Here is a 123,727-nt window from a genome sequence, read left to right as displayed (position 1 = left end):
TGGCTATTAGTGATACGTAGTATCACTTTCGAGGTATCCGCTCTCAAAGTGGGCTAAAATATTGGCATGTACTAGTTACGCTAGAAGTCGAGGAGGAAGTGTGCGTGGTAGCTGCTGCAAAAACCAACTGCAAACGGCCGTTCGCTTAGAACTGACTGACTGGCTTTTCCTCTCGTGACAATATGCATTGGCGTTGCTGGGATCGTTAGGAAATTTAAGAAGGAGGCTTTTGTGAAAGTGTTACCGAGAACACCAACATATCTTATATCACACTGCTACACAAGCATCAAATCAATGGTAGTCTTATAAAATTGTCGCTAAGCAAGCGAGATTTCAGAACTGCCCAATGTCAACATTTCAATATCTAACTTAAAGTAAACAACTAAAACTTTATTAAGGAGTCTTTTTATTACTACTACCCATGGCGATTCAATTAGCCATGCAATTAATGTCTGCATTTTTAGGTAATCCATATAACCAGGCCGAATGACGTTTTCGAAGTAATTAACAATAAGAGAAGTACACAGTACACTTACAACGCTCGTGAATTTAAGCTTGGTAAAAAGCTTTATTACGGAAAAACAAGTAGGAAAGCCTATCAATAAACAGCGGACAAGACAAGGCGGTGTCCTGCCTGCTCCTGCCCTGTTGATCGCTCAGTTTCCATTATATTTCCTTTCCACCATGAACGCAGCATGCCTTCACGCAGCGCGCGCACTTATACCGCCTCCTGGCCTTTGCGTAGCAGCACAGGAGCATTCGACAGGAGAAATTCAAACATCGTAGATCGAATTCTTCTGGAGCTGCTGTAAAATACTTTTGCTCGGCAGTAGAGACATCCTCGCCCCTGGAGACAATCGGTGATCGTTCGCAACGATTCGGACATTGTTTTTGTCGGTGTTATTTTTGTTGTCTCATTTCTTGCATTCGGTGAGCTGCGAACCACAGAGTGGCTAAGACTTCCCGGGCGTTGCTAAAGCTAAAGTGGGGGCGTTCGCACCTGATATGTTTTACCAGCTTTTTCTTTCTTCCTGCAAACTATTTGCACTACTCTTGGTTGCATCATCCTACCCTGCTATGATCTCTTCTTGTGATGGCAAAATTTAAAATAACTAACAAACTGACTGAGTGAGTGACTGACCGACCGACCGACTAAATAAAAGAATAAAAAAATAAATAAATAAAATAACACTGACTTTCTCAACGTCGTGAGTTTCGAGGCGCAAAATTGGATGCCTAAAGTACAGTTATAGGTCGGAGCTTTCTCAACAGAAAGTAAAGTCTCATGGCGCAAGACGGGCAATATTTCAAAGGAAAATTTACGGCATCGCCTTGCAGTTTCGAACCACGTTCACCTACTGTTCTTGCTTTCGAGCTGCATCATTTCCGCCTGAAAATGTTCAACGTGAACATGCGCCGATTCCACGATATTATTTTGTGTAGCTCTCCCAAGGAAATTGTAAAGAAAATTAAGGACCCATCTCAACGCAATGTGATGCTTTATCAATCTCGCGAGTGCCATGAATTTTCGCCGCCATGGCGCCGAAGTATAGAAATGTGTGAACATTCTTTCAGCCAGGGAACCCGCAGTGTCCGTCACACCCGGAAAGCAAGACCGTCTTTATGGGTAGTTTCTTCACAATGTTCAGGTTAAATTACCAAGGTTGCCGCGTCTATTTATAAATTAAAAGGCGCCGAGCACACGCAAAGAGCCGCAGGATAGTTTTCAGCCGTAACGTATTCGCTGATTACAGTATAACAGGTATACGGCAAAGCATTAATGTTTGTGAATGCACTCGTTGAAATTTTCTGCTATGATTGACAAGAAATACTCGGTCGTAAAAAGCAAACATAAAATGCAGCTTGCGCTGAAAAATTCACCTTGTGTTTCATATTAGTGCATGTCGCCGGCGTCCACCGCTTCTAGATATTAGGCAGCATACCGCAAGTAGCCGCAACGGCGGTTACGGTGACGCGCGCTTGTTCACGCGAGCCCGATAAGTTACAGGCGCAAAGCTTTACTGAGGGACGGCTTTTCTGTCAAGATTACTTTTCGGGCAGTGTCTTCAGCAGTGGGTTTACTATTTACGTTAGTGACGCCTCTGAAAACTGCTTTAGTTAGCTACTACAATGCGTAGGCCGTTATGAAACTTTACAAAAGTACGGCCAGGAAGAGATAACCGGGAAGACGAATCGGAGAAACAAGTCAGTCGTGAAAGTTTATTCACGGAAGCATTCCATGGCTTGAATGGGTCCTCGGTGCGATGAAAGGTTGCCGTCGACCGCGATGACTTGGCTTACTCGTCTTGGCATCGAGTCGTAGAGCGCCGCCGCTATAGCTCCGGCCACCCGCGCAGCGCTTCCCACTACCTAACTTATTTTTTTACTAACAAACTTTTTGTGTTCACACCCAACATTGCGCCTATTTAGCCCCCCTTTTTGTATTCACACCAAACATTGCGTCTATTTAGAGCCCCACGTATACTCATAACACCCCATAACAAGCCTGCGTGCGAGAAAATATCCCCACATTAAAATATTAACAATAATTAAATTATGGAGTTTTACGTGCCAAAACCACTTACTGATTATGAGGCACGCCGTAGTGGAGGGCTCCGGAAATTTCGACCACCTGGGGTTCTTTAACGTGCACCTAAATCTAAGTATACGGGTGTTTTCGCATTTCGCCCCCATCGAAATCCGGCCGCCGTGGCCGGGATTCAATCCCGTGACCTCGTGCTCAGCAGCCCAACACCACAGCCACTGAGCAACCACGGCGGGTAAAAATATTAACATAAGGGCGTTGAATATGTGTTTCACCCGCCGCGATAGCTTAGTGACTTTGATGTTGTGCTGCTAGGCACGAGGCCGTGGTATGTAATCCCGGCCGCGGCGGCCGCTTTTCACTGGCGGCGTCATGCAAAAACGTCCGTGCCCCGTTCATTAGGGGCCCGTTAAAGGTCTCCTGGGGGTTGAAATTAATCCGGAGTCCACCACTACGACGTGCGTCATAACCAAGTCGTGGTTTTCACAGGTAAAAGCCCAGAATTCAATATGATGAGCACAACGAGAACAAGGTGAAAGCAGGAGTCAATGTTTCGACAGATGGCCCATTGTCATGAATTTCCATCTCCCGGGTTCCACGTTCTTTCCCAGGACTCAACATGTGTTTCAAGCTCTACACCCATTGTTTCGTCCTTTAAGCACCCGATATGCCGGGCGTTAATGCGCACCGTATACATTCCCTATATGCAGGGTGCTTATGTGACCCTATAGGAATGTTCATACGCGTCCAACATAAGGTCATTCGCTTATCTTGAAATTTGTTCGTGTATCTCTAAGAGGTTTAAGGACAGGTTTAACATTTTCTGCGATGAGAGATGCGATCTGATAGAAGACTTCTTTTGAAATGAAGTAGCTGTACGATAGTTTAAAGTTTTGATTAACAGCGCAATTCTTCATCTGTTTATATGCTCATGGCGATCTACATCAAGGCCGCTTTTGTGTGTTTGTGACTTTATTTACAAATTCATTGCGGTGTGACTTGCATTTTATATCTGTATGTTCATGGGTGTATAGGACGGTGTGCTGAGGATTTCTTACCCTATGACGTGGTGTCCTTTCATATATATATATATATATATATATATATTGCTTCTGCCATGCGAAAAGGAGTAGCCATCACCATTATAAGGTGTATACGTCTCTTTCTTTTATTTTCATTTCAATAAAGAAAAGAGCGCAAGGAGCCCAGAGGGGACGGGAAAGAGAATAGAACTCTGAAATAACTCTTACACCCTTCTTACAATCAGTCACTCACGCTTACATCCTTCTTTGATGATAGAAAAATGTTTAGGAATAACTAGTTTGCATGATAAATAACAATTATGTTAAAGACGATGATAAAGGATATTTGTAATTCCAATAATATTTATTTTTTGGTAGGGCTGTTCTTTCTTGAAGTAGATGTCGCTAATGATACGTCAGACGATCCCATCAAATTTTTCACAGGTGTTTAGACGGATCCGGTAGACTCTTTATAAAAGTATGTCCAATGTATCTCGTCGGTTTCAACATGTTTCACGTTAATTTAAGTCGGGCATAAGCATGCAGAACACCCTTAGTCATAGCGCTATGCAAACTACTAATAAAAAAGTGGCAGTTTAGCCAAAAAGGCGAAATGTCGATTGTGATAACAAATTAGGAGACAGACAAGCGAGCTAAGGATAGCAGTCTTATCTTTAGTATAAACTTAGGGACATCAACTTTATAACTGAATTGACATGCATGGTGTCAGCGTGCACTAGCAAACATGAGCACATCACACTCGATCAGCGCGGACACTCGCTGTCAAAACGCTGGTGTGAGCGAGCGCGGCAGCAGCAGCGAGCGAAGTGACCTTCGAGCCATTCGAGCTGTCTACCGCTTCAACGCAGCAGCTGCTAGAACACAGCGCGCACACACAAAGGCATGAACTATCTGCAGATTTCTTTCGTGATACGGCGCGCATGACCGTGCGCAGCCTACAAGAGTACGCACATATTGGCGGAGTCGAAGCCTGCCTCCTCACTCCCGCGTTGCGTATACCCGCTTTCCTCCAGATATGGCGCGCGAGATGGAGCCACAATCGTCAGTGACCCTTGCACCCAATCGCATTTTTACAATTCCTAGTAAGTACAGCGCTAAATGGCACTTCCCGAGGCGCCCGACATTTCTGCGCAGGCGCTTGTGCGAGAGGAAAAATCTGGGGGCTTTTGCTCCTTGAAAATCTGACTTTGCCTAGGCACTACGGAGGAGAAGTTTTTTGCTTGCGTTATATGCGTTTCTCCCCTAGCCGTGCCAGTAGTGCAAAGTGGGTCGAGGTTATGCTCCGACGCTGGCTGCCGGCGCGGTGAGGCAGTGGGCACGTTCGCCCCATTTGGTGATCGCTGTGTCTGAAGGCACGTCGGACAGACTTTCTCTCGCCTGTGGCACTGTTGCTGCGTCATTGATGCCGGATTTAACCTTTCTGGCCCTTCACAACGCTCTATCTTAAAAAAAAAGACATCACTGATTTTTCAGAGGGAGCCCGAGCGCCGCATGTGCGAGACAGTCTGCCCGACACAGCGGCCGCCAGATGGGGTGTCAATGCCCTCGACTTCAGCTATTTCACTGCGCCGGTAGGCAGCGTCCTAGCGTAAGCAAACTCGACCCCACTCCGCAATGCCGGCACGCCTAGAGACAAACGCATATAACGTACTTAAAGAAACTTCTTCCCCGTAGTGCCTAGGCAGAGTTCTATATTCAAGTAGGAAAAGCCCCCGTATTTTCTCTCTCGCGCCCTCTCTTATTCGCGCAAATGCGTAAACATCCGGCGCCTCCAGAAGTACCACGCCCCGCTGTACTTACTAGCAATTGTCGCCACCGGGTCGCGAATCGTGCAGCTGCTGTCGGATGGCAACGCTGCCCAGCCTCCCCTGCCGTCACCCAAGGGCGTTTCACGCGAAGGAAGACGGCGCGGCGCGTTTGCTCCCCGTTTCTTTGTTCGCGCGCGCCAGATTGAGCAATGATCTTCGGATCCCTTCGCGTACTTTCATTCGCGCACACAGGATACGACGCGCTGCGACGGTGTTATCGTCCATGGACTTTATACGGTACATCACGGCAATGACAGCGGCAAAATTGCACCTCGAGTGTCCATATAATTGCTATCCCAATAAAACGGTTTGGGCCGCTCCTATGGCGACCATTTCCCATGTGGCGCCATCCCAAATGCACCTGTTTAACCAAGAACGCGTTCAGGTTGGGTGCAAGCGCTCTTTTTCCAAGCATCGAGGTCCCCTATCTACAAGCACCAGGCCGGCAGCACGCTTAATTGGGCCTATTTTATCGGTAGGTACCCACCGGCAGCACTTTCCTCCCAAAGCCGCGGCGTATGCTCTTCAACAAGGTCGTCGGTGATAGGACAAGAGGCGCCTAGGGGCAACCCGGAAATCTTTATCGGGCGCTCTTTCGAGATGCAAGCCCCCCCGAGAGCCGAGGACTAGGCTCGCGAACATCTGTACCGATTAGAAAAAAAAAACGGTGGGTTTCCGGCGTCACTGGGACTTGAACTCGGTACCAGCCGCTTACTAGGTGGATGCTCTACCACGGTGGCCTAGCGCTGCAGGAAAATACACCATTAAATCCGTATTGTATGCCGTGCAGCATGTGCAAGCCATTTCTAGGTTATCCCAACGTACGCTGACTCTAAACGCCCTTGCAGAATACTGCCAGCCGACTCCCTACCAACCAATTCAACCAATTTTCATGAAACGCTCCCCAAGTAGCCTCTAAATCCAACAGAAATAATTTGGTCACTTGCACACGTTGGACTATCCGGAAAGTAAAGGGCTAACCAGCTCGCCCGAGAATCGCTTCTCCGGGGGGCGGCTATCCCTGATCCAACCCACACGCCCCTGTTACAGCCCAGATGAAGAGGTGCTGCGATTGTTGCCAAAAGTATGCACAACACAGCAATGCTGATACAGCATATTTATAAGACAAGCACAAACCAACAGCCTACTCAAACCTACTAGGCTCCATCGTTTCGGGGGCTATACATACTCACCACTCGTGTGTCGCTGTCAGTTTTTGATGTGCCAGTGCTTTTGCTTTTAGGCTTGCATTGCCTTACGCATTGCAGTATGTACCTGGCAATCTAGCTTCGGAAACACAACTTGCTATCGTCATTCGACTGTTCAAAGCAAATCTGCTTGAAAGTGCTTGTTTCCTTCGTGGCAGAACTCGATAGCAGCAGCACTGCCGGAAACTGAGAATCGCCACAACTTAACGAAGAGAGAGAGAGAGAGAGAGAGATAAAGAGGAAAAGCTGAGTGGTTAACGAGACATCAGTCTCCGGTTCGCTACCCTACACTGGGGATGGGAGATAGGGGTTAGAAAGGCGACAGAGAGGAAAACGTTAAAAAACACGCACATACGGAGGCACAGACAAACACAAAAGGCGTTCCATTTAAAGACGTTCACAAAGGCCGGTGGATCGCGAAAAGCGTCAAAGTGCTTGCACGGTAGGTCTGTGACGGTAGGTCCTTTCGATTGTGGAAATTTTTTTTCCCATAGCGGTTGCTCGTCAAGCTGGTCAAGTTCGTGGCAAAGAAATTCCTTCTGTGGACTGTACTTCGGGAAGGTGCAAAATATATGTTCAATCTATGCTTCATGGCCGCAGTGGTCACAAGTTGCGGTGTCGGTCATCCCTATGGGGAATGCATAGGCCTTGGTAAAGGCAACGCCCAACCACAGTCGATATAAAAGCATGGCGACTCGACGGCAAAGCTGTGATCGCACTCGAAGACTTAATGTAGCATCAAGGGAGTACAGTCGCGTATTCCTTAAATGTGGCTCATTCCGTTGCGACGCGGTGCACTGCTGAGCAAGTAGCCGGGGCTTTCGACCTGCGTCAGTTCGAGAAACTGGAACTGGGGCGTGGTGCTCTTCAGTATGGGCTGAGCGGGCAGCTTGATCGGCCAGTTCATTGCCGATAATCCCGCAGTGACATGTCGGGTTCTCCTCCGTGCTCTTGGGACAAAGGAACGACAACACAGTAGTGCAACCAATCACAAGGGCATTTATTGCACCTTTCATAGATCAATGCCTGCTAGCCGAGTTGCTATCTACAAAACATGCCGATGGGCACGTGACAAATCTAGGAAGTCCGGCTCACCGCGACCGGATAGCGAGCGAATATGTTCGCCCCATGCTGGATCCCAACGCCTGGTCATTCGCGCGTACGGTCACGGGAACGGTGGCGCGTTCGAAAGCGGCCACGCGAGACCGTCTCGCAGAAGCATGCATCGGCGCACGCGCGGCACGGCACGTCCGCACTGCTCGACGATCTCGAACCAAATAGAGGAAGCGCCTTGTCTGTCAGCGCTCAAGTAACCTCGCCTGTCGGCGGCGTTAGCAGCGCAACACTCGCGCCATCTCTCGTACTGCGCCTCAACCAGTCCGACCGCCGCGGGCGCCAGGCCACGCGAGCCGTGCGGGGAAACAACATATCAGGGGACGCGTGGGAGTCGCGCATCCCCACATCCACATAACCTTAAATCACTACATATTCCGGCGAGACATGTGACACGGTCAAACATCAACCCGTGCTTCGCGAACAAGATAGTACATGCAATAGTGGCCGCGCTGAGGAAATGTCCACACGCTGTCCATAGCATGCGAGCTGACATTGTCCTTGGGTACACCGCTGGCGTCCGCCGGTCACAGCAGAAGCTTTGCAGACTCGACGGCACGATTCCAGGCCAGGACTCCGGAAACGACGACGCAGTAGTCGCTACGAGCAAGCGTCGCTCGCGCCGACGCGCCCTACTGGCGAGAACTACAGTAGCTGTCGGTGACCGCCGGCTCTTTTCTCCGCCGCCGAGGGTTGCGAGCTGGATACAGGCGGCCGCCGAAGTCGCTGCGCCGAACTCGCCACAGCATCACCATTGCCTGGTGGCTCGATCGTAGTCCGGGGCAGCAGCGCTGACGATGTGCAGGTGACGGCAACCAGGGGTGACTCCAATCACGCTGCGTACACTCAACACACTCGGCAAACACTAAAGTAGTGCAAGGGCGAGGAAGTCTGCATGCGCATCGCCCACGTGGTACGATGTTCAACTCGGCCAACAACATATCGGGCAGCTACTCAGATGCTAAGTTCAGGTGAACGAAGCTCGCTTCCTTGAGTCGAACGAGTAATTTCAATTCGTGCGAGGCTAAATAGAATGAGGGAAGCAAATTGCAACGCCTCAACGCTACGGTCCACCAGGTTGTGTCCCTCCACGTGCGACAGGCAGCTTCGTAAAGCCTTAGGCCTAAAGCGTCGCTACCCTGACAACAACCGGCACCCAAAAACAACACCCAAAATGAGCGCAAAACAGGCAGCCGCGAGGAGACGTCAGCTCTGTGAGGTGGTCCTACTCCGCTCGGTGCACACAGCATCCGAGTTGACGGCGCCCACCGTCCCAGACGGTGTCGGAGCGCCCGGTGCCAGGCCGCAATACCAGTCAGCCCGTAGTGGCCCCCGTAGCCCGCGGTCACCCGGCTCCCAGAGCCGCGACTTCATCCGAGTCAATGAGATAGAAGAAGCTATTTACATAAGAAATTCGGACGACCCACGAGGCTTCCATACTCACTCGCTTCAGGTTTGGCAATGCTCCACGGGCTCTAAGCCTCGCTCTCCCAGGATGCAGACCACGTGGCTCTAGTACCGATGAATGCCATTAAAAAACACTTGCGAAAAGGCTTAGCATGTTGACATGTTCAAACACACTATAGCCACCGTCGCCTCGCTCAAGAAAGCACGCCGCCAACGCTAGCGATCAAAATCCGCGCTAGCCCTACGCTTCGGTTCAAACAAAGGTCTCGAACGAAGCAAAACTGTTAAATGTATCGCCCGATGCCCCAAGCGTCCCACGTTGGGCAGCCAGATGTGGGGTTCTCCTCCATGCTCTTGGGACAAAGGAACGACAACACAGTAGTGCAAACAACCACAAGGACATTTATTGCACCTTTCATAGATCAATGCCTGCTAGCCGAGTTGCTATCTACAAAACATGCCGATGGGCGCGCGACAAATCTAGGAAGTCCGACTCACCGCGACCGGATAGCGAGCGAATATGTTCGCCCCATGCTGGATCCCAACGCCTGATCGTTCGCGCGTACGGTCACGCGAACGGTGGCGCGTTCGAAGGCGGCCACGCGAGACCGTCTCGCAGAAGCATGTATCGGCGCACGCGCGGCACGGCACGTCCGCACTGCTCGACGATCTCGAACCAAACAGAGGAAGCGCCTTGTCTGTCGGCGCTCAAGTAACCTCGCCTGTCGGCGGCGTTAGCAGCGCAACACTCGCGCCATCTCTCGTACTGCGGCTCAACCAGTCCGACCGCCGCGGGCGCCAGGCCACGCGAGCCGTGCGGGGAAACAACATATCAGAGGACGCGTGAGAGTCGCGCATCCCCACAGACTTGGAAGACACTGGAAGATTATTTCATGGCTTGCATCACTTCGATGGTGCGTAATGAGGAAGAGCACATGGACAAGGCTGGCCAGATCGTCTGTTCCATGCCTGCAGTGTAACCAGTGGGCCAGCCGGATCGCCAGTGCTTAGCACGAGTGTGAGCCGTTCGGGCAACCAGCTGTTCCTGCTCTGCATCACCTTCCTTCTCGGTTACGAACAGAGGCTGCCACCTGAACTGTTCAATACACCCCATTACAGGTGCAACGTCTCTACAAGATGAAATATTAGTTGTTCGCGCCGTCCGCGTCGTAAAGGTGACAGTGGAGAGTGCAGTGCCGCCTTCGATATGCAGAATACCGGCCACTTGTGTGGCGGTTCATCACCAATCTAATGAAGGGCAGTAAAGAGCGCTGCGAGCTCTGCTGCCGTCGATGTTGTTGTGTGAGTCGTCTTAAATTTGATTGCTGTAACATTCGCTGGTATGACGATTGCTGCCGCGGAGCTGTTTGGCAGTACAGATCCATCAGTGTAACTATGCGTAGAGTCATGGTAGTTCTCGTACAAAAATAGTAGCGTGAGCTCTTTAAGGGCTAGTGATGATAGATCAGCTTTTTTCGCGACGCCAGGTACTGTGAGGTTGATTTTTGGCTGAGCGAGGCACCATGGAGGAATCGAAAGTATCGCAGCCGGAGTGAAGCAAGCTGGCAATGATTCATCATATGCGGTTACCGTTTGGCTGAAAGATGTACGTGCTCTGTGCGTTGGTAGAGAGGCTAAGTGGTGACGAGGAGTCCTGGCTAGATGCCTTATATGGGTCATGAGTAATTCAATTTCAATGTGGGTCTTGACAAGGCGTTCTCTAGCGATTGCTATCGCAGCCACTGTTGAAGAACTCTGAGGCTGGCCTAGAGAGATCCGGAGCGCTTGAGCCTGAAAACTTTGTATTGTGCGTAGATTCGTTTTAGATGTGTTGGTTATTGCTGGCAAGCTGTATCGAAGAAAGCCTAGAAAAAGCACCTTGTACAGTCGTAACATGGCACTTGTCGACATTCCCCAGGTCTTGCCAGTGAGACACTTGCACAGGTGACAGATGCCTGCCAACCATACGGGAGGGCTCTGTGACAAAGTCCCTGTCGATTATGACACCCAGAAACCTTACAATCGAACCCTTCGTATTATTTGTCCATTTATTATTACGCTGTATTTTGTCATGGGTTTGCGCGTAAATGGCACTTGGGCGCATTTCTCGGAGGAAATTTCCAGGCCTCGATTGTGGAGGTAAATAGCAGTTTGGGTGGCGGCTCTCTGAATTCTCGCTCGCAACTGTAGACATGTTACTGCAGACGTCGATATGCAGATGTCATCCGCGTACATTGATAGCCTGACTGTGATTGGCACGTGCTCAAGGAGAGCAGTTAGGGTTATTATAAATAACACAGGGCTAAGTACACCGCCCTGGGGGACGCCGCGGTAGCTATAATGTAGAGAAGTATGGCCTTCCTCGGTGCTTATAAAAAAGGATCGCATGGAGAGATAGCTCCGTATCCATTGAGACATCCGACCACCCACTCCTACCTCTGCAAGAGCAGAGGATGGCTCCATGCGTAACGTTGTCATACGTGCCTTTGACGTAGAGGAATAATGGAGCGCAGAGACGCTTACGGAATTTCTCATGCTGAATGTAGGTGACCAGGTCGACGGCGTTATCGATCGATGATCGACCACGTCGAGAGCCCGCAATGACATCCGGGTAGGTGTTGTGGTACTCCAAATACCACTTCAGGCGTCCCAGGACCATCCTCTCCATTACTTTGCCCACACAGCTTTCCAAATCGCGGGTGATATGATGAGGGTACCAACGGCGACTTGCCAGGCTTCAGCAGTGGAACAAGGTGACTTGTCTTCTAGCTTGTTGGTAGCATGCCATCTCTCCAAGTCTCATTGTACTACTCAAGCAGAACACATCTCGCTCACTCTCCCAGGTGACAGAGAGCTCGGTAGGAAATTACGTCAGGTCCTGGCGCTGATGTGCGGCTAATGCTTGCTTAAGTTCGTGGATTGAGAATGGTAGATCCATGCGGTGATCACGTGTGGAACACAAGTACTCTAACTGTTTATTTCATTATGTTAAAGCGCATATATAAATCTACAAATTATAGCCGGTGAGTTCGCAAGGCGTATTCACTTGGAACGAATTCTCTGGACTGCACCAGTTTCGTGATGTCAATCTTTAAAGCGTCCGATGAAATCCAATGGTGTTCCAGTGAGACAGCGTTTTCTTAAAAGAAGTAACTGGAACGCCGATGCGTTTCGTCGGACCCCCACTTTGGGAATTATCTCAAAATTAGTGCAGTCCAGAGAATTCGTTCCAAGCGGATACATCTTGCGAACTCATCGACTTTAAATTGTAGATCTAAACACACACCATTAAGTAAATAATTGAAAATATCGTTAGCATAAATTTGTTCATTATTCAATTACGCGTTCGATTTCTCGTAGAGTAATAGCCACCTCACCAAGTCAAGGGTTAGAATCCTGCTATTTGCTAGACGCAATTTTTAAAAATCTTGAACTTTATGAGAAAAAAAAAGAACAACACACAAACACGGCATAGGCGGCGTGGCTGTGCCCTCATAATAATAGGCATTGAGATTATCGCAACGCTGTCGGAACATTTACGTTGGAGGAAGAATGCAGTACTCCCTGCATCAGTTCTGAGAGATGCACGTCATTGTGTCTGCAGAGAAGCGATCGTATTTTTTCTTAACTGAAGAAATCTTGGTACGTGAATGGAGCCGCAATAAACACCTATGGGCATCAAATTGCAGATGCAGCAGGCGCAGCAGCCTGTCTATTGGCTATCGGGTATTAAGGCATTGTGCCTTTCAGAAGTCATAAGAGGTTGGCACTTATGGACGAGTAAGGTGCGAAAACCACTTAGAGATGTGAATTTGGGCTTTTGCTTGAGTTTTACTCTGTAGCGCTACGTATAGTTCGGTCGACTGTTGCCCGAGGAACGTAGAATTCATCATGTCTTGCACCAGCGTATGACGAGTGCGAAATGAAGTTGAAATGGACAACGTTCCTTTCGCGCACGGGTCAGCAAATAAAGTAGTTCAAAAAATCAGTTTTGCAATTTGTAATTGAAAAGCGAGAACAACATTGGTGGCATATTTTATTCCTAGCGAAGTGCAGTTATTGCAACCATGTGAGCTGGAAACAACCGATGACGCCAACAGAAGTCGGCGGTTAGCGTTCAAGGTCCAGACAATCATTTTCCTTGCTTCTCTATTCGATTATGCATTTGGATACGTGTGTAAACGGAGTAACTAGTAAAATGCTGTGTTACGCTTTTGTCCTGTGGTAATTATGTCACATAATTTCATTACGTTTGTGGAATCTCGAAAGCCTGGGAATTCACGACGTGGCTCAAAATAAGGTATGTGAAGCAACAGTGCATACGCTTGTTTCCGAGCAGTCTCCATGATTTACACAAAAATATATTGGTGTAGTGCACCTTCTTTATTTTCCTTCGAAAACCTGATTTTCACTTCTGAATCAGGAATCCCACTTTTTTTTAACTCAACCCTGTGTGCTCTCCACAAATTCCTCGCTTGCATGTCTGGAAGAAAGAAAATTTTTCATCGAGTTGCATAAAAATATTAATGCACATGTACAAAAAAAGGTGTTTTAACTGGGAGCTAATTTTCTAAGGAAACTACAAGGACTCGTTCCTTATTACTGTTGGAAAAAATCCGAGTGTTTCAATATAGCCAAAACTTTACGACGAGGAAGCAGTTATAACAAAATTGAGGAGCAAGAGTTGGAACCACTGCATCCCCTCTAGATTTCATATACATAGCAATGTTCTGAAAACGCATAGACGGCTGCCCACATGGAGCATACCAAGAATCGCAATCGGGTTTTGGCTGCTACGAGGGTAATATGGTAATATCGATAGAGTGTTTATAGAGAGCGCAGAACCGGCATACTGACAAGATCAGGAAAGGCTGAGGTATTGCATGCTCATTGTCTGTTAGTCACTAATGCAATGCCAATATAGGCGGATTATAAAAACATTCTTGTCATATTTCCGACATCGCTCTCATATCTTTCCCGCAGTGTAATCGCAGCATTGTGTTCATCTCTTTAGGAGACGCTAAAGCTGAGTATGTAGTTTAGCTTGAATTATAAGGGTGTGGTGCATAGGATATTGCCAGTTGGGAAGACGGGCGCTTACAGGAACCGCCTGAGTGAAAAAAATATCAGCATTTAAAAGGGCGAACTCCCGCCTGCTAATGACAGAGCATGGCTTTCGAAGAGGTGATTAATCTCATAGGAGTGCCGGCTGATATAGTTGGTTAGCGCCGTGTCTCAGGGCACCACAACAGAAGTATCGATGACAGGTGCGTCCGCACAGAGCATGCATCACAACGTAAACTAAAATGCGCGCACGTTCGTGAGCACCTACTACGTTTGCAATAAGCTATAGAAAAGGCTATACGTGCCGAGAATCAGCAACGTTGAGTGGGATTCAATGGAAGAGCCTAGCAGACGATGCTCACGAAAGCAGAACGCTCTCTGGGCATGTGCTTACCGTCGTCGCTCTCGCAGGTGTGATCCCCGACATGGCGATGGGCGATGAGCATGACGCTCATGTGATAATATTAAAATATTGGATAGAGTTAATTAATATAAAACGAAGATGCGCGACAGTGTCAGTGAGGTTAGCGGTCATGGCAATACCTGCCACACTTTACAATTTATTCTTCTTCTGAGTACTGCGTAAAGCCTTCTTCATCGCCCATTGGTGATGGCGAGAACTCTCGAAGGTATACTAAGTGTTTCCGTGCATATTATAACAGGCAAGGCTCCTGTTCCTAATCATCAAGAACTCAACCATTGAGTAGAAATGACTGATGCATTGAGCGAGTCCCACCTATTGTCACACAACACCAGTAGTACTGTAGAAAAAGCTAAACATGAAGTGTAAAGAACGCCTGCCAGTGCCATCCACATAAGCTGCACACTGGAAATGCTGCCTATAAAACACACAAGAGTGAGACAAATCATATGCAGCTGAAACCAATGTTTTATTCCTAACGTTTCACTTCATTTCCTTTAGGAAGGTTATGTGTCACTGTAAGAAACGATGTACGGAATCCTTTTGTTACAGTGAAGCTGTATATGGCTTCCCGGGCAAATGTGTTGCGTCCGTGCGTGTCCACCATCGCGTTGACATATTTTCCTCTCCACAGCTAGCGCATAAGAGAGTCTAGTCTCGGAGGTTCAGTAGCATAAGTATCAAAACTTACGAAGGATGGCCCACTGTTCATCCCAGTGCCTTCGTTGCAAGTGTCAGGTCGAGTGATTGATGACGCATTGCTCTCGGGGCGGTGCTCGTTCGCCGCTACTGCAACCGCGTCCGCGTAAAGGCCGTAATAGTCGATCACGTGTGCATCGTCAAGTGTGAGTTCCTCTATCGACTCACGTCAGTGCACATAGAGACCTTATCGGCAGTCGTTCTTGAGCGGTTACGTGGCGCGAAAGCGTATCGTGTGAATGGATGAGTAGCAATGCGTCCTTCTAGGAAGACGACGGGGGCGACAGCAACAATAAGCCGCCAAGGCCGATCGTGCGTCCGTCGATGAGCCGCGGGTGTGCCGACCGACGAAGACCCGCAGGTTGTCTGTCAAGAACGGCGGCGTGAACAGAACCGGGAACGTGAGCGCCGGCAAAGCAGCACTGATGACACGCGGAATTTAATTGCATATATATAGTCATACCTATCTATAATTTCGCCATTTTAGAACACATAGCAGCTTCACTGGTCGTCTTTTTTCGCAGAGCGGAAGGGCCGATGATTTTTTTTTTCACCTGGCTTGCCAGTCGCATACCTTCGTTGCGTACCATAGTTGCCTCTGAATACTTCTGCCGTCAACCTTCTTCCCTTGGCAAATATCACAGGTCAGTTTCGTCCTTTTGACGACACTGCATTGGTGTCTCACACTGTGCATGCGTCGTAGTCTGGCAATTCATAATATCTTGCGAATGCTGCCGCGCATACGTATTAATATTGGGTTTTAATAAGGTTGTGCCCTTGTACGGGGCGCAAACACAAACATTGCTTAAGAAAACATGTTACATAGGTTGAATGCGCATCGCCATTACTTGTACAGCACGTAATTGACCGCCTATGTAAAGCCTTGCTTCAAATATATTGCAACATGCGCGTTGTATCAACGCATTTTGCTTTCGTTGGTTCACTGCACGGCGATTCGCGGTCGGCGTTAGCGCCAGCTTCTCTTGCGATGTGACGTTTCGTAAGGGGACGTTGTCGAGCGATTTCAGAATGAAGGCTTCCGCATGCATGGCCATGGCAATCGCGGTTTCCTCCGCTTCCACCACTCGGCCAGCCGTGATTGTTGTATATTCTATCAGTCCTCCGTTGTGATCCGCTACCACCGCGGTCATGAGGTCGCCCCGAGGGTGTCTGGCTGCGTCTGTGTAGAGCACTCCATCTTGCGAGCCGTAGCGTCGCCAAATGGCTTCACTGCGGGCCTGCCGACGGCCCTGATGGAACTCGGGGTCCATGTTGCGGGGTAGAGGTGGGGCATAAATATGCCCCCTGACCATCATCAGCGACAGCAAGCAGGCCATCGGCAATTTCGTCCGTGGTAGAATTTGCAAACAGGCGTACCATGTCCTCACACGACGCCCCCTAAGCGGCTTGAAAACCCTCGTGTGGACCCCCGCTCACGCGGCTGTGCCCGGCAACGCGTCGGCTCACAGTTTGGCTCGAGATCTCGCGCGCCGAGCCTCGTCCGCGGATGCGGACGGCGTGAATGAGGAGGAGAGACACGAGGAACCCTGCGAGACGTATTATGAAATAGCTCATCGGTATCGCTTGAGGCGTCGCGCGCTTCCACCACCGGCCAAGCAACTCGACAAAACGCAAGCGGTCGCGTTTCGGCGACTTCAGACAAATACATACCCACACCCAAAATACATTAACAAAATCACAGGGGGCAGGGAAAGCGACAAATGTAGGCTATGTTCAGAAACAGGAACACTAACACACATAATGTGGGAATGCACCTCGCTCTCGTTCTCTCATCCCCCCGTCAGCAGCGAGACTGACTGGACAGCCTGGCTCAGTTCCGGGGACGTCGACCGACAACTTGAACTGGTGGACTGGGCGGAAAAGGCCAAGCAGGCCCAGGGCCTTACTTGAGCCCTAACCCTCAGCCACGTCCCTCATTCCCCTTCCCCCTTTTAATAAAGTTTATCACCACCACCACAATGAAGGCAGGCAGTGGCGGTAACACTAGAGAACGCACTGTAGCAACAGTATTCATATAACCTAAAGAAAAGAACGCGGACGTCACAGGGGTATTTGATTTCTTGAGAGAGAAGATATTGCTTATCTCAGCTGTGATTTTAAGAACGCCCCCACCACTACCTTGTTTAGCATGCAAAATTGATTCAAATGCCAAAGATAACTGATATGCAGTTTGTGTGCCATGCCAGAGCACGCTTCCTTGTGGTAAATAATTTGTTTTGTTGATATCGTAGTCTCGTGCTAAAAATAATTTTCATAAACCACCAAGTGCTGAGAAATAAATACAGGCATGTGACCTACCTAAATGGGTGTTCATCACAATAAAGCAAAGTCGTGAGTCGTAGAAAATTTGTGAAGAGAAAGATACCCACCTTACCAGGCGCGCACTCCATACCATCCAGCATGGAGAAATTCCAGCAAGTCGTATAACGTCCATGGTTATAGCAGCACTGAAGTTTACAAGTTCCATCCTGCACCAAAACCAAAATGGCACATGAATACCAGCCGTGGACTGTTCCTTTGAATTTGTTTATTCATTGATGTAGCCTCAAAGCATATTCGACAATAACATGTGGAGAGAGGGGGAGTTACAGTAATCAGCATGATGGTCGGCAGGCGGTAATATTTTTGGCAGAATTATCTAATACAAAATGCCACCCGTACAGTTCCCTACTTTGGTGTTCCCTGTGTATTTGCAATTGCGAATGCACTTATAGTTCGCAGTGACTTTGTTGTAGAAAATTCTTCAACTTTAACCTATAGATACAAACATCTTGAGAAAAACAAAATGTACTCAAGAGAAAAATAATCAATCATTTATAGTAAGCTTCCTGTCACGAAGAAAAGTACACAGTCAAGAACAAGTACAATACACTTTCTTTGGCTACTGAAATGTTAGGCTTCGATTAAAGTTGTAATTAGCCCACATGTCAGTGCACGGATAAATATGACGCGCATTAACCTGGTTGTATAAACGCTGATAAAGACAACGAGCACTTCCGATGTAAGATTTGTGGATTTAGGAACAGCTCTGATAAAAACTTTCAAGGTGTAATAAGAGTGTGGGTAGAAACAATTGTGATTCCTTGACGCCTGTGACACTCTAATTGCTGATGTGATATTGTGATAAGCTGTGCTCCGTTAAGACTTTGTTAGAGATCAAAGTTTCGTGCTTGGATACATCGGATTCAGATTCGAAGATTCTGTTTTTGATCAGACTGCATCTTCTATCCTTGCGCCTTATCAGAATACTTGGTTAATATTTGTGTAGTTTAATTAAGCGAACTGTTATGGATGCGCTATTGCTTAACGCAAACTTAAGCTGCTTCTAGACGAGGTCAGAGGGTATATGGAATGCAGCGTATCTAAATGGAGATATACGAGTACTTCCGATAGGAATGCCTCGTTGTGTGTTGTAGCACGGTTCTCATGCTAAGGCGTAGGTGGGTTTATTTTAGGAATAATGTTTCGCATTAGTAATTGACGAAACTAATATTAAAGTTTAATTAGCTGTAACATGTTGTTAGGTTCAGAGATGTTAATCTTCAGCGGGTTATACAATTGTTGGCGAATGAGATGCTACAATGGGAGATCGAGGTCCCAGCACGACAGCTGCTCTACGCTTGTTCGCACACGCGAGTGTGAAGATGAGTGCCCCTTCATATTGACCTAATGCGCGAATTGCTTGGGAAACTATTTGTCCTCTTTAAAATATTATTGTCTGTATTACGATTGCTTATACTCTTTCCTTAGAGATTGTGGGAACCTGTCAAATGTTTTTACGAAATTGATGAATATCGCTTCTGTTTCAGCCGCATCATGAACGGTCTCATGAGAATCAGTTATCAATTATTATAATTCAGTCTCACATGAACGATCATGAATAAAACTGTACTATTGGCTAAAACATACGTCGTTTTCATTAGACCTACATTAATGGTAGATGTCGACACTACTTAAACGTTCACATGGAAATGGGGCCTTAAAATACTCAACATTACAACCAAGAAAAGAAGTATTGATGGAGCCGCCTTTGGCAACGGGTCTTATCTTAACCAGGGTTGCAACTACTATCCTTCACCGCATTTTAGGATACGTAGCACACTGTTCCCCACCCTAGAGAAATGAGGCGGATGTGAAATAAACTGCTATGTAAAGTTGTGTAAGACAGAGGTACTGAGGGAAATGGAGCATTTACCCCCTTATTGTTAAAGCATCCTCGACTCGAAGCCCTTTCTCTGTCTCAACTAATTCACCTAGTTGAATACAGCGCGGTTTTTTGGCTGAGTAACACGCTATGCGTCGCCAGAATTGCCGTGGAGTGTCATTGAACCACCGTGACCACTTCTGTCGAGGGGCGCCGCGGCCATCCCTTGCAGATTTAACGTTGAGGTTTGTGCCGGTCGGACGTGTTTTCTCAGGGCTCCGTGGCGGCGACGAAAAGATAAATTTTTGTGGATCATTTCAGCTTGACTCTGGTTTTAGATATGCTGAATTTTTATCCTTTTGATAGTAGATGGAAGCGGCAAGCCTATTTGCTAGATTTCTTTTTATTCCGTTTTTTTCTGTGTTTTTCACGCGTTCCGGTGTGTTTCGCGTACATTTGGTTTTGTAGGATATTCAGTGCGCCCTTTCGTGCCACGTTTTTCAACGTATGCAACCGCGCGGGACGTTAAGTTAATTTTGCTTTTAAATAGTATTTTGGAAGTGGTAAGACTACTAGCCATTAGTGGTTTTAGCGTATATGTGCATTTGCATCGGGAATATTGCTTTCGTAGTACAGTCGGAGCGTAGCCACGCGTTTGAACACGTGCGAACGTGTGCCTTGCCTTAAGTGTGTGCGGCATTTGGTACTTTCGAAACATTGGTGATAATTAATTTTGCGGAATTTTAAGCATTTAGGTTCTATGAGTATCGGCCTTAGCTTTTTGAATGCTAGCACGGAATGTTTCAAAGCGCGTATATACAAGCAAAGTGCAAACACATGGCAAGACAGGCGGCAAAGCGTGCAGTGTGCGGGAGAGCCCTCAAGGGTAGACGAGCGGAAGGATGAGAATAAAGAGGAAGTCGAGCCAATCGGCAGACGCTGTGGTGTTGATGCTGGACTAAACAAAATGAATGATTTCCAGGATGGGCTTGTGAAACAGGTCGAACAGCTCAAAAATAATCTCAATACGGAACGGGATTCACAGAAGGCGGTATAAAAAAGCTGAACGGAATGGACGAAAATGGTCGTGACGATGGAGCGTCGTCTCCCGCCATGACAGGATGGGAAGTGTCACTGCGTGGAGCGTGCGGGTGGGGTAGCTGGAAAGAGGCGCACCTACCTTGAAGCTACCAAAAAGGGAAAGGGGGAGCGAGGCAGTCAATGCGCCATGTCAAATCCAAGTCACTCGGGAAACAATGGCACAGGCGGCAAGAAGAGGCGTCGACAGTAGGAGAGAGTGAAAAGGTGATAATCACCGGTGACTCAAATTTGACTAGGTGCTCAGAGGCAATGGTGGTAGGATGGCAGGATGGTTTTCAACTAATCGTGATCCAATGCAATGACAAGCATAGACGGTGTGGGCTGGCGACTTGCTGGACGCACAGTTGCTTTTTTTGAAAGGCCCACGGACGCTCAGGAGGTCAAGGTAGCTACTAATGAAGAAGATCCCCTACGAGAACCTGAGACTAGCATCGCCTTACATAACAGAAAAACTAGAAAAACAAGAAGAGAGCTCGCCGTGCCATAGGCTACATAAACATTTAGGGTTGTAGAAGAAAGAAAAAAATGATGAGCCATTCCACTCCGTTAAAGTGGATGACTAGGGATGCTGTTTAGAATACGATACAGATGTGGCACACAATTTTGAACGTATGTACGGGCCTCACTTTCCATGATTCTTATATTCAGTCACGCGGACGACAGGACCGCTGCTCCGAGGAACTGGAGGAAACTAGACACTCGTGACGTTTTGACGGGACGGTCACGACGGGAGAACGGAAGGAAAGAAGATACGCAAGTTCTTGGAACTCCGGCAAAGAGAGAGCTGTGCGAACGTAGGCATAGCCGACACGCTTCAAAGTGCAGTATCTCTTCTTATCAACTTTCTATCTGATACGGGTTGTATTTGGACCCAAGATATCAACGCATTTTTGCAAGTTGGCGTAGTGCTTGAAGCCTGCTTCGCTTCAGCCGTACGTCGCCCTTGCATTGCACCATCTTCGGTATCGGCCCACAGTAGAGCGAAAGAAGATACATAAACGCTTGTAACGCCGAAAAAGAGAGGGCCGTTCGAACGCAGAACCCAAGAAACCTGCTCGATATCGCGTCACGTCCAGGACAGGCATCACGACAGGCATCCAGGACAGGCATCACACAAGAGCAGGAGGAGATCGAGGGTCTAGTAGATGGAGAAAGCATTCAGGTTCCATTCCACGGCCTGCTTGCCGGATGCCGCCATGTATGGGACGAAGAACGAGGGTGCAGTAGCAGGGGTCCGCGAGAGCCGAGGCCAGGTTACCTCCGGTACATCGACCCGTCCGTGCACGATCACGCAAAACCGAGGAGCTGGCCATCGCGTTAGCCATCCGCGAAGGCAAACACGCAAACAAACCACTAACGATCCTCACGGATTCACAGCAGGCCTCCCGCAACGTCATACAGGAAACAATACGAATATCTGCTACGCAATCCCTAGCCGGAATACTTAAGCAGGACACTGAGAACATCGACACGCAAACCATAATCTACACACCGGGCCACACTGGCACCACGGGTAACTTGCACGCCGACAGAGGATCTCGAGGATTCGTGCATAACCGGGCACTCATCACGCCTGCGGCAGATGACCTGGACCCTGTCGGCGTCGAGTATTAAGCCATCGTGAACTACCACCGAGGGAGTCGCTTGCGATATCCGCCAACCCACCGAAAACTAGATACACACGACGCCGTTGCCTGGCGTAGGGTCCAGACAGGGACTCAGACGAACCTACGCATATTACATCGCATACACCCCGCAGCCTACAGGGACGGTTGCCCGTGGTGCGGGGCCATACCAACACTATACTACATCACGTGGAAGTGTACGCTACACAACACAGAACACCACGACATGAACACCACGAGGGAGCAATGGAAGGCATTGCTATCCAGCTAGACCCTCAACGACCAGCTCAAGCTGAACCAGAGAGCTAAGAACATGGCAGGAGCCAGGGGAGCCCTGGTCTAGGGGCCGCGTTCATGAGTGATTATTCTGATTTTCTTTCAATAAAGTTCATCTATCCTACCCTATGCGAGTGTAGCCATGGCCAACGCGAGTCAAACTGTATCTGTTCTTATCAGTTTAAGATCTCATACGGGATGTATTTGGACCCATGACATGTGGAAGTTGGCTGATTGTGCGAAGCCTGCTTCACCTCCGCCGTGGGTCGGCCCGGTATTGCACTACCTTCGAGATCGCCCCATCGTTCTTGGTCTACTGGCATCGATCCGCTGGAAACGAGCCATATACAGCTTCGCTCTAAACAGTGGGCAGAGATTGAGGAGCGGTTAAAAAGAGCGTAAATAAGGATGTAAGTGATTACAGAAATGCACCTTACAGACTCGAAAAGGCCACCCGTTATTAGGAAGTATGTTTGGAAAGGGTGCAACAAATCTCAATCGGAAATAACGGCACGGGGAGTCGGGATACTTTTTAATCAGGAAGCTAAATGGAAAACCATAAATTAAAAATGCCAAGAGAAGCTTTGGCTATCATGCGCAATGAGTGGAAAGAAAACATGGCTTGGCGTGTAAGGTATTTCTGGACCAGGAAAATTGCAAAGAGCCGAATCAACAGTTAATGAAATGCCTAAGTGCAGATATTGGGGGTTTCAAGAAGGATACCGATATTCTCCTGGTAGGTGGCATGAATCCGCACATAGAGAACTAGATGGTTAGACCGACAACAAAAGGAAGTCAATGCTACGCCTCTGTGAGCCTCATAACCTCGTTATAATGAATACAGGGCCTAAGTGGGATGAGTTGACCATGTGGGAAGTCGGAAACAGGCAATAGAGCATTGATTACTGCCTGACGACAAAATATATTTGAGTTCAGAGAAATGCTCACTGATGAGGAAGTGTATAGCAGGAAAGGGAGGAACCATAAAGGCATCATTTTTAAAATGGGATGTGTAGTAGTGAAAGAGAGCAAGCAGCGAAGAATGGTGAGTCCAAATTTGAACGGTGAACAAATAACAAATATAGTCACAGGGGTGGAGAAAGAACTTGGGAAGTGGCTGAACAAAGAGTGGGAATATATGGAACTTTTGTGTTTAATGAGGACAGAAATACGGAATGAGGAGCTGTATGCTAGCTTTAAAGGAAAGATAAAACCGAAAGGCCGGTGGAATAGGGAAATACGAGGAGCAAGCAGCGAACGATATAAAACATCACGATGCGGCAGGCATAAATAGCGCTGTTGCCGCAGGATGAAGAACTATGGATAATTTTTCCATGATATGACAACATTTTGCATACAACATTTCATTCCTGAACGTTCTAAACGTGTAGGAAAAAGAAACCCCTGGGTAACTCGGGAAATAATACACACAAAAAGAAAACTTAAACGCATGCGAAAGGCTTGCACTTTCCGTCCTAGTATCGAACAGAAACATGACATTAATTTTTTAGGTAAAAAGCTCCGGCATAACCTGAAGACGTCTAAAGATAACTTTTATAACTCAACACTGAAACGATTTCTCAAAGAAGCCCCAGATAAGTTTTGGAGGTACTTGAATCCAACGGCTAATTCGTGTAGCATGCACACAAACAAAAGTAGCCAGGATCAAGCGGAGGCATTTAACTGCTTCTTTTCCTCAGTTTTTACCATCGATGACGGTATTTTGCCTACCATCAATGATTATGCAGACAGACTTCCTATTCAGAATATCAAGATTACAGAAGAGGGCGTTTTCAATCTCTTACTTCACGTTAATATAGAAAAAGTCCCAGTCCGGACGAAATCGCCAATGAATTCCTTTATAGATATGCCGAATGGACATCCAAGTATTTAACACTAATTTTTCAATCATCTATTTCTAGTGGCTCGTTTCCCACTGCCTGGAAGCGCGCAAAAATTGTGCCCATACATAAAGGTGGCCCAACCTCTGGCACTAGCAACTACCGACCGATATCGCTCATGAGCACCTGTTCTAATATGCTAGAACACATGGCTTTCGCAAAGGTTTGTCAACAAAAAGCTTTTACTTAAAATCAGTGTTACTTTCAAAAATTCTTCCCTTACGCGGTGGTTAACTTCCTACCTTGAACATAGAGAACAATATGTTTAATTGGGACATCAGCAATCTAGTTTATCTCCCGTGGTATCTGGGGTACCCCAGGGTAGTGTCTTAGGGCCCCTTTTATGCTTAGCCTTTATAAATGATCTGCCAAATGACATCACTACCCAAGTAAGAATGTTTGCCGACTACTGCATATTGTACAAGAGAATAGAGTCACCAGGTGATCAGGCCGACCTTAAGCTTAACTTACAGAAAATTAAGAACTGGTGTGATCGGTGGCAAATGCAGCTTAACCCAACTAAATCGGTTTTTATGTCCATCTCTAGAAAAAAGAATATCTTAAATTTCTCATACAGTATCAACGGTCATGATCTTGCTCGAGTTAAACAACATAAATACCTAGGTCTTATATTTACACCCGACTTGCGTTGGAATCTTCATGTGAATGAGCTTTGTGCAAAACCTAACAAAGCATTGTGGGGGCTGAGACGTAACCTGCACTGTACCTCCCCTGAAATTAATATTATAGCTTACAAAACCTTGCTAAGGCCTATAATTGAGTACGCAAAAATAGTATGGGATCCCTACACCCAAAGTAACTGTCTAAAACTAGAGAAGGTCCAGCGCCTTACTTCTAGGTTTATATTTAATAAATACCGCCATTTTCACTCTCCGACTGAATTATGTAAACTTGCAAAGCTTCCACCTCTGCAAAAACGCACGGAGTATGAAAGGCTTAAATTCCTGTTCTTAGTAATTCATAACCATGTCAAAATAAGATACGACAAGTACTTCCAAATCAAGACACAGGAAACATCACGGCACAGACACAGTATGTATATACCTCCTCCCACAGTGCACAATGACTGCTTCAGGTATAGTTTTCTTCCCAGGGCAATTCAGCAGTGGAACTCTTTGCCTGACTCAATTGTCCAAATAAAATCAGTTAAGGCATTCTTGGAAACAACACATTGTCTTGTGTACCCTGATACACCCTGATGTTCTGTAGTAATATTGTGACATAATAAGTCAAAGTGTACTCTGTAATTATATTGTTAATGTGTTTCATATCAGCAGTGCTACTTCATTTTATTCTTTTTTATTTTTTAGTGCATTGTTCAATCGCACTAATGCACTTTTCTGTTTATGTATGTTACATCCACTCCTGTAATAGCCCGTCATGGGCTGACAGTATCAATAAATAATAATAAATAATAATAATAAATAATAACAGGGAATAGGAAATAACCAGCAGAAAACATCTGTGGTTCAAATACTGGTTGAAGCAATGATAAAACGTGGAAGGGAACGCTGGCTGTCAGAATTAAGGGAGAAAAAGAAAGCCGCCCCTAGAATATTGTGGTGCCACATAAACTTATTAGGCAGGAAGTCTGGAACCATACAACTTATCGCAGACGAAGAGGGAAACAAACAAAGCTGAGTCATCTCAAGGCAATGACAAGGTGTTATTTGAGGGAAAAAAAGCAGCATGAAAGAGAACCAGATGGAAAAGTAGCTGGTGCTGACAAATTGCGATTGAAAGAAAGACGGATAAATTTCCTACGCGCACCGCCACAGGCCTGGACGAGGGTGCAGTTAGGCTGATTAATATACTAGGACCAAGAGAGGTAAGGAAGCTCCGGTGAAAGCAGCGCAAATACCTTTAAAATATAGACGAATACCAGACAGTTGACAATAATTATAATGAATTCATTTAAAAAGGTAAGCAGAAAAAGGTAGAATTCAATCGCATTCATGGTGCCCCACATAACTTGAGCCAAGAATCTAAAAATTGAAAGCGCGTCGGAAGCAAATTGAACCGAACGCATACTATTTGAAATAGCCTCTAGTAACTCTTTTTTTCTGCCTAACTCCCTGATTAATTAAGTTTAATTACCCAAATATTTAATTATTAGCTGAGGACCCCAAGCATCATACGCAGATTTATAGAGCACCTTCAGAAACCAGAGATCGAGTTTTTTTCTTTTACGATACATATCATGCAGTCATTTCTTCCGGGTTAGAAAGAATGCCCGCGATATATGAAAAAAAAAAGCCACGTGATGGAGCACTTGCGCAATGGTATCGTGCTGTTCTCAAGCGTGCGTTCGGCAAGCAAAGTTGGCTGCCTTTGGATCACGGCGTAAATGCGTGCTGCTAGCCGAGCGCTGCTGATGAGATAAAGAACGCCCGGCCACTTCCTGTCGCCAGTCACGATGCAGCCGACCTTGTTCACTGAACGCACGCTTGAGAGCAGCAAAATACCACTGCGCAAGCGCTCTATCACGTGGCTTTTCTTTTTTTTGCATATTTCGCGGGCTTTCTTTGCAACCCGGAAAAAAGGGCTCCGTGAGATGTATCGTAAAGGAAACAACTCAATCGGTGGTTTCTGAGGGTGCTCTACCAATCTGCATATCATACTTAGGGCCTTTAGCCATTATTTAAAGAAAGTTGGGTAATTAAACTTAATTAGTGAGTTATGGGGAAAACAAAAACATTTCGGAGTTACTATAGGCTTTCGCGAATAAAATGCGTTTGGTTCAATTCGCTTCCGACGCGCCTTTCATTTTTAAATTCTTAGCTCAAATTATGTGGGACAGCCTTTGGACCGTTGACCATTACATCGGCAATCTACAGGTTAGCAGGGGTAAGGTTAAGGGTTAAGAAAAGAGCAGATTGATTGAGGGAACAAACGCGAGTTATTATCTTAGTTGAAATCAAGAAAAAGAAATGGGGCATGGGCATGACGTGTAATGAGGAGGGAAGATAACCGGTGGTCATTAATGGTGACGGACTGGATTCCAAGGGAAGGGAAGCGTAGCAGGGGGCGGCAGAAATTTAGGTGGGCGGATGAAATTAAGAAGTTTGCTGGGACAACATGGCTACAATTAGTACATGGCCGGCGTAGTTGGACAAGTATGGGAGAGGCCTTTGCCCTGCAGTGGGCGTAACCAGGCTAATGATGATGATACAAGTTATCGGTGCAGGCTTATAAATTAAAGCTCCAAGCATCAGCAGAGAATAATGGCATATTGGGGGAACTTCAGAATGGCTTCAGAATTGGTAGGCGTCTGGATGATGGCTTATTTAGCCTAACTCAGTGTATTAAAACAACCAGAGAAGAAATTAGGCTGCTATATTTGGTTTCTTAGACATTACTGGAGCGTATGACAGCGTAAACCGCAACATATTGCAGGATATTCGGCAAAGGGAAGGCTTAGGCAACGACTGTATACAGCTTTTGATGAAGATTTACCTAAGAAAACACAGTTTGCGCTTGATGCGAATGGATTAGGAGCGATGGAGAAAGTTGATATCAACAAGGGACTTAGACTGTGGTGCCCTCTCTTCCCGCTGCTTTTTATGATCTATATGATAATAATGGAAAAAGCGCTAGATGGAAGCAATGCCGGGTTTAAGCTGTCATACAAACAGGAGGGTACAGTAGAATAGCAGCAGCTTCCAGGTTTGTCTCATGCGGAGGAAATCGTGTTGCTAGCTATGAAGCAAAGGAATATGCAACTTCTGGGTAATATCTGCGAACAGAAAGGCGAGAACTTGGGATTGAAATTTAGCGTTAAAGAATAAGGTGTTGGGGTATTCAATGAAAATAGACAACGCGTATGTAGTGTCCATAGAGGGCCAGTAAATACGTAGGGTAAAAGGATACCAATACATTGGTATATAGATAAACCAAGGCAATAGACATACGTAATCACAGGAAAAAAGAATAACAGCAAAGGGGCAGAGAAATGCGGCCATGATGAAACACAGAGCGCTATTGGGATACAATAGACAGGAGATGCTCCGGGTAAGTGGAAAGGTGTAATGGTTCCAGTACTTACATTTGTGGATGCGGTCGTTTCATTGAAGTCATGAAAACAATCTGGGCTCCATGGCAACAAAAGGTTAGGGGGACGCCTAGCATTGGGCGCTCACGGGTAGACTAGAAACGAAGCTGTGCAGAATGCTATGGGCTGTACAAGTTTTCAAGCGAGCGAAGCTCAGAGTAAAATTGATTATCAAGAACGACTGAGGAATATGGAAGGAAGTAAATGGTCTGGGAGAGTGTTCACATACTTGTAAAGGAAAATTGATTGAAAGTGGAGGAGAATAACTGGGAAGCTTACCAGCAAGCAAGCGGTCGATAGAATAAGTAACATGCCCATAAAGAAAGTCTGACGCAAAGATAGAGAGGCTGAGAGAGTCTCATCTGGGCGGCAATGGAAAAGAAACCTATTATGAGTAACTGCTTAAGAGGAAAAAATCAAATTCAGGAAAGAAACAATTTATGATAGCTCTTAAGTTTTTGAAGCGAGATCAAGATGCCTTTGAATGCGCGCACCTATAAAACGATACAGAACGAAGAAGAAGCATGTGCTTGGCTGCAGTAAAGCTAGAGAAACGATGGAGCATGTTTTCTTAGAATATGAAGATATCTGCCCAGCGGTCGATTTATGTTCATCTGGCCTCCTTGATGCCCTTGGTTTCAGCGAAAGCAGGGGAAAAGTAAACATGTCCGCAATATAGGTTAACAAGAGGCGGTAGGAGGTTTGGTGGCAGAAAAGTAGGGAAGCGACAAACAATGGAGGCCTACAAAAACCAAGCTGCCAATAGGGTTTTGAAAGTTTGATGATGCGAATTCTTTGAGTTTATTTAAACATAGGTAGAACATTGTATAAAATAATAACAGCTTTGTGGTGGCACCCTAAGCTTAGTTTTAAAGGGACCCATCCATTCATCAAGTCGAGGTGGAGAGTTGAGTGGATTAACGTTCTAGAATACAGGAATTAATGATTGGAGAGTGTCGCTTCTCTCTCCTTAAGCTTTCGCCAAACTGTGTATTTGCACAATTTGCCTTCAATTCGCATTTGCACTGCTTACTGTTCAATGAAGATGTAATAATAGAGCTCAATTTCATTTCTCCGTTTCCTTATCCCATTTGACTGCTCATTTCTTAAAAGTCCAAGCTTGACATGATCTTGATTCCCGTTTTGTGGTAAAGCAAGGCCCATTTGATCACCAATGCCTGCTACACGTTTTTGTTATCCCGGAAGAAGCGCCACAAAGTTCCCGAACCTGTTCCCCCACGGTCACAACGAGACACTAGCACAGCACTCTTGCTTCCTAATGTGATGGGCATTCTTGGCCCGGTATTGTAGGATGCTCCACCACGCGACATTCCACCTGGACTCGGGAAAGTTGATGGCCGTTCCGTCCCCGTCGCTGAGCTACACAGACACTCCACAATAATAACTGAGATGCGTACTGTCTTCTTAGATTGAGTGTAGGGTTGCGGTGATTTGGGCTTAAGAGAATGAAGTGAAGTAAAAGCTTTTAGTCGAGGATTCTTTGAGAATATAATGGTTACTACTTACCCTACTTCAAGGCTTCTATCATATTATTTCTAGCCGGTTTGCTCGGGTAGTTTTTTTAATAATTCCCGCAGAACCCTTCGCACGATGGATGTCGACGTTAATGCGGTCAGCATTCACACAGTGTAGTACCACAGGGTACCGCCAACGCCGAAACGTGCATGCAGCCTTGTTCCTACGTCGGCCTATCCACTGCACCCCCTGCGTCATCTGTCGGTTCCGCCGTAAGGACTGCGCGTTGCGCGTGTTCATTTCCGCATGAAAATTGCCGAAATTTAAAGAATTAATTTTGCCATTGTAGAACGGCACCTACTCAGTGGCACATACTTGGTTAACCAATTAGACATCAAAAAGGTTCATTGAAGATTTCTCTTAATGAACGCCCTTAAGAAAGAAGAGGGAAGCGCAAGTTAAGAAGAGACGGTGCGTCTGTGAACTTGTGTTTTTCAAGTTGTGTTGCCGTCTTGCTTTTTCGTATGGTGTTCTTAAATCAGTGTTTTCTTAAAACAAATCAAAATATACGAACTAGCCCCATTTAGTGCTCAGTTCATTGAAAAATGCGAAAACACCCATGTACTTAGATTTATGTGCACGTTAAAGAACCCCAGGCAGTCAAAATTTCCGGAGTCCTCCACTACGGCGTGCCTCATAATCAGAAAGTGGTTTTGGCATGTAAAACCCCATAATTTATTTTTTTTAGTTCATTGAAAAGCGGCAAAGAAATACTGGCCCGTACTCAGTGACGCATGCTGGTATCAGGGTGATTCATTAAAGAGGAGCACCGACTGAGTGGCACATACCAAATGCTCCAACTCCGCGTCATATAGGTCAATTGAACAGCGTACATACCCAGTCCCAACGAACCCCTTTGGCGCTGCCAGACCCATGACGGCGCCAAAGAGGTCGGTCGATGAGCAACACATGGGTACAGGACACCAGATACCCATTGACCAAAGTTGGTCTCATGGTTGGTTTTGAACCCTGTCCTGTCAGTACACCAGCGTGATGCGCTATCCATCCATTACAGCATGGACTAACCATCACCAAGGTTGCCGGAAAAATACCTTGGGCTACGATTGTAGCGCATGCAGACGAGAACGCAAGAAAGCACCCGAAAGACAGAGACATGGCGCTAACTTCTAACAATATGTTTTATTTCCGGGTACTATGCCCTACGTATGCCCTATGACTGAAGCATCAGGAAAGACGTGCATTAGCATAATCACTTATTATAGTAATAAAAACAAATTTGACGCTAAATCTTGACGCTAAATCTGACAGGAGTTGCACCATGCTGGCACTCATAGGTTGAGTTCATGCGCAGAAATTCCAATTCTTCATTTCACAATGTAATAAAAGTCTTGCCAACGCCTGCATCACCTTTCATGGTGACCCAGCTGCTTCAATAATAAGGCGAGTTATTTCGCGCCTGATTTTGCCTAGAATTATAGTATTGTCAAAATACGGACTGCAGTGCAGTGCAGGCGAATGCCTTAGCTCGAGCGCATAACCAACCGAGCGGGGCCAAAGTAATCGGCTCATCAATCTCCACCGTTTACCTTTGTGCCCTTGTTTTCCAGTTACGGTGAAAGCCTCGAGATTCAGCGGCTCAACAGCAGAATTTATCCACCCCCTCACAAAAAGCTCAGCACAGAAGACGCACTACCACTCAGACTTATAGAAAAAAAAAAAACAGATTATCAGACCTGCTCAGGTACAATAAAATATATCCCCTAACGTATCGCGGCATCTGCCCCTAGTGCGGCAACAGACGCCCTACACTCCTCCACATCTCGTGGGGGTGCGGGCGCAAACGTCAACACTTAAAGAAGCCTACCACGTCATTTCAGCAGTGGGAGGTACAACTGACCGGCGATAGTATGGCGGGTCAAAAAGCACTCGTCCGGCATGTTCGTCGAGCAGCCATGGAAAGGGGAGTCCTGGAATGAGGACTCAACCTACTCCACCTCAAGAGAAACGACCTTGATAGTTTTAATGAATACTTTTTTCCTCTCTTTCCTAAGCAGTTACTCATGGTAGGTTTCTTTTTCATTGCCGCCACTTATTACATCATCCCAGCCTCTGCGACTTTCTGTTTGGCATTATTTGTTCCATGTTGCTCACCATACCAGTCGCGTACTTGCTGCTAAACTTCCTAGTTCCTTTACTCCACTGTGAATCAGGGTTCTTCCTGCACAAATATCTGGAGATTCTTCCACACCAGTCACTATCATCTATATTTCTCAGTCATTCTTCATGATAAATTTTATTCTGAGTTTCCCTTACTTCAAGACTTATCCAGTCAAAGTCACCCTGCACATCTTCATTTGTAGTCTTCTGGTGAGCGCACAATGCGAGGCGTCCCACTGACCTTTGGTTGCCAGAGAATCTTGATTGTACCCCTGATTTCAAGCCAACAACCGCATTTAGAAACGTAAGTCCTAGAACCATTACACCTTCCACATACCTCGGAGCACCTCGTACCTATTGTATCTCCATAGCGCTCTGTGTTTCAGTGTGGCCGCACTTCTCTTCCTCTTTACTGTTATTGATCTTTTCCAGTGTTTCAATATATCTATTGCCTTGATTTATCCATATGCCAAGGTATATATAATCTTTCAAGCAAGAGATTTACTGACCCTGTTCTGACACTGTCTGTTCACAGTTTTCATTGACTATCATAACACCTCATTTTAACGCAATATTTTTAACTTAAATTCTCGCCTTTCTGTCCACAGATATTAGCCACGCGTTGCATGTCACTTAGCTTGTTAGCTAGCAACACAACGTCGTCCGCATAAAAAAACCTGGAAGCTTCTGCTCAACTACTGTATCCGCCTATTTGAACGGGCGAGCGATTAAACTCGATATTACTTCCCTCTATAGCGCTTTCCATCCTCGCCATGTACATCATAAACAGCAGTGGTGATAAAGGGCACCCCTGCCACAGTTCCTCGTTGATATCAACTTTCTCCTCAGTCCCCATCCTCTCCCATTCAACACAAACGGTATTTTTAAAGTAAATCTCATCCAAAAGCTGTAGGAAATCGTCGACTAAGCCTACCCTTTTAGGAATACCCCACAAAACGTAGCGCTCTAGGTTGTCATACGCTCCTGTAATGTCTAAAAAGGCAACATATAATGATCTGCTTTCTACTGTTGGTATTTCAATACATTTAGTAAGAATGAATAAGTTTTCATCTAAACGCCTACCTTTTCTGGCGCCGTAGTTCTCCCAAAATGCCACTATTCTCGGCCCATGCTTGCAGCTTTAATATTGATTGCCTGCATTGCTAGCCTGTATATTACCGATGTGATGGCCAGTGGTATACACGAGCGAATTCTATCTTTCTCCCCCTGAGCTTTATAAATCAAATTCATTCTAATTTTTCGCCAACTGTCTGGTTTTCGTCTATTTTTAATGTTTTTTTCTACTGCTTCCAACTGAGGTTCCTTACGTTTTGTGCCTAGTTTATTAATCAGCCAAACGGGCACCTCGTTTAGTTTTGTGGCTGCGCACTTCGAAATTTTCTCTTCGGCTTTCTTCCAGTTGAATTTTGTCAGCACGTGCTCATTTTTCGTTTAGTTCGCTATCATGCTCTTTTTTCCCTCCGAAACAACCTCGTCATTGCCTTGGAAAGATTGGCTGTTACTTTTCGGATATAATTTGATGCCGCGCAGCCTTCTAGTTGGTCTCCATCTTCGTCTAGGATACGTTATTGTGTTGTCCCAGACTTCCTGCCTAATAAGTTTAGGTGGTTCCAAAATATTCTAGGTGTGGGCTTCTGTCTCTCACGTATTTGTGATAAGCGAAATTCACTTTCAATTTTTACCTTTGCTTGAACCAGTCTTTTAACCATAAATTTTTTCTGACGGCATATTTCCTATTGCCTATCTACTTCACCCTGCGGCAACGACGCCTTTTTTGACTGCATATGCTCTCGTGATGCCTTCTGTCGTTCGGCGATCGCTTGTCCTATCTCCCTGTGCCATCAGATTATGTTTTTTTCCCTTTCAATCAAGCATGTTGCTTCTCTTTCCATATTTCTTTCGTAATTACACTTAGAAGCTTACTATACTAACACTCTTTCTTAGGCCATTTGTGAAGTTCTTTCTCCACTTGTCTGACAATATGCGTTATTTGTTCAATGTTTAAATTTGGACTGACCATTCCTCGCTCCTTGCTCTCTTTCCCAATTACATATCCCATATTCAAAATTATGAGTTTATGGTTCCTCCCTATCCTGCTATACCCTTCCTCGTCAGTGACTATTTTTCTGAAATCATTTATTCTTTTTGCCGTCAGGCAGTAATCAATGGTCGATTGCCTGTTTCCAACTTCCCGTGTGTTCAGCCCATCATAATTAGGCCCTGTATTCATTACAACGAGGTTATGTTGCTTACAGAGATGTAGCATTGATTTTCTGTAGTTGTTGGAATAACCAACTAGATCTGTATGTGGACATTCATGTCACCTACCAGGAGGATTTCGACATCCTTCTCGAAACCCTTAATATCAGCACTTACGCATAGCAATAACACTTGATTCTTCTCAGTGCAATAATTTCCGGTCCAGAAATACGTTACGCCCAGCCTAGTTGTCTGATTAATGTGGCGAATTTAGCTTGTTGCTAAATCTATGAAAAGGGCGGCAGCTTTAAAACGAAAGACACGGATGCAGACAAGAGGACAAGGACGAGCACTGAACTTCCAACAACAAATTGTGAATGGTTCACGAAGATACACGTGCAGTGCGATCCAGGGGTTATCAGCTGCGCATGCGCAAACACCTGTATGCCAGCTCTTTGTCTACAAGGGTGATTGATGTAAGTTATGCCGATTCATCCCTCCCCAAGTCTAGAGATCCTTTCAGATTCTGTGATTTCCCGTGCCAGACGCGTTTTAGTCCTCTTGATAACGGAAGTGTTTTCAAGGTTGGGCGAACAGTCCTTGAAAGTCAGACAATTACTTGCCAGCTAACCTTCAAAATCCTTTCCTTCTAGCTCATTTTTTATGTTATTTGCGTGCTCCCTTGACATATATCTTTAACACATCACCCAGCCTGATCAAAGTAAACTTTCCGGCTCTTTACAGGAGGGTGTCTATGAAGTTTCTATTAGGTGCGGAAAAGTGTACGTTGGCCAAACTGGTAGATTTGTTAACGATAGGTTAAGGGAGCACGCAAACAACGCGAAAGTGCGCCAGGAGGAAAAGATTTTGAAGGTTTGCTGGCAAGTTATTGTCTTCCTTGCGAGGACTGTTTGCCCAACCTTGAAAACGCTTACGTATCAAGTGCAGTAAAGCCCGTCTGACAAGGGAGATCGCAGAATCTGTACGAATTTCTAGACTTCGGGAGGGATGTATCAGCATTCTATCCATCACCTTCGCAGACAAAGAACTGGCAGATTTACGCCTGCACGCATGATAACCCCTGGTTCCGATAGCACGTATATTTTCGTGAACCATTCGAAATTTGTTGCTGGAAGTTCAGCGCTCGTCCCTGTCTTCTTGTCTCCGCCCGTGTCTTTCCTCTTGTGCTGCCGCCTATTCAAGTTTTCTTCCGACTCAATGTGCATGATAATTAAAGATGTTGTTGACATTTTGAATTTACAATCTTCCATTTGGGTCCCTGATTAGTGAGTATTGCGACTCCCCCTCCTTCCCTTTCTGATTTAATTTTGTTGCATCCTTCGCCAATATAATTCTTAATCACTGGAGTCCATTCTGAGTCTCTAAGGTGCGTTTCTGCAACCGCATACACCCCTATATGTTCCCTATTTAACTGCTGCTCTATCCCTACCCCCTTTTTATTTTTTCTGCCGCCCTGCATGTTTATGTAGCCTATTGCATGTGAGCTCTATTTTTTGTTTTCTTCCTTTTGCTGTTATTGACGGCGATGCCATTATGAGGTTTCCTTAGGGGACCTTTTTCATTACTACTTCTGGCTCATGAGCGCCCATGAGCTCCCCAAAAAGCGACTGCGCGCATAGCAAGTCGCCCACCCACTTATCGTGCAAGCCTGTGACTGAAGTGTATCCCGTCTCGTTGAAACTACCATACCTTCTCTCATACTTTCAAGGATGGATGGATGGATGGATGTTATCAGCGTCCCCTCTGGAACGGGATGGTGGGTTGCGCCACCAAGCTCTTGCTATTATACTGCCTAATGTCCTACCTAAGTTAAACAATAAAAAAAAAAAATTAACATTATGAACTCCCACACCCAAATTTTCTGATCCCCTATTGCTAACTGTGCTTTTGTACGTCTCCGTTTTTTGTCGTTTCCCTACTTTTCGGCCACCAATCCTCCAATCGCCTCTTACTAATGCCTACTGTTCACATGTTCACTTTTCCACTGCTCCCGCTCAGCCCAAGGGCTTCAAGGAGGCCAGTGGTGCCTAAATCGACCGCTGGGTAGACGCCTTCACAGTCTAATAAAACATGCTCCATAGTTTCCCTAGCTTTACCGCAGCAAGCACATGCTTCTTGTTCCTTCTTATATCTCGCTTTATAGGTGCGTGTTCTAAGGCATCCCGATCTCGCTTCGAAAAGTAATGAGCTTCCCTTTGAGTTATCATAAATTGTTTCTTTCCTGATTTCGTTTTTTCCTCTTAAATAGTTATTCATGGGAGGTTTCCTTTCCATTGCCGCCACCCATGAGATTATTTCAGCCTTTCTGACTTTCCGCTTGACCGTCTTTGTTGCAGTGTTGCCCATCCTACAGGCCACATACTTGCTGGTAAGCTTCCTAGTTCTTTTCCTCCACTGCGAAATAATGTTTTTCCTGTACAAATACCTGAACACTCTCTCAGCCCATTTACTTTCTTCCATATTCCTCAGGCGTTCTTCATACTCAATTTTACTGCGAGCTTCCCTCACTTCAAAACTAGTCCAGCCCATATCACCCTGCACAGCTTCATTTGTAGTCTTCCCGTGATCACCCAATGCGAGGCGACCCACTGACCTTTGGTTCCCATCGAGTCCTGATTGTACCCCTGATTTAAAGCAAACAACCGCATTTCCAAAAGTAAGTCCTGGAACCATGGCCCCTTTCCACATGCCTCGGAACACCTCGTACCTATTGTATCCCCATTACGCTCTGTGCTTCATTATGGCTGCATTTCTCTTCCCCTTCACTGTTATTGTTTTTTCCTGTGTTTCCATATATCTATTGCCCTCGTTTATCCATATACCAAGGTATTTGTATTCTGTTATCCGAAGTAGTTCCTGGCCCTGTATCTCCACTGTCTGTTCACTGTTTTCATTGAATACCATAACACCCGATTTTCTAACACTAAATTTAAAACCTAAATTGTTGCGTTCCTGTTCACAGGAAGGATGCGCGGAGGTGAGCGCAGCAAGGATGCGCAGATGTGAGCGCCACCTGGTGGTGTTGCAAGAAACCGAGCGGTGCGCTAGTAAGACCACATCAACTCCCGGGAAGTCGGGAAAAGAGGTAAAGAAAGTTTTGTGAAGTTAGCGACGTGTCTGTGTCGTTGGTGTGCCTTCTTGAGTTCTCGTCTGTACCCACTAAAATCGTATTCTTAGTTGCCCCGCCAACAAGCCCGCATTGCGGCTCCACAGAGAACGGTTAGACACAGACACAAAGTCAACCTCCGCAAACTGCGTGGAGGTACCCAAAGAATAATAATCTTATTAAGACGAAACACTTTAAAACTTCGATAGTGGTCAGTATAGAACCTGGGCCGCCGAGCATACCAGCCCGATGGTGTATGCTCTTCTTCGCGATCGGGTGACGAGGGTTGAATGTTAACGCGACAAGCGTTCTTTGGGGAACTTCAGGCACTTTCACGGTACTGTCTTTCTGCCTAATCTTTTTGCTGCCAACTAGCGTTACTCTCAAGTTTTGCGTACACTCCTAAACAACATTGCACCCTTTGGGTGCTATCTTGCCACTCAACAATAACCGTCACCTGTCTTGGCCGCATTTCATTTCTTTAACGCTGCGAGCCCAGTACTTCCTGGTCACGAACAGGATACGCGTTATCAGCATGACAAGAGCATTCTTGACAGGAAAAAACGAGCTCAGCGTTTTCAAGAAAGGAAACGCATGCAAGACTGATGATTATTATTGTGTGGCAAATATACACCCCAAAGGGTGTATGGCGTGTGAGAATAAGAGTACTTGTGAGTGTTATTATGGCTGAGATTGTGGCGTATTGATTTATTATGATTCGTTCGGACTGAATGTCTCAATGGCGCTTGAATGTATATTGCTTACTGTAACATATAAGAGTTGTGACAAAGTAAATATAAAAATTTTATCTGGGAACCATTCTGCGCTGAGCTAGTGGTTGGATGTTAGCCTTGATACGCAGGCTCGTTATGCTCCTTTGACGTGAATATTACGAATATGTGAATCTCAATGCTAAGTTTTGTGTGCTTTCTTGTTATTCGGTTAAATACTTTTGGTGCAGAGCCAAAATTATGTCAGCATGCTGTAAAGCGGTGTCTAATGAGAGTTCTGCACGCATTTCACACTAGGAGGTGCGTTTCTAAGTTTTCTCCTCAAGAACGCAGTTTACCTAGAGCCTCCATATATATTATATATATCAGGTTCCCAGTTTAATTTTGGTCTAAAATGAACCCCAGAATATGCCACCTCATCGGATTTTCTGCGCGAGATATAATTTATTGTGTACGTAAACTGGAGCGCATTTTTCTTGTCTGTAAAGGAGATACTGGGAGTTTTTGTTACATTCAATTTCATCCCCCCTTTGTTGCACGAATGTTCTATTGAAGCTAACGAATTGTTTAGTTTTATTCCTCTTGGCTATTTATTGTTCTGTACAGTAAGATATCGTCGGCGAATAAGGGCACTTGAATAGGCAGCTGAACGCGTAATCGAATATCATTGAGGTAAATTAGGAAAAGGAAGGGCGCAAAAAACGAACCTTGTGGCACACCAGAAAAGACGTTAAGATAATTAGACATACTGTCGCTCAAAGCTACGTATTGCCTTCTATTTTCGAGGTAGATATTAATGTATGAAACTGGTTTCGCGTGTATACTAATGGCACTTAGTTTAGTAATAGGATCTAGATGATGCCTTTCAAAAATTTAAGAAATTAGTGTCTATTTGGCTTCTATTATTTATTGCGGCAGCTATATGATAGGTTATCCGAGCCAACTGAGTTGTTCTAGATTAACCGGAACGGAATCCATGTTGCCCGCTGTATCATAGGTTAGTGTTCTCTAAATGCAATATTATGACCTTATAAATGATATGCTCGCACGATATACTGCACGCACATGATAATGAAACTGGTCTGTAGTCCTTTACGTCGAGTTTAGAGTCAGATTTGTGCACACGTATTGCCTTGACCATTCACCTGTGGTTAGGTATTACTGAAGTTTCCAAAGATCGCCTGTAAATTATATATAAGTATTTATCGATCCAAACGGCACGTATTCGAGGAAATGCGTTTGTTATGAAGTCGGGGCCGCAGGGTTCTTTACATACAGTTTGTGCAAGAGGCGAAAAATTTCCTCTTGATCGATATCTATTTCAGGCATCGGATTGTCGAACTGACAGCATGGAGAGGGGCCGTTAAAGGTCGTTCTGGTAAGCACGGATTAAAACAAATTAATAAAATGTGCTTGCTATGACGTCAGGCTGAATAACAGCTTCGTTAGAAACAGTAAACTGCGATACAATGTGCTGCTCCCTCGATCGGTAGCACCAGAAATATTTTGGTTTATTCGTGATGTAAGAAGGCAGACTAACTGTGCAAAAAAAATTTTCCTTGGCCCTTTAGATCTTGTAGCATGCATACGAGATTCTGTAGGTAACACATAGTTTTATTCTTGCGCTCCTTAATTTTCCGTTTTAAGTGTAATATTTCGCGCGATACCCGAGCATAACGTTTGTTAATCGTTTCTTTCTGGAGGGAATGTAGTTTTATTAACAAAAATACAATGTCCTTAAAACGTAACCATAATTCATTTACATCATAATGTAATAAAAACTGCAGAACACAGGCGTTCAAATAGTCTGAGATGGCATTGTCATCTGATCTTTTGCAAACAGTGATAACAGAAACCGATCAATTCATCCGCTCATGGTTTCCTTAAATTGGGCAGGTGAATGCGTTCATTTTATGGGCCTAAATGCCATTTTCAATATTTAAAGTGTTATTCTGAAATAGACTGTTTATGAACATTAGACCAAGCACACAACATGGCGGACCACTTATTCCAGCCGGTTGGTAAACTAACTGGTCTAAAGAGAAAGTTCGCAGTTCCGCCCGAAAGGAAAAGCACCGATTGTGACAGCAAATTAGTAGATTGCTGTACGAAGCAAGGATAGTAGTTTTATAGGCTATAGAAAATTGGAAACATTCACTTACAAACTCAACTAACAATTATAGAATATGTAAACGTGACTCAACGAGGACGTAGAAAGAAACAGACACACAAATACAGCACTGTCTTTGTGTGTCTGCTTCTTTCTACGTCCTTATTCAGTCGCGGTTACATAATCTATCATGAATTCAAGCCCGTCAACGTGTTTAAACTAAATTACCCAGCATGGCGTCACGTGCGCACAGATAAACATGGGCACATCTCGCTCGATGACAGCGGAAACTGTCTGTAAAAACGCTGGAGTTAGGAATCGCGGCCGCGAGCCAGTTGTCCTCCGTGTATCTGTCGCTTCAACGCCAAGAAAAAGTCGAAAGCACAGCGCATACGAACCTACCGGCACTACGCGCTCTCTGCAAGCTCCACAACTTTCCTACTGCCGTTGGAACGTTTCAAGTTATATTTAAGAAGTTAATTTATCTCTACTAATTACTCAAAGACGACGAGCAAAAAATGCTACTGTATATTTAGATAAACGCTAACATCCACGAGATTTCTGTTCTGAAGAACGCATAGGTTTTTCGAAATCTTGGTCCAAGTTAGCTGGGACACCCTCTTCTCTCTCTCTCTCTCTCTCTCTCTCTCTCTCTCTCTCTCTCTCTCTCTATATATATATATATATATATATATATATATATATATATATATATATCAGTATGAACATTAACAATACATCGTGTGAATACTATACAATAAACCTGCCAGGCGAGGATTTCGCAACAGCGCCGCTATGTGGCACTGCATGTACAAAGGGAGGCGCGCAAAAGGAACCTTGCTGCAAACACGCCTCATACATAACGCGTCCCTGCAGGAGCGAGACGTTGTCTCGCTTATCCAATTCGCATTAACGTCTACATTCACTTTGAGACGGGTTATCCCGGAATCTTTTATGACCTGTTGAGGGATTACCAGTCATAAGAGTGCGCACACATAGTGAGGTAGAGATGCATGCGGGTCACATTAAGAGGTTTAGCCGTACGTCAACCTGATAAACGCTGACGCAAGGCTAAGACTCTTTCATGAATATAAGGGGCTCAAAACGTCCGATCCACTCGGGGAATGGCGCTCTTACTTCGTAATCTTCGAGAAACGTAGCGATACCTTGGCGGAATTTGTCGAAATGGGCTGTACATTACTATCAAGTAAAACTCTTGCTTGGGCTAGTTGGTTCATGCTTGAAGTAGGTAAAGGCAAGGCGCAGAAGACCAGGACTTAGGAAGAAGAACACAAACGACAAGACGGGCGCCACTCACAACTAAGTTTATTTTCGCACCAAGCCTGCCTTATGTAGGTCATTCACGCCGACTCACGCACACAACTTTAGAAGGAAAAAAGAAAACACAGCAATCTATCGACCATTCAGGAATGTTATCTGCGCATCTATCGACAGAGCAAACAAGAACCACACGTGGATCAGCACAGGAGCCAACTGATCTAGTACAGCCTTTTTCAACGCCAACGGGGACAAAAAACCAGACATAAAAAGTACCGTCTACACTTCACTACCATTCAATCTAACCACAACATAAGACACTTCAAACGCCTAAGACCCAGTCAGTGATAAAACCCGCACGACGATGGGAATAATGACCAACGAATAACACGGAAATAGCATGAAAAATGCGTCTAAGAACAGTGTCTGCGTCAAAACTAAAATCTCTAATAGTCACTCACCTAAAAATTGATAGAACATGTAACCGCGCGAAAAAAGAACCACGCGACAAACAATGAAATGGACAGAAGTGATGATGAACTATAAAGGTCTAAGAACAGCGTCTGCGTCAAAAAAACAACAAAAGCCTAAGAGCCCCTAGAAAATCGTCAGCAAAATAAAAACTAGTTAAATAAAAGGATGACAGATGGTAAAACAAATGAAATCACTCTAACAAGAGGCCTAAATGAAACCTTCTAAAAAAGTCGTCTTGTTAGAGTGATTTCATTTGTTTTACCATCTGTCATCCTTTTATTTAACTAGTTTTTATTTTGCTGACGATTTTCTAGGGGCTCTTAGGCTTTTGTTGTTTTTTTGACGCAGACGCTGTTCTTAGACCTTTATAGTTCATCATCACTTCTGTCCATTTCATTGTTTGTCGCGTGGTTCTTTTTTCGCGCGGTTACATGTTCTATCAATTTTTAGGTGAGTGACTATTAGAGATTTTAGTTTTGACGCAGACACTGTTCTTAGACGCATTTTTCATGCTATTTCCGTGTTATTCGTTGGTCATTATTCCCATCGTCGTGCGGGTTTTATCACTGACTGGGTCTTAGGCGTTTGAAGTGTCTTATGTTGTGGTTAGATTGGATGGTAGTGAAGTGTAGACGGTACTTTTTATGTCTGGTTTTTTGTCCCCGTTGGCGTTGAAAAAGGCTTTACTAGATCAGTTGGCTCCTGTGCTGATCCACGTGTGGTTCTTGTTTGCTCTGTCGATAGCTGCGCAGATAACATTCCTGAATGGTCGATAGATTGCTGTGTTTTTTTTTCCCTTCTAAAGTTGTGTGCGTGAGTCGGCGTGAATGACCTACATAAGGCAGGCTTGGTGCGAAAATAAACTTAGTTGTGAGTGGCGCCCGTCTTGTCGTTTGTGTTCTTCTTCCTAAGTCCTGGTCTTCTGCGCCTTGCCTTTACCTACTTCAAACATTACTATCGGTGTAGAAAGCAGCCATATTTTCCCATATGCTTGAAAACCAAGCAAGATTACGGAAATGTCAGTCACGCCATCATCATCTTTATGCACCAGTGATAACCTGATAGCATCGGCATCCAGAGGCAAATATTTTTTGAGTTTCAGCAATCTAGGAAGATGGACTCCATGGTATTTTGAGGTCTTCGACATATGAAACACTGCGTTTCCCGTGGTACAAATATTTCCCTTATCTTTATTCGTTTTCACATCGAGTGTACCTTTATGAACGTTACAGAAAAATAATTCGAAGCTGGGTGCTTGAGCCATTGAGTCTTGCCAATACACTTTGATCGCGTATGTTTACTATACAATAAGTTTTGATCACGATAAATTTTATCCCACAATTTCTTATAAATGTATTATCTCAGCTTTGAGTCTTGCTAAGTGTGATCTTTTTAGTTAATGGAAGCGTATAACCGAGTGTATGTAACATTTCGAATACGTGCAAGTACCTTTTATTTACGAATAAAGATTGAGGGGGTAGTTCTGCCACCAGTGACCTCACAGACAAGTGCCGATAGGTCCGTGCTTCTGGTAGAGAGCTTCTGCTTTTGATTCAAGTGGGTCGAATCAAGCATTAAATTAAGTTGATGGCAAGACGTTCCCTTTTTTTTTACTTCGCTAGCTTACGGTTGTTCCGCAACTGTGGCTCGCTAGAGCTTGTTGGATAGTTGAAACCAGCGTGATATTTAAAAGAGTACGAGGTCACCAGCAGAGAGTTTATGGTCGTGCAAACGAAACCCATTGAATACCATCTATGAGCGTTGAATTGAGAGAAAGTATGCTCTTACTTGCAACTTGCAAACTCACCGATTTTTCGAAGATTTTATTTCCTTTTGCTTTTTGCTTTATCATCTTCCTGCAGAAATACAGCTTTCGCACTGTCTGTCCGGGAAACTTCTTGTGGTTGGTGGAGTAGTTCTTCTCATTCTGGACTTTAATGCAATCTTGTGGAAGTTTCCTGCGAGAAATAAGAGCCCGCTCTGAGCAATGTCGGAAATAACATAAAAAAACGCTGGTATATGAAACATCATTTCTAGCCCAGATGGGCATATACATGATAACTATTGTGCCAATTTAGAACCTGAATTGCATATATAGACAACAAAAGACGCACTATATGATTGCTCAGATGAATCTAGATTTTCGGGTTTCAGGCTAAAGTGCCAGTTGTCTGACAGTGAAAAGAATCTCATCTTATAGTGGACACTTCTCTGCAAATGATCAGCCTTCACACAGTGGGTTGGGTTAGGGCGTTAGTGCTATATTAGCAGATTTTACGACGTAAGATCATCGTAGTGGCCGCTGAATGCCAGATCTTTATTTTCTTCACTAAACTGTCTGCCAAGAAAGACGTCAAAAGCCCAAATTTCTTTTTACAAGCATGTTATTGTACCTGAAATACATATAGCTGACCAGATTAAAGGTTGCGCATTCAATATGGCTCATAGTAACATTATTCCAATTATATCATTGAGTATTAAAATCTCTGACGCAGCTATATGGCTATGTTCGACTTTTACACGTTTACAGAAAATGAGTCCACCGTGATAAATCTTGCGACGTAATAAATGTTTCAGATAGACCAACTTGACAGTATTGCAATAAAACGCTGGTTCTCACTTTCATATACACTGGATTAATGTGCGCTTATTTGCAATATAAAGAAACAGGCTCTATCCAGAAGTTCCTAGGTAAAGCTTGAGTATGTTCAGTCCAGAGGCATGTGCCCACGTAAATACTGGCCCACATGAAATTTCGCGGAACTTCAAGTCACATATGCCTTTTCTCTAAGCCTTTCGCTTTTTTTACAAAGCGAGTCACTATCACCACCACCGTCATCATCATCACTGAGCATAACGATAGGAGACAGGAGAGAGCAGTGTGAACAACAGAGCACATGGGGATAGCCGATAGTCTTATTGACATGAAAAGAAAGAAATCGAGCTGGGCACGTTAAGTAGGGTGTAGTGCGTAGCGCCAATAACCGATTGACCATTAGAGTTACACCACGAGTGCCATGGGCAGAGAAGTGAAGTCGAAGACAACCGAAAATTAAGTGGGTGGGGAAATTAGGAAATCTGCAGGCGCGCGTTGGAATAAGCAAGCGCAAGACATGGATAATTGAAGGTCACTGGGATCCTGCAGTAGACATTAAAGGTAGTGTGCTGCTGGTGAGGACGATGATTCTCCGAGGCACCGTGGTATTGAAAAGATCTTGAACTTTATTTTAAAATGAAACTTCCTTTGCCCTGTCCACCATTTCGCGTCTCTCGTCCCCTTATCACACAGGATATGTTTGTATATAAGATTCGCTGCTCAGGAGCGAAAGCAGATGAAGTTAGAAAAGGGAACCAGGGCTATGAAGGAAGGGAAGAAGCCAGTATTTCCCAAGGATCTACACCTACAATAAGACAGAAGAGAGAGATTGAATACGGCGGCTAAGTTGTCTTAATAAATGTTCGAAGACTCCTAGCTTCCGCGGAGTCCTACATTTTGGCACTGTAGGCTATGAACTTGAACATGTGGGTGACTTTCTACGTGAAACAGCGAGGAGGCCAGCCACTCATCATAGGCTACAAGGCGGATGGAGAGGACTTCGCTTGTGCACAATACAAGATGACCACCTCGGCTCTGCACGATGTTATCGTCGCCAGGGCCCATACTACAGTGAAAGACGTCATTGCAATAGGTGCTGCAAGAATCAACGTGGAATTGCGTGGTCGCGCCCTTTGGACAAGTCAAGGTTGTCCAGTTCACTGCAACGCAACCGTAAGCGCGCCTTCGTCTTCCATTAATCTGTCTGAGGCATGTGTCAAGTTTGCCTACAGATGAAACAAGTTCAGCAGCAGAAACATCTTATAACTGCTTTTTGCTTTTTCGAACTACAGAAGAGTTGAATCAGTAGAGGAGTCTGAGCCATTGGGCGGTATTTAGTCTAGCACTACTAGATGGCCCGACTTCTATGAGTACACTTGCGAACACAATAACTGGTGCGCCGAAAACATCGCGTATGTCACATGCGGAAGACCCTTGGTCAACATGCTGAAAAAACTGTTAAGCCTACGCATCATAGAGTACAAGCAGCAGGCATGGAAAGTATGGATACAGAGCTTTCTGTATGTAATTAGCGGAAATGCACTTCGCTTGTGGGACAAGATTATGGTTTTTAACCAGAAAGTTGAGAGTATCTTTATTACTTTTCTGGAAAGCACTGGCTATTGCCAATAGCGGACCTCTTGCTTCTCGAGTGATCAGTGGTGCCAACTGTGATGCTGAGAACGAGACGTGAATGTCATGCGCAAGTTCAAATAAGGACCCCTTTCACCGTAGGTGACTCTGCATTTATTGAATTATGTCACCATCAGACTTTGGGTTCCTCGCCTGTATACTACCGACAACCATGTATCTTGAATGAACAATTAACTGTAAGTGAAAGTGAATTTATCATCTGCTGTCGGACCACATGTGCAACAACAGGACAGGTGATTGACAAATCGGTTATTGAAAAAGTGCGCAGTAACGCAATGTGCGTGCATCCTTGCAAAACTGCAATTTCACAAAAGGAGATCTACCGATTGCGAGGAAACAATTACGAACTCACATTGCAATGACGATAAAGTAATCAGACAAGACGACAGTGTATTTGTAGTTAAGACAGACACTTTTTACCCATGCTTGTAAATGCCCGGGAATGACCCTATTCGTGTACACTGGCGCATCAGACAGCCTCATGAGTGCAAGGATTGCAAACGAGAAGATTATAAACACTGGAAAGGCGACAGCCGTCTCTATTGTGTCCGTTGTTTTGCGCTAAGCAAATTAATTATGGATTCGCACGAACTAGCCCATCAAGGCATTGTGCCGGCCTGTAAAGGTAGTTTGGGTCTGCATCTATGATGGAACCTTGCAGGAGTTGAAACGGCGGAAAGACGCAAGCGTTCAATTTAGATGTTTGTTATAGTATGGGGTTGAGTTTGATTTTTTTCGTATCACGACCAGACGCCAAGCTTCTAAATATAATCACATTGTTAGCCGCTGTGGCTGCTTAGTGGCTATGGTGTTGGGCTGTCAAGCATGAGATCGCGGGATTGAATCCCGGCCACGGCGGCCGCATTTCGATGGGGGCGAAATGCGAAAACACCCGCGCACTTAGATTAAGGTGCACGTTAAAGAACCCCAGGTGGTACCAATTTGAGGAGCCCCACACTACGGCGTGCCTCATAATGAGATGTCGGTTTTGGCACGTAAAACACGATAATATATTTTTGAAATTTTTAATTATATTGTGGAATGACTTGATCCCTACGGATGAACAAATCAGAGACGGAACAATAATGGAGAAAAGAAGGAGAATCCTGTCATATTCTGAAGATGTTGAGTCCAAGTTTTTAAAACAAATACGTGTAGGAGCATATCAACCAGCAGATACAACTGCTATAGGGGCCCTATAAGGCATAACTATTGCAATATATTTTTACTTCAATCTCCTGACGTCAAGTCTGCGTAACCGCCGACGCAAGCATCAGGCGGTCACCCGCAGGGTTGTTTGAACAGACCAATCAAACACTCTCCTCGTTTATAGGAGATCACTTTTGTTTGCTGCAAAAACAAATAACATTACCTACGCTGAGCGGCTTGTCTTATCTAATTCGCTGACAACAGGCGAGGATCACGTTCAAGTGGAGAGAGATTCGACGGTGCCGAGCCAGTGCCCTCAAAGTCGATAACCGCGTGAAGAGGTTGGTGCCGGCGTCTGCGAATGGTTCGCTTTCCCTTACTTTGCTTGAGGTGGCTGGTCGAAAATGTCTGCGGCATGCAACGAAAGATTATGACTTCCGATAAAACGGATCGTCAGCAAAGAAGCGTTCGCAGAGTGAAGTCATAAACGTGCCGAAACGTTACACGGCCATGCAAATATATTTATTGTACGCAAATCAACCTATGCTCTCTGGCAGGTGCGAGTAGCCAGTACCCGAGCGATCGGCGGCAGCCATCTTTTATTCCTTTCAGAAAGGGGCAGTCTGTGGCTATTCAGAAAATTCTTCGGTTTTGTTCAGTATCCTAATGCATCTTTAACGCGTACACGTCACTTCGACGCGGTGAGCTTTCGCGGTTCTGTGACGTCGCGTGACAGGCAGTTGAAGTGGATGCAGCCCGAAAACGTTTGACCAATAGCCGAGGGCTAACGGAGAAAAGGCGTCGACTTAGAAATAACTGTTTTTCTTCTGTTCGGTCTAATCATGTATAATCAGCGTGTACCCGTCATATTAGATGGCGAGCTATCACGGCTGTCTTGACGCCGAGTGAGAGACAGGCGAAGTGGGGGTGTTTCAAAAATGTCTTTGACCAACCACGGACGGCTGACTGCCGATTTGGAATAGAAAAGTTTGGGATAGCTTTACGTTATAGCACCCCTAATGTACCATTTGAGGTGCGAGATGTGTCCGTTGTGAGGAAGAAGCGTATTGCCTGAGTCAAAAGAGAACGTTCTGGCTACATCCAAAGCGTCAAGAAATGCTCCATTCTGGTATTATACGCCATAACCTTGACTATTTGCTTCACCAATAACTACCGTACCCAAGGAAGACGGATCACTCACTTATGCACGCACTATAGGTTAACGAACAAACGGAACTCTTCCGTTTTCCAGTGCCCCGCATCGACCAAATCATCGACGAGATTGGGGGATTTAAATGTTTCTCAAGAATATTCCTATGTATAGGGTACTCGTAGGTGCCATTCAAAGAAGAAACGAAGAAGTGCACAACATTTGTTACATCGTTTGCATGTACGAGTACAACACGCAACCATTGGAGTGGGGAAAAAATTGGAGCCAGGTTACAAAAAAAAAAAGAAAAGAATAATATAGTTATAAAAGACTCCATAGGAAAGTTCTAAAATGTCTACGTTGATTATATAATTCGATACTCGTGAAATGGCGATAACCACGTGATGCAGTCCAGCAAGACTGAAAATTATGAAGAAAATCGAGTTTTTTGTGACACTGTTGTTCTCTTGGGCAAAGTTTTCGATGTAAAAACGAAGAGCACCAAGGAAGAAAGCATGTAACGCATCTCGCCACTCGTCAAACCATAGGACCTGCACTCCCTCTGCGCATTCTTAAAGGGACCCTGAAACGATTTGGACGATTATCTACAAACGTACTGAGTCGTTAGAGTAGGTACTTCTGTTCTTTAATTGACACATCTAAGTGCTCCGCGTAAAGCGTGTAATTTATTATAAGGTTTCAAAAATGCACATCGCTGCCCCATCGCAGCACATTGCTCGGCGGAATTTTAAGCCACCCCTACCCATATGACGGAAATCACCCATATGAGGTCAGTGGGGCGAGCTATCCGATTGGCTGACCAGGGCGCGTGATCGATAATTTTTCCAACTTTATGGTAAACAAATGTTGTTCGTAATAGTTGGAATGTTAGTTAATTTGTTTTTATAAAAAGAAAGTAACATAAAGAGAATGCACAAGAACAGTTTTTTAGTACACTTAAGCACTTCCGGCACACAGCAAGTGTCGTCTGCTTGTGTTACAATGTGCTCCGTCTTTGACAAGAGCTCCGCCGTGAGTGTCTGTCTGTCTTTTCGCGAGCGCTATGATTCGACTTTATTGCGTTGTGGATTACAAACGTAGCGACTGGCAATGTCAAGCTGCGACATCGTGTCCCTCTGCAAGCCAGAAGACGAGCGGACTGGCTGCAGCGCATCGAACTGCCGCTATCCTATGGGCGCCAGGATTTGTGCGATTGCGGCCGTCACTTCAGACCGGAAGATTACTAAAGCAATATTGTTTCGCGAATCCGGTATTAGGGTATTAGGGTGCCGCGAGCGAAAAACGCGACTCGCGGCAAACGTCCGCGTTGCCGCCGACGCGCGAGTACCCGCACGAAAAAAGGGAGCGGCGCTTTCGCGTCGCGTTTTCCGGGTTGCCAGACAGCATAACTCCCAACGACATGAATTGTCTCTGTTACCGCATATATAATATATCTTTAAAATTACAGAAGACTATAATAAAAATAATCTTAGTGTAATGAGACAGCGACATTTTTGTCCGAAGTGTATTTGTCAAGCTTAATTTCAAGCAGCAAGATTGCGTGCGAAACTGCGACTATGTACCTTCCGCATGCTTAGAGGCCGCTGCTTGTTTACAACTTCACATAGAAAATAGAGTGTCGGCGGCTTACTACCGAGCAGAATAGGCGATTGCTACTATTAAGGGGGATGCTGAGGGCATCTGCTATATCGTCTACGCCGAGGGTATCTGCGCCAAGCCTGGTCACGTTTGATGTTCTTGTAATTGTGGTCGTCGCGTACGTCTCACATGACGCGACGCTTCTCCACTTCAGTTATTACGACCTCGTTGAAGGTTGCTTTGTCCATTTTAGGGGAACACGATGCGCGAACCAACACGATGTGCGAACGAAATCACGGTAGCACGTGCTTTGTTTGACGCACGCGCCAGTTCTGCCGAGAAAAAAAAAATTGCGCCAGAGAAGTTCCGTCGAGATGCGCAGAGAGCAGGGCCATCTGGTGGCAAAACCAAAAACCAAAATGCAACGTGACCAAATGCCACGTGACCTACCTGAACTCTGATTGGCGGACGCGCCGCGCGACCCGTTTTTTTCTACTCCGAGTAGCATCACGGAGCGGCGCGATTTGGTGACGGATTATGCTGGGCACGCGTCAAAATGACGCGCGCGTCCCACCATCCGCGCGTCAATCGCGCCTGAAATCGCGCCATGCGGTTCCGCCTTAACGCAATAGCGTTTCGCGAGTCGGGTATTAGGGTAAAGGCAAGCGCAATGGGTTAGGGCCTGGCCCTTGCGTGTCGTTTCAGGGGATGAACAGAAGCGCAAATGTGAATGGGCTGCACGGTGCAGCCACCTGGTGGCATAGAGCTCAACCACACGCAGTAGCAGTAACAAAATGTATTCTTCTTTGCTGCCGGTGTAAATTTTTCGCAGGAGTGTAATCGTTAACGCGTTGTTTTTGTAAATGTTTAAAATGTTTTACATTTGGTTAGAGCAATATTAGCTCTTTCTTTAGCTGGTTAAGCTCTGCGCCACGGGTGGCTGGACCATGGAGACCGATCAGGCAGCTCACGTACATCTACGCTAAGGTTCCCTCATCAGCTTGAGTTTATGCCTCCACCGTTCCATCGAAACGTTCTGCTAGTGTGTGATTACCAGAATACCAGACACGTTCGGCGCTAAGACAGAATGATCGAAACGCACGGTGCTTCGATAGCTCTCGCTTGGGGTTTACGGCCAAGCCGCTAGCTGGACGTTTCGCGCGGGCGGGGGCGGGCTCCAAAACAACCGGAAGTGGACGATGTGACGTCGCATCGTGGCGCAGAACCAGTGAAGGCGGAGCTTAGCCCCGATCGCTCGGCGAACGAGTTGAGGAGGAAAAGCCTGTCTAGGGAGGAGGGTACCTTGTAATCGCTTGTAGCTCCATTAATACATAATGCTTCACTTAAGTTATGGCTCGAATGTTCTACTTAAGGTGTGCGCTACGAGTCTACAAAATTTGTCCGAACCGTTTCAGGGGCCCTTTAAGAATAGCAAGACACGTCAGGGCGTTTATTAAAAAGTACACTAGGAAGAAAAGGTGCCTGAAAGCTTTAACGCAAGAAGCCGCTCATTTTATATGTTCTGAAGAATGCGAACACTGCTATGTTTTACCTGTTAAGCTGATATCACCGGACCCCATACCGAAATTACATTGCATTGCATGCTTACCGATTCAATGCCAGTTAGCGCATCTACTCAAGCAGCACACCTACAAAAACATAAAATATTAATGCGGCCTAGTAGGTATCTAGAAAGCAGACACACCTTCTCATGTACTATAGCCTAATATTAAAGGGTGTATTTGCTTTCCCCAATTCAGGCTACCCCCGTCGTACCTGCTGTTGGGGCAGTCGGAGCATGTCGAAGAGTAAACATTTTATTTATAAAAGCAAGATCACAAAAAATCGCGATCACGATCACAGATCACGGTCATCGCATGTTGCGGCTTATGTAGAGCAAAACTTTGAGCAACAAGTTAAGGCCAGTGAAGTCACCACCTGTGTTCGGCATTTTCCAACATTAAAGTGCTACGTAAAATTACCGTGTAAACATAACATCGGCTCATAGGTATCACTAAAGCGCGTATACCTGTTAATGCTATAGCGCATGACTTTGATTGGTTTCTTTGATTAGCATGTATCTGTTATATTTGGAATCCCCATCCTTAGACCACTGAGCATTTGCCACTGTAACAAGAGCAGAGAGAGGAGCCGCGAACGCGTTTAAATGTGCGTGGCACTTCTTTCTGCGTACGCCTTTCTTCAGAGCTCTGCCATTGATAAACATCATCTTCATCCTGGTGAATGTTCTGCGTCGACGTCTCACACTGTGTATTCAATTGAATTGCTGTTTACATTTCTCCATAGTTCGCGAACGGTGAAGTGTAAAAAAGAAAAGGAAGGAAAACAATAGGAAAATAACGAGTACTACTCTGCGACGCCTAAACATAAGTGTTTCAGGGGATTACGAGTTGCATGGAAAGAAAATTGCTATAATTGTGTACATTGATTTCACGTGTATACATTATTCACCATTTCACGAATGTTTAGTTACACATTGCAACTTGCGCATTTGATGTGCACAATTTGAAAGAGCTAACTTTTATATAACTAACTTATATTGTTTTTAAACATTTCAAGAAAGCTTTGCTTACAGCTTTCATTACAACAAGTGGATTGCATATGCCATGGTTCTTCCTTTGTCTTGTGTGTCAGAAATATAATAATTGAGACAACGCCTACCAGAGAGCTTTATAATAAATGTAATGCCACAGCAACTCCTTTTAGTTCGCTAATTTAATGGTAACTGTGAAGATTATTGACAATACTGCATTTAATAAAAATTGGAGAACGCTTAAGCTTCGCCTTCAAGAGTGGAACGCGCTACGCCAGCCAAACGTCGCGATCGGCACAGATAGCCGGGCCCCGACGCGCCTTGCAGGCGGACGCGATCATGCGGCGAGTGGCGCGCCACGTGTCGGGGCAGCGCCGTACAATGCGAGGAGGGGGTCTTCTGTGTTTGCCGCAAGATGGCTCTGCGTGTGCGCAGAGCGCAGAAGAAATGTAGCGGAACGTACTTCGCTACTCGTGAAACTGCGACTTCTGTAAGTTACATGGTCATAATTACCGATATACACCGCCGTACAACTTTCTACGGCACGTTTCTAAGGCAACACCACATTCACTAGAGGCGATTTTGTCCCGTTTTGAAGGAACGAACTCGTGGCTGAGTGGTAGCGTCTCCGTCTCACGCTCCGGAGACCCTGGTTCGATTCCCACCTGCCCATCTTGCAAGATGTTTTTTATTCATGAAGTGCCTTCTGGGATTTATCGCTCACGGCCAACGCCGCTGACGCCCACACCGACGACACCGGCTTTTCTGCGACACGAGCTCCTTAACGCTGTCGCGTTAAAATTACTTTCACGTTCGTTGATTCCCTGTGTTGAAGATTTAAACGAGCAGCTCATTTACATGTCGCGAGCATTTCGCTTGCCTAATAAAGGATTCATATCGATTCAAGAATATTCATGGGCTGCTGCTTACTGCACATATTCTCTAATCTTCGCTTGGCTGCACCGGGAAAGCTTGTACTTCTTTAATCCTCCATCCACGTAACTCATCATATATCCTTCAGACCAAGGGCACTCCGGGGTTTGGTCATGCGGTGAGCCTAGCCTGCAGAATGTAACGGTAGGACAATTTTAAATATCAGCTTATGTTTCCACAGTTGCAGCGGCAAATATACTTACGAATGGGCTAGTTCGTGGGCTAGCGTATGGACTCCGTTGTACGTAAGGGCCGTGTCTTCACCCTCGCCGATTCCCAATTCGCGGCAGGTGGCTCCAATATATGCACGTCCTAAAATTTTAGGCAGCATTGCTCTTGCAAAGCTTGGTTACAATACACGGTTCGTACATTATGATGCATGGTAAGAACAATAATCATGCGACCTACCTATGAACGCTATATTTTAGGTTTAAGTCAGTACGATATAATCAGCCTTCTTATTCTTTTAGACACGCTACTGCTCACAGAAACATACGAGAAACAAAATAAATATATAGGCACTCATTGGGTGTCGTTATTTGTTTATTGCGATAGTTATTTACTCTTTAAAGAGTTAACGGCTCTACAGTTTGTCAGTGACTATACTTAAAGCCTTTGCGTTGCTCACAACGTGCTAATACGTATAATTCTTTCATATCATGTTCCGTTTTAATAATTATAGTTTTATTGTAATATATATTCCGGAAAAATAATAGTATTTAATTTTTCTATCTTCACATATAATGTTTTGCACACACCAGCGTAGCCTTTGTTGCTAAGGTACTGGTAAAGCAATCATATATAATGCTGATAAAACGCGATACCTGATCCAGATTACCTTCTGTTTTATCAGCGAGATACTTCAGGAATCAGAGCAGATAATGCACACCGTATCGAATATGTTTTCTACGTTTAGATTGTAAAGCGCTGTTTCACGGCTCTCATGGTCCATATATAAAGCTGTCATTGGATGCCCTCATTACAACGGCCGTGCAAATGGAATCGTTTTGCTTAAAATAAACCAAATCACCCAGTTCTATTGGATACCCTTGTGCTTTTGTTACTCGTCTTCTATCACATCCAACTCGTTTCTTTAATAACTTTTGAAAACGGTAGACTAAGGTCTGATGTTACTAGTGCCAACGCTGTGCGGCAAAAAGCATGGCGTGCCTTTTTACTACGCAGCGTACACAACCCAGCACAGCAACTGTAGCATACGAAGCAGGGAGTGGCGTCATTACACTTTCATGTGTGAAACAAGAACCCCTCTAGTACCTAGAATTAATTTGTGTTGTGATAGCGCTATGGGAAGTCCACGCATAGTTGGGACTCCCGAAGGGTATTCGAACTGTTCCTCATTTCTATATAAAGCCTAAAAATTCACAACTAGGTGAATGGGCTCCAAAACGCACACAAGAAACAGATGTTCGTTTTGCAAACTTGATAATATTTTAGGCTACCAAATATTTGTGTTTTCTCATTAGCAGATCACACAGGGCGGCCACGAAGTTCACTGCTATTGTTTTCTAAGGAAAACGTGTTCTTTCTTCAGACAGATTTTGTATTTCAATAGAAACATGAAAAATGCTATACTGTACAAAAGAATTGCTTGAAATACCATTTTCTTTGCCTTCACGAAAGTTAGAGAGCTGCTTGGCGGAGCCGATGGTGGTGCGCCGGTAGCTGACGTCGTGTTGAGATCAGGTCATGGCCAAGCCAGACTTCATTGAATCGAGACTATGTTGGACTGTAGCTGAGACATTTTGCACCAAAACGCCATAGACTGGAAAGTTCAAAGGAGTAAAGGCGAGTTCGGGGGCCAGAAATGCGCTGACAGGGGACCCGGGAACAACAGTCCCGCAGATTCATTGTTGTTTTATTGCGATAACAATTATATGAACAGTGCAGGCGCATTACCGCCGTCGGCGTCGGAGTCGCCGCGATGTTCCGTATAAAGTCAAAGTGCGATAACATCGTCGCCGCGCACCGTACGCTATGTGCGAGTGAAAGCGCGTGAGGGTGAGCCTACGATGGTTGCTCAATCTCGCGCGCACAAGGGAGGAAAGTGGGGAGGTAGCGCGTCTTCCATTTCGCGCCAGGCGCCGGGGGTGGGGGGACAGATCTATTTTGGTGGCCACTTCGTCTTGAGGGATCTGCGATGGGCACAGAGGGCTCTGAGTGCCGATAGCTTTGTGTGCGCTGTGTTCTCGATGCTTAGTTCGCGTTGAAGCGAAAGGCAACACGAAGGTAAATTCGCTCGCTGCTGCTGCCACACTTCCTCACTCCAGCATTTTGACAACTTGCGTGTGGGGTCATCGAGGGAGATGTATAATTTAGTTATAGGCGAATGTTTACAAGGTGATACGCCGACAAAACTACTATTCTTACTTTGTATAGCTGCCTACTAATGTTCATGATGGCGTGGAAGTAGCTGTTAGCCAGCCATTAGTAGGCTGAAACTGTAGTGGTATCTTCAAGATTCTAAGCTAGGTTTCTGTAATAGTTTCGATGTAACAGCCCGGGAAACTGGGTACGTGTGGGAAAATTGTACGGATAGTTAGTAGCCAGCTGCATGCCCTATGGAACGTAGAACAGTTGTCTGAGTAGCACCTCTGTTCTTTCTCTGGAGCACTACCTTGCCCCTAAAGCAAAAAAGACTTGGAGGACGCTCAAGCTTCGCCTTCAAGAGCGGAACGCGGTAGCGTTATCGCACCCCGTTCACCCCGCCCACTCATTCGCTCGGCATGCTCTTGAGTCAAACAAAGACGAAACGTGCGCCTGAGCAAGCGGAACGAACCAAAGCACTCGGTGTCTCGGAGGGAGAAACGATCTACGCGAGCCAAATGTCATGATCGGCACGGACAGCCGGGCCGCGACACGCCATGAAGGCGGACGCAATCATGGGGGCTGATGCCTCGATGGGATCGTCCTCCATCACGCTTGGGAGCACCATGCAGACGCATGACTGCTCGCCAGTAGCACGGCACACATCGTAGGGGACGCTTTCCCACGAGACGCGCTACGGCGCAGCGATCACGTCAGAGGTGTCCCGCATCGGACGCAGCACCTAGGAATCGCGCTGTGAGCGGAAAAAGGAACCGCGTCGCCTAAACATGAGAGTTCGAGTTACGCACGCTGGAAGTTGGGAGGGAAGAGAGCGAGAAAGCTTATTAAACGGAAGGATATTGGGGCATCCTCGCACCTGTCCCCAACGGCCCCAATGCGCTCAAACAAGACGAAGGCAAGAATCGGGAGAGTGGCGCGCCACCTGCCGGGGCAGCGCCGTAGCTTGCGAGGAAGGGGTCTTCTGTTTGCCGCAAGGTGGCTATGCATGTGCGCCAAGCGCAGAAGAAATGTAGCGGAAACGTACTTCGCTACTCGTTTTACCACGACTTCTGAAATTTACATGCTCATAATTACCGATATACACCGCAGTATAACTTTCTACGGCACGTTTCTAAGGCAGCACCAGATTCACTAGAGGCGCTTTTCTACCACTTTTTGTACCGTGAGTGGTAGCGTCTGCGTCTCACACTGCGGAGACCCTGGTTCGATTCCCACCCAGCGCATCTTGCAAGTGGTTTTTATTTATGAATTGCCTTCCGGGTTTTTGCGCTCACTGCCAACGCCACCGACACCGGCCTTTCTGCGACACGAGCTTCTTAACGCTCTGGCGTTAAAAGTCGTCTGCGATTTCTCAGTAGCACCTGCTTGTACAGAACGGAGGACGTCTGCAGCCCTTTTCTACAATTAAAACTCATATCTGATGCTTGCGGCAAGTGGCCGCGTTGAGCTCCACGTATTCGCGCTGTTTCACTCGTTGGAGTAACGCACCACCATCTCGTGATACCGTCCGCACAAGCCATCATTGTCGTACAGAGCCGGGGACTGCTCTAGAGCGTCGGTATCGGGGTGGGATATCTTCTAGTCATAGCGAAAATAAATGCGTAGCTAAGTAAGCTTGCTTTGTTTGCAAGCAGCTTGTTCTCGTCACCTTGAGGGATATCCAGAAGGTATTCAAACATTGAAGTTTCTACAATTTAGGAGCGGAAACCATTACCCATTGTTTTTAATAATAGCTGAAGAGGTAGCCTGTGAAAATACTTCATAGTATTTACTCAGTAATTAAACATTTGTCGCAACGTGGTTACACAAGAAAATACTCTTCCGCCCAATGTCGATGCCAGAACTCTAGACCTTTGGATCATGTTTCAAACGAACGTTACGTTTTGGTTTATGTGCGAATACCTTAAACATAACGTGACCATGCCTTCACCGCAAAATTCGCTTTCATCAAAGGATGTTCTACGTACCATTAATACCAGTGTCCAATTTTCCTTTATCGAACTTTATCATGTCAAGCCTGCAAAATAATTGCAAAATTTGTCTAAATATCTATAACTGAATTCATGACATAGGTATCGAAGGCTCAATTTTATAAATCAGTACAGTTGGTTTTCTCTCTAATGATTGCAAAGACATGCGCTGCTTCAGAAACCTCCTCCTTTTTTGTGTCGTAGAATGCGAATATACAGAAAGGCAAAAACTATTCCCGTTGTTTACTTACCCAGTAATCAGGTAAATAACGTCTTGCTTCCCTGGTACTTTTCCTTCATCTTTGTAAGTCTTTAGGCCCGCCAACATCTCTCCCGTCTCAATTTGACCGTTGTTAATTTTAGCGAACTCGTGATCCTGTTTCATTAGAAAGAAAAAAAAGAAAGATATGTAGGGTTATGTAGAAGGAATGATCGTGACATGTAGTTTGCATGAATATCTTCTTTGCTGCGAGGGCTTGTCGAGCGTCAGCACCGTACTCACCTCATGTATGAAATGTATATTGGATTGGATTGGATTGGAGCCAACCTTATTTGTGCCTGCAGTTAGGCGCTCGCGCGTCCCGGCGAGGGCCTACGTCATCGACGAAGTCGCCGTTACTAGGCGCGGGTCTCCGCTCACCGTTGCCGGTTCGCTGGGTCCCTGTCTTTCGAGTGCCCCGAGTACCTGCTGGACGGCCCAGAGCTGTTCGTCTTGGTCGTAGCTCTTCGCGGATGCCTCGAGCCACGGTGGGATCGTTCTTGATTTTGCCTTTTCTGGATTTTTAACGCAGTCCCACAAGATGTGCGTGTAATCTGCCGTCTCCCTCCGACAGACTCTGCACTTTTCGGTCGGATATGTCTCTGGGTACATGCGATGCATCAGTCCTGGGCTCTGTAGCGATCCGGTCTGGAGCTGTCTCAGTAGTACCGCCTCCGCTCGACTCAGCCTTGGGTGTGGGGGTGGGAGAGTCCTGCTAGCCAGGCGGTAGGCCTTCGTGATTTTGTTGTAGTCCGTCATGCGGTCCTTGGTTCCAAACCACGTCGGACGGTCTGTCGCCGGGGCGCCATTGGTTAGCGCTCGGGCCGCTGCGTGTGCCGTCTCATTGTGGTTATCATTGCGTTCCGACGCGTCCCCCGCGTGCGCCGGGAACCACTTGAGTCTTACTTTTCTGTCTTGTAGTTTTCTTTTCTGCTCGCAGTACGCGCTCGGCCTCCCTGCAGATTTGGCCTTTGGCGAAGTTTCGCACCGCCTGTCTCGAGTCACTCAGCACCGTGTGGTAGTCTGCGTCGGCGATGGCCAAGCCGATGGCTGCCACCTCCGTTTGTTCCGCTCCGGCGCTTCTCACACTCGCTGCCGTCCTCGTGGCGCCGGTGGACGCCTCTATGACGACCGCAGCGAAGGCGTTCTGTTGGTATTCGGCCGCGTCCACGTACCGCGCGTGCTCGTCTTTGGCGTGCTGGTCAATGAGAGCCTTGGCCCTCGCAGCTCTTCTTCCCTTGTTGAACTCGGCATTCATGCTCCCCGGTATGGGGTCGATTCTGGTCTTGCGTCGGACCTCTTCGGGGACGGGGAGCTTCATCTCCACCACGTTATGCGTCCTATTCCCAGGTCATGCAGTACCTTCCTCCAGGCTTTGGTCATGGACAGCCGCTCCAGTTGAGAGGTCCGTTACGGTTCGGCTATTTCTTCGAGCGTATTGTGTATCCCGAGTTGTAAAAAGCGGGTCGGGCTCGTGGACTCGAACAGACCCAGCGTCGTCTTGTACGCTCTTCTGATGATCACGTTGATCTTGTTTCGTTCGTGTTGCAGCCATCTATGGTAGGCTGCAACGTACGCGACGTGGCTGATGATGAAGGATTGCACGAGCCTAAATAGGCTCTCCTCTCTCATGCCCGCCTTCCGCGAAGTGACACGTTTGAGGAGTCGAATCGCGTTGGCTGCTTTTTTTTCCGTGCTTTTCGATGACCCTGCCTAGATCCGCGGACGTGGTCGTACGTGCGGGTTACCCCAAGATGTCCTGTAGTGCGTGCGTCATGCATCTAGTCTGTCGTACATGTTTTGGCACGGCAAGATCAGATCCGTCAGTGACGACGTACCTTCGGTGCAGAATGCCACCCTGGAGGACATATCGGCGAACGGATGCGTCGGTAGGTGCAGAGCGCAGACGCTCGATGAGTGCGCGCAGCGATAGGTCTCGGTTACACTCATCGGCGATGTTAGCGAAGGCAGACACAGAGAAAATGCCGTTGGTGGTACTACTATCGGCGTCGTCAGGCTTGTCTACCGGGTAGCGAGACAGGCAGTCAGCGTCCTTGTGTAGTCGGCCAGACTTGTAGGTGACAGTATACGAATATTCTTGGAGGCGTAAGATCCAGTGACCAAGTCTTCCTGCAGGATCTTTCAGTGAGCATAACCAGCAAAGCGCATGATGGTGTGTGACAACGGAAAAGGTTCGGCCATATAAGTATGGGCGGAACTTCGCAACCGCCCAAACTAGGGCCAGACACTCACGCTCAGTGATGGAATAGTTGCGCTCCGAGGGTGAGAGGAGCCTGCTGGCGTAAGCGATAACCCGGTCGTTGCCACGCCGGCGTTGGGCAGTACTGCGCCAATTCCATGACCACTGGCATTAGTACGGACTCCGGTAGGCGCAGAAGGATTGAAATGGGCCAGAACGGGAGGCGTTGTGAGAAGGTCGATTAGATACGAGAATGCAGAGGCCTCGTTATCGCCCCACTGGAAAGGGGCGTCCTTTTTCAAAAGCTCGGTTAGTGCTCGTGCGATGGCCGCGAAATTTTTCACGGAACGGCGGAAGCACGAACAAAGGCCGATGAAGCTGCGCACATCCTTGACACACTTCGGAACAGGGAAGTGCGTAACAGCATGGATCTTGCCTGGGTCCGGTTGCACTCCGTTCACTTCAACGAGATGTCCAAGGACGGTAATCTGGCGACGGCCGAATTGGCACTTCGATGCGCTGAGTTGCAGACCGGCTCGACGAAAAACGTCCGGGACTGCTGAGAGGCGCTCGAGGCGCGTAGCCAACGTTGGGGAGAATGCTATAACGTCGTCCGAGTAGCACAGGCACATGGACCATTTGAAACCGTGAAGAAGGGAGTCCATCATACGTTCAAAAGTGACAGGAGCGTTGCATAGACCAAACGGCATCACTTTGAATTGATAAAGACCGTCTGGTGTTACAAAAGCCGTCTTCTCGCGGTTAAGATCGTCCACGGCAATCTGCCAGTAGCCGGAGCGAAGGTCAATAGAGGAGAAGTAGTGAGCACCGTGGAGGCAGTCAAGGGCGTCATCAATCCGAGGTAGGGGATACACGTCCTTTTTGGTAACCCTGTTAAGGTGCCGATAGTCCACGCAAAAGCGCCATGAGCCATCCTTCTTTTTGACCAGTACATGTGACGCCCATGGACTATATGATGGTTCAATAATGTTCTTGGCAAGCATTTTGCGAACTTCTGCGTGAATAACTTGACGCTCAGCCGGTGACACTCGGTACGGGTGGCGATGAATAGGAGGGGCATGGCTGGTATTAGGTATTAATGCTATGTTTAACAGCTGTAGTTCGGGCCAAAGGACGATCGTTAAAGTAAAAAATACTGTGGAAGGAAAACAGAACGCGGTAGAGCTCACGAGCATGCTCGGACGGCATGTCGGGCGCAATCATTTTCTGTAAGTCGGCGATGGTACAAGTTGCCGACTGCGACGGTAGAGAAAGATCAGCTGAATTGTCGTCTTCTGCAATAGATGCTACTGAGGTATACTCGAATGAGCAAAGCTGGGCCAGAGACATCCCGCGTGGCAGCACTTGTGTTGTCAAACCAAATTGACCACTGGCAGGCAGACGCAATTCACCGCAATAGATGAAACTGTATGAGGCACTGTGATCCTGTGTGTAAGTAGGACGTCTTACATAGGAGCCGCGATGTAGTGACCGTCGGGCACAGGTGGGGATGACACGAAGTCAACGTATGTCAGTGCCGAAGGCGGCAAGCGAACGAAGTCGATGGAACTGAGGCGACTGGGGTGTGATTCATCGGGATCCAGAACAGGCAAGTGAAGGCGGAGAGTACTGGCGGAACAATCGATGAGAGCAGAATGTGCGCAGAGGAAGTCTAAGCCGAGGATGATGTCGTGGGGACAGTGGGCGATGACTGTAAATAGCACGATAGTGGAGTGGTCAGTGAAGGAGACGTGGGCGGCACACATGCCAATTACGGGGGCTGTTCCGCCATCGGCGACACGGACAACAGGCGTTGTTGCGGGCGTGATTATTTTGGTGAGCCGGTTACGAAGGTCAGCGCTCATTACCAACAAATGCGCCCCAGTGTCTATAAGAGCAGACACACAAACACCGTCGACTTGCACGTCAAGAAGGTTCAGTTGAGTGGGCAACGTCAGTAGATGATTTAGCGGCGTAGGGAGCAATGCAGCGTGACCTCGAGGCGCTGCATCGTCTAGTTTTCCGGCTGGGAGCGGCGTCCGAAGGGAGTCGGCGAAAAGGAGTGACTGAGCTGGGGAGAGCGAGATTGTCGTCGTTGGGGCGAAGGCGAATGAGAATAAAGGTGGTTCGGCGCAGGAGAATCAGTGGCGGCAATATCGGAGCGTGCGACATAGGGACGAGAAGGGCCACCTGAGGGGCGAGAGTAGTCTGTATAAGTAGACCGGGTCGGGGAACTCCAGCGACTGCGACAGTGCCCAGAAATGTGCCCGATTCGACGGCAGAGCAAACAAATGGGCTTGTCGTCAGCAGTGCGCCATTCTGATGGGTTGCGGAAACGTAGTGGGTAATAAGATGCGGGACGGGGCGGAATCGATGAAGCCCCGTGGTTATGAAGGCGACGGGCCGAGCAGATGATGTGAAGACCCATGTTTGCGAATTCCTGGCAGACAACTGCCTGGATCAGGGAAACCGTGACTGCAGATGCGTAGGAGGTGCTGGAGTCGAAGGCAGCCGGATAGGCGGCCTCGACCTCACGCCGGGCGATCCGGGTAACATCTCCAGTGTTAATGGGACGAGGAGCGTCGGCACAGGAAGATGTCGCTGGGGTGTTGGGCAGACGGGAAACTGCTGGTCAATACGTCGGCTTTTAGCGAGTTCCAGGCGGTGGCACTCTTCTATAACTGCATCCACCGTGGCCACGTTGTTGAAAACGAGCAAGTTAAAGGCGTCATCGGCAATGCCTTTAAGGATGTGGGAAACCTTGTCTGATTCAGTCATGTGTACGTCAACTTTGCGGCACAGAGCCAAGACGTCCTGAATGTACGTGACGTAAGGCTCCATGGACGTCTGCACACGGCCGGAAAGTACCTTCTGCGCGGCAAGTTGGGGCCCCGCAGGGGTTGGCGAAGAAGTCTCGGAGCTTTTGCTCAAACGAATCCCAACTGGTGAGCTCATCTTCGTGCGTCCGAAACCAAACTCGAGGTGTGCCACCGAGGTAAAAGACTACGTTGGCGAGCATGATAGTAGGGTCCCACTGATTATTGCGGCTGACGTGTTCGTACAGGCTGCTCCATTCATCGACGTCTTCCCCATCTTTGCCCGAGAATACGCCAGGATCACGGGGAGTGGGGAGAGTGATGTAGGTCATCGAAGTGGCAGCAGATGTCGGAGCCGGCGGAGTCGAGTTGTCGCCGGGAGCCATGAAGAATGTTCGACGTACCGTGCAGTGCGAAACTCCGTGACGAGGTGCAGGGAATATCCACCTCCACCAGATATGTCACGTAGGAAGACGCAGACGAAAAGCTATATACAAGTGTAGTTACAAAGGGAATACGCCGCACTTGGCCAAGAGGCGACAGCCCGCGCTAGCCTCCAATCGTCGTCGTCGTCTTCTCACTGCTCGCCTCTTCGTCATTGTAAACACTGCTCCGTAGCAATATGTTCTTTGACCTTTTTTCGTTTTTACTGATAATAATGTATTGATTATAGCGAATAAATTCAGATATCAATTTATTTTGTTTCTGTCCTACAGACTGAAATATAGTTTTTGTTAGCGCTCCTTCTGTCTGTTTTTGTCTCTAGTGGTGCGTGCCGTCCAGATTTTCACAAAATTTGTTTCTGAAGGACACTTTCTTCTGGTAACTTCTGTGCTAGTGACGATTTTCCAAGGTTATGTGGAAGTTTTTTTTTTCAAAGACTATTAGGTGCCGTTATCACGGCATATTATTACGGCCAACATAGTACGAGAAATACACCAATTCCTTGCTGGTTCATAACTCTTAGACAAATTGTAATGGATACGAAAGGCATGGACAGGAGAAAGAAAGAGAAGACGAAGAGAACGAAGAGTTTCAGTGGCCGGGCTGCGCTGATCACGCAACGATTTACAGTGATGGACGATGATCACGCAACGATCATCGTCCATCTACTGTAAATAAAACTGTATCTTCGCAACTCTTCGTAACAGTTGTGGTGGAGGTGCTGGGTAATCGACACCCGGAGATGGAGGCTGAACCGCAAGTTCTTCGACGGAGCCGTCACCTCGCTGGGCTGCCACCGAATCTACCGGAGTTGAATATGTTCCACGACGCAGACGAATAACGGCCCATTCCAACTGCTGCGCCGACAAGTTATGTTCTATAACTGAGAGATACCTGTCCCTTCGCCGACAGATCGGATGAAGTCGTCGAGGAATGACTAATCCATTATCACCGGATGAGTGCCGCCAACAAGTAGAACAGCGCTTCTCAGCATTCCAACGTCGTGTTCTTTGTAACGGATACTGCGTTGTTGTGGTTCGACAATCACGAGGAAACGTTCACAACATGGGGAAGATTTGTTTCGGAAATCAAAGAGGGATTTGGCGACTCCGCGACGAAAAAGAAAAGGGCAGAACAGACGCTACTACAACGTGCGCAAGTGCCAGGCGAAACCTGCACGACCTACATTGAGGCGGTAATAAAACTGTGTAGGATGGTGGACTCTGGAATGTCTGAGGAAGACAAAGTTGGGCACATTCAAAAGGAATTGCCGAAGATGTTTACAATTTCCTCATCGCAAAAGACAACCCGGCTTCCGTCGCTGACATCAATCGGCACTGTCGCACTTTCGAGCAACTAAAGACGAGGCGCATCAAGACGAAGTTTGGTAGGCTAGCCAATGTGACGACAGTTGCAAACGTTGACAGCAACCAGCCCCTCGATCTTGCATCAATGATCCAAAAAATAGTTCGGGAAAAGCTCAACACGCACGCGCAAGTGACACATCCAGGCACTCATTACTTCCGCTTACCACCAGATTTCGAGCCAAACATGGCATCCTTCTACCCGTATCTTGCGGCGAGGGGCACTGAGGATTAACTCGCGCCCCGACAGCAGCCACGTCTCTACGACAGAGGCCCTACTTATGACACTCGGCCACAACGAGAGCAGCCGCGTTTTTACCCCCGAGGCCCTGTGACTTCTGTCAGACCATGACAAGAACAGCACCGACCCTTCTACCACGACGTGACTTATGAACGATACAACGGATTTCAGCGAGCAGCAGAGACACGTAATTCACATGACAACGAACTTTCTCGCCACCCGCAGCAGCCTAGCATTCATTTCGAGGAAGATGCTGTGAAACGCGACCCTCCCGTGTGCTACAACTGTGGTTCCACAGACCGTATAACTCGGTATTGTCGCCAAGGCCGTCAATCACGAAGGGCACCACCGATGTTCTCGCCACCCAGAACCCGTACTTCATATGATTTACGGACGACTAATTTGCTTCCAATGGACCACTTCTCACACGATTCCAGACGCAGCGATTTGCCAGCAGCTGAGCGGAGTTCGACGCCACCAAATAACCGTCCCCGTCGCCCCTCGTCCCCTCTGCGCCGTTCTTCCTCACCGCCGCCGGGTAACTAGCATCCGCGGCCAATGGAGCTGAGATCGCCCGACGGCCTTTGCAAGAAATACCTCTGCCTGTTGTGATGCTCAAGAACAGAGTGAATGTCTCGATTGACGGAATACCGACCATGGCGTTAGTTGATACTGGGGCGACTGTGTGTGTGATGAGCCTCGCTTTCAAAAACCGTCTAGGCCACGAAGTTATGTTTTCTTGGAACGACGGTATTACCTTTCGTGGAGTAGGTGGTGAGTCACTTCATCGCCTTGGTGTTTGTGCTGTGAGTGTTTTGTTGGCTGGGAAAGTGTTTGTGTCGGAATTCCTTGTTCTTTCTCGTTGTTCGCACGATGTTATCCTTGGTATCGATTTTCTTGAACAGTGCGGCACTTCCGTGGACTGTGGTTGGGGCGAAAGATCATTGAATAAGTTATTTATATCAGCACATTCCGAACAAAGCTCGTGTGGCGAAGACAGGGACACAGACGCGCTCAGTGTTCTCGATGAAGTCATTGCACCATCGTGGTGCCTGACGCCCGTTCGTGTTTCTGCAACTGCTGCTGACGCTGATTGTGTTGACCTTGTATTAGGGCCTCTCCGCATAAACTGTGCTAAAAAGATATACTTGTGCCCTGCTCTGTCGTGTGCATGCCGAAAGGAGTCGCCACATTGTGGGCGCTGAACTGTCCCGCCACGCCGATTGTCCTTCCTCGCGGTATGAAAATCGCTTTCTTCGACGAAGCCGCATATAGCTCAATAGCGGCACTAACTACGGACGTCTCTACAGCTTGCTCTCCTCGCGATAATCGCCATTCTGAAGAGCTAATGCTTGGCATGATCAGCAAGGCCTTCGGTACATCGGAATGGCAAGCACTGGTACAGGTGTTTGCCAGGCATAAGGCTGCATTCGACTTCACGCATAGAGATGCACCCCTTCATTTACCGTCATTCCGTGCTCGTCACAGAATAGATACCGGCTCAGCACACCCCGTCCGCCAGAAGCCAGAGTGTCATTCTCCGAGCGCAAAGTTATTGGAGAGCAAGTCAAAGAGATGATGAACAAAGATGTCGTTCAAGAGTTGTCTAGTGCATGGGCAGCCCCAGTAATACTGGTCCGAAAAAAAGATGGCTCCTGGAGATTCTGTGTGGATTACAGACAACTAAACGCAGTGACGAAGAAGGATCTCTATCCACTACGGCGAATCGATGACGTCATTGATTGCTTGCACACTGCTTCTTACTTCTCAACACTTGATTTGCGATCGGGGTATTGGCAAATACCTATGGACCCTGCCGACATGGAAAAGAGCGCATTCGTGACTCTCGATGGCCTATTCGAATTTAATGTTATGCCTTTTGGCCTTTTGCAATGCTCCTGCCACCTTCGAAAGATTCATGGACACAGTACTACGTGGCCTAAAGTGAGAGATATGCATGCGCTACCTCGATGATGTTGTAATCTTTAGCCACACGTTTGAAGAACATAACGAACGCCTCAGCGTTGTTCTCGACTGCATCGAGAAAGCTGGACTGGTTGTAAACTAAACAAAATTTCTGTTTGGTGAACGTCAAACGCTGGTCCTGGGACACTTAGTCGACAAGGATGGCGTGACACCCGATCCTCGCAAGATTGAAGTGGTTAGCTCCCTGAAGCCACCGTAGTCAGCACGAGAACTTCACTCATTCATTGGCCCATGTTAATATTTTCGTCGGTTTGTTCCCCGACATCGTTTACCCGTTGACAAGTATTTTGCGACAAAATGCATCCTTCAATCGGACAGCAGAGTGTGACGCATCATTCTCTCAACTGAAATTCATACTAACGTCAGCACCCCTCTTGCGTCACTTCGATCCATCTTGCCCGACTGAAGTTCACACTGGCGCTAGTGGAATCGGGATAGGAATGGTGCTTCTGCAACGTCACAGTGGCGCAGAACATGTCGCATATTCCAGCCGTTGCCTGAGTAAATCTGAACGCAATTGTACGGTTACGCAACAGGAATGCCTGGCAGCTGTTTTCGCCATACAGAAGCTTCGGTGTTATCTTTGCGGTAGACCATTCAAGATTATCACCGACCATTATTCTTTATGCTGGCTGGTCGGTTTGCGTGATCCCTCTGGTGGCCTCGCACGTTGGTCTTGGGATGTCTTGTAATATACGACTTGTGGTATACGACTTGTGGTATACGACTTGTGGTAATACGACTTGTGGTAATACGACTTGTGGTAATACGAATTGTGGTAATACGACTTGTGGTAGTACGACTTGTGGTAATACGACTTGTGGTAATACGACTTTGTGGTATCGTACAAGAGTGACCGTCATCACGCTGACGCAGACTGCCTCTATCGGATTCCTCTTGCGACTACCGACTGCGATGCTGAGAATTTCGACGACGGTCTCGCTGCTGTTACTTCTGAATTCCCTGACGCGGCAGACTTTCAGCGAGAACAACGAAATGATCGTGCCCTCGATCCGCTTTTTTCGCCGCCCGTAATTCTCAAGGCAGCGATCGCTTTACTGTCCGTTATAAATTTCTCTACAAAACTAATTACTCCGGGGATGGAGCGCGTTTTCTGCTTGCTGTCCCCGATAGTCTCCGCTCCGACGTTCTACGCGCCATGCAGGACGATGGGACATCCAGCCATTTCGGCTTCGTACGAACGCTACACCGCACACAGGAGCGCTTTTACTGGCCCAAGATATACGAAACAACCAAGCGCTATGTCGCTAGTTGTGAAAACGTCACAAGCGACCGACCACTGCTGCCATGGGCCCCTTCGGCCATTGACACCGCCCAGTACGCCATTCGAGCAAGTAGGCATTGACCTTTTGGGCCCATTCCCGTTATCTAACAACAAGAACCGTTGGATAATTGTCTGCGTAGACCATCTTACATGGTACGTAGAAACTGCAGCCATATCGTCTTCCACCGCTGCTTGCGTGGCGGTCTTCCTGCTGCGTTCCGTGGTCCTTCGTCATGGCCCACCACGTGTCATCATCAGCGACCGTGGTCGCCAGTTCAATGCTGATGCCATTGAAGAGTTACTTCGTTTGTGCACTTCACAGTTCCGTCATTCCACGCCGTATCATCCACAGACCAATGACCTCGTTGAAAGGACAAACAGAACGCTGACCAAAATGCTTGCCATGTACGTCTCCTCCAATGATAAGAACTGGGACGACGTGCTGCCCTTCATCACTTACGCATACAACACGGCAAAACACGAAGCCACGAACTATAGCCCATTTTATCTCCTATATGCAAGGTTACCGCGAAGCCCTCTGGACACTTTTTTACCCTTCGTTCTGCACAGTGACGATTCTGTATCGGCGACTTTGTGTCTCGCCGAAGAAGCCCGTCGAATAGCTCCTCTTCGTGCTCTGGCCTCGCAAAGTCGTTCGAAAGAGCGATACGACGACCGTCACGTACAAGTAACATTGAAAAAAGGTGACTTGGTCCTTCTTTGGAGACCGCAACGCAAGCGTGGATTGTGCCAAAAGTTTTTTTCACAATATTTAAGCCCATTTGGGGATGTGGACCACCTGAGCGAACTCACTTACGTCATAGCTCGCCTCTTGCGCAATGGCCGGCGATCAAGCAGAACTCAGCTGGCTCATATTGCTCGCCTGAAGACTTTCTACCCTGCTTGTCCATCCTGACTCGCCCCACGTGCTTCGTCTGCTTGCGGGGAAATGTAACGGATACGAAAGGCACAAACAAGAGGAAAAAAGAGAAGATGAAGAGAACGAGCAGTGTGAGAGGCCGGGCTGCGCTACCATCACGCAACGATCATCGTCTATCTACTGTAAATAAAACCATTTCTTCGCAACTCTTCGTGAAAATATGTTATTGGCCTCGATCCCCTAAATGTCTCTGAGTGCGTCCGTAAAGGATAATGAGAACTGCCACCCCAATTAGACGGATCGCTGGTGATCCCGATGTGTCTACCAACTCAATAAATACTTCATTGCACATAAACTAGATACGTTAGGCGCCTACGATCGGGCGTAACCGCTATATATATATAAGCGCAATTTACGCACATACATATTTGCCTCAATTAGGAATTGATGACGCCCTGAACGCTCAAAACTTTCCACACTTGCCCTTTACAAAGAAAATAGCGAAATGGTAAGGAAATGAATTTTCAATAGCCAGGAATTAGGTCATTCATTCTTAGTAAGATAAATACGCTTCTAGTGGTCGGAACACGGCTCGCGCTCACAACACAATAATTATTTACTCTGAAGGCACCGGTGCTCACTTCCTGTTTCACAGAGCAATTTGAAACACCAGAGTAAATGGAGATTTAAAGAAAGTGATGGGCGAAACTTATATGCTGTGTGGCCTTAAATTCACCTCTTGCGTGGAATACCTTTCGCAGCGAGCTTATTATTGAATGCTAATGAACGAACAGAATCTGTCACAGAGTTTGTTGCGGAGAAATTTGATCGCCGGTTAAGCGTTAGCAAAATTCAGCAAGATTTCGGCTGGATTTTTCAAGCGCTCAGGTGCAGGAATCAGCGCCTTAAGCATTTTTATTCATCCTACAGCATTGAAGCGGAAACTTAGTTCAAGGAGGTATCTTCACTTCTCCCCCCTGTCCCCCTGCCCATTACATTTATTCACGCAAAGATAATTTATGTTGTGTTATGCCGTATTACTCCAGCATGGATCAGCCTAAATGTTATATTTTCTCGGGACCACAGAAGATTGGCATAATTTATCAGCGGAACTAATGGATTTCAAGAAACAATAAATATAAATTAAATGGTGTCTCTTTTGTGTAAGCCGAAACCATGAAATGATTATGAGGAATACGGCAGTGGAGGACTCCAGATCAATTTTGTCCCCCTCGAGTTATCTTTATGTGCATGAAATTCACGATGTACAAGAGTATTTTTGCATTCCGCTCCCACTGCAATGCGGCCGCCTCGACAGAGATCGAACGCGGGACCTCAAGCTAGAAAGCGCCCCGGCCTGGTCATTGACTTACCTCGGCAGGGTGAACGCAACACGAAGGAAGGAAAGGAAATGCTCCGCTGTTTTGTAAACAGTCGGCCCCGGCTGCAATGCCCTATAGCAGCGGTGCGGCGCTCTGGAGAAATAACGAATAACGGCCGCACTGCCCGCTGTTCTATCCGCACTGCACAAACTTCACGTCGAGACACTCAGCAAGGTCCTACCGACTGCATCCCCCTTCCTCAAATATGTAGTCGTATGATACTTACCCTAGCCCTTGTTATTCCAACGAGAACGAACTTTATTTTAGGGTGGTCCATCTCCAGGTACCTTAAGTTCACCTAGGAAAGAATGCGAGTTAGACACCGCTGAGAGACAAAGTGACACACTCGACAAAAAATTACCCGAACCTAGACGGAAAGATTACAAAGTTCCAAATGCATGCAGATACGTCGTTGCTATTGTTAGCGAATGGCCGTCAGTAAAGAAGCAATAACAAAACACGGATATCGACGCTCCTTTCGAATGTCACGCAGCAGCTACCCGCGACGTTCTCCGTTTCGAGAGCATATTCGTGTGATCATGTATTGTTTACTTGTGACGAAAAGCAAATGCTGTATTTCTACAGAAAGAGGTGGAAGGCTAAAGCTGAGGACGCTTTAGGTTTTCTATTTAGAAGAGACAGCAGACTTGGACGACCTTGCACAATCACCACTCCATTTCTAGAAAACCTTTTTCTTCATTCGAGGGTTCCATTTAATCAAACAGTACGCTTAAAAGGAAGCTTTAGCTCGTGTGTCCTTATTTAAATACATGTAAGCGGATAGTTCGTTTATCTCGGCAACTACTCCACAAAACTTGGCAAGGTTTGTTGCATTTACAAGAAAGCTTAAAATCTAGTGACCATAGGCTTCGAATTTTTCATGTTGGTCGTCGATTCTTTATTAAAAAGTGGCAAAAATCAAACATATTCCGATAATGAAACTATTTAGTTTGCAATTCTGTAACTCCGCAATGAAAAACGACATCCCAATTATGGGAACTGCATCTAACAGTACATGTAAAGTGAACAAAAATGATATGTTACACATGAATCTCAAAAAATTTAGTATTATGGAAATGCAGTTTTTGCAGAGCCCTTGTACACAACGTAACGAATTCACGTAAGATATAAAATTACGAAGCAAATTTGTCCGCTCTCAATGACCTAGTGGATACCGTATAAAGAACTGCGATATCTGTTCTTGATGCAAAGCTATTAATTTGTAAACTTCGTGCTTGTATATTTTTAAACCTCTGGGATATTTGAAAACGTCCTTATCCACATTCAGGCCCTAAATCAAGATTCTGATTCTAACGGTGAGTAGAATTTAACTTTCTCTCTCAAATACAACAAATTTCATTAAAATCAGTCCACGGCTTATCACAGAAAAACGTTTTTGCGTTTACATGTATTTGAATAGGCCGCGTCGGTGTTGGGCCTGAGCTAAAGCTTATTCTTAAGAGGTTTTTAATTATTTATTTTATTTGAAAAATACTGTCAGCCTTACAACGCCCTTACATGGAGTGGACAGGTTGGTACACGCAGGAGTACAATGCATCAACTATACATAGTAAATATAGCCGATACAACAGCAATCGATACAACATCCTGTACAACCGATAACAAAGAAATGGTAAGCCTCATAAGTAAGCATAAAACATAAGTAGACATAACATAACGAAGTATAACACATCAATATGTAATAGCAAAAGAAAGTATGATTCTACCCTCTTCACAGATTTCTCTACGCTATCCATGCCAATAATTTCCCGGGACAAAGCGTTACATATTTCAATGGTAGCAGGAAAAAATGAAAATTTGAATGTGTCGCAGCGTGTGGCTTATTGCCTGATATGTTTATCATGGCACTTTCTACGGGAATGACGATGGGGTAGTTTCAAGTGGACGTGTTTATCTATTTTTAGGCGACCATGATAAAGCAAGAAAAGGAACTTCATTGCTGCCACACGCTGCCGACAACCAAGTGTAGGAATGCATGCGGCATTTCTAAAAGCAGTGATGCTGTCCTGACGGGAATAATTCTGAATAGACGAAACGTAATGCCTTATTTTAGATCCTTTCCAATCTGTCTATAAGGTATACATGATGAGGGTTCCAAACTATACTGCCATATTCGAGAATGGGACGCCCTAGAGTTTTATAGGCTATTAACTTAACGGAAGCAGGAGCCGCAGCCAACTTTTTTCGTAGAAATCCGAGTGTTTTAAAAGCTTTTGCGCCTATATTCTCTATGTGAACGTTCCACTTTAAGTTACTTGTAATGGTTAAGCCCAAATATTTTATAGCGTCTGTTCGTGTTATGTCGGAGCCCGCCATTCTAAGCGCATAAAGCGCTTAGACTTAGTGTTTATAAGAATCTTAGTGAAGGTCGTATTTGCGGTACACATATTTACCATCGTGCGCATGTCAGTCACCTCCTGCCTCCTCTCCCCATTTTCAGGAGATGTGAAATTAGCGGCAGCTGTGCTTCTAACAAAGTGGCATCAATTCTATGCTGTTACTAAATGCGATAACAATGCTATGGAGAACTTTAATGAGTAACTCACAGCAAAGGCTTTAATTAAACCACACATTTGCAACTTTGCCTTCGTATCACGCAGAGTACCAGCTATTTCGTCAAATATAAACAAGCTTCCTTGTTTAGTTGACCGATAATGACGGGTAGATACGCTTCATGCTTCGTACACGGAATACAGCATAACATAGAGACAAAAACGAGTATAACGTAGAGATTTCGAATGCTTATGATAAAACCAGGAAACTTAAGTTTCCTCCGCCCATCACACCTAACATAGCCTCCGTTTTGATGGAATGTGAAGTCGGCGTCACGCACATTTCTAGGACACTGTGAAAGATAATAGGGCCCTAGGAGACCTTGAACACTTGGTCAGTGAGTTTTTTGTGTAAAAAAAAAAAAGGAAAGCTTATTGAATACGCTTGAAACTTTCCCCGTCTATCACCTATTAGTTGCCTACTATTTCTTAGAGATGTCAACTTTGTGGCACGTTGACATTTTTCAGGGCATTAGGCGAACTTCCTACGTTTTTCATAAAATAGGTTTATACTGCATTAGACGCGTGTTTAGGTAATTTTCTACTAAGAGTGTAAATAAGGCACCACTTTAAACTTTTTTTCGTGCTTCATCCATGCACGACACGCGTCTAATTTAACAAAATAATATTGTGCCTCATTTCGTTCACTGAGGAGACTGGGGAGGTCTACCACGTGTCTATATAGAGGGCATGATAATCTGGAGAAAACGAGCATTCAGTAATTATTTTTAAATCTGAAAATTATTCAAGCATTAAGGATTGGAGGCGTATTACCCATATGGAGGCTCGTATTGTCTCCAAATACAAGTTTACTGCCGTCTCTTCTGGTTCCAGGGCTGCGCGGAATCTTTACAAGGGTTTCTCACACCACCTCCGAACAGGCAGAATGGGAGGGTTTGTCAATTTTCATTGAGTGTCGTAATAAGTAACACTTTTCAAAAATTGCGGTCAAATCTGCACGAACTTGCGCACCCATTCTCTGTGTAGTTGGATGAACTGCGCGAACGGTTCATTTCCGAAGATACCGAGGAGGGTGGAAGAAAAAAAAATGAAGAAAACACTTATGACATTTTCCACTGCTTCTAGCCACCTTAAGTAGCTTCGCTGTAATATGGCCTGTATGTGCGCACAGTTTATGTCGTCCGTCATTTCTCAATGACAACAACGACGTCGTCTTCTGCGCTACATTTAAAAGAAGACAATTTGTTAGGCACTGTCGCTCTTAATGACACACCTTTTTGTGTCACAGAAATAGCAGTAATGACTTAGGTGTGAGATTTTAAATTAATAAATTACGGTGTCTTGCGTGCCAAAACCACGATCTCATAATGAGGCGTGCCGTAGTGGGGGACTCCGGAATAATGTGGCCAACCAGGGGCTTTTTAACGTGCACCTAAATCTAAGTACAGAGATGTTTTCGCGCCCATTCGAAATGCGGCCGCCGTGACCCGCCGACATTCGATCCCGAGACCTCGTGCTCAGCAGCAGCACACAAAAGCCATTAAGGAACCGCGGCTGGTTCCGGCGTGCGATTTGTGAGCCTAGTATAATGTAGTGGCTTCTAAAATCAACTGAAGAGAACAAAGAAAAAAAGGAAGCAAAACCAATGTCACGAAGCTTGTAGGCATTGCTTGTGGACGGTGCTTGTAAACGTTAATGCGATTAGCATTCAAGCAATTCAGAGACACGCCGTACTGCTGACGATACGTAGAATCTGTAGTATACATTCTGAGACTTCCGTTGCTTAGGCTGTATGCGACATACACTGCCTCTGGTATCGGCCCACTTTGCTATGGCACTCGCTTGCCAAATATGACCGTAGCAAGGCGACATGACGATGACGCAGTGACGTCGATGGAATGACGAAGAAGGAATGACGTCTATGGAATGATCAAGGTGGCATGACCATGCCGGTATGACGACAGTGAGAGGATGATTCTGAAATGATGACGATGGTATAACGACGACAGTGTGACGACGACTAGACAACGACAATGGGATGACACCGAGTGTAGGACGACGATGTCGTGATGAAGACGGTATGAGGACAACCGACGGTGATGAAACTAGAATGAGGACAGAGCTACCAGCATGGCATGACGACGACTGTGTGAAAAAGAACACGTGATGACGCCGCAATGAAGACAGTATAATCCCGATAGAATGCCGACAGCATGGCTGCAATGGAATGAGCAAGAAGAAATGACGTCGATGGCCCACGAAGGTGGATTGGCGATGGAGGCATGACGAAAAAAGGATGACGTTTCTGAAATGGTGACGATGCTAAGATTACAGCCTTATGGCGTTGGCATGATGACATGACATGACGACAATGGCATGAGGGGAGTCGCAGGATGAAGTGAGAATGCCGATGAAGAAGCGAACACGATGACACCACGATGACAATATGGCGACGACGCATAACGACGACGTAGTGACGACATTGCTATGACAACGGTATGCGCAATGTGGGATGGCGATGACTATGAAAATGACTGTATGGCGATGATGGCTTGACAACGACATCATGATTGATACAACATGATGAGAATCTGATGATGATATTGGAGGGAGGACGATGGAACGACCACAATGGCATCACGATGGCGACATGACAACAAATGCATGACGACGATGATGTGACATAATGGGTAGGGGTAGAAGTCGTGATGACAGCATGATTAGAGTCAGATGAAGAAGCTAAAATGACGACTATGCAACGACCTCGACGGCATCACGGCCACAAGAACATACCTAGTGGCCCAAGCTATAAGGCAACTTCGGCCAGTGGGTTGGCGCAAATGTCAGAACCGCGATGGCATGACGGGATTGAGATGACTAAGCGGGAATTACGATGGTGTTTACTGAGATGCCTTCACTTTCTGTACTTATTTGTAGCTCGACGCTCCTCGCTCAATGCGCATTCTTGTTCTCAGCTTGTTCGCCACACACGGTCTGCTTGTGTTCCCGACTCTTTCTACAATTCACTGTAGCCCATTGGAAGTTTTTGATGCCGGTATGTTCCCTTCTGTCTTATTGTTCTGCTTGTCTATTCGGACTCAGTGACCTATTTGTCTATTCGGACTCAGACCTATTTTAAACAAATTGAACAAGAAGGTTCACATTCTCAGTGCCGCATACCAAGCTGCACCTGCCCAGTGGCCGGCTATGTGCACTCGTCAATACAGCAGCATCCAGCACGCGCAAAGTGGGCAGAAGAGGCGATGAAATCCTCTGCTTGAAATGTGCGTTATATCGCAACTTTATTTTATGTAGCGGGCGATGTCCTGTAGACATTTATTCTGTCATTCGGAAGGAGAAGTAGTTTCCTTAGAAAATATGTGAGGAGTTCTCAGGAAGGAAACTGACTACCTCAGGATGTGAATATTTAGGAAGAGGAAACAATATATGTGTGATTCGCGGGTCTCTCTAAAGTGACATGAATTAAAGCAGTAAACGTAAAGTCGTTGCAAAGCAAGCTTACCGCATTTGCCATGACTGCCAAGTAAGCGATTAACTCTTCATTTGTCTTATAGCTCAGCTGGTGCGCTTTGTCGGAAATTATGTGAAGCTCCACGGCAAAGTTCTCAACGCCCGATCCAGGTGCTTCCGTCTTCGGGGGAGCTGGAACGAATATTGGATGTTCTTTTTCATGTTGCTTTATACTGGTAATACCAATACGATTACACTGAGTGCGTTTACGCCTGTACAATCACTTCTATATGTGTAGTAAGAGTATATATTTATTGACCTCTTCCACAGTTTAAACAATGATTCTCATAGAGAATGTTCGTACCCACAAGGAAACGCGCGCACTCGTGTGCATGCAAACTTGTGCGAATAAATTGTCGATACATACTCATGTAACAAAAAAGTCAGAGTTTCGCCCAAAAGGCAAATCATTGATTACGATAGCAAGTTACTACAGAGTTATACAAGTAAGGCTGGCAGTTTTATCAGCTGTATAGACGACTGTAAACGTTCGCTTACAAACCAAATTAACAAGCGCGTTACCGCACACGCACAGGCTAGCACGAACAGAAATCACCGTTTAGGAGGACGTGACCGCGGCCAATGAGCCGTGCCGTCGCCCCGACATTTAATTCACGAGAAGGGAGAACGCGTCGAGCGAAGCGGCGGCGGCGAAGACTAGCGTGATCGGCTTCTAAAATGACACTGCGCGTGCCGAGCTTGCGCCTCGAGCACGCGCCGCCCAACTTTATTTTCTTCCGAGCGCGGAACAAAGCGCCAGGCGTTGCGGTGTCGGTGGGGGCTACAACTCGATGAGCGCACACACTCGCTCTACGTGTGGTGGTGGGATAAACAGGGCAGCAGCGTCGAGCGAACTTCCCTCTATGCTGCCTCTCGCTTCTATGTGAGCTAGGCGCGCGAGAACACGGCGCACGCGAAGCTATCTCGGGTCCCCTAGCCTTGGAACCCAGCGCAGATTACCACCAAGCGCACGGCCGCGCTCAGCTGCCGCAGGCGGAGCTGAAGTAAGGACGGCCACTAGGAACCTACCCCTCCCTCCTAGAGCATGCACATCTCCCAGTCTTCCTATCTGGCGCGCGAGAAAACTCCGCCGTACCAAGCCGCCATCCTTCTCAACTCTCCCTGTCTCTCGCACGTACAGCATACGGCGCTCGGCCACTATCTTATCGTATTCGGACGTTATGAGAACATCACGGCGGTGCCGACGACGACGACGGAAGGAAAGCGGAGGAGGAGACTATGGCAAAAAAATGAGAAAAAAAGCGTAATGCTGCGCAAGACGTGTTCTGCGGCGACGATCGCTACGATATGGCGTTAGAATAGCGCGCGTTGTCTGCTCACCGATGACGCCATCGATAAGGCACGCGGCGAGCGCATCCCCCGATACCATATATGGAAACAAATCGCTGCATGAGCGGAGGTCTGTCTGTGGCGGCTGCTGTGAATTGCGACCACGCGTCACGCACGCGGTGCCACTCGGGATCTCCTGATTACCCAGGCAGTCGCACCATACTTCGATCGCTCCGTTTGCCCCGTGCCGCACGAGACAGATTGTCCGCGCCAGATAATACATTACGAAATGGAAACACTTATGGGTCCGCGCTCAACTGTCGCAGGAGGGAGTGTCGTAATCGTCGGGGAAGCTTTCAGAGACTTTACAAGTCGGACACAAGTTAGTTGAATATGTGCAGCAAGGCATGTACTGACTTTTCCCACAAATGTTCAGGAAAATTCGTCGTGTTTACTTCTAAATCTTCGTCATGCTGTTTCCCACTAAAACCAAATGATTATGTTTTTTTTTAATATTGTGAGCTACTGGGGTCCAAAGTGCATGCTGCCCTTTAAAGTAGTTGAGGATAGAAGAAAGCCAAGTATGCAAGGGTACTTACATTTCTGGCCCTTACGGCTGCCATTGCTTTTCCTGCGGTTTTTACCCTCCTTCAGGCGTAGAAGTTGCGGCTCTTAAAATATATATGAATGTATAGATTAGATTTCGGGTTTGAATCAACACTTGGCATATGCCGTGACGGTGACGGCTTTCATTTAATGAATGTGAACCATACATTCGGTCATCCATGTCTACTATTTGCGAAATAAATCAAATACTTTTTAAGGCTACCGAGTGCGATAATCCCTCCTAGGTTACCAGATATATATATATATATATATATATATATATATATATATATATATATATATATATATATATATATATAGCGATGGGCTGTTATTTCATGTTCTTAACGTGCCCTTTGGAGGTGCCGCTTTGTTATCCCATTTCTGTTTCCGCCCAACCTACGCACTAGAAGTTAAGGCCTGTTCTCAGCCTTTCTAGTATATATCGATCATATCCATCAACGGCCAATCATATCAAATTGCATGCATGCTTCGAGATGGTTGGAACACCTTGTAGAATTTACTTCGTTGTCAGAGCTGTGTCGAGAATGTTCACCTCATCATCATCATCATCAGCCTGGTTACGTCCACTGCAGGGCAAAGGCCTCTCCCATACTTCTCCAACAACCCCAGTAATGTACTAATTGTGGCCATGTCGTCCCTGCAAACTTCTTAATCTCATCCGCCCACCTAACTTTCTGCCGCCCCCTGCTACGCTTCCCTTCCCTTGGAATCCAGTCCGTAACCCTTAATGATCATCGGTTATCTTCCCTCTTCATTACATCATTACATGTCCCGCCCATGCCCATTTCTTTTTCTTCATTTCAACTAAGATGTCATTAACTCGCGTTTGTTCCCTCAGCCAATCTGCTCTTTTCTTATCCCTTAACGTTACACCCATCATTCTTCTTTCCATAGCTCGTTGCGTCGTCCTCAATTTGAGTAGAACCCTTTTCGCAAGCCTCCAGGTTTCTGCCCCGTAGGTGAGTACTGGTAAGACACAGCTATTATACATTTTCTCTTGAGGGATAATGGTAACCTGCTGTTCATGATCTGAGAATGCCTGCCAAACGCACCCCAGCCCATTCTTATTCTTCTGATTATTTCAGTCTCATGATCCGGATCCGCCGTCACTACCTGCCCTAAGTAGATGTATTCACTTACCACTTCCAGTGCCTTGCTACCTATTGTAAATTGCTGTTCTCTTCCGAGACTGTTAAACATTACTTTAGTTTTCTGCAGATTAATTTTTAGACCCACTCTTCGGCTTTGCTTCTCCAGGTCAGTGAGCATGCATTGCAATTGGTCCCCTGAGTTACTATCAGCGAATCGCAAGTTACTAAGGTATTCTCCATTAACATTTATCCCCAATTTTCCCTATCCAGGTCTCTGAATACCTCCTGTAAACACGCTGTGAATAGCATTGGAGAGATCGCATCTCCCTGCCTGGCGCCTTTGTTTATTGGGATTTTGTTGCTTTCTTTATGGAGGACTACGGTGGCTGTGGAGCCGCTATAAATATCTTTCAGTATTTTTACACACGGCTCGTCTACACCCTGATTCCGTAATGCCTCCATGACTGCTGAGGTTTCGACAGAATGAAACGCTCTCTCGTAATGTTCGCCTATGGTTGCATAAATGACGAACTGGCGAGTGCGGTGTGTTTCACTGCACGGACGCCGACTGCGGTTGCTTCCATCGTCGCCAGCGACGCATTATACGTAGAGTCAGTCAAAAAATGGCCAGGCTTAGCTTGGTTAAGCCAAGAATGCGTTGCATATTGCGCGCGAGTTGGGGCCCAGCTTTTCCTCCGGCTGTCGTGACGTCACGTCACGTGGTTGCGCTAAAGGTCAATGGTGGCTGCCCGGCCGCGCCCAAGGGCTGAACTGAATGATTGCAATATGCAACGCATAAAACTCTAGAGTAGGGGTATGAGCCACTATGATGGCTCATACCCCCAATGGTGGCTGCGCGGCCGCGCCCAAGGGCTCAACTGAGTGATTGCAATATGCAACGCATAAAACTTTCTTGTGAAGCCAGGAAACCTTTTTCCGAATATAGGGTGAGAACGCGCAGTTTAAGCCAATAGTACGAACGGTTTATAGCTGCCATCCGGAGTACAATGACATACGACCCATCGTCCGCGATGAAAACAGGCGCGCCGGTGCAATACATTCTACGAGCACCTCCGCCTTTCGCCGTTCCCCATACGCCACAAGTAGAAAGGGGGCGTCAAACGTAGGCCAGGAATGCCTAAGCCTTTAGTAAAAGGGGGGTAGCAAGCAGTACGAAACGCCTTGGCACAGAAAGACATGGCCAATGAGGATGAAAGGTGGCTTTCAGGGGACCCAAAACGAGAGGAGGCGCTTCTCGTACATGAATTACGCTGGCACGCGCAGTCTCCGCTGCCTACGATGGCATTAACGAGTTGGTTATGCCATGCGTGAGGGCATCGAGCAAACAAATTAAGCTCAGCTTCCACGAACTGGAACCGTAGAAGTATCCGTAGCACTGTATGACGGTCGGGGTAGTGCGGAATGTGCGTAGCAAATATGTGCGTCTCTCTGCTCGTAATCCTCACGCATATGTAATATACTACCCGTGCTATGCGGGAACCGAAAATGGCATTACGTTCCTAAGGCCTTAAGATTTAGTCCCATTTTGGTGGTGCCACACCGGTAAAGCTTGTCAAGCTTTAGGTAATGAAAAAAAAACAAAAAAACAAAAAAATATTAGAAGAGATGGTGCTGCAAGCGGAGTCATGTTAAATTATGGCAACAACCCTACAACAACGACGATTTCATCACCATCGTGCTTCTTGCTTCTTTCTGTATTAAAGTGGAAACTTGAGCGAGTTGGTATACATTCATAACGCTCTCAGAATTCGAGATGACCACGGGATCGACCAGCTTTAGCGAAGCCATGTGGTCTTGTAGAAACGTGCACACTTCGCTTTACCAAGTGTGCCTTGGGGACACTTGGCAACGAAATGATTGTGTTTTCAATTATATCAATTTGCATCAATGACATCGCTTCAAACATTTCCTCACAAATTAGACTTTTTGCAGACGACTGCGTTGTTTACAGATCCATTCGTAATCAACATGATATAGACGCACACCAGCAGGACTTTACCAGCATATCCTCCTGAACTGGGAACTTATCCTGAATACCGATAAATGTTACCAGGGAACAATCACAAAATATAAAATCACTAATGAACCTACCTACAAATTTGGACATTCCGTACTCAGGAAGGTTAACGAAGTTGCATATTTAGGTGTTCATCTAGCTGCTGATCGGTTCTTTTGCAGTCATATTGATATGACCGCCAAGAAAGCCGGGAAAAAGCTTAGCCTACTTATACGAACCCTTAGAACTGCCCCTCAGATTCTTAAAACCGTAGCATATAACTCGCTGGCAAGACCGCAATTAGAATACGCCACCGCCTTGTGGGATCCCCACAAGCGGTACCTGATTAATAAGTTAGAAGGCATACAAAACCGTGCTGCCAGGTTTGTATCAAGGCAGTACTCCAGACACGCGTGTATAAGAGCAATAAAGAAACACATCGGGCTAGAACCACTACACCCTAAAAACAGTTGCACCCTTTGGGGTGTATATTTGCCACACAACAATAATCGTCATCTGTCATGTCCGCATTTCCTTTCTTTAACGCGGCGAACCCGGTACTTTCCTGTAACGAATGGCATGCGCGTTATCAGCATGACACGGCATTCCCGACAGGAAAGTAACGAGTGCAGCGCTTTCAATAAAGGAAATGCGGGCAAGACAGATGACGATTATCGTTGTGTGGCAAATACACTCCAAAGGGTGTAAGTGTTTCTTAGAGTATACAGATAAGACACCAGAAGCACCAGCTGAAACTTCTGCACGCAATTTACACTGATGCGAAAGGCATTGACAAGCTAAAATACCTTAAAGCACCCCACTGTATCTCAAACAGAAGAGACCACAGTTTCAAAGTACCTCAAATTTCATGCACAACGAACTATATGAAGCTTTCTTTTTTTCCCCGCAGTACTTGTGAATTGAATAAATTGTCAGTCGAATTTGTGAGTGCTCCACGTGATGTATTTTTAAGACTAATCAATGATTTCTGATTGCAATCTTCTTCCAGACGAATGGCTGCAGGCTGAATGTACTTTTTTTCTCTTGTACTGTTATTAATTTACTTTTTTATTTTTTTCATGTGCTTTTTTCATGTACCTTGCTAATGTACTTTTTCTTTCGATCTTGATGCATTGCTTCTTTGTCATCCTCCCCTTTTGTGCGATTATATTCTCGTGCTAGTCATTTTATGTTGTACCCACTCCCATGCTCTAATGCTTCGCCGCTGCAGGGTGTATTGTAAATAATAAAAAAACACTTCTCGTCAAATAATCCAGGAGGGTGTGCCGCTTTTGGTGTGGACGCAGATGCTCTTTTTTATTCTTTGCCTCATAAGCAATTAATGGGCCGTATCAAGGTACGCATTACGGAGCAGAATGATGAAATGCTATTTGTCCAAAAATGTGGGGTTACTTTTGAAAGTTTGGTTGAACTTTTGCCATGTTACCTGAAGTTGACAATAATTGGATGAAATGACGCTTTTCATACAAAAGGCTAGTGTCTGTATTGGATCAAGAGTGGCTCCCTTTCTGAGCAAAATTTTTTTGGCGCAGGTGAATGTGGCATTAAAACGAAGTTCTTCTGGGAAAGCCATCAATATGTTTAGACACGTTAATGATTTTTTTGTTTTAATTGACAGAGGCTAATCTACTAGCAAGGTGGACGAAAAACGTGGACGAAATTAAGCTTGATCAGGGTTTGAGGTTCACTTCGGAGCCACCAAAAGAGGCTGAACTACAATACCTTGACCTTAGACTACGTTTTTTAGACGACCATGTCTGTTGGGAATATTTCCCCCGTTCTGCCAAGCCCCGATTGAACTTCACTTATTCTATTGTAGTGAAAAATGCCATTTGCACCTCCGTTCTTCGCGCCGCCCTGGTAAAACACATGTGGGCATGCATTGAGTGATGCCTTCGCACGTCATGTAGTCAGGCTGGGGAAGCTGGGTACCCAGGTGGCTTAATAACAGACTGCTGTGAGAAGTTGAATAAATGGGTAAAAGACTCGAGGAAGCAGGAGGCCGAAGGAAAGAGGAGGAAAAAGAACGTGGTAGTTGTGCCCTATGCATACCGCTTGTCCCATGGCCTGAAAAACGTTGCAGGTCGTTAAGGGATCCAGGTCGTCTTTTCGGCTCCTGGAAAATTGAGTGCTATTGGTCCAGCGGTCAAAAGGCGAGGAAGGTGAGAAAAAGGTAATTCTAATGTAAGGTGAAAAGTAAAGCATGTTAATAAGTATGTAGGCTGCGCTACCACTGTATTATACTCTTTCCCAATCAAGTGTGGGCGAGTGTACATAGGGCAAAACGGCCGGTGCATCAATGTAAGACCTAGGGAGCATGAATTGTCCTTGGGCAAGATTGATTATGTGCATATGTCTGCTGATTGCCGGGAACGTAATTGTAAGCCTCTGCTCAAGGTGGCAACAATTTTGTTTAAGCATACTGAAGCATCCACCAGATTAGTCGTGGAAGCAGCCCACGTTGAGCGAAAGCGCATGTGGTCGATTAGCCAGCTTTCGATCGCGCTTTCTCAGCAGGAATTAATGTACATAGACAGCTCGATACGGAACAGATGCCCTGTATCGACGGGGCCTGGTTGTGCGTTTCTCGATTGACCATGTGATCGCCTGTGTCACTTATATTCTTGATGTGTGTTTCAGTAAACTTAGTCGTGAGTCAGCGCTCGTCTTGTGTCCTTTCACTCCGTCTTCGTTTTCTTCGCACTGTTGCCATCATGAAAGTGCTTTCTCCATACCAGCGTTTCTACGGTGGATCCACAACCAACCCGCAACTGAAGCTCCGTTCGCTTAAAAAAACATAAAAAAGAGATGGATTGCACCAGTGAACGCGCCAATTGGAGGGAGGACGAGCCAGTCATTCCGATAAAGCTTTGGGAGGAAAATCTTGCTCGTCTTCGGGGAGAGAAACGAAATTGCTAAATTTCTGCTGCAGTAACAGTAGCGTTGGCCAGTTACAGCATAGTGAGAACACGAGCGCAGCTCCACTCGAAATGCGCTCTGAGTACGGGCGAGCTTTTGTTCACTTCACTTTTGTACTTGCGATTTGCTAACGAGCTGGCGCGGTGCACGTATCAAAACAGAGCTTCAAAACAGTAATCAGCGTGCCCGTTTAAGCAGACAAAGTGCGGTTGCTGCTGACCACCAAGTTCTTTGTATTTCCCGGCAAACAGCTGGGAGAAGCTTGTCAGTTAATGGCTCCCGCCATTCATGCGCACTTCGGTCTTATGCCGAGATTGCTAGGTTTTCAGCATCCAAATTTCTGCTGCTAGTGGTAAATATGGACAACGTCGTATGCACGTTGATTGCAATGCATCTCCGAAGCTATAAAACGAATGAAATAGTAGTAACTGGTCATCCTCTCAGGTGTTTTCTTGTTCTTCTGCAGCCACACGTCAACCCGACTGTGCTTACTCAAGTTGGTCCGGTCAACTATCCACTGGACGTGCTTAGCTAGTGTATTCAGTCTGCTGATCGTCACACTGTTTTACGCACAGTAAGTGCGTCAATTTATCGTAATATTTCGCCGTAGTTAAAACAAATGTTGGTGCCAATATTCAGCTGCTGTTGCACAGATGCGCCGACTGCCATTTGTTTCGAGGTCCTTGAAAAAAGAAACGAGCAGGTTCTGGGGCAGTTCTGTGGCCGTTTTATTGGCGGATATACAACTTCTTTTTGTTCGCTGCCAACTAATGACGTCAGTCTTGCTGTGGAGAGTAGCTGCGGAGAGTTGTTCGTTTCGCAGATCAGTATGCACATTTCGCTTAGCACAGCTCTAATGGTTGAAACAAATTATATGTCCAGCCTCTGTCCCATATGATTTCATATTCTGATGCTAGCAGTTCTCTGTAGCTTCTTGCAGATCATACAGATCATGGAGATAGGCCAATATTTGGACGATTTGCTGGAAAATGAATCCACGTTGTTCAGTGATTCAACTCATAAGGAAGTGCTTGTGGCCAATACAGGGTCATCTGAACAGCCAGAAGCAAACGCATGTTCCGCGGCTGCACCTGCTTCCACGCCTGCCCACCTTCGCAATCACCAGGTGAGCCTTGTCCTGCGCAATGTGAAATTCCTAAAGCCAAGAGAGCCTGTCGGAAAAGAGCGCGAACCGGCCCAGAATGGGGCGTAGTGGAAATAGTAAAAGAAGAGATGTTTCGTACCATGTGGCAGGACTGCAAAGTGTAGGAGCTGCAGCTGCATAATGAGCAGCTAAATATGCAGTAAGAAGCTGGTGTTCGAGAGGAAACGCTTACTGATGTCCTGCAGAAATTCTACATAGCCGACGGAAGCCTGAAATATCAGGGATATGACTCAGTTAATAAACCAATGTTTCTATATGCTGCGTTGCTTATTTCTATTTATGCATGGAACACTGCGCAGATAGCATTAGCCACACGCACCACTCATGGTTGTGCTACCTGTTGTTGCCTGTCGTAGTTGCTTAAAGGGCCGCGGTACCGTTATTTGACCAGCCGAGTTTTGTACTACAATGCGTTCCTTGTATCCTGCTGAGGTGAATGCTAAAGTAATTTTGAAAATTGACGCGGGAAAATAAAAGATATTCAACTTAGTAATTCAAAATAAAAGCAGATCATAAATCATTCAACTCTTACGTTTTTAGCACACTAAAAGGGACGTGAGACAGAAGTACGACGCGGACACAGCGCTCTCTCTCGTCCCTTTTTGTGCGCTAAAAATGTAAAAGTTATGGAATACCAACATTCCCAAACTCACGCTCTTTCATTCAACTCATTGCTGAGTTCCTACAAAAAATTTTTTTCACTATTGGTTCCCTTACAGCTTGACCATTCCCACTGCACACGTCCGATGTGCGAAATGGCTGTTCATGGACAGCCTCCTACATCGCTACCTCTTGTTTCCACTATGGCTCAACTCTTTCTTGAAAACCCTCGCAAATGTTATAGGGGACACAACATGCTCCGATAGCCAATGTTGCGGTGTTGAGCCTACACCCTATGCGGAATCTGGTTTTCACTCACCCAAAGGCACTTTCAACAACCCCTCTGGTCCTTCACGGGCTGTAATATTACGCTGCTGCTTGTGTGCTAGGCAGTGAACTTACGTAAGACTATTGCGAGTTTGGTGACAAAGAAAATGCCTGATCACAAGGCACAATTGGAGGCACAGAGATTCCTTCAATAGTTGCTTTCGGGCTTTTGAAAGTTTCATTTTCATTGTGTTTGCAGAGTCAAGGCCTCCCATAAGCAATATAATCATGACACCACCCTGAGGAGCCGACATTTTTGCGTCTGAAGCGGTACTGATGGTCCACCATAGCCAGCAGGATCATGCTATACTTTCACGTGGAGAACAACAATATCCTAATTAGAACTGCTCGCTATGCAGAAAATCTCGGAATCCAATGCAAGCAAAAATATGCAATTGGAAGTATATAACATCCAAGATTATCAGAGAAATGCGCAAGCGTAAACACAACCATTAAGAGAATCTAATCAAAATTTTAATTAGAAATTATGATGCAAACAAGCCTTTCAAATTTACCATCCCTTATAATTTTATTAATCTGAAGCATGTTCTTTTTGGGGCGACACAGTGAAATGACAACCTTCGAGTGAACCGAATGCCTTGCGGAAATCCGGTGGCGGCAAAAAAAAAGTAAAAAGTCCCTGATGTGATCTTCTATGCACCCTCGGGAAGGCAGCTTTATCCAACATTTCTCAAGGTTTCTTAAGATCGCCACACAAAACTGCTTATATCCTTATGTTCAGAGTTGAGCGACTAAACGCATATAGTTCGGCATTGGTTCGGTCTACGGCATTCGAACACACAGGCTGAGCGCGACGGCAGCCCTTTCTTATACGGATATGGCCTCCGCCATAGCGGTGTTACAGATTGCTGCGGTACAATTATGCGATGTACAGAAATGTGGACGCCGAGCTACGCAAGTCCTTCTTAATGTACGTTTCGCCTAGGTTAGGCAAAATCTCTTCAAACCATCGCTGGCTGCAAAGAAAACGTCACCGAGAAGGAGGTGTTGAGTTCAACAAAGCAGCACCGGCGATCAAGTTGAATGAGTTCGAAATCATCTGTATTTCTATGTCACGAAGATACGGCTTCTCTTTGCTGCTGTTGTCTCCGATGTTCAGCGCGATGCTTAGCACCGAGGCACACAAGTGCTCAGGTAGTGAACAAGTGCAGTAAAATTTAAATTTAAATGTGGCAGGCGTCATTTTGCTTCTAGGCTTCGGATATGGCTTGCAATGACCTAGGTTATGGTCGGTTGCAACGTTGTAAAAGGCTGGAACAAACAAAAGCTAGCGGCACCATAGTATGCTTATTTCTACATTTCACTAGCCTTAAAGACGGATTAAACTTGTAAATACACAGGCATCTTTCTACTATTACCATAAAATGGCTCACTTCAAGAAGACGCTGCTATCGACATGATCGGGTCAAATGTCATTAAATTTCATGTATGTATCAGCTCCGCCGAAAAACATGATCTTCAGTAATTTAAGGCCTTAACTACTCAATGTGAATTTCTTCGCCCGTATGACATGGGTATAAATAAATAACGCATACGGTACCAGCATAACCCCCACATACATCTTTAGCACGCATGACGCATTCCGCAGCAAGCCGACCGCCATATAATACTACGCATATGTTGGACAGCTCCTGTTCACGGGAGTCACCGCTTTATGGACACTAAAATTTATGGAAACAGAATACGGCTTGCCAGACCGCACATTGGGAACGTGCAATGGCGTCCTGTAAACGGCTGAGAAAGCGGTAGCTCGGTCGTTGACGATGGCAACTGCAATTGCACCCGATTTTCTAAGCCAGCCTTTAAATCCGGCTATAAGCGCATCGAAAAAGTAATTTTCAGTGTATGCACAATGTAGGCTCGTGCAGGCAGTCGTGCAGGCAGGCAGTTGGAACTAAGCACGTCAAAATGCAAGTTCATTCAGATATCTCGGAAGAACTCTAACCGCATCTTTAAGTATTCCTTTAATTCCACAGCAATGGAACAAGCAGATTTCTATCGGTATCTCGGCGCCGAAATAAGCTCACTTAACTGGAGTGAACGCGTGTCAAAAATAACCACTAACTCAGCAAAAACACTTAGCTTTTTGAGGAGATCCCTTGTACTATGTGCACCATCTGTTTGCAAACTTATTTACGAAACCTTCGAGCGCACTCATCTCCACTACGCGTCAACCATCTGATCCCTCCCATCAAAGTTATCTAATTGATGCTATGGAATGCATACAAAATCGTGCGGCTTGCATCCTTTCCCCTAATTACGACCATCGCACCAGAATCTCCAATGTGAAATCACCCTTTGTTCATACTACTCTGCTCTTGTGCCCAACAATCAGCAAGCTATGTCCTTTTCATAAGCTCTATTAAAGTTTCCGTGCTCTACGAGGAACACTTCTATTGCCCCGTGCCCGGTCCTTTCGCTGCCTTTTTAACTATCCCAGTATAATATGTTTGCAGCGGTCTACTGAGGCTTTTTGTCAATGGTTTCTATACTCTAATTTATTCCCACAATTGCTTGCCTGATCTCACTGTCAATGAACGAAATCCAAAGTTCTTAACGAAACACATGCACTGAGCCCTGTAACCTCCATAGCATTATTTAGTTGTTGCTAATTGTTTCATTTACTGTGTCTGAGCTTTTATATTAATGTATCATTCTTGTAACAACTGAACGTGTTTGATGTATGTCAACACTTATCGAACGTTGTCTCCCCCTCTTACTTTTTCCAAGATGTCGGAACTTGTTATACATAATTTTTTGTTTTGTTTTGCTCATTCCTATATGATTGCTTTACTGTGTCTGAGCTTTATTATTAATGTTTATTTTTGTGAAAATTACATAGCTGATGTACGGCAACATTTTTCGAACGTTGCCCACCCCCCCTCATGTAATATCCGCTAGGGCGTTTATGGGTATAATAAATGATGATAAGCATGAGATGCATTCGACGGGAAACCGTCGGCCTTCGTAGCTTCAAATTTGCGGTCCACTTAGCCCGCTGTAGCACCACGCTGGGGTGGGCACATAGTTGAAAAATAGCAACGCCCAGCTTTTGCGCTCACAACGCTCATGCCAGCAGCGGAAGGCGCAAACCTGCCCTTGATTTTACAGCGAAACACGCTGCGCATCTCTCGCGTCTCTTGAAGACCTTCAGGCGACGCATGCGCTGTGGTTCGTGACACCATGATGACCGCCCGCTCGAGAGTCCCTTTACTTGCGCCGCTGTAAAACGACGATTGAACTCTAATAGGGCTGCAGAAAAGATTCTGATTAATGTTAACATACCACCAGCTACCTTGTGCTGTTCACAAGATTGAATAATAGCTGGCTGCATTGGGGTGTCGGGAATTATCCACAAATGAAATTGATTTTTGTTCATTTTCCGCATGCACTGAAATTTACTGTGTCTGATCTTATAAGGCACGTTCAGAGCATTTCACGGTAAAAATTTCAGCTCTGTAGTTGTTGCTGTCTGTAAATTGCGCGTTGCTCGTATAGACTAGGTAATTTTGATATCCTACGCCAAGCCTTTCTTTTTCTGCCAAGGCTGCATTGCGCCATTTCTACAATGCTTCCGTGAAACTTCTACTTAGACACGGACAGCTGCTTTGCTGGTGTCACGCCCCCCGTTGCAACGCCTTCTTCCATTTACTAAGAAGGCACGCAAAATTGGCTCATTTTGACATTGCAGCTACATAGATCCAGTGCAAACACTACATTCGTAAACAGTTATGGAAATGTAGAAGCGCACAAGCGAACAAACATTAATAGAACAATTTATATCTGTTCTGAATATGAGCATTATTTGACATCAGTTGCTAAGCTAGAACTCTGCACTAACACTAACACTACACGCAACCCCGAGGCATAGCCGGTACGATGCTCTCGAGATGATTACAGCCTGCAGCCCTTAACACATAATATGCCGACTGTACTATACAAATATAATAACACAGCTACCCTAAATTATAAGGATTTGCGTGATTACGTTCTTTTTTTTTAGCGACAGTTCACTACATTGTAATCAAATGTAAAGTGTCATTTTTATGCATACTTGCAGTGTGTAACTTTTGTTGTGTACAAAGCCTTCTGTGTATAGGTCATGTGAGTGCTACTGCCATGTAAGGAAGCCTGTGCCTCCGTCAGTCTGTTGCAACAGCTTTGTGCTCAGACGTCCCTCCAATTCCTTTTGTTTCTGATAAATAAAATTGCTTGGTTGACGTTGGCCCGATCAAAAAAGCAATCAACATTAATAGAGAAAAGCTGAAAGGAACACGGTTTGTTGGCTGGATTAAATGTTGGCAAGCCAATAGGCTTCCGCTGGCTCTTGCACTGAGGCTCTGAGGATGAATATGAAACTGCGATTGTGAGTTAGATGGCAACATGCAGCATCATATCGGGGAAAAAATTATTCAGCTGTGTAGGTTACATCTGTCCTCAAAAACTATTAGCTTCAGCATCTGGTATTTGTATCATGTTGCAATTCCAAGACATCTTTGCACGACGGCGGTGTTTGCCTGAATTGTCACAGATACATAAGAGTGAAGACAGGGTCCGCTTTGCTTTTCATGGACAGCTAGCGGTAACTGACATGGCTCTGAGACAGCGGAACCATCGTTTCATGCTGTTAAAAAAGTATTTTCAGCCCTATCTTGAGCAAGCCGGCAAGTTAGGTATTATGTGCTCCCGGTATATTTATGCCATCAAATTCGTACCGCTGCGGAAGAAAGAAGGAAAATTGCTCACCCGCACTGACGAAATTTTCTTTCACATCTACTTCGTACATCTTGTGCAGCATCTGACCTTGCAAGGAACGTTCGCCTTCAGGGAGAGGCTTAATTCTCAGATTGTCATTGATGATACCTTCCTACAGGAAAAAAGAGTACCAGGTTAACTATTCGAGTCTTACAAATTTTCTGTATTTAAAATGAACAAAAATACCAATTAATAAAAACATAGAGCGCTAAAATCATGGAAGACGTAGAAAAGAAAGACACACCACATGCGCTCTTTACTCACAACTGATGTTCACATATGGAAAAATACATTTATAAAAAATGGACGCTTCGCGCATGTGAAGATGAGGTATAAAAACAGCATGCATCTAAGGCACGTATGAATATTGATTAATAAAATTGAATTCTTTATCATGTGGTAATAAGGATGGTTGGCTTACACACAAGGCGACATTTTTGGTTATAGGCTTCCGAGATTTCTCGTGTGGTTTGGTTCGGGTGAGAGATAAAAATGATTGTGTTTCCGAAGATGGATTTACACAGACATGATTTACGTTGTAAGGCGAGATGAGCGAATGTTAGGTAATTCAGCGTGTGTTGGTGATATTCTTTGAATACGCTACGTATCCTTTAATCTTGTAGTGCCCAAAGAGAGTTCCATGTCGAGAGAAGTTAAAGCAATTCATGACCTTCAGTTATGGCCGTATGTGTGGCCATAAATGTGCCTTCATTTATGTCCATAAGCGCTATGAAATCTTATTTGAGCAAGAGCCTAATTAAAGCAGTAAATTTTTCAATTGAAATTTGTTTTTTAAATGATTTTCAAAGAAAACATCGGTTCAGCGCCTCAAAAAGGTCAATATTGGCGGCGAGTTAAGTTCAACGTGACTAAATGGGAATTTAGAGGTATCAAACTCGGCGCAGGACAAATGATACGTTGGGCACTATAGAGTTATTAAGCCGAAATGTGACGTGAACTCGAAGACATGGTGCAGATCTCTGTTCATTCCCGCAGGAGCTCAGTGTCAAGTCAAAAAGGTAACGCTATCTATTCATCTAGATAGATGTCTTTTATTGATCATACACATATATTAAAAGAAAAGAACAGTTACCATGCAAGTATGTTACTTGCTTACGAGAGATGTTTTGAACTTTTCAGAAATAATGACCGAAATGCGCGAAAATATGTTGGAACCTAAGGCACCACATAACTATTTCGTTACATTGACTTCAATGCAATACTTCGAAACTTCGGACTTCACTTTCTCCCAGGATAATTTGATTCTTTATTATTGGTAGCTTAGTCGGGCACAAAGCATGGTTCTCTGACAGAAACATTAGATACCTGCACATTAGCTGCCTCTACAGACGTGCACATGAGTTGCCAGTTGTAATTTTTTTATATGTGGCGATAGAAACCTACAATCAATAGGTGCATGCAACGCCTCCTAGCTAGGAAGCCTGTGCACTCTGGTTTGTGACGTCATGCTACGTGGACCAAATTTTCATCGCGAAGTCCGGCGCGACGAGAGCGGTGACGTCAGAATCACCGCGGCGTCATCGGTACGCCCCCATTAGGTTCTGTGGCTGTCGGGCTAGGTAGCATGACGTCATGAATCGAAGTGCACTGGCCTTGTGCTATCTAGAAGCTGTCGGTGAGTATTAGCTGGACTCTGAACTCAAACGCTACGTGACGAGATGTCAAATGACTCATCAAACGAGTGAGCTTCTATGGCCATCTGTACTACACCTTCGAATGCTTTGGTAAACGGCTCCGCTCTTTACGGAATTTCACTAACTAGGAAAGGCAGCTGAATATTCTGGCTGCCACAAATATACGACTTCAAGCCCTATATTTTTTTATACAGTTGAACTTTCGTTGCCTTCTTTTTCGGGGCTGCCGGCTTTTGCCGATTCCAGAAACTGTGGTAGAGTGGGGTCATCTGGCGGCTACGCGTGGTGGGCTCATTGTGCATGACTTCACTTTGGGCGCGCATGCATCCCAAGCGTTTCCTTGCTTCTTGCTTTAAGTTGTGTATACAAAACGCTGCTCAGAGAAAATGCGGTGGACCTGACGTAACATAAACCTGTCCTTGGTAATCATTATTGATACTTTCCACACAGAATTTTCCGTACTGACATCGAAATTTCGTTCATTACGTTAACTGTCAGTGGATTGTGAGAAGAGGTCTGGTTACTGTTCTATGTGGAAGACGTTACAGCTGGAGAAAAGATCCGGAAAAAGACTAAAGAAATAAAAGAGAAAAATTTAGGGGTTTCTTCGTCGCTCATTCCTTTACATGATAGCTAATGTGATGAGCATGCACGACCTTTACGGAATCAATTACTTACCACTTCCACGTTGCCATCTTTCTGTCGTACAGTCACAGAGGATTGGTAATGTGTGTCATGGTATATAGTTTCTTGAATATGAGATGTCTGTATCTGAAAAGGCAATTATTGTTAACGCTGTGAAATGGAGCTGCCTTTTAGTGCAACTTTCTTGGATTTTCTGTAGAGAACCATTGATTAAAATTTCCGAGGAATGCCTTATTAATTCAGGTCATGGAACTTGACATTGTTCATAGAAAAAATGCAAGCTTCGTCACACTGCAAAATACATATATTTTAGAAGGTGCTGCCCCTGTTTTAGAAGACACACTGTTTCACCTCTGTAAATAGCGTAGTTGCGTTTTGATTTCCACAAAGAGGCGGATATAGAACGCAGGACGAAGCATAATGTTCAGTTTGTTAATCAGCAAACTTTAAGTATATGTGTTCATTTCACTGCAACGTTGCAAGTTTGTTTATTTGAACGAATATACCAAGGGCATACGAGCTTAGGTACATGGCGGCGCTCCTCATGTATCAGCGAGTGGCATAGACAAGCTGTGAGGTAAGGAGTTTAACCAGATGCGCGCCCTGGTTTGCTAGCTTGCACTGGGGAAACGGGTGGTACGAATTGCAGCAGTGGATTATGGAACATAGCCATACATGAAAATAACCAAGAGATCTGAGGGGTTGAATGTATTGTTAGTTACAGACATTAGAAGGCACCAGAAAATAAAGACACGAAAACAATTGTGATTTCCTGTAATTCTTTGTAGGTTGTCTTCTTTTCCTTATCATGCATAAAACAACGTTGTATGCCTCAGTGCGATAATTTCTGAAAGTGACAATCTTTTCATTGAAACTTCGAGATTAAGCGCACTTTCGTAATTTGCGTTTGAAACATGCGCTGCGTATGTAATGGCGCTCCTGTTTCTTCCCACAGCACGTGCAGGAAATTCTTGGAAAGCTGTTCTGATGAAAGTCAATGACGCTCCAGACCTCGAGAAAGCAGATTGGGGCTTCACGATTGGATACATTTTATTTGTGCTAAACTTAATTTCAGGAATGTAATGCATGCATAGACACGTGCCCTGGGGGTTCAGTGGCAATGTGTGCTCCTACTGAGCACGATGTCCTAGGTCCCATTCCCTGTGTCCACGGCCGAAATTTGATGGGGGCGAAATTGAACAGTGCTTGGGCACTCAGATTTGCATGTGCGTTAAAGAGCCTGACTTGGTCGAAATAAATCTGGACCCCTCAACGACAGCTTTGTCCCATAACACTCTGGGTAGTTTGGGGTCGTGAAACGCCAGAATTTTAATTTAAGAGATTACATTAACGCGACATCAATGGTAATCAGCAGCTGTGTGCCCGTTTTCTCGATAGCCTGCTGTGAGGCGAGGTCACATATAATTTGCTTCTTCTGAGTCAGGATTGTCAAGTTTTCTGCTACGCCGTCGTTCGTTGTATTCAGGTGTTGTAAGAAGAAAAAGAAACCTTTTTCTTGTAAAATGACTACCATAGCGGTCCTCCATAATTGCAGGATGGCCTCAGTGGGTCTACAGTCGAAAGAAACTTATATTAGACGCGTGCCACAGATTACGTGTTGAATATTTGTAGAGCGGAAACTATGCAGTTTCACTAACGACATAATTTGTCAAAATATTACACACTGATGTGGAATTGTGAACATTGGTACCCAAAACCTTTTTCTTATTGCATAGGGGGAGAGGTAGCTGAAAAATCTGTTTGCACAAGGAATTAAATAATTTCACGGCCAACAATTATCTGCCACAACTCACGGTGGAGTAAGACACATCGATTTCTATAAGAAATGATTGTAATGACCATATACTTCTCCATTTATTCATTGTAACGTAACAATGATCAAACAATTCATTTCCCCTCAACAAAAACATATGAAGATAAGTAGAAACACTGCATTTCCATTCTTAAAGGGTATTTTCGTTTTATTAAACGTAAAACATGCAAGCTTTAGCACTTACCATTTCTACCTCGTTCATACCGTTACTATTTGTAACAAAGACGAGATTGTCCGCCAGTACGGTGCTCCTTTCAAGATTGAGCGTGATTTTCTCGTTAAGCTTAAGAACCAAATTTCCAGCTGTTGTACGCTCTTGCAATATACGCGGATAGACATGAAGTTCTGTTGCTGCTGCAAGAGAAAATACGAAGCGCAACTTCAAATGATGTGAGAACATATAGTTTCTTGACTAATAACGCAGGTCGATTAATAAGTTTACCTATCAATTCAGACTTTGCAATAAAAAACAATATCGAATAAGTAAGTCGCTCAGCTTTTTGATGATAAAGCATAATAGCTACAAAACTATTCACAATTTCATATGTCACGCCGCCATCGTGTCGCTGAAGTGTTTTTTAAGCCTCAAATTCGGATGTCTTGTAATTTTCTTCTCTAAAGGTTCCTTTGATCTGTTAAGAAATTATATGGGCAAAAACTATATTCTCTGAGACTATGACGAGATCGTAATGTTTGTGACATTACCAATGTTTATTCCCACATTAACACAGTTGCCTCTGAACCACTGTATGGCTTGAGCCATTATATGATTAATTTCGTGTAGCTGCAGTTCTAATAATTGTCAGCGATGGCGCACTTATGCGCTCAAGTTACATAAAGATGGAGAAACGGGCTGGATTTCTACGGAGAAACACGACAGTGAAAATAAAGTGCGTATAGCGCTTACGTGCAAACATTCTTTATAGGAAACTTCCTTTTTTTACGTTGCCAATTATTGCACATGAAATTCAGGAAACACCGAAAAGGGAATAACACATAGCATTACGGTAATTACGTTACGGTACTTTTAAGCGATCTACTATATTATATAAACATTACCATCGTCGCAGGAATTATCGCCGGAAAAGTTTACCATGCTTCCATTCACTCACCTCCATAGCAGCAAATCATAAGTCGTAGGAGTGCGATAACGGCAAGCATTATTTGCTGACTGTGGTACATTAGACACGTGTACTGCCCCGACTGAGCAGTGCTATGTGCGTAACTTCTACACCGCAATATAAGCACCCTAGACAAAGACATGAACACGCGTTTGTCGGTTTTTTCCTGTCAGATCCTGTCAAAGAGCGAGAATTTCCATTATTGTGTGAGAAAGTGTGACGGACGTTTTAAGTTTCTAGGCTTTCGGGTCACCGATGCCGGTGCAAATACAACACGTGGCGGACTGACCGTGAACTTTGAATACTCCATCAGAATGGTGGTAGCTCGTCACTCTTCTTTCAAGTCCGTCGATCAGTACCCGAAGACGTAATACACTTATTTTGGGTGCCTTCAGTCATGCCGCAGTATGCCTGGTTGCACAGAATATGCGCTTTTATTCGATAGGTAAGTGATTATGTTGTATTGCGGCAATTGGCTGTTTGGAGGCCGACATCCAAGAACCGAAGTCACTGGACTCTTGTTCGATTGAGCGGTGCGTGTTGTTATAATGAACCAGAGCTTCAAATTAAATACAATGTCTGTTTAGAACTGTGTAATAAATAAAGGTGCACTCAATGCGCTCGCAAACGTATTAGACGAGATTTCATAGAGGGCCACGCATGGAACTGAACGTGCATGTCTAGCATCGCAGTTCCGAGAAGGAAAAAGAATATCTATACACCGGGTGGCTTTTGTTATTTGGTTGCATTCGCAGCACTTCCTCCTGTACCACAGCAGGGAAAATAATCGTATAGATTTAGTTAACATTTTCCGAGACAATTGTTTACGTTGCTGAGAAAATTTAAATACTGATTCCACCTATGATGCCAAAGTGTTGATGCCGCTGAGAGCATGGTGCTTTTTAGAAAGATATATAGAGCCAACGCCTGTTGCAGTGATAGTAATGGTTGCGCATTTCGCCGCGTGGAATGAATAAACCGGCGACAGATTTCTGTTTTCGACTGGGTGTCATATAGCCAGGACGAGTGGCATCTTAGTTTCTAAAGCGTGTGTATAATGTTTAAAATCAATCCAATCAATTAGTTGATTCATGTACCAATCTACATGGAGGGGTGAAGAGAAAAAGGAGAAAAAGCACCCGATAAGGTAGTTTGACGGGATCTCACTCCCATACGTTTGAGCAGCAACTTTTTACAGTAGGCGAAATAGTGTGGAGGGGTCTGTGGAGCGCAACGTACATCCGCTTATTGTAGTCGGGTGCGCTTCATGCGGCCAGTTCCAGTTTAGGCACATAGTACGAACTATCTGTCGAGAAAATTCTGAGTAAAAAATTTGAATATGCGACGCACGTGCTGAGCTACACGTAAAGCGAAGCTTTATTGAAGCGGTGAATTAAATGCTTTACAACAGCGATGCATGCAATGTTTTTACTTTGATGCCATGTAGCATGTAACGTTATGGAATTTTCACCTTTAGCCACCACGAAGATGACAACTTTATTCTCATGCAGTTTTGATGTTTACGCACTTCTTGGCTCAAAACCTGTGTCTAAATGCGAGCTCCAAATCAAGTGGATGCACACTGTCAGACGTCTACGCAGCAATGACGCAAGGACGAATGCCATGCGTGATGCTCCTAAAAAAACAAGAATGGTGGTGACAGGTTTGTGCACAGAATAGTACGACACGTGAATGCAATATTTAGGGATGCCTCACTTCATGCAATATTTAGGGATACGGCACCTTTTGTGTAACAGTGGAACATGCCATTCAGTGAAAGTCATCATTTTCTTTGAAAGTCCTAGTAGAACATAAGCAAATCGTTACGGATACCACAGCGCAGGTGAACATAGATTCACGCAGGAACGGGCTCGTCACAACAGAGGAACTGCTTACAGTACATCAGCATGGTGTTTCTTGCCGCATAGTCAGCAGACACAGCAAGAAAAGCTGAAACCAACTAGTACACTGAGAGGAAAGACTGCTGTTGCAGAACATCCTTCAGGTGGACGATGAAACAGATGGCTCACGTTTCTCAACGTGGTAGCATGACAGAAGCATAGGTCTTTCATCAAGTACTGCCGCGACAGTGCCATAGCTGCCCGTTCCTCGGCGACAAAAAAAGTGCGATAAAATGCGCCATTCACTAACGTCGCTTGGAATGAAACAAAACATACTGTGCTACACTCGTCCATGTCCAGCCCACTAAACAACCAAGACGCATGGTAGGCTTCCGTACGGCACCATAAAATCTGTGCGTAAACCATCCCCATGGCAGAGTGTAGTTTGCGACGTCCGGGGACTGTTCCCCATGAGCCCGCGGTGTAACCAGTTCTTGAACAGGCAACTTTAGGAAGTGGGTGTAATTGTTTCCTTGTGCGGGTTTACGTCACAATATGTCTGCGAGTGCCTTCTAGAAATAGACGCAAGGTTTGGTTTCCGAGTACAGCTGGACTCAGTGTATTTCATGAACAAGGTGTTCGCGGAGTGCTACATGACCACGAGAATTTGCCAAGCTCGTACATCTGTGTACCATCCACGGAGCAACATTAGGAACCGGGTGAACCCTCATTTGAAGTCGATGCTTGTCGCACACACAGCTTGGCACCAAGACAGGGAATTGAAACTTCTGGGGATGGCTTTCGCTATCAGAACAACTGCTAACCGCTGCACTGACTTCACCACCACACAGCTAATCTTAAGAAAATAGTGGCGTTTTCCCCAGGACCACCTCCTCAAATAATCTAATGTGCACAGTTTGCCTCCTGCAAAACTTGCAGGCGACCTTCAGACGCGGTTGAGGGACACCGTTCAGCAGGTTCAACATACGTTAAAGCAGCCAGATTAAAACAGACCAGCTAATATATTAAGCGTCCGCGCCACATCAGGTTTGAGGCAAGTGACCTAGTGTTGAAAAGGACGCATCATTTCAGTGATACCTCAAGACGCATTAGTGCAGCACTAGAGTACTTTTGGGAATGACCCTATTTATAAAGAGCCGTTCAGGACTATAGTACCAGCTCTCACAACACCATGTCGGTGAATTAGCACGGCCCCATTTACGCCTCAAACCTGAAGCTTATTTGCATGCTTGATGATATGGGTTTTAATGCGTCTTAAAATATTTCACGCGCTTTTCGGGGGCTAGCTGTGTATCTGTCCACCTACCTATGCTTGCGTGTCCCTAAATGTATTCCCGCTTACCTGGATCACTGGGTAGTCCATGGTCAAATGGATAGCGCCTTGGGCTATTATGCAAAGGGAACAGGGTTGGAAGCCAACCGTTCGACCAACGTGGGTCACTGAGTATGTGTGAATGAGTTCATATGTGTCGCTCTTCAGCACGTGCCCGAATTCGCGCATGTGCTGCCTGGCTGTCGGTAGTATGACGGGCGAAAGATAGGCGAAGTCGCTCTCGCTTTCCAGTAGAGTAGATGCGTGGCCGATGGACGGGCCCTGGCGCTGGAAAACCGTAGCCGAGCCGCACTGCCGTGCAGGTACCCAAGAACTGACGAACTGCACAATGAAGAAAAGCGTGCGTTAGCCTAACGGTGTTTTCCTTGTCGTACCACCATGCCCACTGAGATATGGTCTCCAGTATCAACATGAGCTGGGATATGAACACTGTCAACTTCTACATCGACTATATTGCGTCTGGTCGGCAGGGTGAGCGGCTTTGGCGGTGACGTCGAGAATACAGCGTCATCTCCGGGAGCTGCATCTTTTAGTTCCCCGGAGGTACGCGTCCAGGCCGGAAAGTCGGCGACAGGCGACGGGACTAGGGTGAGCTGGGCGACGAGCGACGAGTTTGCGGTGAACGAGACTGGTGACTGCTCGGCGACGGTGAACGATGGCGCCATGCAGTCGCACCGTCCGTTGTGTGCCGGTCGGCTCGGCTTGCCGCCTGAAATGGCGAAAACTGCTGTCTGCACAACGGCTGTTCGAGAACGGCGTCGGAGACCAGCGGTTGCGACAGTATCTGGCGGCATGACCAACGCGGTGACAACTGAAGCAAATAGGTCGGTCATCCGGTGTTCGCCACTCTGCCATGCTGCGAGAAACTCGAGGGACCCACTGATTTTGGGTATGCATGAATGAAGGACGTTCGGTCAGCCGGAAACTGGCCACGGTGCAAATTGATTGTAAGCCGACATTGGGGAGTTCTGGGCGCCGAATAGCCTGAACAAGGGGGACCATAAGAGCGTATGTGTCGGTGACAGGAGGGTATAGAGCCGCAGGATACATGTCTTCGAGCTCACTGCCCACTATCTTCGTCAGCTGCTTTGAGGGCTGCTGTTGCTGCCGCGCAGGAGAGTCCTGTCGATCTTCACAAGATGATTTTGCAGCCGTATTGGGAAGCCGTGCAAATGACTGGTAGATACGACGGGTTTTCACATTCTTGAAACACTTGCACTCCATAACGGCATTATTTGAAGTGCAGCTCTTACAAATAAGTAGATTGAAGGCGTCATCGGCGATGCCTTTTAAGACATGCCCGAGTCTTTCAGACTCGAGCACTTCAGCGTCCGCTTTGCGGCATAGTGCGAGTACGTCTTGTATATGGGCGACGTCACTCACGGTGGACGTTTGGACTTGTGATGCCAACTCTTTGTTGGAGATGACCTTCCGACCCAACGGTTTTCCGAAGAAATCACGCAGCTCCTGCTTGCAGGTCTCCCAGCTTCTGCTTGCAATTCTGTTTCGTGATTTCGAAACCACACGCACACTGTTCCTGCCAAGTAAAAATTTTGTTCGCCAGCATCACTGTGGGATTCCATTTGTTGCGACTGCTCACTCGCTCATCCATCTCCAGCCAGTCATCGACGTTGGCGCCATTGGTGCAGCAGAAGGTTCCTGGATCACGCGGATGCGTGAGTGCGAGAGTGGACGCAGTCGACGCGGACGTTGCCGAACCAGGCACCTTCTTCTGCGACATCGGTGAAGAACCAAAGCGGTGGCCACTGCGAAACTCCGTTCTGAGTCGTTACCCCGCAGCTCCCCGAAATATCTCGAATAGGAAGCCCGACGCACAAACGCATGTATAACTATTCACACAGGAAAAAGTTAGTGGTAAACGCGCAGGCTGGTACAAAGGTCACAGCTCGCGCGTAACCTCGCAGAAGCATACACACAATTGTGTACACGCCGATTGAAATGCAGACACAAACACGCATGTACGTGCAAATGCAAGTACACACGCACGCGCGCTCAAGGTGCGTACGCATATACACTCCCTCTCCTTCCCTGCTGCCTCAAAACACGCGCGTGCAAACAGACTGTATGACACTCGCTCTGCAATTACCGTTCAAACTCGAGTTGTAATAAATCACTTTGCAGTTTAAATTTCTCGCTTCTTTAAGTCTGTGTGCCCTCTGTCGAGAGGGTGCGAACTATTGTGTCCTGTCGTTGAGCAAAACGAGAACAAGGTGAAATCAGGTGCCAACGAACCCCACCTATATATACTGTGGCGAAGAAAGCATATGTCGCCTTGAAGAAGATAAGTCCACTTGTTGAAATGTTGGTTCCTACTTTCACCTTGTTCTTGTCTTGCTCATCGTCTTGAATTTCCATCTCCCACCTTCCCCGTGTTTTCTCATGTCGTGTGACATAACCGGTCATCCCTGACCAAAACACTGCTTTAACGCACCACCAATGTTCCGACTTAGTGCCATAAATGCCTATGTTGTTACAACGAACTAATCCTTGTCATTGATAATTCGTTGATACTCGGCTGATATATCGAAATAAAAAAAAATTTCCAATTCTATTCCCAATTCCCATTCAGATTGGCATGTGCATTGCCGTGAAGTTCCACAGAATCGTGAACGCGCAAGTCCAGAATTCCTGAATATGTCCATACTACAAGGCACAATAGCTGTTTCCCCTTTCTTTTAATGTAACACAAAGACATGCGCATGCTTGTTATTATGTTGTCCAAGTAGTAAAATTGGATAATAAAAGCGATCACTGAACAAATGAGCAACCCATTGCTATGTTTTAGGAAGTAAAAATAGAAAATATAGCCTTTGAAGAGCACTCCCGAAGAAACCGAAATCAAATCTAGAGTTTGTGTTTCAGCCATCTGCTGGGAGACTGTCGAACTCAGCCCTACCTGGCGTTAAAGAAACATCACGCATCGAATCACTGTCAGTATTATTCGGAACGATGGGTAAGAGAGACTAAACTACTCGGCCACGGCTTCCAGCGCTTCCATAGTGATACGCTCGAGTTTTTATAGATACCGCGTGAACTTTCATGACTGTGTTTCAAAACTAACTTTTGGGAACAAGTTTGTCCCATGTGCAGAGAGTCGAGATAGGCATCAATCGAAAGCTGAGTCTCCGGACTACATACGATGTAGCTGCTATTACGATAGCATCCGTAGTTATAGCACAGATATCGTCATTGTCTCGAAAATTTAGTACAGGGGCGATATAACGGAAAGATAGTCCAAACTTTTCTTTTCCAATTCTGCAATCAGCCCTTCGCGTGGTCACACACTTTTTTGGACCCCCCCAACTTCGCCTGTCTGTTACGCGACGTCACGAAAACCGCGATACTCCACATCTGATATGACATGCACACACTGATTATGCATGATTGGGCTGAACAAAAGAAAAATAGTCATTTCCCATTCAACGCTTTTTCACCATTAGACCTTGGCTATTGGTCAAAAGGTTTAGGGCTACACCCACTTTACCTGTCTGTCACCCGACGTCACAAGACCACGAGATCTCACAGATGCATTAATATGCGGAACAAAACTGAATTGTTTTCTGAATAGCCGCTGGCTGCCCAGTTCCGAAAGGAATAAAAGATGACTGCCGCCGATCGCTCAGGCACTGGCTACTCGCTGCTGCAGGAGAGCATCGGTTTATTTGCGTAGAATGAAATTTTTCGCGTGGCCGTGTAACGTTTCCGAGCACTTTCCGCACGTTTACGACCTTGCTCTGCCAACTCTTCTTTGCTGAGGATCTGTTTTAGCAGCATTCTTTACCTTCCGTTGCATGCCGCCGTGATTCTCGACCAGCCACCGCAAGCTAAGTAAGGGAAAGCGGGCCAGTCGCAGACGGCGGCACCACCCTCTACATCCGGTTATCGATTTTCAATGCACTGGCTCGGCCCATCGAATCCCTCTCCACTTGAGCATCCTCCTCACCTCTCCAGCCAATTAGATAAGACAAGCCGCTCAGCTAGGCAGTGCTATTCGTTTTTAAAGCTAACAAAATTTGCCTCCTATAAATGAGGAGGGCGTTTGATTGGTCTTTTCAGACAACATTGCGGGTCACCGCCCAATGCTTGCGCCACTGGTTACGCAAATTTCGAGTCAGAATATTGGAATAAAGACATATTGTAATACTTTTACGTTATAAGGCCCCAAAATTTTGTTGTTTTCATAGGCTGCCACTCCTGAATCTTTAACCATTCTGGGAACAAAATTTTAGCTTGTCACAGCGTGATAACTTCATTTGGCTAATGCGGATTGTCTTCGCGAACATGTCTGTCACCTGTCCTTTTTAATAATCGACCTGCAGCATTAATTATTCGCGAGAAACCAGCTCGTTCTATTGAAAACGCGCTAGCTTCGTGCCACGGCCGCTTGTGGCGCTAGATGGTACGTATCCAGAAAAGCTGGATGTGTTCAAGGTCAACTGGGCCATCGGTGAACTCTACCTAAATCGCCATGAATGGTTTGTGGTTCCTAACGCTCGACACTGGCCTGCGGCGCACGTTCCGGTGTGTCTTCATCGTAACCGACTTCCATCAGGCTATCCTCGTCTCCGACTTCCTTCCTGACTAATTTCGACCTCAGCGTTATGTTGCTGCTCGAGGGGGCGTTTGGGCGAGGAATCCACGAAGCCCATTGATCAGTGCGCCCGGTAGTATGAATGAAGAAAAATGGTTTACATTATTTACGCTGACCCGAGATATGAAAGCCCACTCCATGTAGGAGCATAGTAAACGTCTGAGTTCACGTCAGGACATGTCAGCACCACCTTTCACTGCACCGAAAGTATTAACTTTTTCAACTGTCGTCTTCCTCGGTAGACTAGACCACAGAATCTGGTGAGTGTATCTCGGCCCATCACAATCCTCGAATTGGTCGCAAAATCCCACCCATGCTACCACACCGTTCCGCTGGACTCGCTTCGTACGTTCCACCTTCGCCCCCTCATGGGGCGAAACTGCACAGTAAACTAAGCATTCTATAGGTCGGCGTTGTTTTCGTGGTAATCTTCGACGTTAGCCCCGTTCATCAATTTAGTTCAGCTTGTCGGGGTCAGCTTTAGGTAGAGGGGCCTTTTGTAGACGCTTCAACAGTCGGTGTCAACGCTTCGTTGACTTCTGCGCAATCCCTGATGAATGGGGGGTTGCCTCGGAATCAACACCAAAGGAATGCGCTTTGCCGAGCTGAGACGCAACGGTGAGCATGCACCGCCATCGCCTGATCGACAGCAAAACGCACCTCTCCATTCCTGGTGCTCTGTAGGCTGTAGCTACCACTGGCACCTGCACGCTAATCCCACCACGCCCGCACGCTAGAATTCTTGAAACTTTCCTGAGACATTGATGCCCTGCACTCTAAATCAGTCACCCAGGCAGTGTGACCAACCACGTTGTCACTCGTCGCTCACCGGGTGCAGCTCGTCCACGCTGCCTCTTCGGTGAGCGTGGGGATATTGCTAAATGGGAATTCGATCACATACTACAGCTGGGCATTATCCGTCCTTCGTCCAGCACTTGGGCCTCCCCACTTCATCTGGTGCCGAAGAAAGAACCGGGTGACTGGCGTCTATGCGGCGAAGATTTCGCAGACCACTTGAAATGATGCAAGATCGTTAGGAAAGTGGAAATTGTCAAGGTGCAGCACCAAATCTATGTTGAGCCTCCTGATATCCTGCAGAGAGATGTTACTACACGATTCGGCCTGTTCCAGTATGCGCGCATGCCCTTTAGGCACACCAGCGCCGCTGAAACGTTCCAAAAGATTCATTGCCGAGGTAACGCGCGGCCTCCCTGCTATATTTGCCTACATTCACAACATTGTCATCATGAGTTTCTCTTTACAAGATCATGAGCGTCCCATTCTGGAACTCTTTCGATGCCTTGAACAATTTGGTCTGGTTATCAATTCCCATAAATACGTTTTCGGGTCTTCCCAGCTATAGTTCCCGGGCCACCACGTCTCGGCGCCTGGAATTCGTCTGTTGCCCTCTCACATCCAGGCCGTGAAAGCCTTCCCAACCCCCACAATCCTATACCAGCTGTGTGAGTTTCTGGGCCTTGTGAATTTTTCATGCCACATTATTCTACACTGTACCGAGCTTCTGCACCCATTGACTGACCTTCTTCCCTTAACCAAGAGCTCCTCATCCGCAATTTCCTGGTCTCCTGAAGCTCAAGCTGCTTTCATGACTGCTAGACAAGCTGTCGACGATTCAGTACTTCTCATGCATACTTCTCATGATGCTCGGTTCACCGCCTGCCGTCGCACTGCAGCGCCTGGGTTATCCATCGGAAAATACCGGACCTAATGAAGACACCGAGCTGAGAGGTTTACGTTGGATGCGCAGTCAATCGTCGAGTCCGTCACCGGATCATCCACCACTTCTGGATACGACTGCATTGCTCGGCTGGCAACATGGAACCTTATCTACGACAAGCACAGTACTAAAGCACACCCATTTCGACAGCACTTCGGGCCACGACACCGCAGCTGTGATGCCACGCTCACTTTTCATGCTTGCGCAGGTGAGCCTAAATGGTGCTTTTTCTTTTCGTAACAACGATGTGTTCTTATTAGCGGTGTCATGGCCACCCGATTCAATGAAGTGTTTTTGTGATTGTGTCTTGCATCTATGGCGCCTTTTGCTGCTTGGGGGCGACGTAGAGGCAAACCCGGGTCCCATGACTAAACCACAAGAAGAAAAGCTTGATTTTGTATTCAGCACTGTCCAGAGACTGGATTCTAATAGTATAGGTATTTTAGAAACTGTTAATAAGGTACTACAAATCCATATCGGCATAAAAAGTGACCTAGACCAACTAAGTCGACGTGTTTCTGAACTTTAAACTAAAATTCTGTCTAATGTATCTGAGAAAGTAGCACTTAACTGCGAAGAACGCTTTTCTAAAATGCAGAATCAACTTGATGATTTCGAGCGAAAGATAACTTCAGGGCTTATGTCAGGGGAGGCTAATGCGCACTCTTTTCCAACCCACGAAGTGAGCATCTCCAAAATGGAAGACAAAGTCGACGATTTGGAAAACCGCTCCCGCAGGTGCAATTTACTATTTTACGGGCTTTCTGACTCTGAACAGAACGAACGATGGGAAACTTCTGAGCGCCTGGTTCAGGAATTTTGCGACAATCATCTTGGTATGAAAGTTTCCTCAATAGCAAGAGCACACAGATTAGGTCGTTTCTCTAACGATAAAAAGCGACCGATTATTGTCAAGTTTTCCAATGACAAAGAAATTGATGCACTACTTGGCTGTGGTTACAAACTAAAAGATAAACCTTTTAGCATTTCCCGTGACTACTCTGAAACAGTGCGAAATAAACGCCGCAACCTTCTGCTGTTTTCGAAAACAATACGAAAGGAAGGCGATCGTGTGCGACTCGTGTTCAACAAGTTGTTTATTAATAATGACGTTTATCTCTGGGATAGCGATCAGAAACGCGCGAAGCGAGTGTCTGAAAGAGCTGCAGAATGACGAGTGTCATGTGATCACACTAACCATGAATCCACTGGACCGATATCGAGGAAGAATGACGCCCAAGACCGCATTCCTTTCCTTTACACGAACATAAGAAGTGTCATTTCTAAAACAGTACAGCTATCATCCATCATTGACTCATGTTCAGCATCGATAGTGATACTAACTGAAACATGGCTTACCGATACTGTCCCCGATACCTGCATTCTGGAAAGCTGGACTTCATTTAACTACTTTCGATGTGACAGGAAAAATCGTATAGGTGGTGGCGTTTTGGTGGCAGTGCAAAAAAATCTTTTCGCCACACGTATTCACCTTGACACTTTTTTAGAGTGTGTGTGGGTTTCCATAAAACATAAAGCAGGCCTTATAATCATTGGTGCTTTTTATCGACCTCCTGACATGGGCAATACGTTTTCTCGTGAATTCCAACGGCTCCTTGAAATCATTACTGTTCGTTTTCCTAAATCTCTAGTACTAATTTTCGGTGATTTTAATTTCCCCGAAGTTGATTGGGCTAACATTTCAACAGCAACCTACCTATCTGAGACCCACAGTTTCCTGCAGTCATGTCTCGACTTTTCTTTAACACAGCTTATCACCCGTCCTACGCGATCTTCGGCTACATCCGCTAATATTTTAGATCTAGTATTAACCAGTGATCCTGACGTGTGCTTCGACTTAACTCATCAAGATGGGCTATCTGATCATGATATCATAACAGGTAGTCTTGCAGTTTCCCTTCCAAGACGTCCGTGCTCTGATAAGTACATCCGATGTTACAATAGAGCGGATTTTGACAGCATAAACTCCGCACTATCTGACTTCTCTTTACATTTCCTGAATAGATGCCAATTTCAAACCATCGAACATAATTGGGCTGAACTTAAAACCATTCTTACTGAACTAATTAATCGATTCGTCCCTCTAACAAAAATAGCCTGCACCCCGACAGCGCCGTGGTTTACCGTAAAGCTTCGGCGCCTTAATAATAAGAAAAAGCGTTTATATCGTAAAACCGATAAAGCCCGCGACTCAGATTCCTGGCACCGTTATAAGACCTGCGATAAGCAATATCAATCACTGCTAAAATCATCTAAACGACATTTCTTTGCCCATGACCTATATTCTATGCTCACTAACAATCCTCAACGTTTTTGGCGCGTAATAAACCCGAAGAGCTATCCCGATTTGACACTAGTTGATGAGCACGGTGATATGGTCCACCACTCGGAATGTACTGATTTATTGAATAGCGCATTTTCATCTGTATTTACACAGGAAGACACCATATCTTCACCAACCCTTGAAAATCTCATTAACATATCAATGCCAGAAATAATTGTTAGCGAAGCAGGCATTTTTTCTTTACTAAATAAACTTAAAGTTTCTTCCGCCTCTGATCACACTGGCATTAATAATAAAGTTTTAAAACATTTGTCACCTAGTTTATCACCTATATTGTGTGCGCTCTTGTCGCAGTCTTTATCAACTAACACTATTCCGCACGATTGGAAAATGGCAAAAGTAATACCCATTTTTAAGTCCGGAGACGGAACTCACCCATTAAATTACCGCCCCATGTCCTTAACCAGTACTATTTGTAAATTACTTGAACACATCTTGTATACTGAAATCATTAACTACTTAGAAGAGCACAAAATTATTGTTGATTACCAACATGGCTTTCGTCGTGGTTATTCATGCGAAACACAGTTAGCCGGCTTTTTACATGACATACATTCATACCTAGACCTAGGGTTTCAAGTTGATGCTATCTTCCTGGATTTTTCGAAAGCTTTCGATCGCGTTGCTCACCATAGACTAGTACTGAAGCTAATGAACCTTAACATACATCCAACCGTTATTGGATGGATTAAGGATTTCCTCTCATCCAGAGTACAATATACGTCTGTTAACAACAGTAATTCCTCTTCTACCAAAGTAACCTCCGGTGTTCCGCAGGGCAGCGTTCTTGGCCCTTTACTTTTCTTAATCTATATTAATGACCTGCCTAACTGTGTGTCTTCCCACATCAGACTTTTTGCCGATGACTGCGTAATATATCGATTAATTTCATGCGACAATGAAAAAGTTATTCTTCAAACCGATCTTAACGCTATTAACACATGGTGTTCAACATGGTTGATGACTCTTAATACAGCTAAAACGAAGTTATTATCATTTACTAGGCGCAACCACCGTATTCCAACTTCGTACGTAATATCTAACAACATAATTGATCTTACAACTTCATATAAGTACCTTGGTGTTCACTTGCAGTCTGATCTAACGTGGCATCATCACATCCGCCTGACGTTGGCGTCAGCTAACCGCTCTTTAGGCCTCCTCAAACGCAACCTTAAGCATGCTCTAGCTAAACTACGCAGACTAGCATACATCACATTAATACGCCCCAAAATCGAGTATGCATCAGCTATTTGGGATCCTTTTCAAACATATATCACCCAAGAAATCGAATCATTGCAAAACCGCGCGGCTCGTTTCATTTTTTCTGATTATTCACCATATACTAGCCTTTCAGCACTAAAAGCTCGTGCTCAGCTTGACGACTTATCCCATCGCCGCAGAATTTCCCGCCTGTCGCTGCTGCACAAACTTTATCATCATCCGCACCTTCACCGTATCTTCGAACCAGCGACAGCCTTCTTTCCACGCACAGACCATATCTTCAAGATAAAATGCATCAGTTGTCGCTCAGCTAACTATGCTAACTCCTTCGTTCCCCGAACAATTGTTGCATGGAATAACCTACCATCACACATTTCTACTCAAACCGATTTCGCCACCTTTCAGGAACTTTTACGCAATAGTGACTTGTAAATATTCATCATGTACTGTTTCTTCATACGTTGTTCAGTGTATATATTGTTTTGATCATTTGTCTTACTGTTCTGCGTGCACATTGTACAAGTGTATTTCATGTCTCATTAATTTGTTAAGGTGACAACTGACGCAGCTTCGAGCAACACCTCGTTTTACTTCTTTTACATTGTGCCTATTTAATTCCCTTAATTTGTTTTCTCAGGCAGTTTTGTATTTTCTATTTAAGTTTCACTTGACTAATGTATTTCGTATATTGTTTTACTTGTGTATTTTCCTAGGTATCGTACTTTTGTATAATTTTTGTGTTTTCTTTTGTAAAAATTTTGTATAACTTTTGTGTACTTTAGTTGTTTTTTTTTCCGTAACGCGCAAAGCTCGCATTTCTTCATGTATCGGTTCCCCCTATGTAATACCCCTTCGGGGGCCTTTAGGGGTATTATGAAATAAAATAAATAAATAACAGAGGACTGCAGTGCCCACTCTCTTCATGGTAGACGCTTCCAGCATGGCCATCGGCCCTGTTCTTCAACAGAAAATTGACTCCAACTGAAACCCATAGAGTTTATTCTCTCGTGAGCTTCTACCTGCTGAGACTCGTGAGCTGCTTGCCATCTACTCCACCATCCCACACTTCCGGCACTTATTGGCGGGCCAGCCATTTTACGTGCTAATCGATTATAAGCCTATGGTGTACGTCTTTCCTACGAACTCTTCCAAGCACGTCGCTCGTGGACTTCGCCATATGTCCTATACATCAGTGTTCACAACGCATATCGGGTACATCAAAGACACTGACAACACGACAGCTGACGCACTTTCACGCATCATCTCCATCGGTACTTCTACATCTTCTGTGAAGTGGGAACTAATAACTTGGGCGCAGATGGAAGACACCGAGTTGCAGGCTCTCTGTAACCACCTCCGTTCCTTCCGTCTGCAAGTTGTTCGTCGACCTTTTGTGCATGGCTCACGCAGATGCGACATCTCGGTGGCTGCAGCTCCCCCTCCATTCTGGCTGCCTTTCGTCGTGCATTTTTCCCATCACTTCACGACATCTGCCATACCAGCATCCGTGCCACACCGAGCCTTGTTACACAGTGGTACGTCTGGCCGAGCGTGAGCACTGATGTTCGCCAGTGGGACCGCTCGTGCCTCATTTGCCAGACCACCAAACTGACCCACCACACGCAGACTCCAATGCAGCTTTCCTTGCTCCCTGGCTGTCGCTTTGACCACGTCCATCTTGATTTGGTTGGATCGCTTCCTCCCTCCCACGGCTGCAGGTAAATTATTACACTTATTGACCGCTTCACCCGTTGGCCCGAAGCCAAGTCAATTTCAGACATCACTACGAAAATGGTCGCTAAAGCCTTCGTTTCAGCATGGGTTCGCCACTTCGGATGACCCAATATTGGTAGAACTGATCGCGGCTGACAATTTCAATGTACTCTCTGTACTTCTTTCAACCGCCTGCTTGCACTAAGCACTGCCGTACCCTAGCAAACCTCCCTGTGCCAATGGCATAGTTGAGCGGCTCTATCACCATCTCAAGGCTGCCCTCACAGCGCGCCTGTATCGGGAGCACTGGGTCAAGAACCTTCCTATGGTGCTTCTTGGTCTACGCGCCGTCCTTCTTCGGCGCCTTGGCTGTTCAGCGACCGAACTCGTCTACGGTGCACTCCTGCGGCTTCCTGGTGACTTCGTTGTTTCTGCCCTCTCAGCGCAGCCGCTGCAGTACTTACGATGCCTACAGGACTACATTCAGAAAATGCGCCCCGCCTCGCCCCGCCTCGGCCTGCTGACCACAGCATCTTTGTGCATGCGGACCTTGAGTCCTAGGCGTATGCCTTTCTCAGACAAGACTCTATAAAGGCCGCTCTTACATACTCCTACGGCGCGCCGTACCGTGTCCTCCACAATACGCCTAAGTTCGCCACCATCCTATTGAATGGCCGTGAAGAGGTCGTCTTATTAAAGGGCCCCAGAAACGGTTCGAACAAATTTTGTAGACGCGTAGGGTACAGCTAAAGTTTATCATTCGCTCCACAATTTGTGTGAAGTGTCTTTTATTAAGAGAGCTACGGACGATTACAAGTTACCCTCCTCCATAGTCATGCATCTTCTCATTAACTCTTTTGCCAAGTGATCGGGGCTAAGCTCCGCCTTCACTGGCTCTGCGTCATGATGGCAAGTCGTTTCTCTAGGGGCGAGCGTTTCTCTAGGGTCGAGCGCGCGAAGCCCCCAAACTGTTCGCCAGCTGCTTGTCGACCCCAAATGCGCCAGTCGACCCTAAGCGAGAGCTATCAAAGCAGCGTACGTTGCGAGCATTCTGCCGCAGCGCCGAACGTGTATGGTATTCCAGTAACCACAGGCGAGGTGGGCATTCCGACGGATGGCTGGAGGCATAGACTCAAGCTGATGAAAGAACTTTAGCGTAGACGTACGTGAACGGCCTGATCGCTCAGCACGGTCCAGCCACCTGTTGGCGCAGGGCTTAAGCAGCCAAGCAAGGCGCTATAGTATTGCTCTAACCAAGTGCAAAACATTTTAAACATTTACAAAAACAACGTGTTAACGATTACATTCCCTCCGAGAAACTTACACCTGACGCAAAGAAGAATGCATTTCTTTACTGCTATTGTGTGTGGTTGAGCTCTGTGCCACCAGGTAGCTACACCGTGCAGACCATTCACATTGCGCTTTATCTCATCCCGTGAAACGACAAGGCCAAACGGTCAGGCCCTGTCCCCTTGCGCTTGCGTTTACCCGAATACCGGACTTGCGAAACGCTATTGCGGTAGTAATCCTCCGGTGTAATGTGACGGCCGTAAACGCGCAAATCCTGGCGCCGATCGGATAGCGGCAGTCCGATGCACTGCAGTATGTCCGCTCGTTTGCTGCCTTGCAGGGGGACACGATGTCGCAGCTTGGCATATTGCCAGTTGCTACCTTTGCAGCCAACAACGCGACAAAGTCGAATCATGGTGCTCGCGAACAGACTGAGACCGATTCTGACCGCGGAGGTCTCTTCAAAATGGACCACGTTGTAACACATGCAGACAAGGCTTGCTGTGTGCCGGAAGTGCTTAAGTGTAGTGAGAAATTCTTATTGTGCATTCTCTTTCTGTTATTTTCTTTTTGTAGAAACAAATTAACATTATAACTATAACGAACAACATTTGTTCATCATAAAGTTGGAAAAATTATTGATGACGTGCCCTGGGTAGCCAATCGGATAGCTTGCCCTACTAACGTCATTGGTTCAAATGACGCCAAATGAGCAGGGGCGGCTTAAAATTCAGCCGAGCGATGTGCTGCGATCGGCAGCGTTGTACATCTTTAAAATCTTATAATAAATTACACACTTTACGCGGAATACTTAGATGCGCCAATTAATGATTAGGACGACCTACTCTAACGACTCGGTACGTTTGTACAATATCATCAATATCGTTTCAGGGTCTCTTTAAGCTGCCTCAAACGGGCCTACCTCGAGACGCCTCCCACGGGGCTCCCCGCGGATGTCACCGGCGTATCAACCGTTCTGCTTGTCGCCAAGGTCGCCCTATCTCTGCACCCTCGACGCGTACATTTCGCCTTTCCATCTGAGCAGAGGGTGCTGCAGCACCAACCATCGCCACAACGCGGGGACGCTAAGGTCGATGCTCTCAGCCGGCGCCGTGGTGCTGGTTGCGACAGACGAGGAAAATAAAGGTGGGCGGCGGGTGCTCGATGCGCGAGCACTGCACGGGCATTTCTGTTCTAGAAACGTGCTTCGCTGGTCCTCTTGCTCTGGCGCTGCCTACCCCTCTGTTCCCGAAAGTGTCATTCCATCGACATTAGAATCTCAAATGCGGTTACTCTTAATTCCTGCATACGCGCAACGCCATATGGCTTCGTGCGGATCATTTATGTTACGTACTGGAAACTTTATTATTATTAGCAGCAATATTATTATATTGCTGCTCTCTTTATTATTTTTTTTAATGAGTGCAACTACAATCGCTAATGAAACGATGTGCACTAATACAGTGCGTTTTCTGCATTGACTTTTTCTTTTCATCTTCCTGTCTCCTTTTGCTGAAAAAAATAGGCAATAAATTATTCCCTGAATCAAGCCTGCACAAGTTTATGTAGTAGAATTCATTCGGAAAAAGAGACCCGAATGAAGATACACGGATTTAAGGTGGTTGGGGTGATAAAAACATGGGAAAAGAACCTCAGATTTAATAAATATAGATAGTCAGAACGATGAACCCTAATCTTAGGGAAGGCTAAGTCCACTGTTACTTTTTCAAAATAGGCTTAAAATTTGTAATTACCTATTTGTGGAATATTTCTTGTTTATAACTGCCATTTTATAACTCATTTCTCATTGCGCCTGCCATTTTAAAACTGCCAGGAGTCTAGAAAACAGCGATATCAAAGACCGCTGCATTTGACATTTTCTCGCAGGAGTGAGACAGCGGCTAAAAAAGGCACAGTTTGAACTTCACAAACCACATTTAAAGTTTATGGCCTGCTTCAGCTTTCTGAGCACCAACACCTTCGTAGACGTATAAGGTGAAGTTTGGTTTTGATTTTGTTTATTTACGTCGTATTTCTCTTCTCTCGGTGGAGGCATACGTCTTCGCTGTCGGTGTTTACATTGTGGGGCAAATGTTGCACGGAGGTGAAAGATTATCTGGAACACCTGTAAGACCTCTGTATGGCATCTGGAGGGCAATATATTTTTCTGTGCTCGGTTTTTTTGGGTCACTACACGTCAGAATGAACATAAAGGTGCCTTTCCTGCCAACTAACATGACAGGCTGATTCAAAGGATGTAGGCGTCTTGTTGACATAAGTCGCCAGAAGTAACTTCAACTGGGTGAGCGGGGTCATTTTTGATATGGCTGCTTTTTGAACAGGCAGAAGACGAGGAAGGTTACCCTCGAAGCGCTACAAGAAGCGACCCCGACTCGCCAGTAAATGTCGTCCCCTAAAATGATTGGCCGCAAATGGAAACTTACATTAGGTTTTCTAGGCCATCTAAGTTTCCGAAAATCGACGTGATGACCTTAGAAAACTCGTGCATACATCATTTACCAGTATTGTGGTAACATAACACCAAAAGGCACGTTGGAAGTGGTCCGTGGATTTTCTCTGACTAGTGGCATAGAATACGCTAAATATTAGTGATTTTTTATTGCATCAACCAGTTGAAGTATGACACAAAAAAGATGCACTATCATTGTGAAATTTTGGGCCTCAAACGCTTCCATAGGCACCCTTCAAAGTTTTCTCGCAATGTTTGTTCTTTATTCCTTGAGTTTTGGTTGCGAGCTGGAATTATGCACACTATAGGAGCTTCCGCCAAGCGGTGTATTGCTTTCAACATGCCAGACAAGAAGGAAAGTGGTGGGTCGACGTAGTGTGTTCCCAGAGCACGCTAAAGGTAGTCCGTGATAATTTCTAAAGCAATATCTGTTTAGACACTAGTTTACCCGTCAATGTTTTGCTCTGAAAACTTAAGAATGCAATAACGTGTTCTCAAGAACTGAGAAGTAATGACGAGGCTCTAGACAATATAATGGGCTTGGCATAGAGAAAGCGGCATACGGGAGGCCATCTATGTTTGCGATAAGCAATCGCCTTCTACGTATCCTGCGCCTTTTATTAGTTTTCACTTCAGTATATACAACGCAATGATACGATTAATAAAAATCGGGCCCCCTGGCTAGCGCCCTTTCTTCTCGTTCCTACATAACGAGGGTCTGGAATCCGGCAACATCGATGCCTTCAGGTAGCATGTTCGGATTTATCGACCAGTTGCCTTCACCCAGAAAGATCGTGTACTCGTGACGCCCGCGACAGAAAGGATGTTCCACATCCGCCGCCAAGGTTTCTCAGTGGTGGCGCTGGCTAACACTCCCAAGTTTAGTTTTAGTAGTAAAAACGTAAATGCCTAAGAAAGTGTATTGGGAAACGGCGCCGCGGCAACACAATTGGTTAGAGCATGGCACGCGTAATGCGAAGACGTGGGATTGTTCCCCGCTTGCGGCAAGTTTTTTCATCCACTTTCATTGCCATTATATTTATCATTTCTTTAATTCAATTAGTAAGTACATGTAATTTCCCCGCTGTTGTTCTTGGTGCTGTCCTTTGTGGGCTTCTCGTGATAGGAATCTCGAACCGAACTTTTTATTTGCCTGCCCTCCACGGCTTGGCTTACTTCCAATATATCTCAGCAGATATATTTGTTTATACATTAAATGAAGGTTATACCATGAGCCAAATGCAAGTATTACCAAGCAGTAATGTAATTCATGTATGCTGACCGGCAAAGTAGTGACAGTGAGTCAACAATACTTTTTAGGCAAGTTGTGGGGTCTGATATTTTCAAAGAATGCTTTGATCGCCTTGGTTTTCTTTGATTTGATCATTCCATATATCCCTCACGCTGTGTTAGTAAAAGAGTCCCTCACCAGGCCTCATTACTAATTTTCGTTATATACTGGAAGTTGCAGCGCGCTTCCAGGGGAGCGTTTTAGAGGAATTTCCAGTTGTGCACTGCAGTATAATGTAGAAGAAATTGGAATGCCGCATTGCCATGGTACCAGAAGGCAAGCTCCACTAACAACGCAGACACTGCCTCTTTCTGCCTCGACTAGCGTGCTTATGCGAATACCTTTCGCTGCCTATTTCCTTACTGGAGTTGAAGGACCGCGACAGGTTTACGGAACAAGCTCCGCCTTTTAATGTAAAGCTGTCCTTGCCTACTTTTCCGAGTTTGGTGAGGCTATTCTGGCTGCTGGCTGCTGTTGGGTCGGTTGCTATCTCGGCTGCTATATTTGGGGATTTATATACAAATGTCAAGTGCGCGCCGAATGAAAGTACCAGTGCACCGGCTTAAACAACACTTGTACCTTAATATAAGAAACATATAGCGCTAATTGGTTTACACCAAGCCTGATGGTAAATAGCGCAGCAAAACAACACACTATAACAAAGGGGCACATACAAAGCACTAGAGAACTAGAAATGAACGTTCATAAAAGCGAAAATTAGGCTGGTAGGTTTACACTAAGCAAGATCGTAATTAGTGCGGCGAAATGGCTAACAAGAAAGATCCTGCTCAGTATAAACCAACTAGATTAGGTTTCCATTTCATTAGGCTTTATTTCTAGCCCAGTAGCGCGTTTTGTGTCTTACTTTGTTGTCCTTGTTTGTCCCTTTGCAGCGCTACTTGCCATCATGCTTAGTGTAACCCTTGTATTCTGACCAAGTATACGCACCTCTGTCATGTGTAACAATTAAATAACTTCATAATAAAACCTGAAAACTTAACTTCGACTCACTGATATGTCTAAAACACACAAATTCGTTAATATAATTATAAATTACATAACACGAATTGCAGACGTTAAGAGGGAAGGAATAGTTCAGAGGCTCCTATCTAAATACATGTAAAAGAAGGACTCGTTTTTCTCGGCAAGCGCTGCACCAAGCTTGACGCTGTTTGTTGCATTAAATGGGAAAGCTTAATAACTAGTGAGGTTTCGAATATTTTATTTAGGTCGTAAATGTTTTACTAAAAATTGACAAAGTCGCAAATCTTCAGAAAATAAACTATCAAGTTTACAACGCTGTAACTCAGCGGTAAAAGATGATATCATAATTCTGGGAATTACATCTGATAGTACATCTAAAGCGGACAAAATTGGTGTGTTACACATGAATTTTAAGAAATTTAGTAATATGAAAATACAGCTTTTGCAGAAGGCTTGTACACAATGCAACAAATTCATGTAATACATAAATTGACGCATCTAATTGGTCCGCTTTGGATGATCTAATGGATGCCGGTTACACAACCGCGATATCTGGTCTTGATAGATAGCTATTAATTTAGAAACTTCGTGCTTCTTTTTTTTCGAACTTCCGAATATTTGAAAATTTTTTCAACAATATTCAGGCCGTAAATCGAAATTCAACTTCCTACAGTCACTAGAATTTAACTTTTTCTCTCAAATGCAGCAAATTTCATTACCATCAGTCCAAGAGTTATTTGAGAAAAGCATTTTCGCATTTCAAATGTATTCGAATAGGCCGCGTCGGAGTTGGGCCCGAGCTAAAGCTTCTTCGTAATTTCATTCGATACTGCAGATACAAGGTTTAAGGAAGGTGGGCAATACAAAGGCAAATAAAACAGCGTTATTTCTTTTCATTTTATTTAGCCATTCGCGGTATGCGCCACTGGAGGTTTGACCGGTCTGGATCAATGGTGCTGAATGGGTGTGCCACACTGTGACGTAAGAGCTACAGAATCTCTTAAGTTTTTCGCGCTATGGGGCTGCACGTTTCTGCCCTCCTCACCCCTCGTACGCCTCTCACCCACATTATTCCTTCGACAGGCATCATACATCGCCTGTTGATAGGCATCATACATCCTTGTGACATCCCTGCATGACGTCTCACACTGTGCGTTTGCCCGATTCGGAGTTTGCATTTCGGCTTAGCTTGTGAACGAGGCCAGGCATAAATGTGAGAATACCATTAAGATAATGTTGCTACAGTTGTGTTAGTTCAACATACATATTCAATGAAATTACACGTTGCATAGGATGAAAGTTAAAAAAAGAACATTGTGCATAACTGTTAGGCTCAAAACGTCTTTTTAACCACTATACTAAAGCTTCACATTGCATAGCTTCACATAGATGCGTTGAATCTGCATGCTTTTTTAGGTTGTGTGGCGCACTCCTGGGGGGGGGGGGGGTATTCTGCGTTTTACATTAGCCGATTTGCCATGATCACGTGCCTTAAATGGTAACGTGGCGGGCTGTGCGCTTACGCGCAAGCGTTTGTGCGTGTCACCTTGACTTTCTGGCGGCAAATGCGGTTCCTTGGAGAGGGAAGACAAGTGGGATATTCTCCTTTAGTTTTACAAGGAGGGATTTTCGGTTGGCTGATACAGTATTAAAAGGTTATCGCAATACACACGGGACGGAAAAAAGACAAGGACGACACGGCCGCCTCTCTTTGACATTTCAGCTGAGTTCGTGCCTGGCAACCGTTTGATACAATTCAGGTACGAAGGCCGCCGCCTGATCTACGAAGCACACTTGTCTGTTTGCAACGATTAACCGTGGCGAGAAGCCCTTTAAATGTAACTACGTAGATTTGTCGTGCTTCTCTAAGCATACGTCTCTCAAGACCATTCTTTCCTCGACATGATATTATATCACTTCTTTCCTCCTGCCATTGCTACGTAGTCACCTCACACTCTTCATATCCCTGATTTGGTGTTTGCATTTCGGAATAGCCTGTGAACGATGTAGTACACAAAAATAAAATTACAACGAACTTTTTAGAACTTGAACAACTAACTTTTGAGAACCTCAAATTCCAAATTTCACAGGCAGATAGGAGGCACCAACTGGTATTAGTTGCTTATCACTTCGACATAATCAGTGTTCTGGAGCTTGGACGGCCTGAGAAATTTGTGTGTTGAAGTTTTTTAATTTGTATTTTCAAATCTACTATGGTAGCATAATGTACAATAAAGCGAAGCTGCAACTGCCATTATAACTGCTAGAAAACGTTTTAAGTATGTTTTCTCAATCAATTGAAAGAAATAGACAAACGAACGAGTTTTTATTTTGAGGAAAGGAGAAAATTGTTAGGTCCATCGTACAGGGAAAGTTCAAAGTGTGTGGCATAATTAGGGGAGAACAAATGTAGCTAAACCTCCGTTTTCTGCCTGTTTAAAGGCGTGATATTAAACTGTCATAAGGTTTTTACGTTGCTGTAACAAACCATAATTTCATTGCCGTAATCTCATATTGGCGATGTCATGATCGACCAGTGTAAAGTAATCTCGGTCGGTATTGGTCATCGCAGCGTTTAGAATTTAGAATTCTGTTTATAATTTACAAGCGTAGTGAATGAACCACGTAGAATGTTTTCCAAGTGTCCTGATAGAACATAACGTGATGTAAAACTTGTAACTCTTCATTTCCCCTAAATTTATTAGTGATGCTTGGGCAAACTTTCAAAAGTTTCAGTAAAATACTGGCTTTGCTAAATTTTCGAAATCGTTCTACGGCTGTAATTCGCAAACTATTTCAGTGTCCTAGAAGGGAGAGATAGCAGGGAAAATGAACGTTTATTTCTGAACAAGCGATAGAGAGAAAGTGATAGAGATAGAGAGAAAAAGCCCTCAGGTTGGCAGCTTTCTCATTTCAGCAACTCATAGGCTCTCGCTGCCACCTTGGCCCGATCCACCAACATTTGCTGGTCATCCAGACCTGGGCAAGATAGCATGCTCTCCCACAGTTCTTCCTGGTCGTCATCTTCTCCTCGGCTGTTTTTTCATCTGCCGTCGTCGGTTTTTGCGAGGGTCCCGCTGGCCCAGAGCGCTCCATTACCATGTGGCGCGTGGTGCCCGAAACTCCGCAAAAGTTGCAGAGGTACGGGAAACGCGTTGGAGATATCCTATGCAACAGAATACCGTTAACATAGGAGCTTGTTTGCAGTCTTCTTAAATAACTTTCTGATGACTTTCAGGTGAGGCAGCGGGTGCATTTTTCGTTGGAGTCTATGATGCTGTAGAATAGTGGCGTATTTCTTCGAGACGTCTTTCTGTGTCGTCGCCTTTCTGAGCCCGCCCGGCTTGTATACTCTCGGGCTGCTGCGTCGGCCACTTCGGCCCTTTTATTTTCTTAAGCCCGTTCACCTGGGCCTAGGGCAATAACCCAGTCCAGATTCGGTGGAAAGGGAGTTCATGTTTATGCTAACATCTGGTGACAGTTCAACGTTTCTGACTTAATGGTCGTAGCGAATACTTACCGTGTACCTATCTTCGGCTATGTTCACGCATTATACGAGGTTTGTGTTATGCATTCCCACAGGCCTCACCGAAGCAGACGATGTACCCTTTTTTTGTTTGATAAAACAAAGGTGCAAGTCGTGATTTGTGCGTAGGCCCAGTTCAAGGTCAGTGCAATAAAGAAGTCCTCTGCAGTAATTTACGTTGTAAGCGCTCCGGAGCATTTGGACTCTTAGTGCTTCGAATGGTGTAGAATATTTCATGCTTTATTTGGACAAGAATAACACCAACCTAGATCAATTTCAAAAAAGATAGTTGGAAAATTATGACCAATGTGCATGTTAAGTAATATGTATATGGATAAAATACAGCTTCTGTGAGAAATTTTTTAACGAACTTCTTGAAAACCTGACAAAGCGGTTATCCGCTATGTTTCCCGTTGTCCCGAGTTTAAGTCTGGTGAAAGTGACTGAATGTGCAGCGTAATGCGTGCACAAGCTTTAACGCTTTAGATAACTTGTGATCTTTGTAAACAAATACTGAACTGTTGTTTTTGCCTATTTTCATACTTTTCGCCCACGTGCCATGTATTAACTTTTTTTGGTGTCCTCTGTGATCTAAGCTAGGGAAATGGTTTATTTTCCCCCCAAAAAAACAGAGAAAATGTTAAGGCTTATATGCAGGCAAAGGAAAAAATCGTAGGCTAATTATGGCCTTCGCTATAAATTACATATGGATGTGCTGCTTGATATACACGGGAAGTTAATGCATGTCGGTGAAGTACGCCACTAAACCATTTCCTTGAACAAGTGCTCCAAAGTGCTCCACGTGGTAAACGTTTGAAGCAGGTGATTCGTTAGCGGGCAACGTTTTAAATTTATTTATGCATTTATTTATTTAAAATACCTTACAGGCACTAGGGAGGCATTGTGTAAGGGGGGTTACAAAATCAAAGGCATAAAATAAAAAATGAAGAATAAACAACCTTCTGAAGTTCGGTACAAAATATATGCCCCAATGCAGGGCTCATCAACATTACTAGAAAGATCAAAACATGAAAAAGGAAGAACTAAAGTAATAAAATGCCACAAAGGTACACTTCAAGGAAAAAACACTAGTAAAATTAACGTAAGGCACTAATACTAGAAAGTAAAATACAGGAAAAATGAACAGATCAACGAATACAACGCTTCAAGGGATATTTCGTGAAAAGGTGCAAAGAAGCAATAATATATACAGAGCCTACAAGTGAACACGTGACGCATCATAAAATACGAATTCGTAAGAGAGAGATAGCAATGCATCAATAGAACTAAAAACATCGCAAGAAGTTCGAAACACACTGCCAAGTGCAAGAAACAAGATAAAATGATTTGTAAGTGCTATTATGAAAAATGCTTGTGTAGGAGATTAAGAAATTTTTCGTGATCTGACTCGGAAGCAATGTTATCAGGAAGGTTGTTCGCCAAGCGAATGGCCGTAGGGAGTGCGGAATAGTTGAAAGCATGACTGTCGTACCGTACATGCGCGCAAAACTTAAGTAGTTGTTTAATCGGCGAGACGTGTTTGAGGCGATCTGGTTATTCAGTGTGGATTGTGTGGCATTATAAACATATTTGTGAAACAAGGATAACAGAGCGATATTACGGTGAAGAACTAAAGGCTGGAGGGAATGATTGAGTTTGATTTGCGTTATGCTGGAATGGTGGCTATAATTACGTGAGATGAAACAAGCAGTTTGGTTCTGAACTGAATCAAGCATGTCGATTAAGTAGGCAGAATGTGGGGACCAAATGGATGATGCATACTCGAGCTGTAGAAGAACAAATGTCTGATAGGCCAATTTGCGGATGTTGGCAGGTGAATTACCCAGATTACGACGTAGGTAACCTAATGTCCTTCAAGCTTTTGTGCAGATGGCTGCAACGTGGTCTGTCCAGGAGAGGTTTTCGATTAGGTGAACACCCAAATATCTTTATGATACTGTACGTAACAATTCTTTATTATTGACGTTGTATAAAAAATGGGAGTTGTCACGCTTACAACTAAAAGAAATTACCTGATATTTTGATACACTTAAAGCCATTAACCAGGTGTTACACCATTTATGAATTAGGCTATGATCGTTTTGAAGGGCCAAGTGGTCGTCAGTACTGTTAATTGACCTGTAAATAATGCAGTCGTCAGCGAAAATACGTAAGCAAGAAGAAACAATAAATGGCAAATCATTTATGTAAATTAGGAAGAGTAAAGGGCCCAGAACGCTGCCCTGAGGCACACCAAAAGTAACGTAAGAAGGAGACAAAGAAATATTGTTAACTACTATGAACTGTTGACGAT

General features: G+C 45.6%; 1 protein-coding gene, 1 long non-coding RNA gene, 1 other non-coding gene and 1 pseudogene across 3 annotated transcripts; 2 read left to right on the top strand and 2 right to left on the bottom strand.

The window, feature by feature from the left end:
• Window positions 1-13,504: 13,504 nt before the first annotated feature.
• LOC129388111 (A disintegrin and metalloproteinase with thrombospondin motifs like) lies at window positions 13,505-78,304 on the bottom strand. Its single transcript, XM_072284744.1, has 10 exons — window positions 78,256-78,304; window positions 76,907-77,046; window positions 71,076-71,147; window positions 58,244-58,368; window positions 57,990-58,039; window positions 53,880-53,988; window positions 53,674-53,805; window positions 43,850-44,000; window positions 17,699-17,797; window positions 13,505-13,607 (listed from the first exon to the last, which is right to left on the bottom strand). Exons 1-10 carry the CDS (start codon window positions 78,302-78,304, stop codon window positions 13,563-13,565), a joined length of 972 nt encoding a protein of 323 aa, XP_072140845.1. The 3' UTR covers window positions 13,505-13,562.
• Window positions 21,375-21,553, top strand: LOC126546441 (U2 spliceosomal RNA; annotated as a pseudogene).
• Window positions 22,590-22,783, top strand: LOC126546429 (U2 spliceosomal RNA). Its single transcript, XR_007602592.1, has one exon. It is a non-coding gene; the product is annotated as a U2 spliceosomal RNA (small nuclear RNA).
• A 501-nt stretch (window positions 78,305-78,805) lies between the features above and the next one.
• On the bottom strand, window positions 78,806-97,118 carry LOC140213753 (uncharacterized). The gene is made up of 5 exons (XR_011890684.1): window positions 96,997-97,118; window positions 96,069-96,238; window positions 94,084-94,176; window positions 91,742-91,862; window positions 78,806-78,875 (listed from the first exon to the last, which is right to left on the bottom strand). It is a non-coding gene; the product is annotated as an uncharacterized lncRNA (long non-coding RNA).
• Between the last annotated feature and the right edge of the window lie 26,609 nt (window positions 97,119-123,727).

This window comes from Dermacentor andersoni, chromosome 10 (genome assembly GCF_023375885.2).
Source record: "Dermacentor andersoni chromosome 10, qqDerAnde1_hic_scaffold, whole genome shotgun sequence".
Lineage (NCBI taxonomy): Eukaryota > Metazoa > Arthropoda > Arachnida > Ixodida > Ixodidae > Dermacentor > Dermacentor andersoni.
This window is presented reverse-complemented; position numbering and strand designations above follow the sequence as displayed.

Bases quoted from the DNA above. Each gene is read 5' to 3' on its own strand.
- LOC129388111 (XM_072284744.1), bottom strand. From the start codon at position 78,304: ATGGTATCGGGGGATGCGCTCGCCGCGTGCCTTATCGATGGCGTCATC. The intron at 58,369-71,075 runs GTAAGTATCATA...CTAATGAAACAG, and splicing joins TTGGAATAACAAGGGCTAGG to GATCACGAGTTCGCTAAAAT. The intron at 17,798-43,849 runs GTGAGTTTGCAA...GTTTTGGTGCAG, and splicing joins ATAAAATCTTCGAAAAATCG to GATGGAACTTGTAAACTTCA.